The sequence below is a fragment of the Sciurus vulgaris genome, assembly GCF_902686455.1.
Source record: "Sciurus vulgaris genome assembly, chromosome: 3".
Classification (NCBI taxonomy): Eukaryota; Metazoa; Chordata; class Mammalia; order Rodentia; family Sciuridae; genus Sciurus; species Sciurus vulgaris.
This window is the reverse complement of record NC_136463.1, coordinates 10821586-10965764: the sequence shown is the minus strand read 5'-3', so window position 1 is coordinate 10965764 and position 144179 is coordinate 10821586. Positions and strand designations below refer to the sequence as shown.

At 41.2% G+C, this 144179-nt stretch overlaps 1 protein-coding gene across 7 annotated transcripts; it reads left to right on the top strand.

The window, feature by feature from the left end:
- Positions 1 to 32734: 32734 nt before the first annotated feature.
- MAP2K6 (mitogen-activated protein kinase kinase 6) lies at positions 32735 to 142120 on the top strand. Of its 7 annotated transcripts, none has more exons than XM_079130252.1 (13): positions 100077 to 100362; positions 102474 to 102544; positions 103638 to 103704; positions 110625 to 110673; positions 111247 to 111360; positions 112979 to 113098; positions 113349 to 113465; positions 114126 to 114177; positions 116644 to 116771; positions 117907 to 117984; positions 119495 to 119634; positions 126519 to 126564; positions 131167 to 142120. In XM_079130252.1, exons 5-13 carry the CDS (start codon positions 111283 to 111285, stop codon positions 131242 to 131244), a joined length of 837 nt encoding a protein of 278 aa, XP_078986378.1. In that variant the 5' UTR covers positions 100077 to 100362; positions 102474 to 102544; positions 103638 to 103704; positions 110625 to 110673; positions 111247 to 111282; the 3' UTR covers positions 131245 to 142120. The 7 variants fall into 7 exon arrangements, with proteins under 7 accessions (XP_078986376.1, XP_078986375.1, XP_078986380.1 ...); XM_079130253.1 differs by lacking the exon at positions 102474 to 102544 and adding an exon at positions 102154 to 102222; XM_079130250.1 differs by lacking the exons at positions 100077 to 100362; positions 102474 to 102544 and adding an exon at positions 32735 to 33035.
- The last annotated feature ends 2059 nt before the right edge of the window (positions 142121 to 144179 follow it).

Sequence of the window (144179 nt, the reverse complement as noted above, 5' to 3'; positions counted from 1 at the left end):
GGGAGAGACTTCAAAGTGAGAGCGAAGTTTTATTTTCTGATGTGGATGGTGGTTATTATTCATAGGAATTTATACAGTTGTTTATATGCATTGAATAAAAGTTTCTGTATGTGTGTTAAATTTCCTTTCTTGCATTTAAATAACTGCACTATTTGTGATCTATCCCAAAGTACAGTCTAACGAACTTACTGTAAAGTATGTTCCTGCTTTTAACTGTTTTTCACATGGCTATCCAGTTATCTCCATACTCCTTATTTGAAAAGCAATCTTTCCCCCACTGGCTTGCAATGCATCTGCCTCTATTGGACATTAAATTTAACATGCAACTAGATCCAGGTCTAGATTTTCTATCTCGTTCCACTGGCTTGTCTACTCAAGCACCAATGTCAAGACGGTTGAATTAGAGAAGTTTTAGAGCCCAGATCTCAGCCTCAGCACTACCGACAGTTTGAACCAGATAATCCTTTGTTGAGCGTTGTTCTGTGCAATGTAGGATGTTTAGCATGATCCCTGCCCTCTACACTCTAGATTCCAGTGTTGTCCCCTCCTTCTCCCCCTCCCTCCCCCTCACTGTGACAATCAAAAATGTCTCCTGAGGACATTGGAGCTCCCAGTTCAGAATCACTGCTTTGGAGTCTATTGCAATATCTAGCAATGCTATTGCTTGCCTTTGATTTCTTGTCTGATTTCTCCCAAATGCATTTTATAAGCCACATTTTATAAGTGTGCTTGTGTCTTCGTGTGTGTACACGTACGCACAAGCGCACTGTGTTAAGGAAGTATCTCTAAGTTAATACTTAAACATTTTTGCAAAGAACAGGTGTTGTGTCTTTTTTATATCTACAAACATGATCTCATTTTCCTCTTTAACCCTATGAATATGATCATTTAAACTTGGAATTTCTAACCACTAAGCCACCCTGGCTTTCCTGAAATAAACTGTATTCATTTGTAATGAATTGTTGAATGGGCCCCTACATTCGTAATCTTTTCGTCCACTTTCTTTCTCTCTCCCTCAATTGCCCAATTTCAGATTGAAAGTCATTTTCATTGCAGTTAGGACCACTGAGGAAATCAGCAAGCTTATTCTACTTTTTACATAAAGTCTTAATTCTTCCCTATTCTTCCACAATTACACTGTAGACAGTATAATACATTTTCCCTCAGCACTACTTTTGATTCTAATCTTATTGCTCCTGTGGAACTCACTCTAATACATCCTGAACACAGACTCCACCTCTATCTTCAGGTTCAATGATTATTGCCTCTGTCATCTGCACTTAGCTATTGAGGCCATTCAATAAATATTATATTTAAATGTATGTTGTTTTATATTATATTTTTTAAATGTATTTTATTTTATTATTTATTTCTAGAGACTGCATTTTGATTCAATGTGCACAGATGTGCACATTGTGTGCATCTTTTCGTTAACATTACATTTGCACATTGTAGCTTTTTTTTTTTTATGGGTAGCTCTGATTTCTGGCTAACTTAATCTTTTTTTTTTTTATTGTAAACAAATGGGATACATGTTGTTTCTCTGTTTGTACATGGCGTAAAGGCATACCATTTGTGTAATCATAAATTTACATAGAGTAATGTTGTTTGATTCATTCTGTTATTTTTTCCCTTCCCCCCAACCCTCCCACCCCTCTTTACCCTCTATACAGTAGTTCCTTCCTCCATACTTGCCCCCCTCCCTAACACTAACTCTAACCCTAACACTAACCCTTCCCTCCCCCCATTATGTGTCATCCTCCACTTATTAACGATATCATTCGTCCTTTGGCTTTTTGAGATTGGCTTATCTCACTTAGCATGATATTCTCCAATTTCATCCATTTGCCTGCAAATGCCATAATTTTATCATTCTTTATGGCTGAGTAATATTCCATTGTATATATATATACCACAGTTTCTTTATCCACTCATCAATTGAAGGGCATCTAGGTTGGTTCCACAGTCTGGCTATTGTGAATTGAGCAGCTATGAACATTGATGTGGCTATATCTCTGTAGTATGCTGATTTTAAGTCCTTTGGGTATAGGCCAAGGAGTGGGATAGCTGGGTCAAATGGAGGGTCCATTCCAAGTTTTCTAAGGAATCTCCACACTGCTTTCCAGAGTGGCTGCACGAATTTGCAGCCCCACCAGCAATGTATGAGTGTACCTTTCTCCCCACATCCTCGCCAACACCTGTTGTTGCTCGTATTCTTGATAATCGCCATTCTAATTGGGGTGAGATGGAATCTTAGGGTGGTTTTGATTTGCATTTCTCTTATTACTAGAGATGTTGAGCATTTTTCCATATGTTTGTTGATTGCTTGTAGATCTTCCTCTGTGAAGTGTCTATTCATTTCCTTAGCCCATTTATCGACTGGATTATTTGAATTCTTGGAGTAGAGTTTTTTGAGTTCTTTATAGATTCTGGAGATTAGTGCTCTATCTGAAGTATGATTGGCAAAGATATTCTCCCACTCTGTAGGCTCTTTCTTCACATTGCTGATAGTTTCCTTTGCTGAGAGAAAGCTTTTTAGTTTGAATCTATCCCAGTGGTTGATTCTAGCTTTTATTTCTTGTGCTATGGGAGTCCTGTTAAGGAAGTCTGATCCTAGACCAACAAGGTGAAGATTTGGACCTACTTTTTCTTCTATAATCTGCAGGGTCTCTGGTCTGATTCCAAGATCCTTAATCCATTTTGAGTTTAGTTTCGTGCATGGTGAGAGATATGGGTTTAGTTTCATTCTGTTGCATATGGATTTCCAATTCTCCCAGCACCATTTGTTGAAGAGGCTATCTTTTCTCCATTGCATATTTTTGGCCCCTTTGTCTAGTATGAGAAAATTGTATTTATTTGGGTTTGTGTCCGTGTCCTCTATTCTGTACCATTGATCTACCTTTCTATTTTGATACCAATACCATGCCGTTTTTGTTACTATTGCTTTGTAGTAGAGTTGAAGATCTGGTATTGCAATACCCCCTGTTTCACTCTTCCTGCTAAGGATTGCTTTAGCTATTCTGGGTTTCTTATTCTTCCAGATGAATTTCATAATTGCTTGCTCTATTTCTGTAAGGTACGTCATTGGGATTTTAATTGGAATTGCATTGAATTTGTATAGCACTTTAGGTAGTATGGCCATTTTGACAATATTAATTCTTCCTCTCCAAGAACATGGAAGATCTTTCCATCTTCTAAGGTGTTCTTTAATTTCTTTCTTTAGTGTTGTATAGTTCTCATTGTAGAGGTCTTTCACCTCTTTTGTGAGATTGATTCCCAAGTATTTTATTTTTTTCGAGGCTATTGGGAATGGGGTAGTTTTCCTAAATTCTCTTTCTGAAGATTCATCACTTATGTATAAAAATGCATTGGATTTATGGGCATTGATCTTGTAACCTGCTACTTTACTGAATTCACTTATGAGTTCTAAGAGTTTTCTGGTGGAATTTCCAGGTTCCTCTAAATATATAATCATGTCATCAGTGAACAGGGATAGTTTGAGTTCTTCTTTTCCAACTCGTATCCCTTTAATTTCTTTGGTTTGTCTAATTGCTCTGGCCAGAGTCTCAAGAACGATGTTGAATAGAAGTGGTGAAAGAGGGCATCCCTGCCTTGTTCCCGTTTTTAGGGGGAATGCTTTCAGTTTTTCACCATTTAGAATGATATTAGCCATGGGCTTAGCATAAATGGCCTTTACAATGTTAAGGAATGTTCCCACTATCCCTATTTTTTCTAGTGTTTTGAGCATGAAGGGGTGCTGTATTTTATCAAATGCTTTTTCTGCATCTATTGAAATAATCATGTGATTCTTGACTTTAAGTCTATTAATATGGTGAATTACGTTTATTGATTTCCTGATGTTGAACCAACCTTGCATTTCTGGGATGAAACCCACTTGATCATGGTGCACTATCTTTTTAATATGTTTTTGTATGCGATTTGCTAAAATTTTGTTGAGAATTTTTGCGTCGATGTTCATTAAGGATATTGGTCTGAAATTTTCTTTCCTTGATGAGTCTCTGTCTGGTTTAGGTATCAGTGTGATACTGGCTTCATAGACTGAGTTTGGGAGGGTTCCCTCCTCTTCTATTTTATGGAATACTTTGAGAAGTATTGGAATGAGCTCTTCTTTAAAGGTTTTGTAGAACTTGGCTGAGAACCCATCTGGTCCCGGACTTTTCTTTGTTGGTAGGTTTTTGATGACTTCTTCTATTTCAGTACTTGAAATTGGTCTATTTAAATTGTTTATGTACTCCTCGTTCAGTTTAGGCAATTCATATGTCTCTAGAAACCTGTTGATGTCTTCGAAATTTTCTATTTTGTTGGAGTATAGATTTTCAAAATAGCTTCTAATTATGTTTTGTATTTCCATCCTGTCTGTTGTGATATTTCCTTGTTCATTCCGAATTTTAGTGATTTGGGTTTTCTCTCATCTTCTCTTTGTTAGTGTGGCTAAAGGTTTATCAATTTTGTTTATTTTTTCGAAGAACCAACTATTTATTTTGTCAATTTTTTGTATTGTCTCTTTTGTTTCAATTTCGTTGATTTCAGCTCTGAGTTTAACTATTTCCTGTCTTCTACTACTTTTGGTGCTGTTCTGTTCTTCTTTTTCTAGGGCTTTGAGCTGTAGTGTTAGGTCGTTTATTTGTTGAGTTTTACTTCTTTTATTAAATGCGCTCCATGAAATAAATTTCCCTCTAAGTACTGCTTTCATAGTGTCCCAGAGATTTTGATATGATGTTTCTTTGTTCTCATTTACCTCTAAGAATTTTTAAATTTCCTTCCTAATATCTTCTGTTATCCATTCATCATATAATAGCATATTGTTTAATCTCCAGGTGTTGGAATAGTTTCTGTGTTTTACTCTTTCATTTATTTCTAACTTCAATCCATTATGATCTGATAGAATACTTGCTAGTGTCTCTATCTTCTTGTATTTGCTAACATTAGCTTTGTGGCATAATATATGGTCTATTTTAGAGAAGGATCCATGTGCTGCTGAGAAGAAAGTGTATTCACTCTTGGTTGGATGGTATATTCTATAAATGTCCGTTAAGTCTAAATTATTGATTGTGTTATTGAGATCCATGGTTTCTTTGTTCAATTTTTGTCTGGAAGATCTGTCCAGTGGTGAGAGAGGCGTGTTAAAATCACCTAGTATTATTGTGTTATGGTCTATTTGGTTTCTGAAATTGAGAAGGATTTGTTTGACATACATGGATGAGCCACTGTTTGGGGCATAGATGTTTATGATTGTTATATCTTACTGATTTATGCTTCCCTTAAGAAGTATGAAATGTCCTTCTTTATCCCTTCTGACTAACTTTGGCTTGAAGTCCACATTATCGGAAATGAGGATGGATACTCCAGCTTTTTTGCTGAGTCCATGTGCATGGTATGTTTTTCCCCATCCTTTCACCTTTAGTCTATGGGTATCTTTTTCTATGAGGTGAGTCTCTTGCAGGCAGCATATTGTTGGATCTTTCTTTTTAATCCAGTCTGCCAGTCTATGTCTTTTGATTGATGAATTCAGGCCATTAACATTCAGGGTTATTATAGAGAAATGATTTGGTTTCCCGGTCATTTGGTTCATTTTTTAAAATGTGTTTATTTATTTGTTTGACACAACTTGTTTCCTCCTTTATTTGACAATTCCTTTAGGATAATTCCTCCCTTTGCTGATTTGCTTCTTTGTTTTTCATCTCTTCCTCATGGAATATTTTGCTGAGAATGTTCTGTAATGCTGGCTTTCTTTTTGTAAATTCTTTTAGCTTTTGTTTATCATGGAAGGATTTTATTTCATCGTCAAATTTGAAGGTAAGTTTTGCTGGGTATAAGATTCTTGGTTGGCATCCATTTTCTTTCAGGGCTTGGTAAATGTTGTTCCAGGCCCTTCTAGCTTTTAGGGTCTGGATTGAAAAATCTGCTGATATCCGTATTGGTTTCCCCCTGAATGTGATTTGGTTCTTTTCTCTCACAGCCTTTAAAATTCTGTCTTTATTTTGTATGTTAGGTATTTTCATTATAATGTGCCTTGGTGTGGGTCTGTTGTAATTTTGTGTATTTGGAGTCCTATAAGCCTCTTGAACTTGATTTTCCATTTCATTCTTCAGATTTGGGAAATTTTCTGATATTATTTCATTGAATAGGTTGTTCATTCCTTTGGCTTGTTTCTCTAGACCTTCCTCAATCCCGATAATTCTTAAATTTGACCTTTTCATGATATCCCATAGTTCTTGTAGATTCTGTTCATGATTTCTTACCATCTTCTCTGTTTGTTCAACTTTGTTTTCAAGGTTAAATATTTTGTCTTCAATGTCTGAGGTTCTGTCTTCCAGGTGTTCTATCCTATTGGATATGCTTTCTATGGAGTTCTTAATTTGGTTTATTGTTTCCTTCATGTCAAGGATTTCTGTTTGGTTTTTTTTCAATATCTCTAACTCTTTATTGAAATGATCTTTTGCTTCCTGTATTTGCTCTTTTAACTGTCGATTGGTGCAATCATTCAATGCTTGCATTTGCTCTTTCATCTCATCGTTTGCTTCTCTGATCATTTTAATTATGTACATTCTGAACTCCTTTTCTGTCATTTCTTCTGCCATGCTGTCATTGGGTTTTATTGATGTAACATCTAGATTTGTTTGCAGCATTTTCTTTCCTTGTTTTCTCATATTGTTCAGGTATCAGTGGACCGCTGAGATATTGCAGATTTCCTCTATTGACTTACAATGTCCCTGAAGATTTCTATATATATCCCCCCTTAGCCTTCAGTAGGCTGAAGTCTTGGAGGAAGTTGATAATGCAGTGCTCCACAAGGAAGCTGCGTCTCTAGGAGTGGTGTCCTTCAGGTGGGGTATAATCCCTGCTAGTGGGCAGAGGTGCCTCCACTTGTTGACCAATGGTCATCCAAAGGGGACCTAGGCTGCGGGCTGAGGCAAGGCCTGTTTGGGCCTGAGTCTCTGGTTTTACCGTCCTTGTGGGGAAACCTCACCCAGCAGGGAAGACTCACCCAGTGGGGAGGTCTCGCTGGTCAGTTCCCTCCTAGAGGTTCCCCTCAATTTACAGCTACTGCCTGGGCTGGGCTGCCTTCCTCTGCAAAGTTCCCAGGGGCCCGGCCCTGCCTCCTGGGCCTGGGAGCCTCACCCTTCGCAGATGAATCTCCTTAGGCTGCCCCTCCTCAGAGAATCTGCCCGCAGGCCTGGAACCTTTGCTCCACCCTAAACCTGTCTCTGTGCGGCTCTTCCACCCAGAAGCCTCCTAGATCCTGGGACCCTGCTCTGCACCTAATCGCCTGGCTATGCGGCCCCTCCTCTGAGCAGCCACCTGGGGCCCCGAACAATCGCTCTGAGTCCCAGAGACCCGCCACAGGCCTCTTCCTCCAGACAGCCGCCCAGTATTCTGGTGTGGTCACTAGGAGTCCAAGAAACTCACTACGTGCCTCCTCCTCCCACCAACCACCCGTAGCCCTGGGCAATCACTCACTCCAAGTCGAAGTGACCCTCCCCGTTCCTCCTCCTTCTCTAGATAACCCCCCGAGTGTTCAGGAGCGGTCGCTCTGAGTGGCTCTGAATCCACGTGACCCGCTGCACGGGTCCTCTGGGCAACCACCCGGAGCTCTGGTGCGGCCACTCAAGACCAAGTGACCCACCACGCTTCTCCTCCAGGCAGCCCCCCTGTGTTCAGGCGCTGTCACTTTAAGTCCAAACAACTCACCACTCGCCTTCTCCTCTGAGCAGCTGCCTGGAGCGCTAATGCAGTCACTGCGAGTCCAAACGACCCGCCGCGCTCCTCCTCTTCCTCCTCCTTGTCCTCAGGGCAGGCCCCGGTGATCAGAAGCGGTCGCTTAGAGTCCAAACAGCTCGCCGCACAGCTTCTCCTCTGGCAACCGCCTGTAGCTCCGGTGCAGTCACTCCAAATCCAAGTGGCCACGTTCCTCCTCCTCCTCCTCAGGGCAGGCCCCGGTGTTCTGAGTCCACACCTCCCCTGGGCAGCCGCCGGAGCTCCAGTGGTTGCTCCGAGTCCCAGCGCTGTGTTGAGCGGCCTCCTTTACGGGGCTCCCAGTTGTCCGCGTTCACTGCTCCAGCGGGGGGAGGGGCGTCTCGCCGGCAGCTCTACTTCACAAAGTTTCCTGCGTTCCGGGACCACCGTCCCATCCGGGATGCCTTCCCAATGAGTGAGAGTCACCCGGCTGCTTTGAGTTGGTCCCAAGTGTCTCAATATCTCCTCTTTTGAATCCTGAGTCCTGGAGCAACATGAAATGCAGCCACCCTCTAGGCCGCCATCTTGGACTCCCTTGTAGCTTTTTTTCTTTATTTTTTAATTTGTTCTAATTAGTTGTACATGACAGTAGAATGTGTTTTGACACATCATACATAAATGGAGTGTAACTTCTCATTCTTCTGGTTGTACCTGATGTAGAATTATACAGGTCGTGTGATCATATATGCACATAAGGTAATAATGTCCGATTCGTCCTACTATCATTCCTACCCTCATACCCCCTCCCTTCTCTTCACTCCCCTCTGTCTAATACAAAGCACCTCTATTCTTCCCTAGCCACACCCCTCTTACTGTGAATTAGCATCTGCATATCAGAGAAAACATTTGGCCTTTGGTTCTTTGGGATTGGCTTATTTCACTTAGCGTGATATTCTCTAGTTCCATCCATTTACTGGCAAATGCCAAAATTTTATTCCCCTTTAAGGTTGAGTAATATTCCATTGTGTATATATACCACATTTTCTTTATCCATTCATCTGTCAAAGGGCACCCAGGTTGGTTTCATAGTTTAGCTCTTGTGAATTGAGTGTAGCTATGTGTTAAAAACCTGTTTGTTTGTGCTTTAGATTTCTATAAAATTCCTCTATGCAGGGTTCTTTTAAGCACATCCTCTTTTGCCTCCTCTGGCCTAATCACAGCAGCTGCTTTTAAGTCTGATAACCCTAACATCTTACTCATCTTGGGGCTAGCAACTGTTTCTTGTTTTTCTCTTCAAAGTAGATCACATTTTCTGGCTCTTTTTTTATACTGAGTAATTTTGCATGGCATCCTAGCCATTGTGAATTTTGCTTTGCTCTTTTCCTGCAGTGTTGATATTTATGTTTGCTAAGCAGTCAACTTGGTTCAACTGAAACTGCGGACTGTCACATCTGTGTGGAGGGCACCTCACATCTCAGTTCCGGCTGCCTTCCTCTTGTTCTCTGCATGCATGTGTCCAGGTGAGCCAGAGACTTGGCAGTTTTTATGTAGAAAATCTGGGACCCTCCTCTCCCAGGTTCTACTTTCTGGGAATCCCTCTGCACTTTCTGGAAGTTCTGATTGGTTTGAGCATCTTCTTTCCTCTGACCAGAAAGAGTTCGAAGCAGAACTTCCTGTGAGGTATCTTTGTATTTTAGTTTTATGTAGGTTGGATTCCTCAACTATAATGACACATCCTAAGACCATATACCAGGGTGACCTTCTGCACACATTTATGAATTGAACATACTGCCGACTCCCTCCCAGTCTGGGCTGATGTTCTCAGTGAGCAGTTGATGTGAATTGGGGTCCTCCTGTAACCCACCTGGATTTTTATATCCTATATTTCCTCCCTTAATTCATCCCAGGCAGGTGGTGATTCTACATAGACTTTGAAGGTTTGGGGGATGTATTACTGTTCTAGAGCTGCTCTAGTAAATTTCCACAAACTGGGTGGCTCAAAATAACAGAAATTCGTTGTCTCATAGTTCTGAAGCCCATGAACTGAAATCAAGGTGCTAGCAGGGTTGTGCTCCCTGAAGTTTCTCCAGGAGGATTATTCCAAGTCTCTCTTCTAGCTTCTGGTGACTTGGTGTGTAGATGCATCTACCTTGTTGGTCACATGGTGTGTTCTCTGTGTGTTCTGTATTCCCAAATTTCCCTGTCTTCAAAGCATGCCAGTCATTGAATTAAGGCCCATTCTGTCCAGCAAAACCTCATCTTAACTTGATTATATTTGCAAATATCCTCCTTACAAATAAGATCACACTCAAAGATTATGGGATTAGGTCTTGAGTGTGTGTGTGTGTGTGTGTGTGCGTGCGGTTCCGGGGCTCAAGCCCAGGGTTTCACACATGCAAGGCAAACACTCTCTCACTGAGCTACACCTCCAGACCTTGAATGCATCTTTTTAGGGATGCAATTCAACATACCATAGGTGATTTTCTTGATTGGATCATACTGGAGGTAGAGGATGGGGAACACTCGTGACCCACTTTTGTTGCAGAGGTCTTTCATGGATTTTCTTTTCTTACTTGGTATGTTTTGCTTTATTGTTGTTATTTTTTTGAGGGGGGGTGTCATCAGTAGGAAGAATAGCAAAAGATGAGAGCATAAGATGCCCACATAATAGAGTAGGTTAAACAGTGTTTATAGTGGGAGAAGGGGTACGGCAAGGGTGGAAATTTTCCTTTCGGAAGAATAATATATATATATATATATATATATATATATATATAATCTTATATCTGACTTCAAATTTCTTTTCTATAACAATTTATTTATAATTTTAAAATATATTTATTTTTAAAGGACATATAGTGCTGGGCTCAGTGGCACATGCCTGGAATCCCAGGGACTCTGAGACAGGAGAATCACATGTTCAAAGCCAGCCTCAGCAAAAGCGAGCTGCTAAGCAACTCAGTGAGACCCTGTCTCTAGGTAAAATACAAAATAGGGCTGGGGATATGGCTCAGTGGTTGAGGGCCCCTGAGTTCAATTCCTGGCACCCCCCAAAAAAAGGACATATAATGATTGTGCACAATTATGGGGTACAGTGTGACATTCCAATACACGTATATGTAATGATTAGATCAGGGTAATTGGCATATCTATCAACCCAGATATTTTTTTCTTTTGTTTGATAACATTCAAAATCCTTTCTACCTGCTATGTTAAAATATTTGATTATTGTTGGCTAGGCTGGCAATCATAGTTATATTACAGTGATTCAGAGCTCTAGAGGTTATTCCTCCTATCCAGCTGCACCCTTTCCATTCCCCTCTCCCCTACCCACATCCCAGCCTCTGGTAACCACTATTGTCTACATCTTTGAAATCAAGATTTTAGCTTTCATGTAAGATAGAATGTATAGTATTTGTCTTTCCATACCTGATTTATGTCATCTAATATAATGTCATAAAGTTCTATCTATGTTCCTTCGAAGGATGGAATTTCAGTTATGTTTACGGCAGAATAATATTTCACTGCGTATCTGTACCATGTTTTCTTTATCCATTATCTGTCCACGGACACCTAGATTGATTCCATATCTTGGCTATCTCTCTTTGATATACTGATTTCAATTCCTTTTGCTGTAGAACCAGTAATGAATTACTGGGTGATATGTTGGTTTTTTTATAAGATTTTTTGGGATTGTGCATACTGTTTTTCCTAATGACTGTCCTAGTTTACATTCCCACCAACAGTGTACGAGAGTTTCCCTTTATCTGTATCCTCAACCAGCATTTGTTAATTTTTGTCTTTTTGATAGTACCATAGTCATCCTAACTGGGGTGAGATGTTATGTCATTGTGGTTTTGATTTGCATTTCCCTGATGATTAGTGATGCTGAAATAGCCTTACTTCCTCTTTTAACGTTTGATAAAATTCAGCAGTGAAACCATCAGCTCCTGGGCTTTTCTTTGTTGGGAAGCTTTATTGTTGATTCAATCTCATTACTTAGTATTGGTCGGTTCAGGTTTTCTATGTCCTTGTGCTTCAATTTTGATTGGTTATATGTGACCAGAAACATATCCATTTCTTAAAGGTCTTTCAGTTTGTTGGCATATAGTTGTTCATAAGAGTCGCTTTTCTGCCTCTGCATTTCTATTTTTTTTTTTTTTTTTTTGGTGGTGCTGGGGATTGAACCCAGGGCCTTGTGCATGCAAGGCAAGCACCCTGCCAACTGAGCTACCTCCCCAGCCCTCTGCATTTCTTTTGTGTCTCCCTTTCCATCTCTGATTTCATTTGGGTCTTCTCTCTTTCGTTCTTGGTGAGTGTGGCTAAAGGTTTATCATTACAAAAAACAAATCTTCATTGCATCAATCTCTTATATGAGTCTATTTTGTTTTTTTTCTGCTCTGGTCTTTGTCAGTTCTTTTCTTTTCCTAATTTTTTGTTTGATTTATCCTTGCTTTTCTAGTTCTTTTATTTACTCTTTTTTTTGTAGGGTGAGGTGTAACTGGGGCTTGGACCCAGAGCCTCTCTGAGCTGTACTCTCGACCCCCCTAGTTCCTTGAGCTGCATCATCAGGTTGTTCATTGAGATCTTTCTCTTTTGGGATGTAGATACTTAATTGCCATAAATTTCCCTCTTATATATCTCATAGGTTCTGGTACACTGTGTTTTCATTTTCATTTGCTTCCATTTAAATGTCCCTTTGTTTTTTCCACGGAACCACTGGTCATTCAAGAGAATGCTGTTTAACTTCTGTGTTACCTTTACACCTCCTCAAGTTCTTCTGTTTGTTGGAGCCTAGGTTTATTCCACTGTGGTCAGGAAAGTTACATTCTATGATGTCAAGTTTTTTTGAATTTCCTGTGACTCGTGTCCCTACATGGATAGTTTTGCACCTGGCAGATTATTTGCCTTTTATGGGGTGGCTTTTGTGGTAAGACTTTCTCCTGGCAACGTGTCGATGAGTGTCAGTTGGATAAATCGTGTTGCTTTGGGTTTGAGGTGGGCACTTCAGTGTGGTGTCCCTAAAGCTTCTTCAGCTGTCACTAGTGGTATCTATGTCTGTGGGCAACTCAGCAGCCAGGTTTCCAGGGTTGTGGGACTGCACCACCAGCGAGCAGGCAGTATTCTCATGTGGGGTAGATTCACTGGCAGCTCTGGGCATGGTATACCTCCACAGGCCTGGGGTGCCATCCATCTCTGTAGGTCATACAGGTAGGGCTGCTCCAGTGAGTCTGGTAGTGAGACAGGATTCCTGTCACTGTTCAGGCCAGTGGGGGCTGGGATGCCCCAGTGAGCTCAGAGGGTGGGCCTCTCAGGGTCCAAGAACTGTGTGGGAGACTTCGCCTGGCTTCAGGGAGCTGATCTGCTCAGGAAAGCCTGCCCAGCTACTTTCCAGGGCCTCAGCAGGCCTAGTTCTGGAGAACTGGCTTCTCAATTGCTTCTCAGGGCAATGCAAGGATGGGTAGGACCACCTGGCATCTTTCCAGGGCATCAGCTGACCAAGCCATTGAGGAAAGGTTGCCTGGCTGCTTCCTGGAGTCATAGGTGTGGGGCCAGACATGTGGGGTCTTCCTGTCTGCTTTCCATAGCTTCTGGGGGCAGGACTGTTCATGATGGGCTCCCAGCTATTTCCTAAGGATTTGGGGAGGGTAGATAAGGCTACTGATTGCTTATGGGGGCCTTAGTTGGGCCAAGACACTCAGGGATGGCTGCCTGGCTGAGTGAGCCCAGCTGGGTGAGCAGGGCCGCTTGCTGATTCATAGAAACCCTGCATGCTGAGGTGCTCTTGGTGGGCTGCTCTGGTGCTTCCTGGGGTGATACGAGGATGTGCAGGGGCCACTTGGCTGGTTTGCAGGACCTCGGGTAGGAGGGGGTCTGGACATGGTGCTGTGCGCGTGGGCCTTGAGGTGGGGCACAGTGTGGGTTGGACTCTGTATCCAGGAAAATGCATCATAGTTGACACCCAGCAGCTGCCTAAATTGCTCTCAGGGCCCGTGAGCACTGCAGGCTTCTCCAGCAGTGGATGCTTTAGGTGTCTATGGTGTGAATGGGGACCACGAGGGGTTTCTTGTCTACCCTCTTCTTGCTAAGCAGTCTCTCTAGGTTCAGGATTGATCTCAATATAGGAGGTGGTAGATGCTGTGCATAAAATATTTCATGTATCTATAGAGAATTAAATGACTTGGGTAACATCACATAAATAGTAGAATAGAACAAAATCATAGTCTTTCATGCTTTAAATATATATGCATATTAAATATATCACTTTATCTAAGAACTCTTTTACTTTACCTTTGTTTCTTTAAGAAATGGAAAGCCACTAAAACAATACTGAAATTTTTTAAACTGGAAAAACTCATCCTATTTAGATGAACTTTAGACCAAAAATATTTTCCTTAGACCAAAAGTATTTTCTTTTGCCTATCGTCTTTCAGTCTTTTTCCATTTTTGCTAATATTTTGCATAGTTGCAAGAAACCAGGATTAACTTTTACTTAAAAATTAAATAAGCATCAGAAATTGTGTATAATTAAGGAATTCAGTTACAAGAAATTTAATTGCTTTGCATTTTCACTTAAAATGAAATATGTAATACTCAGGGGGATTTTCAAAGTCTTGTCAGCTGCTTCTTGGAACTTTCCTTCAGGAATTGCTGATGCTGGTCTTTCAACTATTCGGTCTTCACAAAGGCACATTAAGTAATTAAATATCAAGCCATAGTACACCTGCCCAAGCTAACATGTTGAACTCAAACGTTATTATCAGCTGGCTCATTAATCTCAATGTGTTTAAAGTGCAACAATTGCAGATTGCCTAGATAAATTTCTGTGACTAACCATGATTCCTGATACACACACACACATGCACACACACACACACACACACCCCAATGGGATGTCCATATCTATAGATCTATAAACATTATATATATAAACATCAAAATATGTCTAAGTTTGGAGTGAAAGATTATCCTCTGTTTAGATACAAATGCCTTGGAAATGAAATCATTTAGATAAATAGCACAGAGGCAGAAATACATGAGCTTTGATTTTGTTGAGAACTGGGTTCAGATCACCACATACTAATGGGTGAAAGTGGTTTGTCCTCCCTAAGCATCAGCTATGTTATGCTTTGATGACAAAAATAGAACTTGTTTCATAGGTTTCTTGGGAAGGTTAGAACATTAGCACAATGCCTGCTAGGTCTTCTATTACTGAATTATGCAACTGAATTTTTGAATTGAATATTGATTTGAATATTCATTTGAATGTTGAGTTATTCAACTGTTAAATAAATATTCAGAGAGACAGTCCTAGAGAGGTACTTGTCTATAAAATATACTTCTGATTCAACTGTCCTCACTCTGGTTACTTGAGTCTTGGCTATAATCATTATTCTGGTCTACCTGATTATTGTAGCTATCTTTAAAAATACTTGAATAGGCAAATTCAACTCATGACTTTAACATAATAAAAGGAATTAATAGTCGCAAATATATATCATATAATATTTACTCAAATAAATATTATGTATTTTATATATTTGTATGTATTATATACATAAACATATGTATAACAAATATAATTAACATGTAGTCATAAGTGTAGTGTGGTCCAGAATTTAATTCTAGTCTTTCTCAGATTAAACTTTAGGTAGTTGTAGAGAATGTTTTGATCTGGTGCCCATCTTCCTCTTCTTTCACTGTCCAGCCTCTGAGGTTGTCCTGTTTCATGGATCTGTCTACAGGTTGGCTACATCTTTGCTTTAGGAATGTGGATCTCAGGCTACAATGGAAAGTTCACACACAGTCTTTGACCCTTCTTAATAGATTCATTCTCTTCCAAGTGATCTGATGTGGCTTCAGTGTTCTCCAGAGGAATGGAACCAATAGGATGTCCATAGCTATAGATGTATAGATATGCAGACAGAGATTGATTATGATGCTTCAGCTCAAGTAATTATGGAGGCTGGGAAGTCCCACAGCCTGTTATCTACAAGTTGGAGGCCCAGGAAGCCAGAGGTATAGTATAGTCTAAACCCAAAGGCCTGAGAAGCTGGGGACTGAAGGTACAAGTCCTGATCCAAATCCAGAGACCTGGGAATCAGGATTGCTGATGTCCAAGGGAAGGAGAAGATTCATTCATCTAGCTCAATCAGAAAGAAAATTCATCCTTCTTCCAACATTTAGGCCCTCAAGGGAATGGATGATGTCCATCCGCTTCCACATTAATAAGGACAGAGCTTCTCTACTCAGGTATACCAAACACTCTCACCTAAACATTCAGAAATAATGTTTTATCAGCTATCTGGGCACCCTGTAGCCCAGTCAACTTGACACATAAAATTAACCGTGACAAGTTGCCTCTGGCCTTTGGGGTGATAATTCACCCAGTTGGAAGGTGTCATCCAGGAGGCTTCTACAGAAGCTGAAACTTGAAAGATGGCAAATAGATCATTTGGTGGGCAGAGCATTCCAAGAGCAAGGAAAGGCTGACAGTGCTGAGACCATATTTGCTTCTACCAGTCCACTCAGAAGGAAAGATTCTTTGCAGAAGAATGGCAACGGGCATTCCAGACACGAAGCCAGGTTACCATGCACCTTGTATACCATGCTGAAGAGTTTGAATTCCACAATGCAGGTGTTAGGTTTACAGGATGAAGGGCCACTGGAATGTGGCTTTAAATCGCCACTTATGCTACATCTGCATTGCAGCAACAATGCAGATAATGCATTGGAAGTGGGTGGCGAGAAAATAGCATCCCTTCACTACTTCTCCTTCCTGTGCAATCCTTGAACTTCAGGACTTTTCTACTTCACTGTCCTACAGCCATGCATTCTTCTCTTTACGGCATGCATCTCACTGTCCTCGTTTATTTATACTCTGGTGTCCTTGATTAGATCATAGGCTCCATGAAGGCAGGGACTAGGCTGCACTCTTGTGTGTTCAGTGTCTACCTTGATGTCCAGAAGCAGGTAGTCAGTAGTGAATCATTGTATTTCATTCAATAAAAACTGAGTGCCTACTGTCTCCTTAAAATGACTATCAGCACTTTAAATACATGACAGTGAACACAAAAGAGAAAATACCTACCCTCATAGAATTTGCAGACAGATTCAGAGAGACATGATCAATAAGCCAGCAAATAAAAAAATAAATAAATGGGTAAAATTTTCATTTGTCAGATAGTGACAAGGACTATGGTAAAACATGAAATGGGAGAGGCCCCGCGGGTGCAATTTAAAGTAGAGGGTCAGAGAGAGTCTCACGGTGAAGATGACATTAGAACACAGACTTGAAGAACATGAGGGAGCAAGGTCCATGAGACATCTGGGAAGGGGGAGAAAGGTTAGAGGCAGAAGGGACTGACAGAAGAAAGCCTTGCAACTGGACTGCTCCAGGTTTTCAAGGAATAGCAGAGGCTAGTGTGGCTGGGACGTGCCTCCTGAAGCCTTCCTTTAGGATATTGCAATGACTCTGGCTTTTACTCTGAGTGGATCTGAAGCCAAAGGAAGGTTTTGAGCAGATGAATGGCAGGATTCAACCGGCTAATTAGACATGAATTTGGTAGCTGAGAGCAGTCAGAAGGACGTATGCTCTTCTGGACAAGAGAAGAGAGGACCTCCTGCCGTCAGTCGGTGTAGACAGAAGTACTGGCTACTTTAGAGAGTTCGAACACCTTCTCAGCAGGACTTGCTAGGGGTTACACAGGGGTGCGAGAGAGTGAGAGGTGGTTAAGAACGCCTCCTGCGTTTTAGCACGAGCGCTTGGAAACACAGAGTTGCGATTTCCCGAGACAGCTTGGGTGACCCTTTAATTCATCATCCCAACAAGGACAGACACTGTTGAGAATGAAAAGTGGTGCTACACAAAGCATGCATAAACTGAGGTCATCTTAGGCAAAATTCTTCGCTCTAGGCTGTGGCTCTCTCCATCGGGGTGAGGTTGCACCCAAGGGGACGTTTGACAAAAATCCGAGGACATTTTCGGTTGTCATGACTGCTGGCCTTCAGTCAGTAGAAGCCCAGAAAGCCAGGATGCCGAGGAGGGTACCCTAAAACAAAGGATTACTGAGTCCAAAATGTCAATAGTGCTGAGGTTGAGAGACCCTGCCTTAGAATTGAGAGAGTGAATAGATCAGGTGTGCTGAAATGAATGAGACGAAGATCACTATAATTGAAGAGGAAAATTAGGAGTATGCTTGTTCTTCATTCACTGGTCTGTTCTACTGAGCCTGTTTCCAAAACCTGTATAAGAACATTTACTTCATTAGCTAATAGTTGGCATACTGCTATTGGATTAGAGCCGCTGAGACCCCAACATGCTCATCAGAGAGTCAGCTGTTGGAATCAACATACACTCAAACACAGCATAAGCACAAACAGAGCAAAGTATCGATTAAGCAATTAGACCATTGAGAGAATCTATAGAGCTAATTAGATTTAAGATTACAACTGGGGTTTCCCTCATTGGCTTTTCAGTTTTCTTTCTTTTCTTTTTTATTATAGAAAAAAGTATGTAATGTGAAATTTACCACCTTGACCATTTTTAAGTGTACAATAGTGTTAGCTACTAATATGTGTATTATTGTATGATAGATCTCTGAAAGTTTTTCATCTTGCAAAACTGAAATTCTATACTCATTGAAATAATTTCCCATTTATTTTCCTACTCCTAATTCATGGAAACCTCCATTCTGCTCTCTGTTTCTAAGAGTTTGGCTATTTGAGATACCTCATAAAAATGGAAACACGAAGTACAAGCCTTTCTGCAACTGAATTTTTTCATTTAGCACAATGTTCTCAAGGTTTATCCATGCCAGAGTGTATGGAAACATTTCCTTGTTTTTTTTTTTTAACTGAATAATATTTCACTGTATGTAAACAGCATATTTTTTTAATCTATTCATTGGCAGAAGAACATTGAGGTCACTTCTACCTCTTGGCTATTGCAAATGAACTGGCAATAAATATGGATATGCAAATATTTCTTTAAGATCCTGTTTTGAATTCTTTTAGATACATACCCAGAGGTGGGATTGATGGATCATATGATAATTATATTTTTAATTTTTGGAGGAAACCCCACACTGATTTTCATAATGGTTAGGTGACCACCAACAGAACGCAAAAGAATTCAGTTGCTCTACATATTTGGCAACACTTGCTCTTTTCTATTTTTTTTTTCAGTGACCATCCTAAAGAGTACGAGTTTCTACCTCACCCTGGTTTTGTTTTATTTTCTATTACCTATGTCTTCTTTTATCAGAGGCTCAGTTTAACTAAATCATTGGTGCTAACAACTTCTTGGATTCCCAAAGTATATTTAAAAAGAAAGTTAGAATGCAACTTTGATGATTTTTTTTTTTTTCCGTGCAGGGGACTGAACCCAGAGCTTTGTGCATCCCAGGCAAGTGCTCAACCACTGAGCTACACTCCCAGTTCCTGAATGTAACTGTAAGAGAAATGATTGCCATGATTGCCACCCATTTAAACAGTTAGCTGACATTGATTTTACAGTCAAGTTTCTTCCTACCCATGGCAGGTGGGTAACCTCTCTGGAAGAATGAGCTCATCAAATAAGATGTCCAAATTCATTCTTACCCCCACTGTGTCTTTCCTCCAGAACAGAATGGACAAATGAGTGAATGAATGAATAAAGAAATTAAAACACCCTTTAAAATCAGTGGCAGAACTCAAGAAGCTGATTACCAGATCTCTGTAGCCACCCTTTTCCTCTTTACCAGTTTAGATCATCTGTGAAGTTATAATGAACCCTTCAACTTGCTGACCTTCTCGTTCCAGGTTTAGGTCCTTAAATTTTTATTCTCCTCCAACCAAATTGAGTCATTGAATGAGATGATTCCAACAGCTGGCTGTATCTGATGAGCATGTTGGTGTCTCAGCAGCTCGAATCCAACAGTGGCATGCCAACTATTAACTAATGAAGGAAATTATTAAAAACTTTAAAACCAGCCCTAATTTTCTGCACCCACGACTAACAGGCAAGGTTTATTAACTCTAACCCTTTCCTGCCCCGATTGCCCTCTGTGATCTTACACCAGCATCAGTGAAAGGAACAGAAACGTCTTTCTGCCTGTGCTTGCACAGAGCAGGTACCCATGAGGCTTTCTTTTCAGTAGAAATTACATAAAGTCCTAGTGTTGTGCTGTCCTTTTCTCCTCAGTTATACACACGGTCACACAAGCGCGTTTACAGCCGTTACATAACATGGTCCTGGGCAAGCACAGGGTGTTTCCACATGCAGAATTCTGCCCTGGGTGTGGAATGTGATAGAAACAAGTTTAGGCAGGACTGTACCCCCAAAGGTGGGGGAATTTCAGGGGAAGTTCATGGAAACAGGGCAATCGACCAATCTGTGTTCTGTTCATTCCAGTTAGATTTCATGAAAAGGAAGTAAAGCTGTAAAATAGCGGCGCTTCTTGCAATACGTGGATTTGCACATTTGATTACGTGTCAGGTGGCTCTGAACATTTTAAACGTGACAGTTTCTAGGTATGTGAAGAGGGAAATAGTTCTCCTGCAGACACCACTGGGGCAAGTCAGGAGCAAATGACACCATGTAAACATTCAAGGGAAAGAACACAGGGAGCAAAGGTCCCGGACTACTTTTGAACTTTGGAACCTAACTGCATGCTCGCTGGGCATGCTACAGTCATGGGTGGAATCACATGAGGGGTCCAAATGTGAGGTGCTTCTCCTCTCAGCCCTACGCATCTCCCTGAAGTAAAACAAAACAAGCAAAATGGCTGGACGAGCCAAAAGGATTAATAGATTGTCCTTAGGTGACCTTCCCCCTCAATTCCATTTGGAGAGAACAGGTGGTTCAGTTCAGTCACACCCGGATTCATATTCCGCTCCTGAAACCTAGACTAAGGGTCACAGACAGATCAATTGAATACCTGGTTTTTTCCAACTCATGTTCAGAAGCTGATGCCCAGATCCTTTCAGTCCTTCATTTTCCACAACACTCACCGTTAATTACTCCTTGTCAATGTTAAGTGCCTACATCCACTTTCTGAATCTCAGAATAAAATTCATATAGACAGTGGGTAGGCTTCCTGAGACTCATCATGGAGACTCTGTAAATCTAGCACATTTCATTATCTACATGTGACAACACACACACACACACACACACACATTTGCATTTGTTAAATTCAAGGGTGCTCACAACCTTCAGGGAAATTGGTCTTTGTTCTTGGAGTATTACAAGCACATCACATAAATTGTCTGTTCCAGTGAATTCAGAAATAGAAGTAAGAGTGTGTACATACAGCATCTTGAGAAATGATTTCATATTACTTGTTATTCTGCTTCCAAAGCACTAAACAAAATTGATTGAAGAGAAAACTGGAATATTACCCACCACAGAGGAGCATTACTGCTCAGCTCTTCATCTTCCCTATGACTTATTTTTAAAGTACTGTTTTTAAGACACAAGGCTCAATTCATTTCTTTGGAAGGCACACTGATATTTGCTCAGCTCTTGCTGCACATATTTGTCTTTGGAGGAAACTCAGTCACTGTGAACATGGAATCTTAAAAATAGTGTAGTTTTTTTCACATATTATCTACTCAAAACTAATATTGACCATAAGTTCCTAAAATAATTCAATGAGTATAAAGTTAAAATGTTAAATGTATATGTTTTTAGCCAAATCAAAAATTTAGCATTAAAATAAAATCCATAATAACTAGAAAAAGTGATAATAATATTACAGGGAAAAAGCTATGGAACATGTTACCTATAGATTGAACTTTTCAAATTTTTGAGTACATTAAAACTTCAGTTTAATTCTATCCTTTTGAAATGGTACAACCTCTTACAGGAAGATTTGCATAGATGGAACTCTTCTAGCATAGATACAGGAAGAATATTTATTTTCCATGTATGTTTTTAAACTCCTTATGAAAGTAGAATGTTTCAGCTCATGAAAATGTTCCTAATTTTTATTTCGTCTTCATGTTCCCTTCTCTTATCCCTAATTCCAAACAATCCTTTTGTATAAGTATTAAACAATAAGTTAAAAAATTTCGATTAATAAATCTTTAATAAGAATGTATCCATTTTAAATAAAAATAGAATACCCCTCAATATGCTTTACACCCCTCAAGTGTTTATCCATCAGGTAACTAGGAAACTGGAGAAAACCTATTTTGGCAATTTAAAAAATATGTCTCATATAAACTTTAAAACTGAGATAACTAATTAATTAACATGTTAATTAGTAAAAAGGCAGCAAGCGCTAGTAATGGCTACAAGTAAAAAGCCAACCCAAAGGTAATGGATATAATAAACAAATAGAATAAGTAAAATGGAAGAATTTAGAATATTAAGTCCTAAATGTATTCAGATGACTGAAAAGAAACAAAATAATGTCATGGATATGCTTCCCTACCGAGGGAAGCCACACCATGAACTCTGAGGGGAGCTGGTCACTCCTTCCTCCTCTCATTAGCCCCCACTGCGCCCCCTGCTGCTGATGCTGTTAATCCACGACCTGACATGGCCAAAGGCCCTATATCATTTATGCCGGAGCTACTGGTCTGTTCTTTAAACTCACCCGGCGGTGTGGAATGGAATTGTTTTCTCCAGATGGCCTCCATTTCCTCTTAACAAGCATCCAACAGTGTTTTGATTTGCTGCAATAAAAACACATTTCTTCTTTTCCCTTCCATTAGATGAAGCCTTTGTGTTCATATTCCCTCATGTAATATTCCTCTAATTTCACGACTTTCTTATCTTCAGACTTAAAAGAGTGTGTGTGTGTGTGTGTGTGTGTGTGTGTGTGTGTGTATTGCTGGGGAAGGAACCCAGAGTCTTACACATGCTAGGTAAGTGCTCTACCATAGAGCTATGCTCCCAGTCTGAGTTTTTTCTTGTTACTTGGTAGGACACATGGGCTTACACCCAATCAGCTACAGTGAATACAGCATCTTCCTTCTCAAGAAAGGAGCCATTACCAGTTAACTTCATTTACTTACTTAAATTTCCTTCCCAAATTAAAATCAAATGGCTAAGGGGGGTGGGACTTGCAGGCCTCCTTAGAATAATTTTTTTCATATTATATCTGTTGATTTCATGTAAAAATGGATTCGAAATATAACATGAAACATATTACGTAGAAGGGCACTTGAATAGAACCATCAGCCAACAATTCCATATTTTAGAGTCACCATTGCCTTCAAAAATAGTCCCTGGCTATTGCTTCTATAAACACTTAAACCTGAAATAACTAGACATCCTTATAGAACATGGGGTTGGGAGGTCTATTAATATGTTGGTAACTCACAACTAGTTTAAGCTTGTTTTAATCATACTTTGAGAAACTTTGTTTCTCTGATACTTAATACTGTAATAGAGAATTGCTGATAATGATTTTTAGTTTCTTCTTCATAGTATCCCTGGTTTAACACATAGATTCTGGTCACTTAAAACTGACATGAAGATTCTCACTCTGTAAACTGGAACAGCAGCTTCAGCCCACCAAATCAAAATCTGAATCAACTCAACTCCTCCACTGTTGATGGGCCAAGAAATTGGGATCTATGGATACAGGAATAAATACAGTAAAGAACTTTTGGGGTATTACTTTGCCCTCAGAGTCACTTTTTCTTCTAGCTGAGCAGGTAGGTAGATGTCATAAGCAATGTGCATCTGGTATTTGACTATCTCTATCTATTGACTATCTCTATCAAAATCTTCAAAACATAAAACTGGGGTCCCAAACTGGTAGTAATCTGCTTGCTTTCTCTGAGAATCAAATACATATCTTGGACATACTTCAGTTTCCTTAGCTTCACACTGTGAGGTGTTTTGATTGCTACCCTGTTAGGATGGAGTAAAAACTGATAAAATGATATGCATAAATCTTCTAAAGTTTTTCTGCATAGCACATTTTATATAACTGCCATTAGAAGTTCCTATGCAAAAAAAAATAATGTTATTATAAGATAAAGTCAGGCATTACATTTTAAATAAAGGATTATCTAGGTATTAAAAATGTTACCCAAATATTTATTGAAAACTTGTATAATGAGCTTCCCAAATCATGAATCTCATGCACATAAGCTTTAAGAAATTATGCACAAAATTTCCTAGATTTTTCTTTGAAATTTCCACAGGCATTTCAAAATTTATTCACAGTGCCAGATGGTGTTACCATATTCCACACAGTTTCTCTATATACAGTAGCATCCAATTTGGCAACATGCCCCCAAAAATGTTTAATAAATGCATTCTGAAATTTATTTGGGTAAAAAAAAAAAAAACAGAAATGGAAAGATGAGTAAGGACTGATACAATGGAAAGCTCTAGTTGTTGTTAGCAAATGTGCAGGGTTTCTAGATTCTCTTCATTTCCTATCCAAATGTCAGTAAGGCTACTGGAATGGGACTCTAGAATAGACATCCAAAGAGATCCAGTGACAGTCGAGTGCAATCTCATGCCTCGGCTGCTTCATAGAATCGTGAACAAGCATGGAATATATAGCTCATGCCAGTGTACCATAAGGGATTTAACCCTAACTTCTATGGATGGTGGGAAGTCCAACCTGTAAAACGTCATCAGGTCCTCATTATATTTTCAAATAGCTACTTTCTAATCCTATATAATTACATGATCCTTATAAAATACTATTCAATTATTCGATAGATTAATTAAAATATATAGAACCCCCTTATTTTTACATTGGCCTGCAAAATAAAATGGTTAATCCACCAATCCCCAAAGAGAGTAAAATGGAAAAATCAGTATTCTTTTCTAATTATCTACTATATACTATTCATTATAAATAAAATATTTCCTTGGACACTAATCCCAGGTGAAATTATTTAAGGACAAACTAATTTGTTCTGTTGACTAATTTCTGCACAACTGTACCTTAAGATGACATTTTGATTTTCTCTGGGTTTTAAAATATTTTCTGCGAATTGCATATAACTACCCAAACAATTTACTAGCATATTTAATAATTTTTAAAAAAAAACGTGCAGCAGGTCAATATGACCTGAATTGTCCAGGTTTGTGAATGAAGCCCAGAGCCATCTATTAATATCAATGTAAACAGATCAAGGAGGCTTGAAGGGCACAACAACTATGTCCTACATCAGTGTTTCTAATTCATCCCCAAAGACTATGGTATTTGTGGAATTTTCACAGTGTATTGGCCACGGTGCAGACTATAAAGGAGATATGTGGACTTATCATGGACTTTATGATCATGAATTGGGCTTGTCCCCTGAATATAATATATTATAATATAATAATATAATATAATAATGACAATATTATAATATATTATAATATAATAATATAATGTAATAATGATAATATTATGATATATAATATATTATAATATAATAATTGTGATATAATATAATATATTATAATATAATATAACATGAGGCAAAATGCTACCAGATCACCATTAACTTAAGAAAAGGGCACAGTTCTAGGGCTCTTATCAAAAGTCATTTGCCCTGAGACCAGAATGCATAGGTGAGAGAACAAGGAACCAGAAGACCAGGTGTTAACACTTGCAATTGAGCTTTCAGTCACCTGCTTTTCCATCTTGTATAAGCACAGCAACAGCATTGACCTGATGCTGATTAACTGGGATATTGGAAGGACCCATCTCCCAGCATCTCTGTAAGGACACAATAATGTGGTCCTTAATAATTAAAGAGACTGTAAATGGTGAAATATTACAGAAGGATCAACACTGCCCGCAAGATTTTAAGCTTCTCACACCAGGAATCTTGCTTTGTTCATTTCTGTAACCCCTGTCATGTCCATCACAAAGGTGTATCTTTATCAAAGTCTTATTACTTTTTAAAATGGGATATAATAAATTGAGGTGCTTCCCTTAATTAATTAGTCTTTTTTTTTTCCTTTTAGTCCCTGGGATAAAAAGCAGATTTGAGAGGCATGTCTTTTTAGTTGGTGGTTCTCAAGTTATATTTGATATTTAGATTTTTTCCCAATTCTTTTCTAAGTACACAGACTTAGTATTTAAACACACTGGGACCTGAACAACCTGAAAGATATGTAGAAAACCTAAGACAGGTGGTCGAGGAAAACTGAGAGGTAATTCTTTCTTATGTTACAGATTCATTGTTCATATGGGAAGTATTTAATTTCGTCATTCTACCCAGAAATCTTTATAACAGACTTGACATACACTCTCTGTTGTGCTTTATGAGATCTCCATGGTCTATAAGCATATCCTCGGGATTTTACAGTTTAACTGTGGAGTTAATGACTTTAGTATTAAAAACAGTTCAAGTACAGTTTTCAAAAGAAATGAACACTTTTGGAAACGTGTTAATCAGTAGCTGGGGGTCAGACATTCTCTGTGCTGCAAATACTCAACTCTGTTGGCTTCGTTTTGTAGTACAAAAGCAACCATAGATAACAAATTAATGAATGGGCGTAGCTGTGTTCCAATAAAACTTTATTTACAGTAACAGCCAGCAGGCTGGATTTTGAGAGTGGGTTGCAATTTGATAACCCCATATTGCAAAGGAATTCTCCCAGCTCTTTCTATAATTTAGTGAATGTTCAGTAAGAGACACTTCATGTCACCAGGGCATGCATGGATCGTCCCCAACCCCTTGGCTGCATGTTACCTTTGACAATTGAAATGGCAGCACAATGACACTCTGCATTTCTTTATGGTTGGAAAGGAAGGTGCAGTAAACCATGATTCCAGAGGTATTCACCCTGGAAGACGTTGACAGTGAGATACTTAAGGGTCTGGGTGGCCAACGTGTAATTCCTTTTCAATTGCTCTGTATAATATGAGTCTGTTATTAATAAAGAATGGAATTGGATAGGTGTGTTACAAAGGAGTTCCACGTTTATATGTAACTTCAGCCTCACATCTAGATCACAGCCATTTTCTGACTTTGTATAGACTTCTGGTTTCTTGAGATTTTCTGAAACCAGACAGGGCAGGACCAGAACCTAGCAGAAAATGAATGAGTATTGTATGAAAGATAAATATGTGAAAAAAAAATACATATATTTCCATATATGTGTATATACATACACACATATACAGTAAGAAAGACAATGATTAGAGATCAGGTGGAAAGAAGAGAAAAAGTATATGCTGTATGTTTGATTTGACATGATTCCAATTTTTCTCTCTTGGCCCTGGACTGAGCAGGACTTGAAATTGCTTTTGGTGCCTTCTTTTACTTAATTTGATGATCTGGAGTAGGCCATTTTTGTCAGGACTTTTGCACAGCACACAGTTGATGCCCTGAAAATCCTTTAGGGCGAGGCTGGGATAATTTCTGTTCTTACTTTCCTAGAACCTACAGCTTTTCGCCATCTTTTTGTCAATCAGTTGGTTACCATGCCTGTCCAAGACTCAGTATGGTTTTAGGGAAAAGGTTCAAATAGCCTTGCATTTGATCTCTACATGGCTCCTTAGTTGCTAAGAAACATTAGATATCATAATTCAAGTAAAAATAAAAAATAAAAATGGAAATTCTTCTCCATAGCATATCCTTCTATAAGTATTTCCTTAACTTTTATCAAAGACTGCTAATCATCTGTTTTAGATGAAGTCATTCAATAGGTAATAAATCCATGCATCCATCAGGTAAACCAGGATAGGCTGAGCACGTATTACGTGCATGGTATGTGCTAGACTTGGGGTTATGCGACGTCAATGAAACTCTCCCTGGCCAATCTCAAACGGCCAATCTCAATCTCAATCTTAAAAATGGACAAGCAAGAAGTCTTCCCAAAGGAGTCGGTAAGGGAGGCACAGAGAACACACCTTTGTCAGAAAAAGTGAGATTCCTATTCAAGTAATGTTATTGTGGGATATTGCTAGACGTCTGGTTCAAGGGATCTAACAGTGTCATTTAATTAAAAGGGAAAGATTCCCTTTTACAGACTAGAGGGATGTGATCAAGGGCATCTTTATGGAAGAGATGACTATGAATTTTGAATGAAGGGCAGAATTTAGAAAATGAAAATTAGAGTGATATCATGCACGGTGGCACTCTCCTGTGATCCCAGTGGCTTAGGAGGCTGAGGCAGGAGGATTGCAAGTTCGAGGTCAGCCTCAGCAACTTAGAGAGACCCTAAGCAACTTAGTAAGGTCCTGTCTCCAAACAAACAAAAAATATATAAAAATATGTAGCTCAGTGCGGTAAAGCACCCTTGGGTTAAGTCCCCAATATCCATACCAGGAAAAATAAAAACTAAAAAGACTAAAGTGGAGGCCAGAAAATGGCAAAGCTATAGAACAATAGCAGGAGTTGACATACAGAAGTGGTGACACATGAATTCCCGTTTCAGCTGGGTAAGATTCCTGTTTTGACTAGACTACTTAAACAAAGTTACCGCACAGCAGACGGGGAGAGAGAACGCTAAACAGGTATAACTGGGTCATACTGGGGAAGGCACTGAAAAGTGAACTTGATCGATGTTGGAATTTCCAAACTCTCTGCTAATAATCATGGTTTGCTGGTGATACTTTATGTAAAAACACAAACAAAGAATGAACATAAAGATACGGTGTAACTGCAACTTAGCATCCAGTTCCCTAAATGAATCCTCCATATGCCTTCTCCCCAACATGCTTCATTGTATATAACAAATATATATATATATATATATATATATGCACTGTATGTATACACCACATGTATCATATATGTGTGTATTTATCTCTCTATATATACATATATGTATATATATATCACAGTTCTAAATTCTAGAAAAGGAGGCACTCACACCTGAACTTAAATCTTTAACTATCTTTAACTTTAGCACCTTTCCTGTCTTGTTCCTGACACCTAGAAGACACTGTTAGAAAGCACTCATAAACATCATGTGCAGATTAGTATTGCTACCTGGGGGATAATACTGCAAAGAGTAATATGAGCATTTCTTGTCTCATCTCTTAGGTGACGTTATTATGATGGTCACTGTCTTGCCAAAGCAAGGGATTAGGATTCTTATAATTCCTGAACGGAAAGATGCTTAGTTGATATATAAAAAAATCAGTTCTTTCTTTTTAAATCATTGGTGGTTTTCCTAGGACAGGTGAGATAGGTTCAGAGCCAGGGAATGCTAGAATTGCAGGAGCCTTAGGCGGCTGACCCTCCTTATTTCACAGTGGGAGAGAGGCACAGGAAAAGTGAATGTGCTGAGTGTGGTGGCTCTCATCTGTAACCAACAATTTGAAAGGCTGAGGCAGGAGGATTGCAAGTTGAAGGCCAGCCTCAGCAGTTTAGCAAACCCTAAGTAACTTAGAGAGCTCCTATCTCAAAATAAAAAAAAATAAAAAGGACCGGGATGTTGCTCAGTGATAAAGCACCCCTGGGTTCAATCCCCAGTACCAAACAAACAAGCCAGCAAAATTACAACAACAACAACAACAACAAAGCATGAAGTGACTTGCCTTAGGACACCCAGATACAGTTAACTTCTTCTGTATTCAGGACTAAAATCCAAATCTCCTAGACTTGAATATTTTTCTTACGTCAAAATAATTACATTTTATCAGACATCACTGTCTTTAATTTAAAGTTAGAGTGTTTGGTAACTTTTTATGGTATACAACAGGGTTTCTCAAACTCAACGCAAATGACATTTGGACTGGATAGTTCTCTGCTGTGGGAGGTTTTCTGTGCACTCCAGCAAGATTATCGCATTCCTGAACCCTTCCCATTAGATACCACCCCTTCTCCTTTGTGACAGTAATGACTGCAGACATTGTGGTAGAGAACCATTGCTACTGAGATACTAGGTTGCAGGTACTGTTCCTGGCCCATGGATTATATGTGACCCCTGTACCACCACTTCCCCCACCCAGGATATAGCTCTATGAAGCCAGCATGACCTAACCTAAGGCCCTGTTTCCAGGAATCTCACACCCCTCACCTGACAGCACACCATCTTCCCCAGGTGCTCCAGTCTCCCCTCAGGTGTTAACTCCATTGCTGGAATCTAGTTATTCCAGGCTAGCCACAGTGACAGGTCCTCGCCCCATCTATTCCATTCCTTATTTCAGCAGGCTTTTGAGTACAAGATATGCTAGATACTGTCCTGGGTGCTGGAAATGCAGAGATAATATGTAATAGCTCTGATCTCCAATAGTCCAGCCTCCTGCAGAGACAAATACACACACGAACTCCTAGCAGCCCTGTGATGAGTCTCAGGAGAGATGACATGTGCAGGATGTTATGGAATTAGGGAATGCACCTAATTCACACGGAGAGCGGTAATCAAACAAGGATAAATCAGAATGATCTAGGTAGATAATGGAGAAGCTTTGCCAGGCAGAAGGAGCAGTGTATCTGAAAGTAAAGCAGCAGACATCCTGGCTTCTCCTGCTATAGGATCAACACAGGCTAAGAAATGAACCTGGAAAGTAGGCAGGAATGAGGTCTTGAGCTCACTGCACCTTGCCAAGGAGTTTGGAATTGATCCTGCAGATAATTAGGAGCTGGGACGAGAGCGCATCAGATTTGCCTTTTAGAACAAAGTACAGATAAATCACGAAGGAAGGGGCTACAAAACAAAGACACTGGTCACCACAAGAAAAAAACACTTGCTGTGCATATAAAAGAACCATCCCGCCAGTTTCTCTTCTGCTTTCTTAGCCTCCTTAGGGGGGATTCTCCTAGAATGGCTACCACCAGGAAAAAGGGAGCTGACCAGGGGCACAGGCTTCTCCACTCACAGGAATGTGGGAAGTCGAAAGCTTTTCACACCAGGGCAGGAAGATGAACTTTTTCTTCCAGAAGCTAAAACTTCTCAGAGAGGTTGAGATCCCTCTCATCCCAATTGCCAATTGCCTATTCAGAATTCAGGTTATATATATATTTTTTTTTTCCAAGAAAGAAGAAGAAGAAAAAAATCCATCATGCTATTTTTAAAATATTTTGTTCACCTAATTTATGAAACAAAGGTGCCTTGCACGCCTGTATATATATATATATATATATATGTGGATTAACTCTTGAACATACTGTTGCTTCTGTGGAAAAGGGAACTGCAGATTGACTTTCAGAACACAAACCATTTGCCAGCTGTGAACTAACGATACAAGCCTATGCAGAGAAAGTGGGAGCACAAATAACAGTCACAAAATTCGCCCGAGTTGTGATTAGAACTGTTTCATACAGAAGGGAGTCTGTGTAATTTCAGAGCAATGCAGTTGACCACACAAAATGCAAATTGAAAGCAGTCTGGTGGTTGTTTAGGCCCTATGGTCTACCTGAAGCTCAGCAGCTATCCCGGGGCCTGGCACGAAGCAGGTACTCTATCAATATTTGGAAAGTGAACTGGATGTGTTGAAATGAAGCTCCACACATGTATCCCCCAGTGAAGTGAGACTTAGAAAACATGCTGGATGAAGAAGGCTCTGAGCTTGTTCACACCTGTGCTTATGGGAACTGTGCCATTCTTCCAGGGACAGAGGCTGCCTTGATTAACTCCCTGTAACATCAGTAAAGGGGATCAACTGAAGTCATTAATATCAGTCCCACTACCAATTACATATGTTAAAGGTTGATTTGCTGATTTGAGGCTGACAAATGGTGGCCTTCTCGGATTTATCCATTATTCAAATGACCCTGGCTTCCCAGAATTCTTGAAATTCCAACAGTTTTTATTAGCAACCATCAAATCTAGCTGAATCTTCTTTGAAGGGGGGGAAAAAAAAGTGCTTTTTTGACCTCCATGACTGACCTGTCCTATCTCTAGCCTCTTCTGTTCCAACCCACCCTTATCCCTGAGGGCAATTTTGCTTTCTTTAAAACAATGCTTTTACTAGGTCACGCCCCTTTTCAAAACCTTGTCACCACCCCTGAGATACCTGAAGAATAAAGTCCAAATCTTTAACCTGTCTTTTAAGGTCAGTAGTGTCTTCACCCGTATATTGTGCTGACCCCATCAGCTCTTGTATGCTAGGCAATTCTCCTTGGAATGGGGATATTCATTCTTACCACTGGGCTTTACTTATACCTCAGCAGCCTGAAACCCTCAATTTCTTGCTCTTGGCCTTAAAAGAACATTCCTGAGTGTGGTCTATGCTCAGAAAGTCTGAGCTCATTTCCACTCAGAGTCCTCTCCTCCTCTTCATTTTTCGCTGGGAATTCTGTGCCTCTTTGGCTCCTGGATACAGGAACCAATGCTCTGGTCTGCTAGGTTGTTGCCCACCGTCCAGCTGTGAGCAGTACAGGGTAAACGGACAACCAAGGCCCCAGAAAGATACCTCGAAAATCCTCCATACTCAACCAATACCTCTTGATTTTACTTGACTATATTCAAGATATTTGACTTTGTTCACTTAAGGTTCTCCTCCAGGCCAGGGACTTTCCTCTCCATCTCCATTCCCCTCAGGTGAGGAAAAACATCCAAATGTCTTCACTTGGATAAAATTGACTTTGACATGTAGCAAGCAGAAATTGCTCTGTAACCCTGTAAGACAGGAGAACTCCCCAATCTTCCCATCCCAGTTCTACCCTGTATTGAATTTCAGGTTCCTTGAAAGGAACTGACCCGAATCGTTTCTCATTAAATAAAACTTTGCATACTCTGCAGGGCCAAACCACCAACAAATCCTCCAAGCGAGAAAAACCTTTTTAAAAATGGACGTGTGAGGGTGAAAGCCTACAAGCAGGAACAGTCCAACAGGTGCTGGGTTACTGAATTAACACGTTGAACACCCAAAGAGAATTTAGAGGAGCCAAAGCCCTTTAGCTATCCTCATGTTCTTTAGCGTGCTCTTTAGCTGTTGTTTCAGGGGCTTTTCGAGAGCAAAAATGTCCTTTCTTGTTGGTCTTGCCGTTTCTTACTACTGAGTGTGTGTCTGTCTGGTTTATCAGGGCGCAATCTTTGTCGCGCCCGACATCTCGCTCAGCGACCAGGACGACCACGTTTCCTTAAATCAGAGCCCTGTGGACTCCACGCGGGAACTACATTACCCAGCGGTCTCCGCGCCCTTCGCAGGAAGGACGTCTGCGCACTAAGATACTCAGTTCCAAGTTTGGAGCTTTTAGCTGCCAGCCCTGGCCCATCATGTAGCTGCAGCACAGCCTTCCCCAACGTTGCAACTGGGAGAAAAATCACTTTCCAGTCTATTTTGCAAGGTGTGCATTTCCACCTTGATTCTCTGAAAGTCCATCTGCTGCATCGGTCAAGAGAAACTCCACTTGCATGAAGATTGCACGCCTGCAGCTTGCATCTTTGTTGCAAAACTAGCTACAGAAGAGAAGCAAGGCAAAGTCTTTTGTGCTCCCCTCCCCCATCAAAGGAAAGGGGAAAATGTCTCAGTCGAAAGGTAAGAGCCTATTTGCATTACTTGCAAAAATGCAAAGGGTTGTGCATGCATTTGTGAATGCATGGATGCATTTTTCGCCTGGCGATTGCATTTTTAAGTTTGAGGTTTTCCACAGCTCAGTTGCATTTCCTGTTTAGTATGTGTCTTTTTTTGCAGACACAGAGAGTTCCTGTAAGGCAGGGCTTGCAGTTCAGCTGTGCATTGACGTTATTTGCATTCTTCTGCTAGGATTACTGAGCTCTTTTTGCCTTTTGCACAGTCAGGAGAGAGAGAGCAGGTTGGTAGCGTCTAAATGTGCAATGCTTTATATAATTGTACAATTCTGTAGTATGCACACATATTATAAGTAATTTTGTGTGCAACAGGAATACAAACTTTTAAAAAGTCTGTAGGTGAAGATGAAAGGTAAAACTTGAGTTAAACTACTAGGAAATTAATGAAATCTTATATTCTTTTGGAAACGAACCGTTTCTGTGCTAACATTTAAATTTCCATTGATTTCGCTTTGAACATTAGGCAACTTTTCATTTTTAAAGGAAGTAAAGGTGAACTGTAGATAACAGCAAATTACAAAAAAGCAGACAAGAAGTCTCGCTCTTCCGAGATTTTGCACTTTATACCAATTGCTTATTGGCTCTCAGTATTTGGAGGGTGCAGTGAGGACCTAGATATGTTTGCCCATTTGGGAGATGCTTTGCATCTTGTGGGGAGACGTTGGGGGGCAAAGTGTATTTTTAACCATTACAGCAACATGAGGGAACTGCACGGTTTCATTGACAACCATAATGAAATCTTTAAAGTGTGTCATTGCTTATATTTAGTCAGCTATAATAGGTCAGAAGTTCAGGATCTGTGGTTGCTTTCTTTATGTTTTCTTTTTCTTAAATTGATTTTTCCCACAGTTGTATTTTACAGGCTGAATATCATTCTGGGGAGGGAATTCAAAACAATTCCTGACAACATCAGAGAGCTGAGGGGGTGCTGGCAGTTACTTGTGGGACCCTGGGTCACTTGTATCAGAACAATTCCTTTCTTAAGCAGGGAAAGCATATGCCACTGGAGAATGTATGGAATGAAGAAGTGAGTCAGAGATCTCTGAGTTAGGCTACCTGGGGCACTGTTTGAGTAAGAGCTGGTTAAATTAAAGTATCTGATAAAATTTTTGCCACAATTTTTTTTTTTTTGGAGTTATCGCACCACCTTTTCATTCTACCTGATGAAAGTCATGTATCTGAGTCCAAGAAGAAAAATATTCTCCAGAGTTCAAAGAAGGACTCTGCTTTTCTTTGAGTATTAGGGGAGAATGAATATATGAATAGCTAAGGGTGAGGAAGAAACTAGGAATTGACATTTTAAGGTGGAGATATGCCTTAAATAGGGAAACCCCCCCACGTCTCCTAATTGAGCAGAGAAATATCAATTTAGAAGAGACAGTCCATATGCTGGGGAGTCATATCGGCCAAATTATATTCTTATATTGTGCACATGTATGAATGTGTAACAACAAATCCCATCAATATATACAGTTATAATGCACCAATAAAAAATGTGGGGAAAAAAAAATGAAGAGGCAGTCCATGCTTTGGTGTATGAATGAAGTGGAACCTAGCTACTTTGTATTTGGTGAACATTCACTCATTCACTCAGTTCAGTTTAGCATATGTATAAATATATATTGTGATAGACATGTTTATATATGTATATATGTATATGTGTGCATATATGTATATGTGTGCATATATGTACATGCACAAATACATTCGTATGTACTTATGTGTGCACGGGGTTTGGGGCATATAAGCATATTGAAAATGAAGTCCTTTCCTTCACGAAACTTCCCACGTGGTTGCTGAAGGCAGGTATATGAGGGAATCATTAAACACAAGATAGTAAAAGGCATTGAAGAGAAATGGCATTATTGGAGTTTAAAGACGGAAGTGACCCTTCTATTGGGGGGTTAGTTGTGAAGGTTCATGAAGAATGTGGTGTGTATCTTTGGACCTTAGGGTCTATGCTAAATCAGGAATTTGTGTGTGTGTGTGTGTGCGCACGCACATAGTTTTGGGCTCACTTAAGGTAGAACCCCCTCTTAGTAAAGCAAGTTATGGAGTTTGGAAGCTAAGGGAATTCTCTTCCATCGTAGGTGAGTCAATACTGGATAGATAATCTATACATAATGGGGGATCAGCTACTGGGGGACCTTCAAATCAATTTCCATTTGCCCATTGAATCTTCTTAATTGGATCCTGTTTGGAAAGTGCATCTTGTATGAGCATGAGGTTCTTGTCCAAAAAGAAAATTATTGGTAGAAAGAAGTGGGTGATCCTTTTAGAGAAATGGCCAAGGAACATTGGCCTGGACTTTAAATGTGAATTGGCCTAATTCAGCAACGCTATCCTCAAATGGCCAAAACATTTTTTTTTTGCAGTTCCAAACTTTTTAATACTCTAGCCAAATGAAATGTGAGGAAAAGTGAAAGGTGGATGCAATCTCATCGTATTGAAGAATTTAACAACATGTTCAATTCGGGGACCTTTACGAACTTTCTAGATCACTATAATTCGGTTTTACAGACCTCTAATTTAAGGCAGAGCAGAAGCAAAGAATTATAGACTGCCCGGGAGCTGGAAGGACTAGGTTACTTCTTTGCAGCCTTACCAACAGTGAGATTCCGAGAAAGAATTTCTTAAAAAGAAATTTTGTTTTCCACAGTTGTAACTTTAGGTGGTAGGCTTTTCAGCTTGTTTGTATTAGCTGTCTGGGGTTGAACTGACATTTTTCAAATATTAAAGCAGTAGTATGCCTTTTGAGGAAATCTGAAATGTAAGTTAACAGGAAGGGCACCCAGAAAGTGCAGGAATTCCTGCACATTACAGGAAGGCAAGCTACAGGAAAAATGTGTCATCTACACTACCCGGGAGAGAAAACTATTGTTATCAGCCATAATGTTCTTGGGGGGGGTGGGGAGGGGGTAGAGATAGGCAGGGGGGTGGTCTGGCATCTCCCCGTTCACCTGAAAATATACAAGAAGTTTGACCCTGTTAAAATAGACTCTTTCTCCCCTCTCTTCCTATTCACCTAAAAAAAAAAAAAGAGTTTATTTTAGTGTAACCTAGTAATAAGCAAATCATGTAAGACATGCCTATAAGGCACAATTCAGAAGTGTGTAGCAGAGTGCTAGCAAAGAGCTTAACCCTACTGAGTTCTTTGCTTCTTGTAATTCATTCCACCCTGGGAAATGAAATGTGTAAATTTCTCATTCTGTATAAATTCCTTTGTTAGGTTGTACCAGACGGACTTGTCACGCTCAGCCTGTAATCTGAGCCAGTATGTTTTATAACTCCGTACATCTCAGGACACAAAATCAGAATAGGTACCTGGGGTTTCCCGAGCCGTTTTGTACTTCTTTTGCCTTCAGGTCTTTATACCAATCGCCTGTGATGTGCAGGGGCTTCATGGGGTCTTTTGGTGCTGAGTTGAATGCTGGATAAAAGGGCTGAGATTTTTTTCCTGTCGTTTTTCATAGATTAATATCATTTGAACAATTTCCCAGTATTTTAACACCTGAAAAATCTATAAAGAAGGTTTTTAAAACTTCAAAAAATTATATAAATAGTACTTGTTTCTTATACAAACATTTGGTAGACAAGGAAAATAAGAATGACTAGTTACTGCTGGATGCATTTTGACATATATCCTTTTGGATTTTTCTTCTATATATTTGTATATGAAAGATCCAAAATGTGTATAGAACTAATGTGTATTTAGTTGGCCTTTTATTTCACTTACTGATACACTATGGACTATTTCCAAGTTAATGTATTTCTATGTTCATATTACCCAATGCAATTGCATTTACTTAAATAGAACCTTAATGTTTATTAACTTTCAGTATTCTGAATATTGCCACAATGATCATTCCAGTTCACATGTTATTGTGCATGCGATGACCTTAGAATAAATTCCAGGAAGCAAACTACAGGTTATGAATGTCCAATTCTTTTCCATTTCCCATTTTCTCTCTACCTTTTGAAAATAACTTTTTTGATTACTATAAAAAATGATATGTACTCATGGAAAAATTCAAACCAAAGAGAAATTCATGATAAGATTAGAAAACTCACTCTAAGTCACACCACCTAGAGCTAATTGCTGTTAACTTTTTGATGACTGTTTTTACATCTGTAAGTGTATACTAATACATGCGATTTTTACCATATGTGATATTTTGCAACTTGTTCTTTTATCCACTACTTTGTATCTTGTACACATTTTCATCTAAGTACAGATATAGATACGTTTTCACAACTGCATATTTTAATTTATAAAAACATAGTCACCTATGTACTAAATCTCTCATTGGATTGTCACATAGTTTCCATTTTTTCAGCTATAAATAATACTGCCAGGAGTACCTTCAATGTACATTTTTATATATTTGCCTAATTATTTCTTTAGGATTCGTTTTAGAAGTGGAAGTCCAGGGACGAAGGTTATGCATGGCTATATGGCCAAATTACTCTCCAGAGAGATAACACTAATTTTCATTCCCACCAATAACCCCTGGAAGTCCCCATTTCTCTCTTTTCAGGCATTATGGTAAATATGGCCAAATAAGTTGCTCTCCAGAAAGGTTATACTTTTCTTCATCCTGGGCATAATAATTCGAAAAAAATTCTTTGCCAATTTGATAAAGGATATTTATGGTCTGTTCTTATTTGCATTTTTCAGTAATGAGTAGAATTTTTCACTTTTTTGACATTCGTGCTTCATGTATTTGAATTTTTTTTTCCTCATAAAATATAGCTTTAAAATTTTAGTTGGAAGATCAAATTATTTTCAGTGTTAAGCCAGAAAATTCCAAGATTGTAGACGTTAAGTAATCATGGGTTGAAAGTTGGGTTCCATGCATCCAAACAATTTAATTCCTTGATGAGTTCTATTTTAATTTTAACCAAAATGTCTTATGTAAATATCACATATTTTCTGAATTCATTTTTGTTTATACCATCCATAGCTCTCCAGACCCACATGAAAATAATAAGAAAAATGTAATGATCTGATTTAAATTCCATTCTGGGAAATAACTTATTTCTGGACATTTTTGCATTTTCAGTTATCTCTACTGAGAAAACAGTTTCTCTTTAGGTTTGAAAATAATTTTTACACAGCACCTGGTTATGTTGTGTACATTGTTGAAAATAATTTAGTGTTTTCACCTTCATGTATAAGGCCTCAAACCTGCTTGGCTTAAATTTACTAGGTTGTTGGAAGAATTGAGACTAGGATCACGTTTGATGACCTCACAAGTTATATAAATTAATCAGGTTTGACATGTTCTTAACATTGACTTAGTAAACATTCCCTTTATGTGTCTTGATGTTATGTGATAGAATTTAGGGCTATGAAAGGGGTTTTATATTCCAATCACCTCTTTCTACAAATGAGCAGACTGAGGCCTCGGAGTGAGTGGTTTGCTTCAAGACATGAGGACCACAGGTAAACTTATCTCTCCTGATTCTTTGCCCAAAGTTCTTTTTATTGAACCACACACCAACACTGCTAATCCACATTTATAATTTCTTTTTGCTCTTCAAAATCTTCACTCTATTTCACATTTTTGTTTTTGTTTTTGTGGAGCAGACTGGCAAGGGGGTTGATGGTACAGTCAGCAAAGATTGTTTTTTCTTTGCCCCCCAAATGATGACACATGAACCATTGCGGTGGGGTTTCTTACCAGTTCTTTGCCAAAGAATGTTTTGCAAATGCTCTCAAGTTGATTTCAGTGCCTATATAATGCAGCTAGATTTTAACCACTGTCATTTTTGCCTTTTATCTCATTTGAAAGCCTCTGCTGGCTAGGTAAAGTTCTTACTAAGTGTCTTTGTTATCTCCAGCCCTTTTTTTTTTTTTTTTTTTTTTTTTTTTTTTTTTGGTACTGGGGATTGAACCCAGGGGTACTCTACCCCTGAGCTATAGCCTCAGCACTTTTTATTTTACTTTAAATTTTGAAACAGGGTCTTGCTATATTGCTTAGGGCCTTGCTAAGTTGCTGAGGCTGGTCTTGAACTTGTGATCCTCTTGCCTCATTCTCCTGAGTCGCCAGGATTACAGGCGGCAGGCGCCACCATGCCAGCTGCATCGCCAGTTCTTTTAGCATTGTACCTATAAATACTAGGTGCTCAATAAATGTTTGACAATGAAATTATTTTTCATCAGCATGGATGGCTATTATTTCCCCCTGAGTTTTATGAAAGTTTTGGGATAATTATAATACAGTTTTCTTCCTATACTTTCTCATTTGCATTAACAGTCCCATATGTCTTAGCTTGATTATTTGGAAGTGGCAAGAATAGCATAAAAAGCAACTTAGAATGGCTGGAAAAGTGCCCTTTCTCCTCTGTAGGTGCTCTAAACAGATGTGAGGGTTGCACAATCTTCTGGTGACTTTGATGACATTTTTTTTTTTTTTTTTTAATATGTAGAACAGGGCTGGAGAGGTAGCTCAGTGGTGGAGCAGGTGGCTAGCATGTGTGGTGCCTTGGGTCCAATCTTCAGCACCACAAAAAAAAAAAAAAAAAAAAAAAAGCAGAACTAAGATGAGACTTCCAAAGAAGCCTCTCTGATAGGACTCACATGAAGTTCTTCATCTCATTCTGGTTTCAGGAGCTGGTTTGTAAGTCTGTGGAGCCTTTGAAGAGTTATCAGAGGCAAATTAAAAATTTTAACAGTTTCTTACCCTTTGACCAGACAGAGAGATCTGCTGGGATGACTCCCAAATGCAGTGATTCCCCACTCCCTCCTTGTCCACCAGCTACCACCACTGCCTACCCGCTTCCTCCCTGGGTTTTGTTCCCTACTCTGTCTCCTCAGATGGTCTTCCCTTGCTGAGCGGGGCCCTGCACTTTGGTATGTAGTCCATACACCCGTCCCTCTGCATTGAGGCGGCTGTCCAGATTATAATTTGCACACAGTGAGCTCTGTCACCAATCGTCGCTATTTAGTCAACTCCACCTTGAGCTGAAGTATTACAACAGACACCGTTGTGATCTTCGTCTGTTTCACTTTCTAGTCTGCACATCCCTCCTTCTGTCGGGTCCTTGAGATCAGCCTTCTTCACATAGACCATTAGCACCTGACCTAGGTGCTAATCACTACCCCTCCTCCGGCACTATCACCACCACACCACCACCACCACAATCACTGTTTGCCAGTCACTTTTCATGTATCCTGCTTTTGAGGGTCACATAAACCCAATGGGCATATACTTTTATTTTTAACCTACACATAAGGAAATTCCGTGTTGTTAATTTTCCAACGACTGGATGGATAATCAGTGAGTGGCAGACGCACGAGGCATAGCCAGGCCTGTCCACAGTTCTTGTGCTCCTAGCCAGCGGTCAGCATGCTGTAGCCCCTGGGCCAAATCCAGCTGCACCTGTTGTTAAATAGAGTCCAGGGGCTAAAATGACTCCACTGCCCCCCCCCCCCCTCCTTTTCTTTTGGCCGTGTTAGGGATTGAACCCAGGGCCTAATGCATGCTGAGTACATGCTTTACCACTGAGCTCATCCCAGCCCTGATTTTAATTTTTTTAATTGACATACAGTATTTGTAACTATTTAGGGGGTGCTGTGTGATAATTCAATACATATACAGTGTCATGATTCAATTAGAGTAATCAGCGTTTCCATCTCTGCAGATATTGTCATTTCTGTATGTCAAGGACCTTCAAACTCTTTTCTTCTGGTTATTTTGAAATAGATAATAAATTGTTGTTATCTATTTAATAAATAGACAATAAACTGTAGTTACCCTACTGTGCTACAGGACATTGGAGTCAGTTCCTCCTATCTAACTATATTTCGGTACCTGTTACCATTTTTCAATGATTAGGAAAAAAATCAAAATGATATTTCATCACATGTGAAAATTATATAAAACTCAAATTCAGTGTCCCCAAATAAAGTTTTATTAAAATGCAGTGATGGCTTGTTATTTATGTTTTCCATCCTCCATGACTGTGTTTTGCTCATGATGATAGAATTGAGTAGCTACAACAGAGACTGCATGTCCCACCAAGCCAAAAACACTTACTGTTTGGTCCTTTCAAGACAGTTTGCTGATGCTGCCTTTTATGACTTGACTCAATTGAGTAATGGGGTCTTTTTATGACCAGGCACCCAGATTGCGTTCCTTTTTGGCTTTAACTGGAAGTTGTTAACCTGGATAACTGCTGGCCTGCTACCCCTCCAGCAACCTCTTGGTCCCAGCCCACAGGAAATGTCTGAGTGGTGCTTCTTCTAGTTATGAGAATTTAGGTCATTGCTCATTTCCGCTGAACTAAGGCACCCATCTTTTAGCCCATCAGGGGTCCTTTCCCCTTTTCAGGCTCTTGCTGTTTGCTTTCTATTTCTTTTCCTCCTGCCATTCTCTTCATTTTTTCCTTCTTGATCTCACATTCTGTTCAGAAAGCAAACTAAATCGACTCTCACGCTACCACCCTTGCCTGGCTTTGTTGATTGTCTTCGGGACCTAGCTCAGAGGTTCCCCCATTTCCTATGCGTGAAGACGGAGTTCTCCGTCCATAGAACAGTCTCCATCTTACACAGAGAGACTTCTGGTGGTCCTTTAAGGTGGCAGAGCTGTTTTCTTACATTAACCCCCTAACCCCCTGAGTGGGCAATTTTGGGGCTGGGTATGGGCATCCCTTGGCTTACAGAGTGACTTGAGTTGTGGGTTTTATGTGTATTTGGGAGGGAAGGATGTAAAACGTTCTTGAAAGGGAAGGGAAGTGAAAGGCACAGGAAGACAGAAAAGCTTTGGGGATGAGGCTGAGCCCAGCTTTGTTTGTCATATCCAGATTGAGGTTAATTTAAGTCACATGCAATGAAGAGCTAATTCCTACCATTCCAGATGGTATCACTGCTGTGGATTTTTTCTATGTTCCAGACCCTGTGCTTAGTGATGAATGTGAATCATCTCATTTACTCTCACTATTCCTCAGTGATAAGATGCTCCATTTTGTAGATGAGCAAACTGAGGCCAGAAAGGTTAAGACCTTACCTTAGATGTCAGGCTGACGGTGGCAGAGCAGAAGCTTTTGTCAAGGTCTACTGAGCCCAGAACTGGGGTCAAACTCCTGTCGACTTCACTTGCTGTTGTTCCAGCTGTGATACCTGTTGCACAGAAGACTTGGTTGGGGACAGAAAGCACAAATAGTTTCCATAGGAATTTGGACTGATTTGGGCATACCAGGGCCAAGCGTGGTAATTAAGGGGGGGCTGAACTGTATCTAGCTTTTCCTCAGTTCCTTTTGACATATCCCATTAGGCATCTGTTAATCATGGAATACTGAGTCTGACTCATTCAGACTCATAAAGTTGAATTCCAAGAACAAACTTCCTATTTGTTGAAGGAGACCGATTACAATTGGTCTAGTGATGGTATCTACAGCCAGTTTATGCTAATTAATGGGCAACTGATATTGGTTCCGTTTACTGTCTTCTAGGCTGTATCACGTAGGAACGAAGCAGACACCAACCTTACATGTTTCCTTACGTGTCTAAGTTAGCCTGCTTTAAAACAGAAATCAGAACACTGCCAGTGCGCAAACGTACCTGAGGACAGGAATTCTGTCCCTCCTTTTGGCTTCATGAATTCCTTTTTCTCGTTATTCCTATGTAAGTATAACAAGTGCAGTTTCCACGAAATTAGGAATGAACCTCCATCTCCACTGTTTTCCTCCTGCACTGGAGGGTATAGAGGGACCTGAAATTGCTTTTCTGTGGTAGGGGAGGTAAAAGGATTTGGGAACGAGTTTTCTTTTAAACCAATGAATTCTTTCTTGACTTTCCCTCCAGCCAAAGCCAAGCAGACATACCTGTGCTTCAGTTGTCTTCCATGATTCCATCCTCAAGCCATTGATCTGAACACTGAGTGAGAAATTATTTATCCCCTTCCTTTATTGTTTCTCTTCCAATTCCACATGGAATGGGATGGGTTAGACATAAGAATAAGACTAGAATCTGAAAAGCCAGTGGGAACAGAATGGTAAAGAATATGGGAATTATTTTGCAATAACTACGCAGAGATGGCCTTTCTGTGATGTTTGAAAACCTTGCAAGATAGTCTCCTCTTTTTATGTGCTCTTTCTTCTATTTCATACCTCTTTGCCATATGGAAAAAAAAAAAAAAAAAAGAAAAGAGAAAAGAAAAATCCCAGCGATTCTGGAGGTACCTAAAGAGGGAACTACTTGGATAATGGGTTTGTTCAGATTGATTCAACAAATAATTTTTTGATCACTTGTTACATTTAAGACATGGTGCTAGGTGGAAATAGAGATGCATTTAACTCTGCTCTTTTGCTTGTTAGCTCTAAAGCTTGCAAAAAATCTACTTAACCTCCAGCTCCAGTTTCTTTACCTTCTAAATGAAGAGACTGACACTTATTCACTGAGTAGTTACGAAGATTAAACAAGGTCATGTATGCGATATGCTTTGGCCAGTGCTTGGCATTCATTTATTCAACAAATATTTATCGAGTGCACATCTGTGTTTGAGGTGCTTTGCTATAATAATCTCTCCATAAACATGAATTTGTTTCACGCTTTCTTTCCCTCTAATTCTTAAGAACGTTATCATCTAGTTGGAGGTAAGAAGTGCACAAAAATGTATAGAGTTCAAACTAGAATTCTGGATTGGCTTACAAAAGGTACCACAATGCATGAGAAGGAGCTCAGGGAAGTATTTATGATGGATATGGAATTGTCAATGTGTTTCAGAGCTGATGAGGAATTTGGGTCTTGGATCAAAGTAAGTATGAGGAGGAATCTCGCCTTCCAATATCCAGTGGCAGCAACTGAATGTTAATATAGACGAACAATTCCTTAGAAGAATTAAAAGAAAAAAACCCTAGGAAAATAAGATCTGGCACTTGAAGATCTTAGTTGTATTTTCTAAGAACTTCCTTTTTCTTAACCAAGTTAATTACTGTAGTTGTTGCTTAGATCACAATAGATTCATGAGTGGACTATATCATATCTCATACTTTTAGGTGTTTTTCAGATTGTGGAAACCCCAGGAAATCCAGAGGTTAATAGTTAAACAAGGATATCGTATCAACCAGGTTTATAGACACACTGTAATTATACAAGCAAGCTGTTGGTTCGGTAATCAACATCTAGCTAGGTCAGGGAATATTTTCCAGAGCGTGGCCACAGCTGTAATTTTCATTTTTTATAACCTGCTAACATGCCAACCTGCCTTTTCCATTTCTTAGTCCTTTTTTTCTTCTCTAGAATCATCTGAAATTAGTTTAAGAGGAGAAAATGGTTCAGTGTACATCTGACTTCTCACTTGACTGACCTCAAGAGTGGAGCTCTAGAAGGTTCTTTGCTTTACCAAACTTACTTTCTCAGGCATGGAATTGGGATACTGGCCAAAGGGTTCATGTATATGCTCGTATAAAATATGTAATATTTTTAATTTCAGAGAAAATAGTTTAAAAGATAAATTACATTTAATAGAATGGATAGGGCTAATTAACTTTTTCTTTTGTTATCTTGGTTTCAAAATCAGAGTGATCAATAGCTCTGGGACTCACAATGGAATATTTTTTTTTTTTAACTCTCTACATTTTTTGTTGGTCCCTGATAGTTGAACCTAATGACTGGATTCGTTGTTGTGTACTGTCATATGCACACAAGAGAACAATATAATTTGGCCAACGTCACTCCTCAACCCTTTCCCCCATTCTCCCCTTCTGCCAGTGAGGTATTTCTTTATGAACCTGGTACTTGGTCACCTTCTTTCTCCTCAGTGACCTTAGTCAATCAGAGCAGTGGGTGAGGGACAGGGGGACTGAGAGTCCTGTGAGCCCCAGGACAGCTTTTGCCTCACTGTGCTCTACAGGTGAAGAGGACGTGTGACCAGCCAGGTGGAAAGGACCTGCCAGCCATAGCATCTCATGCTAGTCAACTGCCAAGTCTGCACTTGGGACTTTGTTCCTGCATGAGCTTCTGTTTTTACAGGGCAGGTCATTGGGGGGTGGGGAGGCAGATTTAATTCTATTCCTAAATAGGTGCCTGTGCTGGGCGAATACAGAGATGAGTGGGATCCTATTTCTACCCTCGAGAAGCTAGCTCATAGTCTAGTGGGATGTATTTGTTGGCTGTGCTGATGTAACGCTGGTGGTACCACAAGTTGGGAAGCAGAAATGGTTGTCTGATATTCTCGGGGTTAGACATCTGAGGTCACGCTGGCACTGCTCCGCGCCTCTTCCCCAGCCTGCTCTGGCTTGCTCGTGGTCTTTGACATTCCCTCCGTCCCTCCCTCTTTGCCTCGGACCTTTTCCTTCATGTTCACATGGTATTTGCCCTGTCTGTGTCCAAATTTTTCCTTTTTATAAGGAAGCCAGTCATAGTGGAGCAGGGGCCCACCCTACTCCAGTATGACATCATCTTAATTAAGTACATAAACAACCACCCTGTTTTCAAGTTAGGTCACATTCTGAGGTGCTGGTGGTTGGGACTTCAACATATTATTTTGGCCGGGGACATAGTTCAACCCATAACCTGGAAAACAAAGATGTCAGCAAACTAATGCTCCTTTGTGTGATGTGCAGGTGAGACCAAGTACAAGTTAGAGCCAAGATACCCAGGAGGGCGAGTTTCCTGAGGATGTGGGAAGATCAGGAAGCCTGGCAGTAGAGGGAAGACATGGATTTGGAATAATAGAACTTGAAGTGCGGTTCTCAGGAGGATAAGGAGGTGAAATGATACTTGCTATCTGGTCCCTAAGCAGACTACCCACTCTTTCTCCTGGTTTTCTATCATTAATGGTAGATTGGTTGCTTGTCAATTGGGGTATGTTAGATTAGAAAAAAACACACACACACATGCTATTGCTGCCTTGATTCCTAAAACTTAATTAGTATTTAGTGGTAATGAGACCTACACCTCAGTCTCAGTGGTTCTCACAGGTGACTTGGACAGGTAAAGGGACAAAGCTTGGTGGTTAGGGGAAGAGGTCATCCTTCCCATTTTATCAACAGTCCTAGTCCTCATGGAACAAAGCTCAAGAGGCATGGAGTAAGAACCAAGGCAAGCAAAGCTTATTTTTACAAAAGGTCTATAAGGATCTGGGATGTAGCTCAGGGTCAAAATGCTTGCCTTGCATGTACTGACTCCTGGGTTTGATTCCCAGCTCCTCAAAGAGAACAGATTGGAAAAAAAAAAAAAAAAAAAAAACCCATACGTGTTTAAAAAAAAAACACCCACAACTCAAGAGCTGCCAAGCTCTTGCAACATTATTATTATTGTTGTTGTTTTTGTTTTCTGGTGCTGTGGATGAAACCCAGGGCCTTGCACATGCTAGGCAAGTACTCTACCACTGAGTTATATCTCCAGCCCCTATTATTAACCAAAGGTCTTTTTCAATGGTGTGTGTACTTATTTGAGTTAGTAGGCAGCTTTATTTTCTTAATGTGATCTGGGTATGGTTAGCATAAAATTCAGTATAAAACTACGAGGAGCTGCTTCAGTACGAGGGGACAGTAAGGGAAGGAATTGTCAGGCATGTTGTCAGAGTGGGGATAAAGTCAGACTGAGGATAAAGTCAGTGGAAGGAACTTTGCCAGTTTAGAACAGATGTCCATCATCTGTCAGATTGTCCTGCCAGGGGGTTGATGATGGCAGGCTTCAAGTGTGTGGCCAGATGGAGAACCCAGAGAAAGTCACAGGAAGTTGGAGGCCAACACCCAGGCATCCCTCATAACTGGGGGATGGTCTCGGACAGGTGATCCAAATAACAAAAGAACAAGTGGGTCGAAGACAGGCAGAAAGTCAAGGATGAGATGAGTCAACATGGAAGTAGGGAAAGAAAGAATAATCAGAGCTCAATTGGAAAGCTGGGATCAGAGAGTGAAAGGGCCCAAGAATCCAGGCTGCAGAATCCAGGCAGTAATGAGTTTTTATTGCACACGAACTCACCCTGCCTGTAAGAAATGAGTATCCACCTCACCTGCTTCTTTCATCTTCAGAAGTAGACTGTTCATCTGGCTATTGTGAGCAGCCTGAGGAGGTAGGGTGTAGAAGGACACACAGAAAAAGAGCAAAGGAAACCAGTCTGTTCAAAACGAGCCCAGACTTATCCCTCGGTGCTGAGCACCTGTGTGCTGCTGAGTGGGACCCACAGCAGACGAAGTCGGCAAGTGGAGAATGGGCTGGGCTGTCAGGTCCTGTGCTTAAGAAGAAACCAGCTTCCAGTTTGCCCTGCCAGGTGAGCAGGTGAACACGGAAAGGCAGCTCTGGAGCCTAGACACCTAACGCACAGCTGGGAAGAAGAAATGCAGGAGCCAGAGCAAGGGTTTCTGTTCTTAAAATTTTGTTCTAAAAAATATATCAGGGGATGTAGAGAGTTGGGACCTGGCAAGTTTCCCACTCTCTCTCTCTTTTTTTATTTTTTGAACTCAGGGGCAATCAACCACTGAGCCACATCCCCAGCCCCTTTTTGTTTTTTTAATTGAGACAGGGTCTCACTAAGTTACTGAGGCTGGCTTTGAAATTGTGGTCCTCCTGCCTTAGCCTCCTAAGCGGCTGGGGTTACAGGTGTGCACCACTATACCTGGGTCCCACTCTTTGATCCAGTGTTACTATTTATGGGAATCTGCTCTATAATTGTCATTACTGAGTGCCTACTATGTGTAAGACTTTGTGATAAGCACTTATTTACTAAGCACGTAGGACTTTGGGATAGCTCTAAAACCTGGGTGGTAAGTAGGTAATATTTATTTCCATTTTACAAAGGAGCAAGTTAGAACTCAAGGGGATAACTTGTCTCTCATCCTACAGTTAGTGGATAGATATGGAGCTGGAATTTGAAGTTTATTTAAATCTTTTAGTTTTATTTAGTTTATGTAAATCTTTTTGTTTGTTTTAAAATTTTTGTGTGGTGCTGGAGATGCAACTCAGAACCTTGTGCATGCTAGCCAAGTGCTCTATTCCCAAACTACACCCCCAGCCCAAGTTCATTTAAATTCCAAAGTTCCTGCTTCATCCTTTGCCATTACCTTGTCAAAATAGGGGCTGGGGTTGTGGCTCAGTGGTAGAGCGCTTGCCTAGCACACGTGAGGCACTGGGTTCGATCCTCAGCACTACATAAAAATAAAGGTATCGTGTCCATCTACAACTGAAAAAAAATTAGAAAAGGGGAAAATGGGAGCACCTTGACTGTATACTAGTGAAGGAGCAGCGTAGGTTATTGGGTAACTGCCTGATGTAGTCAGTTATGAAGAGGAGACAGTCGCCTTAAGTGGGAAGATGCTTCTGACTCAGGAAGCGTGGCTACGAATGCATCCGGTGTGTGACTACAGATGTGTGTGTTTGTGTATTTTGTGTAACCTCAAGTAAAAAGAGAGTCTCCATTAGGGAGTATTTCACTGAATCCATTTGCAGGGGTGCAAGTGGGCCTGGGAGTTTCTGAGTGACACATTCTCTGATCTCTCCCTCCTTCTGGCTCTCCCTTGGCGGAGTCCCTCAATCTGCTTTTCTCTGAGGGTCTCCTCTGCCCTCCACCTTCCTCTTGGGACCAGACTGATCCATCCGTATGCACCTGGGTTGGAAGAGCCACTAGCCCTGCATCTATATGACTTTGTAGTTTTAGGACTCAGCACTTTGTGGTGGCTCACAGTCTCGAGTCTGAGATCAAATTCTGTATCTTTCTTAAAAAAAGAAAAAGAAAGAAAGAAAGGAAAGGAAAAGCCTGATGATGAGTGGCTTCTGGATTGGCTGGATCTACACTCATGAATTTTCCTGTGGACCATGTCCATCTACAGGTGCTGTCATCGGGGAAAGGGGCATAGGTGGGAAAAATGAATGGTTGACACGATAAGTGGATTGGAAGGACAAGCACGAAGAAACAAGGGCAATGAGTACGGCTGGTTCTGCCTCCACTGGAACAAAGCTCTGGCAGTGTTGTGACCCGTGGTGGTTCCCATCATTTTTTCTGTTTTTTCATTAAAACGCCTTATAAAGTGGCATGTATTAATAATGAAGACTTCAGTTCTTGCGTCTTCTTGGATTTGCTCATGTTGTCTGTAAGAGGGAGAGGCTGAGACCATATTCATTGCCATTTTGTCTATTTCTGGATGCCTTTAGACAAAGGCCGCTGGAGCCATAGAAAGAGCAATAATACCATCTAATGAACAAACGGAGGCAGTGACCCTGGAGAATGACATAGGCCATGCACACAGGTGCTTTCTAATGACTAAAGGACAAATGCAGGATTGTCCAATGATGTGACTGCTGCCTCAGTAATGTGGTATGAACAGTCTGGGCGTTGGATGTCAGACAAAATGCAAAGATGAGACTTTGGAATCATGGACCGTTGCATGTAGCAGGTCTTCAGATATCTTCTAGGCTGACCCCTCATGGTACAGACCAAGAGAAATGAAATGATCAGAAATGTCAAGTGTGGAGGACAGATCTCCTGGAACTCATACCTGAGCTGTTGTTAGAGTCTCAGGCACATCCTGATGCTAAGTCAGACTTTGACTCTCTGGGGAGTGCTTACATTCCTTCTATAAAGACAGAAGCTAACCCTGGAGGCTTAAAGGTGAAAACAAAACAAAACAAAACAAAACAAAAACCAGGAGAGAGCATTGGGCATAGTAGGAATCAGGGCCTGTGCTTATTCGTTCAGTTATCACACGACTGAATGGCTCTGTTCAATTGTGCATGCCACCGGTCATCCATTGACTTATTCCTTGGACATTTATTCGTTGCTTTGCTGTGTGGTTCACTGCTAGGCACTGAGGAATGTCAGAGATGATTCCTACTTTTGGGAAGCTTGTCTTCTAATGGGGGACAGATGTGTCTACCAAGGTCTATGATTCAATGATAGCTCACAGGAAAAGTGATTAAGTGCATGGATCATGAATGGTGAATGTAAGAAACAGGAGTTGGGAGGTGTGGGGAGTGGCAGAAGAGTTCAGGAAGTCCTAAAGTTCAGGGTGGTTGGAAAGCAGGGGGTCCTGGGGCAGAACAGTGAGAGATGAGGGGAGAAGGAACAGGAGCCACAGAGGGCCTTGCATCTGAGGAGGCAATCACTGCTGGACTCCAACACACGGGGAAGCACTCCTGGGACAGGGTTTCTTCCAGCAGCTAGATTAGCATAATTTTAAATTTTAGACTCAACTATGCATCTCTGTCCCTTAGCAACAGGTTTTTGTTAATATTCTGAGCTCGGTATGGTATCGAGAGCCAAATTGGCTTTGAAGAGCTTTCCTTTGGCAAGTCTCGGCTAACTTTATCAGGAAAACAAAAAAAAGATAGCAGCCTCCGTGGAGAAGAGCGTTTGCATGTGTTGATTAGTACTGAACGTAGTTTTCCTTGCCACTTGGTGACTCAACTCATACTGACATTTTGTTGGTGTTTCACTAACTTGCATTTGCCCCTCTTCAGCAGGGCATGCCTTGAGGTCTGATTATATGGTTTTCATTTATATGGGCCTGTCCCCCACCCTGCTTTTTGTTTTGAAGTGAATAAACTTGACATTCCTGCTTGCCAAGGACTGGGGAGCTTGCTGGCTCTTCCCTGTCTGCCTCCTCTATGAGATCATGTTAATGCCACTACATTTGAGTGGCTGCCATTCTGCATTCTAGAGCAGGAGACTTCTGGACTTGGGAAAGTCAGTCTCAAACTCGGAAAGAGGAGACTGCTCCAAGAAAGAGTGTTCCAGAAAGGCTTGCAAAAGTGCAGGAGGGAGCTTGTAGGGTACTGATGAAATGCAAAAATCAGACTTAAGGTGGTCTCTTCCAGATTTCATGTGCAGCAAATATTATTTTTGTCTTTTTTTTTTTTTTTTTTTTCAGCTTGAAATTTCACCCAAATCTGTATCCATAGCCTTGTGGAGTTCTTAGCAACAAACTTAGCAACATACCAGATTAAAAAAAATTAACTAGTTAACTGTATTTTTAACTAGATCTGTGATCTCATCCACATATCTGACCTCCCTGGGCCTGGGTTTTCTTTCCTGGGGTGGGATGGTTGCTTTACTTCTGTTGTTCTAAAGAATTGTATAATGTTATTAGAAGACACAGCGGGGGCTAAAACATAAGGAGAATAGAGAGTTTTAGTGTGAATACAGAAGTGTAAAATAAGATGGCTGAATGCTAGTGGGTGGAATATCTCAAACATTTCACCTTCCTTCCCCTCCAGGGTTTGAAGGAATCATCTCTTTTTTTTTTTGGTTTTCTTTTGTTTTTGGCCAAAGTGTAGAAGGAACCACATACTTCAACCATACTCTAGTAGTAACCTGAATTTATGCATAACTGACTCTTGTGTGTTTTCCGGAGTGCATTTATCTTACTCTGCTGAGAATAAAAGATAAGCCACGGAGATGGTAGAATGGCCTTTGATTGGACCAAGAAACACACAGTCTTTTAAGGAAAGGGCGGCCTCGGCTTTGTGCATTGGTTCAGATCTGATGTTCCTTAAAGTTAAAAACGTTAATAATCTCAAATATATTTCAATCATTTGGAATTGATTTAGAAGAAGAAAAGAGATATGCTGCCAGCAGTGTTAGATGGTTACATGGCAAACAACACTTTAAAAGAAGTGAACAGCTGTCCGTCTTCTTGGTCCTCTTCAGAGATTTAGCTTTGGAACCATAACAAGATTGCAAATTAACAGATCTCATCTGAATTCCATCTTTTTTTCTGGAGCTTCTGCTACCCCCAACCCCTCCCCTTCAAGAGCCCTTTGATTCTCTTGATCCAAAGGACCTTTGCTCCTTTTTCTCCCTGTTGGATATGCTCATCATCAGGCATGGTGAAAGTGAGACTTAATGAAGACATGCTATAATTATTTTTAAATGGTAGTGATTCGATAGTAAGCGTTCTATATAGCTTCACATAAAAGTGACTGAATGAAGGGTTTTTCTTCTTTTGGTACCAGGGATTAAACCCAAGGGCCCTTAATCACTGAGCCACATTCCCAACCCTTGTTTTGCTACTTTACAGACGGAGTCTCGCTGAGTTGCTTAGGGTCTCACTAAGTTCCTGAGGCTGGCTTTGAACTCATGATCCTCCTGCCTCAGCCGCTAGAGCTGCTGGGATTATAGGCGTGCACTCCTTCACTTGGCTAAATGAAGGTTTTTGCTTTGGTTATTTGTGCATTAGAAAGAATTTTAAGAAACACTTTTCTATCCTGTTTGCCATGTTTTATTCTCAAAGCCCAGGTCAGGGTCTGGTGCAGAGTAGGTGGTCAACAAGTACCTTTGGAATAAATTAATTTTGTTACTGTTCAGGGTTGGTCTTATGCAGCCTTGTAAAGTGGACTTAAGTGGTCTTTGGTAAATCCAGTCTCCTGTTTCTAGCCTTTCTTCTCACTTCCCATAACAGGACACCTTGTCACCTGTGGAATCTCATGCACCATCTTTATATGAGTCTATTTTTTTTTTCCCCAATAAATACATGGAACATAAAATTCATTTTAAAAATAATTGTGAAGTTCCCAAGTCTGTGAATTTTAGTATACTTACAAGGTTATACTAGCATCACCACTATCTAGTTCCAAAGCATTTCTGTCATCACAGAAAAAAATCCTGTCCCCATTGGTCAGTCACTGACCCAGTCGCTGACAACCTCTTATCTACTTTCTGTCTCTATGGATTTGCCCATTTTGGATCTTCCCTGCCAATGGTATTGTCCAACGTGGTCCTTTGTGCCTGACTTGTTACCCTTAGCATTTTCAAGGTTCATTTATGTTGTAGCATGTGCTCCATTCTTTTTCATGACTGAATAATCTTCGTCTCTTTACATTTCCTATCGACATTTACTATCTAGAGCACCTCTGAACGAGCCATTCAAAAATTACATGTAAGTGTTGCTGATAAGCTTAAATTGATAACTCATCCAGGGAACTTATGTTTTTTGGTAGAAAACAGCTTAACGTAAAGTAATATGTCTTTCATGGTACTATCTCAGCTAGGAGCTAGGGAGAGCTTTCCAAGGGATGGGAGGCTTTCTGGGGGCTGTTGAACTACCTGTTCATGAAGGGCTGACTTTTTGTGAAGCTCAGTCTACCAATAACTGTGGGACTGGAAAAAGCACTAAATTGAATAGACAGGCATGCAGGTCCTGATCCTGGTTCAGGCGCTGTCTAGCTGTGTGGCCTGAACTTCCCTTGGCCCAATGAGTCTGTTTGTTGTTCTGGTTACTTGGGGTTTGGCTTTGTATCAGGCCCTCTGCTAAGCTCATTTATACACATTATCACATTGGATTCTCACAAAATTATATGGAAAATGTGTAATTCTGTCCATATTTTACTGTTGAGAAGTCTGTAAATAGAAGGTATAGGGGAGTAGTTGAGGTTTCGCTTCTAGTAAATCATGAGGGAGAGACTTAAACTCATGTCTGATTGTCTTTGGCCAGAGCTTATAATCACTATATGGAAAGCATTGGCAAACTATGGCTGCCTGTATGTTTTTGTACAACTTGAGAGCTAAAATAGTTGACACATTTTAAAATACTTAATGATAGCAAAAGAAGAATATTTCATGACACGTGCAATTTTATCATGTCCAGGTTTGAATGCCTATAAAGTTTTATTGGAACACTCGTTTGTCACATTACCTCTGCGTTTGTACTGTAATGGTGGAGTTGAATTATTGGGACAGAAGCTGTATGATCCACAAAGCTCCAGATTTACTCTCTGTCCCTTTATAGAAAAATTTACCTCTTGTCATTCATAAAATGAATGCATAGAAAGAGTCCAGTCATTCCTCAGGTCTCTCTCAACTTTGATGTTATGAGAATTGCAGAGAAAATGGCTTAGATCTTCTGTTTTCCTACGAGATCTCTAGCTCTTCAGCTCATCTTCACTCCCAACAATTGAATTTTCCTCTTTTTCTGCTAAAAAGTTTAACTAAAATAGACATCTTACCCCCAACCCCAGTTGTAAATCCATGCTCTGACATCCCATCTCTGTCTATATCTATCCGTTCATCGATTCATCTATTTTGATTAATAACACTATTACCATTTATTAGATGTCTGTGATCTCAAGCACTCCATGGGGTTGTAAAAATGGTTCAGAGATGATATATGTAAAGTCAGGGTTATTACTTCCATTTCTGGGATGAGAAAAGTAAAGTCTGGGGAGGTCAAATTGCTTTTCAAAGATACATATGTTAGTATGTTGTGGTTCCAGTGTTTGAACCAAGTCTTTTTGATCCCATGGATATTTCATGTCCTGTCTGATGACGTCTTTGCGCTCTGTTCCTGCACCACACCTTACCCTGTTCCTCTAAGTATACCCTTTCATTTTTTTCCCCCTTTTCTTCTTTCCTTTCTTCCTTCATTGCTTTTTTTCCCCTTTTCTCTTTTCTTTTCTTTACTTGCCATGCTGGGGAATCAAACCCGAGGCCTTGAGCATACTCTACTGCTGAACTACATTCCCATTTTTTCTAATGGTCTTTTCTTTTTGCATTAAGTTTCTGCATCCTGAGAACAACATTCCCTTGGGCTGGCTCCTCTTCTGGCTAAGATATACTTTAGCTACCAAAAATAAGAACAGCATTTCTTCAACCCTGGTGTTCACACATCAGACACTATGCTCAATATCCTGTAAGTATTGTCTGGGATTTTACAAAAACTTTATGAGGAAGCTATTTTTATTACCCCCTAAAAAGGGCAAAAACTTACAAGCTTTAGAAAGTATAAGAAATTATTCAGGGGCAATAGAGTTAGAAAGAGGTTAAGCAGAGGTTTGAACTTCTGTACTTCTTGGTCACTCTGTCCACCCTATCCAGGTTTCCACCCTGTAGGATTCTCTCCTTGTGGGTCATACATGGTCCCCTCCGGCTGCCTGCTTTTCAATACCACTCATTCTCTTCTGCATCTCACAATCTTATCTCTATGTTCTCCAAACTACTGACACTACTCTTACAGGTGTCTTGTCACTTCATTCCTTTATAATCTCCTTTCAATTTAGAGAACCTCTTCAGCCATTCTTTGTCATACTTTCTCTTCATTTGAGCATGTCTTGGTTTCTTCTTCATTTGGTTTCATTGCATATAGATTTTTGAGCTAACAGTTTTCTTATAGGATTTGAAAAAAATGTGCCACTTTCTTCTAGCCTCCATTGTTTCTGTTCAGAAATCTGTTGCCATTCAACTTGTTTTCACCTATAAATGATGCATTATTTCTTTCTGGCTACTTGCAAGATATTTTTTTTTTCCTGTAGTTTTCTAGAAATTTTACTGTCATGTGTTTTAGCATGAATTTTGGGGGGTTTATCCTGTTTGGGATTTCCCCAGCAAATCGTTGTGGTATGGATCCACAGGTATGTGTGTGTATCAGGGGGTGTGTGTGTGTGTGTGTGTGTGTGTGTGAATTTTTTTCCTCAAATCTCAGAAAGTGTCAACCATTGTTTCTTTGATTGCTTTTTTAGTTCCACTTTCTCCTCTTCACTGAGACGCCAATGATAAAGATGTTACATATATATTCTGATATAGTCTCACATGTCCCTGAAGAGGAATAGTGACTGACACTCTCAAAACCAAGGAAGCTATAATGATCACAGTGGAGATCCAGTGATACCAAGCCTAAGCAGTGGTGGATGGGGCAGCAGGGAGGGAGGGTAAGCAAACTTCACTAACAAGCAACATTTGAACTGGGCTTTGAAGGATTTGTGTACACCAGAAAGGATGGTACATTTTAGTTAGAGTGAAGAACCTGGGAAAAGCAAAGGAGGCGTGGACATGTCCTATGGGGTACATCAGTTTCTCCCGACCAGTGGGTGTGTCTGGAGAGTGCCATCCTTAGGACACTGAAACAGAAGGGGTGATGCAAGGTATCACCAAAGCTCAGATTTTTTTAAATGTAAAAACTTCATACTTTCCTTCTGATATCCAATTCGACTTCTACAAAAATGTTCTGAATAGAGCTGGTCCTAAACTATTTGCAGATGATCTAAAGTTCTAGGTTTGCTTTTCTGTATCATTGGGCCACAATTTGGTGACTTTCAGGGTTGCTTTCCCCTCCTCTATCCTGTGGTTTGCTCTGTGAAATGTATTGTGAATGGAAAGGTCGAACAGGATCATTTGGAGGTTTCTGGAGAGGTGCTCTGTAAGTCCTGGTTGACTTCTTCATCTTGAGAATGATTTCTGAGTCAATGAAAACTCTCTGCAAAAGCTGCAGAATTCATTCTTTCTTATTTGGGCAAGAAAAGAATTCATTGAAAGAATTTAGCTCATTCCAGAAGGCCAGAGAACTAGAGTCAGAGATGGAGCTGAAATAAAACCCTAAAGTACACCAAAGAAGGGGCCTGGTGTGGATGCCAGTGAGTACATCTGTCAGCTGGCACCACTGCTATTGGACATGGTGTGTGGCCATTATCAGAACTGCTACTAGTATAGCCTCCAAACTGGATGGAGATGCAACCATCGTTGTTCGATACTGAAATGGATCCTGTACTGTCCCTCCCTGCTCATATCCACTAGGGACAGATTATGACTTTGCAGTGGTTATCCTGGCCCCATACTTGAGCTGCAAAGGAAGCTAGGAAAGTGAGTATCCAGTACCTTAGATTCTGTAATGAATGGCAGGCCCTGCCTCAAGAAGTGGACAATTCTCCAAACACGGCACGGGTCAAAGGTGTCAAATGCTTGACTAATGTCCACTGTAGTATCAGACTGTCCACTGCATACATGCCACCAACGTTCTTTCACTGGAATCTAATGGGAAATCCACAGTACATTTGCAACAGGAAAAGATTTTTACTCACTCTCTAAGATAGAGGAAGGAAACTCGACTCAGGGAAGTTTAAGCAGTGGAGAGAAAACTCTTGAGTCTTAGATTACTTACTGACCTCAAAAGCAAAAGGGCTGGCTCAGCCTTCGCTCGGTCTGTCAGTGAGCTAATTCTGGTTCACTAAACAAAAGTGAGATTTTAAATGTGGATGGCCTTGCCTCAATTTGTGAACGATGTTCAGAAATCATAGCTAAAGATAAATTTTGTGTGGTCCATAATAAAAACTGGATGAAATAGAACCAAGTGCTTTTTCTTGTTTTGCAGATGGGGAAACTATCGTATGTTTAGATGCAGTTCTATAACTAACTACCAGGTGGTAAACCCAAGGCTGGGACCCAGTCTTTCCATTTTTCTTTCAGTATTTTTCTCACTGTTCTGTATTTCCTTATATGAATTCCCTTTTCTTTGTGTAATAAATATTGTGCTTGAAGCCTGTACCACAAAGGGTATTAAAAGAGCTCCTGGTTTTATATATAATGATTGGGTTGATAGGACATAACCATTGGTTTTACTTCTCATGGATGGTTCTTCGGATGAGGGATGTGCATTTCTATGCTCTGGCTTAAAAAGTAACCTTTTGTGAAATTTTCCCTTCTTTTTGTTGATGTACTTAACACTTTCAACTTCAGTTCCAAATGTGTCAGGCTTGGGCTTAGTTCAAGTTTATTTCGAGTCACTAAAATATGTCTGTCATACCACCTAAGAGATCATATAGGTACACGCACACCTAAGGAGTTAAGAGTGTAGGCAAGGAAAAAAATGTTTATTTTTTGCCCTGCAACAAAGGTATTTTGGGTATGCAGCATGTTGTCTTAGCAGCTGCTGGCTCTTTTAGTGTTAGATTAGCTTTCCTTGCTTTCATCTCTTCTGGCGATTAATAGAAACTGGGTTGGGATCTATTATTTTGCCTGTGAATATGAAACTTATATAATCAAGTCAATAATTGACAATTTGCTGTTAAGTGACAGACGCTTGTGTTCTCTCAGGACAGAAGAACACAGTGGAAGGAGACAGCTTGGATTTACGGTAGTCAACAAGTTTTCTGAGTGACGCACAGGAAGCCTGAACTCAGTGCGGAGAGATTGAGTTGCTGGGTTGAGACTCCTGTTACATGGGCTAAATCAGTGGTAGCAGGCGTGGCTGAGCTAGGTCACTTTCTGTACCTCAGTTTCTCCACCACCGGCTTCCAGGCCTATCAGATTTGTTAGCTCATCACCCCTGCACTATGTACCTATTACCGACTTTTGGCTTCTGAGGAAACCAAAGTTCAGAGAAGCCAAGAAATTTTCTTTGGAGGTCATGGAGCTAGTTAGTGGCAGGGTGGAGATGCAAGCTTGGATCAGCCGCACTCCCGGGACACTCAGCCTCCTGCCTCTGCCTCTCCACCCGTGGCTTTTCAGCTTCATCTGAGCAGTCCCCGCAGACACCAACGGGCACACGAGCCCCTCCTCCACCCTTTGCCATGGCCGTGGTTTGGGCTCATTGCTTCAAGACACAATTGCTAGACTTAACAATGACCTTCTTTTGGAGATATTGAATTCTGTAATTCTGTGTAGTAGTCATTTATTTGATACTCATAGCAGGTTTGAGGATGTGGCTGACTTATGTAATTTTATATTTTATTGTCTTCTGTGTTTCTTTATAGACTGAGGAGTCACGTGTAAAGATAGGTCCGGGGCCTGGAATTTGATGCTCAGCATGCAAGGCAGTTTAGTCAAGGAGTAGGCACTGGAAAAGGCAAGAGATGAAGAAAAGATGGATTTTAGAGTAGTACTTTCACTTGGGGCCATGAGAGGCAGGCAGGAGGGTGAGCATTAGTGGACCAGAGAGGGGAGGCTGCTGAGAGCCATCAGGAGCAAGCGGAGGGACACTTAGCCCTACCAGGGAACCCAGGCAGGGGAGGCTTGCTGAAGAGCAGACTAGTCCAGGGAAATGCAGGCCTGCCAGACTGCTGAGGTCACTTGGCAGATCGGGTCATTTCAAACTGAAATTGAAAGGCTGCATCTGGATCTCTGCAGAAGGAGGACCAAGTGACTCTTGGGATAGGGACGAAGGGGAATGTAAGCCATGACAAACTCACCTAAATGTCGTCACAGCAGATCTCTAATTTGTCTTGCTGTTTCTAATTGATATCCCCCACTAGTAAATCTAGCAATGGCTCTGTTTTCTATCTCTGCAGGGAAATATCATCATATGATTTTTTTTTTAAAACACTCGAGTTTAGCTCTGTAAGCACTTAGACCTGATTTCCCCATGTTTCTTCATGGGGCGCTTTCTGAAAGGCACTTTTCTTTTTCTTGTTATGTGAGTGCAGTCCAACTTTTTATTTAGGAAATTCGATCATTTGGCGGATCCTCAGTATATAGAGAGCCCGTTAGAGGTTGCTAAGGTGCAGGCCTCTCTGTTCCCAGTCCTTGGTTGGGGTGTCATGATCTTCCCAAGGCTGTCCTGCCCCCTCCCCGCAGCTGGAGCCTCTGCCAGTCGCTGCCGTGGCTCCACCCCCGAATCCAGCCACTCCTGGCCACGGCTGTTTTCATTCTCTGTTGTATTTTTCTTCTACTTTTTTTCCTCAGCCACATCTTCACACCTGATGCCTGTGGTTCACTTCTGTAGCCGTTCCCAGGTAATGGGAAGGCCCTGCCCTCGAGTCAGCCTCTGATGGCTCTCAGGCTGGGGCGTCCTCTAGGGGATTTAGTGCCTCCTGGCTCTTTGCAGCATTGCTTGGGGGATTCACTGACCTCTCCTTTGACCCTTATTTCTTCTGTCCTTGTGGTTCTTGGCTTTTCTGCATGCTGAACTTGATAAACGGAAAGGCTCCCTTAACCACTGAGGTCTTAGGAGGTGCTGTAGGGCTGGCTGGGCAGAGCTGTCCTGGGTCATCAGCCATGTGTGGTGTGCCAAGTTCAAGGGCAAAGATCAGCACTTTCCAGGTTACAGTCTTCGGAAGGGACTCCACTAATCCTTTGATGACAGTGGTGCAAAGTTATTAAGGAGCCCATTTCTTTCTTCCTGCTAGCAGTATTCAGGGCATGGATTTTTGGAGTCGGGCTTCTTGGGTTCAAATCCCTGTCTTTCTACTTACTACCTGTGTAACTGTATTAGTCAGCTTTCTGTCACTGTGTCCAAAGTACCTAACAAGAACAAATGAGAGAAGAAAAAGTTCATCTGGGGCTCAAGTCTTCAGTCCATGGTTGGCTCATTCCATTGCTGTAGGCCTGAGATGAGGTGGTAGGATGCCATGGTAGAGAGGCATGAGGGAGCAAAGTTGCTTAGCTTAGGCAGGAATGGGAGAGAGAGAGAGAGAGAGAGAGAGAGAGAGAGAGAGAGAGAGAGAGAGGAGAGAGAGAGAGGGAGGGAGGGAGGGAGGGAGGGAGGGAGGGAGGGAGGGAGGGAGGGGGTGGAGGGGGAGGGGAGGGGAGGGAGGGGGGGGGAGGGAGAGAGGGAGAGAGGGAGGGTGAGGAGAGAGATTGGGGCAGGGGGACAGCCAGGGACAGGATATATATAATCTCCAAGGACACACCCCCAGTGGCTACTTCCTCCAGCCATGCTCCCTCTTGCTAAGGAAGCAGGTGCAGGTGGAAGGAGGAGTTCAACAATGAAACAGGTGTCACAAAGTTTCAACCTGGTCCCATGGAAAGCTTTTGGAGCTGAAACGGCCCATTAGGATCCCGTGCAGCGACACAGGGCCAAGCACGACCCTGGATCCAAGCTCTCCTGTGCAGGGCACAGAACCATATTGTCATGCCTCTCTTCTGCGGAGGGTGGTTCTTCAAGAAACCTCAGCAAGGAGGGGCTGAAGGTGACCCTGAGGGGTGTATCCCGGCTTCCTTGTACTTGGGTTGCATTTGGAGGCTGTATGACCTGAGGGAAGTAGAGGGCAAGAAGGTAGGTTGGAGTCTATCGTAATGATTCCTGGTAAAGATGACGAAAGCCAGTAAAGTAGCAGCAGTGGGAATGCAGAGGGCAGCATGGACCAAGATGGGGGAGTCTACGTGTCTACGTGTGATCTAGTTTCCTAATGCCGTGGTTCTTAACTGAGGATGGGGGCTTGCTCCAGGATATATTTGGCAATGCCTGAAAACATTAAAGTGGACTTTTGTTTCTATCTAAGAACACAGAAATGGAAGTAGGGAAAAAACAAAAAAAATAGTACTGGTGATGCTATTGGAAGAACCTTTGTTTTTTTGCTACTGCAATAAAAGTTTTACAAAGAAATAGAACCACAAGGATAAGTTTAGAATGCATTGTTGGTGCCGGGGGTGTATTTCAGTGGTAGAGCACATGCTTAGCATTCACAAGGTCCTAGATGATTCAATCCTTAGCACCAAAAAGAAAAAAAAAAAAAAAAAAAGCATAATTTAGATTTTAGCAGAGAAAAACAAGTGATGAGAAATTTAATGAGGTAATACCTCAGGTTGCTGAAGGAGGTTAGAATACAGGTCATGGAGAAGCATGATATAAATATAAATCTTGTTTGTTTCTTAATATTGGCATGATCAGTGGGAACTTGGGTGTCCTCCCCTTCCTTGGCTGAAAGCTAGTTATTGTGGCAGAGTGACAGGCTCGGCCAGGTGCACTGAGATGTCCCTGTCTCCAGGCAGTTTGCTGGGGAAGTGACTTCTGTAGCACTGTGACTGCCTTTGGGGGGACAGACAAGCCCGAAGCAGAGGGGTTGGAGAGCAAAAGGGTGCAGATTTCTGGAATGGCCACCGGTGGGAAGAGAACAAAAGGGAAATGTAGAGATTCCTGGAGTAGGAACTGGATTGTAGACTAGAGCAGTGGCCTGGAAATCGGTCTGTAAAAGGCCAAATCGTAAATATTTAGGTTTTGCAGGCCACGTGGCTTCTGTTGCAATTTGGCTGCCGTAATGTGAAACAAACAGATGACGTGCAAATTGCATCCGAGTGTTGTATTCCAATAAAGCTTTATTTACCAAAAGAGGTGGTGAGCTGGTTTTGGCCTTTGGGTGATACTTGTTGGATCCTTGAACTGAAGTCTAGAGAGGCAGAGTACATTTAAAAAGCCCATTGCTTGTGCTTTTGAAGGACGGGGTGGATATGGAGATGGAGGTTCAACTGTAAGATTTATGATCAAGTGGGGCAAACACATTCATTTTCTTATCTTGGTCTCCGTCTCCTGGCCACCTTCCTTTTAAAAATAATTTCAAATGCGTATATATGTACATATAGATGCACAATATTAATTTGAATTACTTATTGATAATAATTGATCATCTATTAATTTTTGAAGTTTTAATAGGAGGAGGAACCTTTTCTACCCTCTCAGTTCTTTGTAAATGCAATTTAGTTGTTTTTCTCTTGGGTGTGGCTCTTGGTTACATTTTCTTCTATTTGCCATCCGGTCTCAGTCTTGATTACGTATTAGAATCACCTGGGGAACTTTTAGGCCTTGCAATGCCCAGACCACATGTGGAATAATTGAGTGGAGCTCTAGAGACGGGCCCAGGTATCCTTACATTTTAAAAGTCCCCGAGGGATTCCCACGTGCAGCTGAGATTGAGAATCACTTCCTGGGATTTAAAGGAGAAAAAGACGTCTTCGACAGTTGCTTGAGATGCTGAAATAGAGGGAAATTCACCTCATCGTTTGATGGCCCTTTTCAATTGTTAAGGGCTGTATTCAAACACACTTATTTCTTAAATCGAACTCGAAAACACTTTGTTGTGGTGTAGGTAGAGGCAATAAAAGGAATTAACAGACAGCTATTGTGACTTGGCAGTGCTCTGTTATCTAGCCAGAAGTGCTTTTTCCCCTGACAGAGTGCGGTGACAGCCTTTGAGGCCTATGAGAGTCTTCCAGGTTCCGATGATTAAGTCATTACCCACAGAAGCCCAGTCCTCACCAGAATCCTGATCAGGACAGATGTTCCCCGTCCAGAGGGGAGAGTCTTCTGAGACTCTCGCCGGCCCATGTGGGTTAGTTCATAAAAGAGATCCTATGAGACCAGGCTGAAGTTGATTTTTGTTTTTAAAATTAATTTAAAACATAGCGTAGGACTGTAATAAGGTTTTTGTGAATAGGAAACTTTTCAAAGGGATCCCCGTGACGCTTTGCTCACAAACATAATTCCTTTTATTTAACTTCTGGAAGAGTCTAACCCTCTTGGCACTGAGCGGCTCCAGCAGGGGACCCGTCCTGTTTCAAAGACCTGGAGTCCTCATTCGGAAGCAAGAGTTAGTTAGGGTTTTTCTGGGGGCTTGGGGGAGGGGAGAGGATGGGATTCTGAAGTGGTTTCCAGCTGGGAGCAAACCATCTCTACCTTCCACTGCTCTGTCTGGGGTCCCCTTAGAGTTGACATGGGAGAGTTGCTTCCTTTAGTGAGGGAAATTAGAGAGAGGCTAGGCTTCTGAGCAGGGCGTGTAACCAGATACCTGACACAACAGTCCGAGTTTATTAGCCCTCTGAGAAGACACCTGGACATGCACCGAGCCCGGGCTGGCGAATGCCACAGTGCGGCCTGCCCCGGCTTCAGGTGGTGTCCTTCTGATTCCAGAGACCCTTAACATTTCCTTTCTGGTCACAGAAGGGCCATGGTAGCTCTAACCATCTTGACATCCTCTGACAGCGTCCAAAGGTGGGAAGAGAAGGGGGATCTTTCTCCCAGGGGGAGTCTCATGATTGTTCTTTTAATCGGAAAGGAAAATCTTCCAGGAACTCCAGCAGGCTTCTTCAGGCTTCAGAACCCCAGGCCAAAGCTTCGGTTGTTCCCCTGGCAAACCTACCTTGGGAGAGGGGTCACTGCGATTGTCTTGGGGGTTTTGCTGAATTTTTCCTGCAAAGGATCAGGCTATGAATATTTTGAGCCGTTTATGGTCTCATAGTCTTTTTCTTTTCTTTTTTTCTTTTTTCCTATAACAATATAAAAGCCATTATTCTTGGCTCAAGGTATGAGTGCCAGGCCTTGGCCCCAGCATAAGCTAATTAATATTTTCATCTTCTGAAACTGGTGAGGTCCACTCTCCCTGCCCACACTACCACCCATTTTTTAGAGAAAACTGGGGCAACCAACAGTGTTTGCTTCAGTATGTCATCTGCAAAGTTGTTGTGGTAATTAGTAAACGAGGTAACTAAAGAAAGGGACAAATGTAGGTCTGCATACACCAGTGACCCTCCATAAACAGTCGCTACTTTTATTATTATTGTTGTCCTGCTCCTTTTAGTATTCCTGTACTGCTCCTGGGGGACTCTGTCATCGAAACCCCTCTCCTGTATGTATGGAATTCTGATTAGATTGCAATAAAGCATTGTCTTGTGATTTTTTTTTCAGGAGGTTCAGTTTTCCTTCCTTGTGATACAGTTCCATATCTGGTTCATTCATACAAAAGTTTAAAGTCCTGTGATAGTGGATAATTTGATGAAGAAAAATTGGCCTATGAAATTTCGGTTTTACTTTTATTAGGACAGGTACATTATTGCCATTGTGTTAGCCAGATGAGACGAGGTAGAAAGTCACCCCAGGATCTCAGTAACTGATGGCAGAAAAAAAAAAAAAAAAATCATTTCTCGGTTGTGCTATGCATCTCCCATGAATCGGCAGGAAACCCTACTCCACACCGTGACTCAGGAATCCAGCCTCATGGAGGCTCCATGGCTGGGAAGTTGCACCATCTGGAACACATGTTCCTCTGTCACCAGGACGGGGGAAAGAGAGAGACTGGCGAATAGCTCTTGAGGGTCTCGCTGCCTCAGCCTGGGGTGACATGTTTCACTTCTGCTCTTCAGTGGCCAGAATTAAGCACATGGCTCAACTACAAGGAAGACAAATATGGGAGCACAGGTAGAATACTGGGCACGTATACTATCCCTTCCATAATCCCACTGCTTTCTTAACATTCTTTCATAAGGAATCAGTGATACATGACATTGTAACACCGGTTGTTTCTAGTTCTTCATTTTCTATCTTGGCTTATACTCTTGTTTATTACATTCTTGTTTATTTTCCTTTAAAGATCTTTAAAACGTGGATCACATTTCTCTCTCTTGCCCATACCTTGTCCTTTTCTTATAAAGGTTTAGACTCTTAACAATTCTTCTTTTTTTTTTCCAATTTTTTAACTTTGTTCTAATTAGTCATACATGACAGTAGAATGCATTTTGACATATTGTATACAAATGAAGCATAACTATTCCTCTGGCTGTATATGGTGCTGAGTCAATCGTCGTGTAACTCATACATGTATATGGGGTAGAATGTCTGTCTAGTCCCCAAGGTAGTGGTGTGCCTTTTCTAAATTCCTCTCCAAGAGAGAAAAACATTATACTTTTTTTTCCCCTCATACATGGAAACTAAAGGGAAAAAAAAATGAGAAAATAAAAAAAAGGAGCCATGGAAGTAGAAGGAAGAGTAGAGGGAGTCTCTCAGCCGGAGGAGGAGTGGAATTGAGAGAAATTGAGGGGTAAAATTGAAGAACTTATGTTTTTATATATGCACAGATATGCCACAATGAAACCCATCATTGCACATAGTTAATATGCACCAACAAAATAAATTCAATCTTTCTGTATCCTCCTTTTCAGCCAGAGGTTTAAAAACTACCCTAGAGTTTTATTCAAAAGTACTTTAAAATGCCTTATTGTTTTGTGTTTCTAGATTTTTGTTCCTTTTTCTTTTTTGGTACTGCAATTGAACCCAGGGGCCCTTTACCTACCGGAGCTACATCCTTAACCTTTAATTTTTTTTTCCTTTAAATTTGAGACAGGATTCTCACGGACTTGCTGAGGCTTGCTTAAACTTGCAATCCGGTTGCCTCAGCCTTCCCAGTTGCCTGAGATCAGAGCAGGGTGCCACATGAATCTTGGAGTTCTTTTTCCTCATCATCTATGTTTCTGAAATAAGCCAAATTGTATGTGAAGTCATAGTTCATTTTCACTGCTGTATACCATTCTAATTTTCATTGTCTGTGTCACAAATTGTTAAAAAAAAAAAAAAAAAGAATGTCTGTCTCATTCTACCATCCTTACCATCCCTCACCTTCCCCCTTCCCCTCTCCTCACTCCCCTCTGCACAACCCAAGGTTCTTCAATCTTTCCTACCCACCCCCTGCACTATGGATCAGCATCGTTGTATCACAGAAAACATTCGGCCTTTGGTATTTTGGGATGGGCTTATTCACTGTAGTATGATATTACTATCCATTTACCTGCAAATGCCATAATTTCATTCTTCTTGTTAGGCTTGAGTAATATTCCAATGGTATATGTACCACATTTTCTTATCATTCATCTGTTAAAGGGAGCATCTGGGTTAGTCCAGATTGTGATTGAGCTGCTATATAACATTGAGTGGTGTGTATCTCTGTAGTATGCTGATTTTAAATCCTTGGGTACATACCAAAGAGTGGGATAATTGGATCAATGGTGGTTCCATTCCAAGCTTTCTGAGGAGTCTCCACACTGCTTTCCAGAGTGGCTGCACCACTTGCATCCACCAGCAATACATGAGTGTACCCTATTGCTTATATCTTGATAATTGCCATTCTGACTGGAGTGAGATGAATCATTAGAGTGTTTTGATTTGCATTTCTGTAATTGCTGGAGATGTCAAACATTTTTTCATGTATTTGTTGGTCATTTTGTATTTCTTCTGTGACAAGTGTGTTCAGATTCCTTAGCCCATTTATTGATTGAATTTTCTTCTCTCCATTCTGTAGGCTCTCTCTCATGTTATTGTTTCCTTTGCTGAGAAGAAGCTTTTAGTTTGAATCCGTCCCATTTATTGATTCTTCTTTTTATTTCTTGTGCTTTGGAAGTCTTGTTAAGGAAGTTTAGTCCTAAACCGACATGATAAAGATTTGGCCTACTTTTTCTTCTGTTAGGTGCAGGGTCTCTGTTCCAGTGCCTAAATCTTTGATCCACTTTGAGTTGATTTTTGTGCAGGAGGAGAGAGGTTTAATTTCATTTTGTTACATATGGATTTCCAGTTTTCCCAGCACCATTTGTTGAATAGGCTATTTTTTTCCAATGCATGTTTTTCTCAACACTTATTTCTAAAATTAAAATGGATGAATAAGAAAACAATAGAGTGAAAAGGATATTGTAAATCAGGTTACTTATTGAATCTAGAAATTCCTTGGGGCTTATTAACTGTAATTTCAAAACCATCTTTTGCCCTTGAATATTCCTCTAACTAGGTGGGTATCAACTGGACAAATGGTTGCCTTGTAAAGCACATCAGGCAATGTCTAAGGACATTTTAGGTTGTCATAACAGAGTGGAGTTGCTATCAGCATCTAGTGGGTAGAAGCAGGATTACTTTCCAGGTCAGCCTCCAACAATAGAGAATGATCAGGCCCCAAGGCCAATAGTACTGAGACTTCTCTTGCTATTGCCTCTTAAGATCTTCAGACTTAATCTGACCCTTTATCTTTACAGTGACTCGGACCCAATCTGTGTGGAATAGATGCAGGTAAAAATGTAACCCTTAAAAGCGCATGTAGTAAACTATGATTCTTCAGTAGAGTTTGTGAAGTTCTAAAATATTTCACATTGATCTTCCAGGTCACCATGGTTAACATATAATTACAAATATTTTAAAATGTGACTCATTCAAATACATGATAAGCATATACCTAAAAGACATATAATTCATTAGTGAAGGAAGCAAATCTGGCTCCTGGAAGATATCTGGAGATCGAAGACTTGTAGACACTGAAGAAAGACATTGGCATAAAGTGGTAGTTTACATTGCAAACCAGTTATATCTTTTAGGGCTATAAGACTGTCATTGAGGTTATATTTGCCACCAGACAGAAATCATTTGCATTTATACAAATACTAACAAAGTTAACACAACCTCACTGAGTCTGGGCCCCCATCCATGGTCAATAGCAGAACAGACAATTAGATGGTGCTCTAAGTACCATGATCTCACACTTTAGTTGCATCAAAATCATCGAGGGGACTTGTTGGAATACGGGATATTGGCCCAATCCCAGTTTTTCATTCAGTAGGTTTTGGTGGTTACATCAGCATTCCTAAAAACTTCTTCAGGTAATGTTGACACTGGTGATCCAAGTACTTTATTTTGAGAGTTGCTGACTTCTCTAGTTTGGATCTGGTGTATCTCCCAAAGTCCCTGTGTTAAAAGCTTGATCTTCATCATAGTGCTATCAGAAGGTGGTAGAATCTTTAGGATGTGGGGCCTAGTGGGAGGTCGTAGGTCACTGGGGTCATGCCCTTGAAGGAGATGATGGGAGTCTACCCCCTCCCTATTTCTGTGCTTCCTCTGCCCTGAGGTGAGCAGTTTCTTTTTTTTTTTTTTTTTAAATATTTTTTTAGTTGTAGATGGACACAAAACCTTTCTTTTATTTACTTCTTTTTATGTGGTGCTGAGGATGGAACCCAGTGACTCATAAGTGCTAGGCAAACACTTTACCACTGAGCCACAACCCCAGCCCCAAGCAGCTCCTTCCTCCAAGTGTTCCTGCCATGTTATACTGCCTCGCCACAGGCCCAAAAGCAATGGGGAAAAGCAACAGCCACAACAGACCATGGCCTGAAACCTATCTGTAGAACTCTGGGGAATCACTGACCCTAGAATTTTGACTTGAAGCTAGCTTCCTCATTGTAGTAAGCAGACTTCGAAACTCATAGTCTGGCCACCTCGGCATTAACCATCTATGACCTCCATAAGGTGCATCTAGCAAATGGAGGGGAGGGGGCTGCTGTCACATAGGGTGGTGCTCGGTTGGACCAATAGCTTTCTCAATAGTATCTAGGAATCTTGGGTGATTTTCCCCTATTGGTTTCTTACCACTCAATCCTGTTATTTTTACCCAGAGGTGTCTCCCCCATCTGGTCTTCACTCTTTGTTCTGCTAACTGCTGGTCATCTTGTAAGTACTCTTAGGTGGTCTGTCCTCATACGTACTGATCTGATCAGTCTACAAATGCATTCTCTCCTGCTGCTAAGTATCATCACTCTTCTGCTGTAACTCACCTACTGCTTCTTTGGGCCATCAAGATAAGGGCCTGTCTCCCAGCTTGGAAGCCCTCCCTGACCTAGTGCTTCACAGTGAGCTCACGGCCCACGTTTGCCCATGTACGATTCCCTTTTAGAACACATCCTCTTCCTTTGCTGCTTGGAAATTGTGGGATCATCCTTTCTGACCAGCCCTGGTGCTCTGTCCTGTGAGCTTCCTCAGCAGGGCTTCTTACCTCAGAGAGACCTTAGCACCTTTCCATGACGGGGGCTGCTTGTGTGTGAGGCTGCAGCTTGAGAACCTAGAGGAGCAGGTCGTGGGCTCCTCCTGGTGCCTCTCAATTTTGTGCACCAATGAGAAACGTTTCAGGAAGGACTCCCATTTCTGAGTACAGTTGGGGTGTTTCCCTATCTTATCAAGGTCCGTTGACATATTTACCCCCATTCCGAGTGATGTTAATCTGGAAAAGCATCAGTGCTTTGCCCACAGCAGGTGTTTGGATGCTGAAAGGCATGAAGGAGCTCAGTTTGGGATTTCCACAGGGCTGCCTCTCTTTGAAGCGCTTCCTTTACTGGGGCTTTTCTACTCGAGTATGGTCCCCAGACCTGCAGACCAGCAGCCTGGCAGCATCAGGATGCTTGTTAGAAATGCATCTCCAGTCCCATCCCAGATGTGCTGCGTTCAGATTCTGTGTCCTGTCAACATCCCCTGGAGATTCCTGTGCACCTTAAAGCCAAAGAAACCTGTTCTAGGCTGGTCTCAAATTATGATCCTGCACCCGACATCACCATCACCTTGGAATTCAGGGGTCCTAAACAAATACTCCCTTCCTCCTTCCTTCCCTCTTCCCTTCCCTTCCCTTCCCTTTCCTTCCTTCCTTCCTTCCTTCCTTCCTTCCTTCCTTCCTTCCTTCCTTCCTTCCTTCCTTCCTTCCTTCCTTCCTTCCTTCCCTTCCTCCCTCCCTCCCTTCCTTCCTCCCTTCCTTCCCTCCTTCTCTTTAAAATGCACATTCATGGTAACTGCTTAGACCTAGTGAATGAGTCTCAGCGGAAGAGCCACTGCATTTTAAACAAACACCCCAGGTGATTCATATCACCCTGAAGTTTTAAGAACTACATCCCAGCTCATGTGCTCTCTCTGATTCCCTCCTGAACTTTAGACTGAGGAGGTCCATCCTCAAAATCAGTGTTAACTCTTGGACATCTATACCCTCCACCTTTCCAGTTTCCTTGTTACTGTTAATAGAAGTGTCATTCCCCTGCTACCCCCAGATTGCCACCTGGCATTCATCCCCATTATCAAAATACTCCTTTACCTCAGTGTGCAACGTTTCTGAGTTCTGGGAAAAAGAAAAAGAGGTTTTTGTTTGCCTCTGTGTCCGTTTCTAGTTAACTCCCATTTCTGTGCTTGTGCCCGGCCCAGGTCAAGTTCATGGTATGTAGCTGCTCTCTGCTTTCTGTTTTCTCAGTACCCACTCATCTCTTGGTGCCTGCAGTCTGGCTTCTCTCCCTACTTCTCCACCAGGGATTTCCTTATTTTTAAATCCACTGACCTTTTGGAGCAGTTTAAAGCAAACCTCTTAAAGGTTGGCAACCATATAAAAAATTCTGTATTTGGTTCTGACCTCCTTTGCTGGTGTGCAGAGTTGAGCATGAACGTCTGCCTGGGAGCCAGGGAGAAGTTGGACTTTACTCTGGTTTTACTTGCCAATCCCCAGGGCAGGAGAGTAGTCAGTCCTTGAACGCTTTTAGACTTAAGAACATGTTTTACAAATTCAGGTTTACTACCATTTTTTTTTTTTATTTAGCTAATTATTTTAATTCCTAATTCCTTTAATGACTGAGTCCCTTCAGGTAAGCTGGCGTCTATCCTTGTCTTGTGATGGTTTACATTCTGTCGTTGATTCTGAGCAGTGTCTTGCCTTATTTTATAGATTGCCCTTGTATTCAGAGGAGCTAAGTGAAGGCATTGTTTTCCCTTAAACTCCTGTAAGCTCAGTCTTTAAAATTGGAGGAAGGGGAAGTACTTAGATTGAAAGAAAACAGAATGAGAAATGCACAGATTTCAGGGACCGTCCTCGAGCTGTGTTGAAAGGTCTCTGGTGCGGCATTGGAGGACAGAGGCAGCCTGTGCCAGCCAGACTGGAGGTGTGAGATCACCTGGTGTTACTGAAGGTGTATTGAGAGAGAAGGGTGAGAAAGTGGGGTGCACAGAGAGGAGCCCGAGGTTGCATGGAGGTAGCAGGACCATGTCTCTGTGACAGCCAAGAGGACCAAGAACTCGAGAAGTGGCATCCTGAAAGATGAGAGAGATCAGCAAGCAAACCAGGGCGAACATTGAGCTAAGACTTGATATCGGGGGCTCAGCATAGAGAATTCACTTGGAGCCCTGGACACAGAGGCTAGGTCACTGCAGGTGAGAAAACGTCCTGAGGACAGAATCTGAGGTCAGGCTGGCCTTTGATGTGAAAGAACCAAGGAAGAGCTACTGAGAAAAGTAGGAGGAAAATCTGTTTGATGCAGCTTGAAAACACCCACGACCCTTTCTGAGTCGCACTAGTTAGAAGTCCCTTTTAGAGTGGCGTGGCTGGGGTTCCTTATGACTTTGCTTCCCGGAGTAACTCGGAATGGATCTATTCCCCTTTCCACCTGAGAGCTCTCGAAATGATGGGAAGAGGGCTGTTGTGGTTTTCCTTCATCTTTTCCTCTGTGGGGTTTGCACTTCCGATTCTACCCACCTGAGTGTATGTGATGAGGTTTCTGAAACACTTACCTGCACGGCCAGCAGAGCCAGCAGCTCAGGGTTCGGATGAGCGGGAGAGAATGTGGCCAGTGTCATGGCCTGCTCTTCATCCTCTTCTTCCCCAGATGGTTCTTTCTTCCTATTTTCACAGCCCACTTTGTGGTCACAGAGTCAGGGATGGAGGAGACAGCCCCAGGAGCACGGAATAGACTTGCTTTGTGTGGTGGCGCTTTCCTGACTCTTGGAGGGGCCCCGATGGGGTGCTTTTGTTCTGGGGATTGCTGGTTTGAGAAAGCAGACTCCACCGCCCTCTGGGGCTGTCTCCAAGACCCCCCCAAGAAGAAAAAGGCAGCATCTGTGGACCCCTTCCCCTCCCTTTCCTTCCCTGGTTGGGAGTTGCCTTGCTGTCTTGCATGGAACACGCGGTGCCAGTTGTTGTCAGAATTTGTGTGCAGCAGTGTGAAAGGAGGCAATGTGGACAGAAGGTGAAAGGGGTGAGGGGTTCACATTTGGAGTGAATCGTGCACATTTGGGATTGCAACGTGCAAACACGACGCTCAATTTCTTGTCTCCAGCCCTCCTGCTTCATCCACAGCTGGGCACATTGCAGAATCCTTCCCTGGAGGCTTTGAAGGCAGCAAGAGCAACTCTGGAAGAGGGGACACAGGGACTTCCAGCCCAGTTAGCAGGCTAGCATCCTCCTGCTGCCAGGGAATGGACTCTGGTGACAGCTGCTCATGTGGCCAGTACCTTCCAGCAGTGAGGAGATGCTTGGCCAGTATCTGTGGGTCCTGCATTTGTAGCCACTCAGAAAACGACAGGAGAACAGAGTGTGCTATTGAATGCTGCAGGATTTTTATCCAGCCATCCATGTTTCCTATAGAGTCATGACAAAGGTAGTTTCTTAGAGTGTAATTCTACACCAGCTTCCAGGCTCATGTCCAGTTCTGCCCTGTTTTAGTGCAATGGCCTTGGGTAAAGTTCTGAACCACTCTGAACTACAGTTTCATTTTCTATGTCAGATGCCATCAGTATTTTTGCCTGTGTATGTTACCCTGCATGTTGAGTCTTGGCCTCATTTCTGAGCCTATTCTACATTTTTCGCCTTCTTTACACACTCTGGCTCAACTAGGTTTTCCTCAGGTCCTTAATATCTTCCACCTCTGTATCCTTGTGCTTGCTGCTTTCTTCCCCCGGAGATCATGGTTTTAAGACTCAGCTCAAGTGACATCTCATGGATATAGAGTTTTCCAGAAGATTCTTTACCATTCAGGAATGCATGCTGGGAAAATGTACAGATTAAATAATATGATCTCTGGGATTTGCTTCAAAGAAGTCTAGTAGAAGGAGGGTGGTGCTTGAAGAAAGGCTGGCAAAGAATTGACAATCATTTAATGGGAATCATGGCTACGTAGAGTCTCATCATCTTGTTCTTTCTGTGTTTCAAATTTCTTATAATGAATGACCAAGCAGTGAAGAAATGTTTTCTGCATTATCCAAGCCAGAGGTGATCACTTCCACACATGTTGGAAGCTTCCTTGTGGCAGGTTCTTAAAACATCTGCTTCCTGTTATGGCTGTTGACAAGCAAGTATAGCTCAGTCATTAGAAGACCGTGCATCCGATTTACCCCAGGGATGGTCCTGGAGTGCTCCTCTGTACTGAATTCCATCTGAGCTAGCATACTCCAGATTATTTATTATTATTATTATTATTATTATTATTATTTAACAAACTGTCCTTATTTAATGGTTGCATTCAAATAAGCCAGGATAGGTCTTATGAACTACTGCTTTTCACTTTCAGTTCTACATGGTCTCCTTAGATGTGACATCCAAGAACAGAGTTTTTTGTTAATACAGGAACGCATGGAAAAGGAACTGGTAATGACCTGTCTGACTCTTTCTTGCCTTTGATGAACAGCGTGCCAGGATGCTCCTTGGCTGTTCGTCCATGTGGTCAGGGCTGGCAGCTCCTTCGGGTCTTAGGTTGTGAGGGCAGAAATATTTGACGCTGTTGCAGCTGCCGACTGCTGCTGTACCAGTCACTGGGGCTGGGTTCCAAGTCATGCTCTGTGAGGCCCAGGAGTAGGAGCTTCATGATTGAGGCACTATTTAGAATGTGTGCCAAGCCAATATTCTGCTGATGTTATTTTATGTTTGGATGAAAAATAGGGAGCATTTTTGTGCGCTTGCTTTCATGTACGCATATACATGTATATATGTATGTACTTGAATATTTCAACTAATTCCTTTAGAATTTCCATTTGAAAGTAGTTTGATTAGGTTTGAATGGTATAGGTTTACCCATTAATGATACCAGTTTGTTGATTGATAAATATTTAAATATTGTATACTCGTTGAGATTTCTTGGCACACACTTTGCACTGACAATTGTCCGTGTTTCGTGTCACTTTTCTTGATAGTCAAGAACATGGACTCTGAGGGTACACTTTTGGCTCTATTCCTGTATTCTGGGACATGTGTGTTATTTCTTCTTGTGCCTCGTTCTCTGGATCTCAATTTTCTCAACCCGTAGAAGGAGCATAGTTGTAGTTGACTATATGATTTTCATGAGGTTAAATGAGTTTGTGCGTGTGTCATGTTTGGTGCATTCTCATTATAAACAATCACTGCTTATTATGATTTTTATATCTGCTAGATTGTATGCTTAGGTAAGAGAGGAAATGTTTTCTTTGTTTTACGGACCTCAGTACTAATGATGGGTGCATAAGAGCTCATTGATAATAATTGCTGATTGAATGACTGACTGAATGATAGACAGCTCTTTCAGGGGCTGGAGCTGACTGGAGTGATTCAAGTTGCCAACAGTTGCACATGGGATGGAGTGGGCTCTGTTATTGCCCAATTTCTCCTGTTCTTGTTAGCACCGCGGTGGAGCTAACTGAAATGACCACCTCAGACACAAAGTGTTCAATGAAACGAATATTCCCACGTTCTACAGATCTATATGTTCCAGCCTGCCTACTCACTTCCCTTACTTACATTCTCCCTGTCATCTTGCATTTTCTATCAAAAGCTACTTAATTTGACCTTTAAACCTCAGGCACAGGTAAGCATTTCTTCCTTTTGCTTTAAGATTCCCAGTAGATACATATTCATTCGGCAAACATTCCTTAGCAACAGATTGAAAGAGGAAAGGCCATCTCTTGATACTTCCTCATTTCTGATTTGGTTAATTGTAGAGGTAACAAGAGGGGGGGGACCCCGGAGGGAGGATGTACTCATTCTAGTGACAGTTCTTAGTGCTCCTCATTCCTCCCAGCCTTTTCCTCCTCTTAGAAATATTCAGGCCTCTTTTTCCCCCTGCCCCACTCTTTTTTTTTTTTTTTTTTTTTTTTAGCGGATTGTCCTTTAGGGTCTCTTCTCCTTATGTGAGGCATTTTGTGGACTAAAGAAATAAAAATGTAAAAGGATAGTCTGCCCCGTTACTTGATTTAGGATCTCAGCTTTCTCAGAAAGTGTCTACATCCTCCTTCCCATCCCTCACCTCGTTTCCTTGGCTGATTCCTTTCTGGAATTCCTTTCTGAAGCCATTAGGACCACTTCCCCTCTGCCTGGTTTAACACTGGGAAAGGACCTCATGTCTCCAATGTCAAAACAAAAGGGGAGATCCCAGTTGAAGTCTCATGGTGTTTTCTCGCAGCAGAAGCATGTTGTATTTCGTGGAGGAAATTAAAGCATCGTTCTACAGGACTAATAGATAACCTGGGCCAACCCCTGTTTCCCCATCTCTAGACAATTAAATGACCTTCCACTCACTAAGGCCTGTTCCAGTTTTGAAGATCTGTGATTCACTTGTGTTATCAGTTAAATGGCCTTTTGGTGGGCTGGTGACGAAACTATTGGAATATTGTATATCTGTGAAAATATATTCAGTCAGATTAACAAGTGAACTTTTTGACACACCATCTGATTTCGAAGGTGGATTCTGCCATGGATTCTGTTGCAGGATGATACCAACAAAACAGAGAACTGCATCATAATATTTACAGGGGTTACGAGAAAAAATCAGTAATGACTCATGTATTGGTGATCTATTCTGTCCTGGCAAATTCTTTACTTGAAGTGAAGTATTGCTCAGATATTTCTTTCTTCAAGTCTGCAAGCCATGGTAGCATAAAGAGGTCTCTAAGAAGGGAAAGAATATGAGGTCAAGTGAAGAAGGGTTACCAGATATAGTGAACTTTACAGGAAGAGGTAAGAAATAGAGTCTGTGTTTGATACTTCCCAGAGAGCAATCCCGAGCTGGTGTTGTGTCTAATACTGAAAGGTAGCTGATTGGTCTGCTCTGCAGGGCTCACAGCTATGTGGAGCTTGTGGGCTGGTGTTTGTTAGTAAGTGGGCTTTCATTAACCAGGGAAGTTTGAGATAATCAGGCGGGGATAAGTGGAAGGAGAGTGAGTGCATGGTGCTCAGAAATGCCATGCTTCTTTGCATTGGTATTGATTGGCTCTTTCAGAGAAGGGCTGTGCTTGCTGGCTTGACTCTTGACCATGGATTCTGAACTTGTGCCTTTATGACTAGGCAATTGGGAATCTACCAGAAGTACTCTGTTACAAAAGTATTAATGTGCATATAGCTATATATAATCATAACAGCTCCCAAGTCTTGGTTCTTCCACTAGCCTTTTCATTGAAACTCAAGAGTGGAATAAATAGCATTTTTAAAAATTTTTTGCTGAATTTCTTTACCCTTCGGTGTCTTCAGCTTCACCCTACTTTGACCCCTAGTTTGTCCCTTCCCCACTTCCCAGATTTGCTTCTCCTGTGCTCTTATTCTCCAGCTGAAACTTGAAAATTTCCCAGAAAGACCTTTCAGAAGGGGAAGACTCTTCCCCTTCCTCTCCTGTTACTGAGCGGATCTAAGCTCTTCTCTACCTCTCTTTGGACCTCTACCATGATCTCTGTCAGTTTTCCTGTCTCCAGTCTTGGTCCTCCATCTTGATCCACACTCCATAACCTTCTGCTCAGAGCTACAGCTTATAGAATGATCCAGGATTCAGCAGCTAGCTCTGGCCAATCCACTTTTGGAGAGCATGGGCCAGAGAAGGTGAAAGAGAAAACCATGGAGCTCAGGGAGGAGGATGTGATGGAAGGCCAGGTAAGATATGAGGGTGACGTGCACCAAGGTGTTAGCAGGAGGCATGGAGGAGAGTGGGCAGGTTTGGGATATATTTTGGAGATAAAATCCCTTGGGTCTCCTGTGATTTAGATATGATGGTAGAAGGAAGGGAAGAGTTTAAGGACGGGTATTTTGAGCAAGAGGGAAGAGGGTTCACCTATTGAGATAAAGCTTTTGACTTGAAGAAGAAACCAAGAGGTGTGTTTTAGATAGACTGAATTACTTAGGGGTTTTTCAAGCTAAAATAGGGGCTTGTGATCAGAGCCGTGGTATAGGTCTAGGTTAATCTGGAGCCCATACTCTGAATTTGGAATGAGTAACTATGGCAATGTGGAATAAGCTAGGGAAGCCTTGTGACCCAAACACTCATTGAGGAAGTGTGGACGGAGGAAACCAGCACAGGAGACAGAGGAGGAGCAGCCAGCAAGCTACGGAAAAGCCAGAAGGAACTGTTTGAAGAAGGAGAGAATGGTTGAATGTGGCAAAGACTTTGAGAGAGGTCGGCTGTTCTGGGTTGCTGTGCTGTTATATCAAATTGCCTCTCCCAAAAAGATTAAAATAACACCTGCTCATCATACAATTCTGTAGGTCAGGAGCTCAGCATGAGTCTCCCCAGGCTAAAGCCAAGGTTTTGGTGAGTTGTTTCCCTTCCCAGGTCCTAGGGGAGGGTAGGTCCCCATTTCCTTGTGGGTGTAGGACTGAGGTCCCCATTTTGCTGGTTGTCAGTTGAGAACCAACTCAGGTTCTGGAGGCCACCTGCCCTCCTTGACCTCTGCCTCCTCCCCGCCATCTTCAAAGCAAGGGCAGGTCAAGTTCTTCTCGCCTGGCATCTTTCTGACCGATACTTCAGCCTTTCTTCCCCTTTTAAGGATTCAGGTGATATGAATAGGCCCACTGGGAAACCGCCCCACCGCAAGGTCATTAACCTTAATTGCATTTGCAAAGTTCCACGTGCCGGGTAAGGTCACAGGTGCACAGACAGGTCCTGGAGATTAGGGCAAGGATGTCTTTGGGAGGGGAATGGCCTCTATTCTGCCTACCACAGAGGATGAGGCAAATGAGAAAAGTATCCCTAGAGGTGTTTGGTAGCCTCCACGAGAGCATTCTCAGGGTGTGTTGGCGGAGAGAGCCATATCGTGTTTGGTGAAGCCTTGAAAGTGGACGTTAGAAAGTAGAAACATTTTTTTTTTTTTTTTTTTTTTTTATGGCAAATACAAGAGCTTGGTTGTTGACTGATAGGATGAACCGGGGGACAGTAGCTGATGATGATACTGGGGAGGTCACCAGAGCTCTTCATCCAGGGAGGACGGAGCTTCATCCATCAGGAAGGGGAGGAGGCACTGGAATAAAGTAGCCAAAGCACTGGCACCCTTGCTAGGCAAGGGCAGATGGATCTGGAGCCCAGGGGAAGGCTGGCCCCTGGATGAGGACACGCTCACCTTGGTGTGGAAGAGAAGAAGCAGATGTGTGCTTTGTGATACTGAGCTGGGTAGTGAGCGTGGTCCCACCTCATGCCTCTCATTCAGTGAAGTGTGAAGCAGAGTCACCCCGTAAAACAGAACCATGACCTCATCCATCAGTCACTTCAACATGGATGGAGGCTCTACCCGCTCACCTCCGTTTGCATGTTCTGGTGCTGTCTACCTGGGATTTTACACAGCCTCACATGTTCTCTATGGACCTCTGGACATAACTCACTGCTTTGCTTTTGACTTTGTGTTTTGTTTGTACCCCTGTGCTGGAATATCTCTCTTCTTCAGACCTTTCCCCTTTGCCTTCCCGACCCCTACTCCTTAACGCACCCTTCCCTGGGAACCAGCCTTGACATGCACCCTCACCCAGGTCAGTCAGTTGCAAGGGTTCTCTGAGATCCCTGCTTATACTTCTTTTGCTTTTGGTATAATTATTTGCTGTGTACCTGTAATCTGCTAAATTGTGTGTTCGTCCAGAGCGGTGGCTCTTTCACCTAGTGCAGTGCGTGTGCATAGCAAGAGCTCAGGAAATGTTTACTGCATACGAGGGCATCGTGGCAGGTAAATTGAGCCTAGATCAAACAATATCAAAATAGCCTAGGAAGATAAACCTGTTTGGTGGACATGAACTGTTTCATCATCTTCAGGGGCTTGCTAGGAATGAACTTCGCCCAGTCCCGGCAGATTTAAGCATTCCAAGTGTCAGTGTTGAATCTGTATCATTCAGATTCATAGATCACGCAAAGCCCTTCAGGGGGACGGATGATGGCTTCGTTATTTTGTGTCTTCAGGGTTTTGGCACAAAGCAGAGTTGCAGAAAGCAGACGAATGTTTAGACACAATAGTCTGTAGGATTTAAAAAATGTTATTTTCTGTTTTTCCGGAAGGGCAGTTTGAAGAAAGTCTTCCCCTCAAGAGATGTCCTTCTGTTCTCTGATTAGACTTAGAGAAACGTAGCCCGATGCAACTCTGATTTTTGGTCTCTGTGTCTATTTCAGAGGACTTAGGTTTTTCTTTTTCCCCCATTTTTCTTTTTTTTTATATTTATTTTTATTGTAAACAAATGGGATACATGTTGATTCTCTGTTTGCACATGGAGTAAAGGCATACCATTTGTGTAATCATACATTTACATAGGGTAATGTTGTTTGATTCCATTCTGTTATTTTTTTTCCCCCACCCCTCTCACCCCTCTTTTCCCTCTATATAGTCCCTCCTTCCTCCATTCTTGGCCCGCCCCCCCCATATGTGTCATCATCCACTTATCAGCGAGATCATTCTTCCTTTGGTTTTTTGAGATTGCTTATCTCACTAGCATGATATTCTCCAGTTTCATCCATTTGCCTGCCAATGCCATAATTTTATTATTCTTTATGCCTGGAGTAATATTCCATTGTATAAATATACCACCAGTATACTTCATCAATTGAAGATTGGAGCATTATAATTACACATAATTGGAGGACTCATTGTTGCACATTCGTACATGTATGCAATGCAGCAACATAATTTGGACAGTGTCATTCCCAGGTTTTCCCTTTTTCCTCTCTTCCTCCTCCCCTTGGACCCTTTGCGCTGTTCAACTGATCTCCCTTCTATTTCATGAGATTCTCCCCCTTGATAACTACCCCCCTTTCCTCTCTAGCTTCCACACATGAGAGCAAACATACATACTTTTACGAGTTTGACTTATTTCTTATTTCACTTAACATAATGCTCTCAAGCTTCATTCATTTTTCTGCAAATGACAATTTCAGTCTTTTTTTTTTTTAAGTGGCTGAATAAAACTATTGTGTATCTACCACATTTTCTTTATCCATTCATCCATTGATGGACACCTAGGCTGGTTCCATAGTTTGGCTATTGTGAGTGTGCTGTTGTAAACATGGGTCTGCATATATCACTGTACCGTGATGACTTTAATTCTTTATCATAACATACCGAGGAGTGCTATGGTACACTGGGTCATGTTGGTGGTTTCATGCCTGGGTTCTTGCCCTTGGGTTTTACAAAATGGGCTGATTTCAAGTTCTGTAAAATCGAGTGACAAGCTAATATCCTTCAACTTGTTCTTTTTAAAGAGCCAAATATAGTTCACACATGCTACTAATGCATGCCATTGGTCACTCAACAATCACAAACAAATAATAACTTTTACAACTCCCAGTACTTTGGGAAATATTTTTGAAGTGAAACAAAATGGGTACAGAAAGGTATGATTAATGTCTGTAGAAAATGTTTGCAATAAAATGCTCAGGAATAAAAAGCAGTATTAAAATTGCATGCACATTATTATCTGAATTTTGTGAGAAAATTCTACATAAATATACAGAGTCACAGTTTGGTGTGCAAAACTGACTGCAAGGTAACACATCAAAATATTTTTTATAGGAGCATTACAGATTATATATAATAGTTGGGTTCATTTTGACAAAATCATACATGTAAGGAATTTGATTTCAAACCCATTTCCCCCCATCCCATCTTTTTCTTCCCCTTCCCCCTCCCTCTGTTCTCCTTCCTCTACTCTGCTGGTCTTCCTTTAGCACCGTTATTTATTTGTTTTTGATTGATACTTTATACATAAAGGTGGAATTCACTTTGGTGTATTAATACATGTACATAATGTGGCTTTGTTACGTTCATTCTCCCTTTCCTGTCCCTCCTCCCTTCTGCTCGATCTTCCCTCTATCCTTATGATATCTGATCCCCATCCCCTTTTCCTTTATTTTTCTTTTCTAATTTTTTAAATTATTTATTTAAAAAAATTTTTACAGACTGCATTTTGATTCATTGTACACAAATGGGGTCCATCATTTTATTTCCATGGTTGTGCATGATGTAGATTCACAGCATTCGTGTAATCACACATGTATGTAGGGTCATGATGTCTGTCTCAGTCCACCATGTTCATACCCCCTCCCTTATTTTGCTTTAGCTTCTGCATCTGAGAGAAAACACTCGACCCTTGATTTTCTGATACAGCTCATTTCACTAAGCCTGATGGTCTCCATGTCCATCCATTTACTGGCAAATGCCATAATTTCCCTCTTCTTTATGGCTGAGTAAAGCACCATTGTGTATATTTACTACATTTTCTTAATCCATTCATCTATTGAGGGTCATCCAGCCTGATTCCATAACTTGGCTATTGTGAATTGTGCTGCTATAAACATTAATGATGCACCAAAATATTAATAAAATTTTTGCTTGGGTGGTAGAATTGGGGTAATTTTGATTTTCTTCCTTATATCTGATTTTCTAGATATTTTAATAAATATTTTCTACTTTTTGAACTCAGGAAATCTGTAGTATTTGTCTTCAAACATAATTTCTTGTTCTTTAAGCATCAGTAGTAAAATAGCTTTTTTCTCTTTCAGTTGAAAGGTGTAAAAAACTAGGGATCCTAGATTTGAAATGTTCTTTAGCCAAGAGGACTAGGGAATGTTGTTTAATGTACATAGATGTGTATTGATCAGGAGAAGATTTGGAGATGGCTGACAAGGTAAAAATATGAACAGGGCTCAAGATATTTTTCAGGCATATACCCCCTGATCAGATCTGCTTGATTCCCCTACCTCTCACAGATGTTCCAGTGATTTCTTAGAAGGGCCACCCTCTACCCTGGTATGTGTGATTGGAGGAAAAATTTCTGAATGCAGCTTAATTCCCAAGACCAAAATAGACTAGTGAGTCACTTGGACATATTCTGAATCAAAGATTTAAAAACCAAAGCATGCAAATAAATGCTCCTAATGCCTCAGCTGAGTGTAAACAAGTTAATTTTGATTTCAAGGCGAGCCAAATGGCTATTGCTGAAGGCAGCCAGAGTCTTGTTCCAGTGAAGAGAGGTGGGTTCCTATGGCCAAGGGCTTACATATGATAGTGTTATGTTACGTTGTAGTATGCTATTTTAATTTTAATTACGATTTTGTGTTCTCTATGATTTTTAACACTATGCTGGTTACATGCAAAGTACTGGGTGAGTGAAAGAGACCAGAACAGAGGACAGCTTTATAAAGTATGTGCTGACGGAGTAGGGTCCCCTACATCTGGCTGGTTGGGATTATCATGCTTCACAGTTCTTCTGGATTTAATTCTTAGCAGTGTCTTTATTTATTTTACTTTTTTGCAGTGCTGAGGATTGAATCTAGGGCCTCATGCATGCTAGGCAAGCACTTTACCACTGAGCTATATCCCCAGCTCCAATCATGTCCTTTTCGACTCTCAAAAGTGTCCCATTTTGGATGGTTATTTCATAGGACCAAACTTTAACTGACGTGGCTGAGTAACGTCCTGTAGTAGATTGGGGATTTCATCTCTGCACAGCAGTTGTTTGCCTGGCAAAACTTGAAGAGCCACACCCAGGGACACATGCTTTGTAAGGGCCCATCCCCCTCCGGACCCTGCACAATGGCCACATTGGACGCCTTTGTGCTCAGCCTTTCAGATAGATAATAGAACTGTTGAAGGAGCCCTCCTGGATTAAAGCTTTGGACAAGTTGATCTCTTTCTATTACCACAGCTGTTCCAGATGGTGGTAAAACGTCCAGGGCCCAGAACACTGCGTTTAGGGCCAGTGGGATAAAATCCCAAGAACACATTGAAATTGACAAGCTGCCTTGACATTTGCTCTTTGGCTTTTAAGCCACAGATTTATTTCTTCTTTATGGCAGTTTGCACTTCTGTTTCCTTTATTCCTGCAGGGATTCCTGCTCAATCCCCTTTTTCTTTAGAAGAATGAGAGTTTAAAAGGCAGCATGTCTAATTCATCAAGGATTTGTGCCCCTGAATTGTCCCAGAAGCCTGAAAAGGCAGTCTCTAGGAACAAGCACAGGGAGGACTCAAACTGAGACAAACATCGGTATTTCGACAAAGGCCTCCCAGTCCTCTGATTCCTGCCCTAGGACCAGAAGTGCAATAAATGAGTTTGGGAGAATACTTGCATTTTCTGGATTAGGATGAAAAATTCCCGGGAACCTCTATAAACCTCTAGTGCTCTATAAATTTAAGATTGAAGACTATGTAATTTAACATGAAAACGGTTCTAAACTTTTCGTGGGTCACAGAGTAAGAAAATGATGAGGACTGAGTATCAATGGTCACATGTGCACACAGAAGGACGATGTGACTTATAATTTTATTATGGATTTTGTTATGGTTATTTGGGTTTTACGTTGCCTAGTCCACCATGTGGATTGTATGCCAATGTGGTAGGTAGTTGTTGGCTTCCCGAAAGTCCATGCTCCTCAGCCCCCTCCCTTCTCTGTGGTAGAGACCTTCTTTTCTTCATGCACCCCACCTACTTCCATGTGCTGGTGGACTTGAGGGGAGTCCCTGACCCCAGCCCCAGAATGTTGGTAATGCTTGGTCTAATGAGTCCTACTGGACCCATGTCCTTTCTTTTAGAGGTTGGTTCAGGCGTGGGTGGGAGCTCCATTTCCGGACAATAAAACAGGGGTAATTTTCCTGGGGAGCACTGGAGCAAAATTTCATCACTGTCAAAAAGAGAAACAGACAGCAGCATAGAGCATGCTGTCTCGAAACTCCTTCAGGTGTATTATTACAGGATAGGGCAAATGAGAGAAGGTAAAAACGAACCAATAAGGACGAGTGCACCTCGGGTGTTCATTGGGTTTGGCACATTGGTATGAATCCATGATTCCCAAATATGTATGTGGATGTCTATATGTTCATGTGCAGATGTAGCCATCTATGAATTTATAAACAGTTCTACAATCCGTAGGCATATGTTTATGTGTGCATGCATTCATCTGTTGCCCAGTTCCGACTGGCGAAAGAGCCCGTATAACAATGAGAACACTTGGAATCCAGATCTCAGCTCTTTGCCTCTCTAAAAGGAAACAGGCCTCCTTGCAGAAATACCAGGGCTGGGACATGAACGGGGTGTCCTTCTGCTAGAGCCCTGATTGAGGCCTCACCAGGCCACTGCACTCTTCAGTCAAGCTGGCTGCTTTTGAGTGATAAGGCGGGTGATGAAACTACAGAGGCTCCCCAACTCAGAGGGGTTGGATTTAGGATTTTTTGACTTCATGAGGGTGCAAAAGTGGTATGCGTGCAGGAGAAATAGTACTTTGCATTTTGAATTTTTGTCTTTCCGAGGCCATCCGTACACTCTGCGATCCTCTCTTATGCTTCTGGCTAGCAGCAGGGAGCAGCGGCTCCCAGTCAGCCATGCGATGATGAGGGTGAACCACTCATCCTCGGTAGCCCCCTGTGCCACTGAGCTATGGTGTTTGGTAGATTAGGTGTGTTAAATGCATTTGCGACTTACGATGGGTTATGCCTCCATGACCCCATTATAAGTCAAGGAGCGTCTGTGATGGCTTCCCTAAGTCTTAGTCATTATTGCCCGCCCTGTGACATAAATTGGTCCTCCTTGGTCTGAAGTAATGTCCTGTGGGATACCACGAGGTAGTTAGGGACCCTCATGTCCTCAGGTAGTAGAACTTGCAGAACCATCACACACAGAGAAGGCACATCATATTCGGAGTAGGTGTCAATTCCAGGATGGAAGAGGTGTGTTGTGATCAACCTTGCATCCTGGGGCTGGCCTAGCTGATATGCCTGAAGGTGTATAGGAATTGGCATCTCTCTCTGCTATTCGGTGGTGGGATATTCAGCCAGGGCAATAGGCCGTTGGTAAGAGGAAGCCCATAGTGCTTGATCCATGCACAGTCTCTCTCCCTGCCCCCTGAAGTCATTTTGCTTTTCTGTCCATTGCACCGGCCTTGGGTGACCGAGGAGAGGAAGCTGGCTTACATCCACAGGTGAGTCATGCGTTCTACCAAGCACCTTTGGATCTGCTGATTCATATGGCATGAGTGACAGGGCAGATTTCACCACAGCCTGGATTGTTGCTGCGGACCACATTTCTGCTACCTATAATCTGAGGACAGAGCTTGGAATAGAGGCTTGTGTCTAACAGACTTATTTATTCTTATTACCCAAGAAGTAGGCGGGACAAAGGGGATGAAAAGGGAAGAAGGAAACGGTGCAGTGATCCCTGCTAGGGACAATCAATATTTATTCCCATCAGATCTTCTAAGAGCCTCATGAAATGTATCTCAGAGCTTTGTGCTCAGGGGACTAACAGGGTCATTCTTCAGCTCTTGTCCATCACTGTTCATCGATCCCAAGTGGCCCTTCCTGCTTTAGCTCCCATGCTTTGCATGTCAGCAGGCCCAGTGGCTTCTGGCAGGTGTCAGAGACTTGTGGGTGCAGGAATCCAGAGGCAGAAAACGTCTCCTGGTGTAGCTGAAGATGAGGCTACATCTGCTTCTGTTTGGAAGCTGATCAAAACCTGTGCTGGATTGGAGAGCCTCACTGGGGACTGTAGTGGCAGGTGGGTGGAGAGAAATGGGGAATGGTGCATAAATTATGTCCTTTGTGCACACTGCAACCCAGTAGCCTAGTGAGGAAAATGCAGGCCTTGAATCAGGCACATGTGGGTCTACTCTTATCTGGTTGTAGCACTGTGGTGTATTTACCTGCCTGTTCTAAAGTTCAACTTCTCAGCTGCCTGGTGAGGATAACAGCTCTTTATGCAATTGAGAGGTGATAGCTGTTAAGTCCTTGCTTTAGACCTGGTATGTTAGTGACCTCCCACTGCACCCCCATGCAAATCGGCAAATTCACACATAGCTTTCAAGTGTCCTGGGTGGAGGGAAGGAGAAGGAGATATGATACATGAGAGACAAATTCATAGGAAGCAGGCACAGGACCAAAATATAGGAAGGAGAGCTCTTAATAGGACACTGTGTGGTGGGCAGAGGGAGCAGGTAAAGGTATTCCAGGTGGGAGGAGAGGCCTGGACAGAGGTGTGTTCAGGGAAATAGAAAGGATTTGCACTTGACTGTGTCTTAGTTATTTCTCAGGGTGGGCTTTAGAATTCATTTGAGCAGTTTGAATCACAGTTGGTAGGCATTTTGGAAGGTGGTGTAGACAGACTTCTTCAAAGACTAGGAGTTCAGTCAGAGGCCACTTTGCTCTCCTGTGCCCTGGCCCCAGCTCAATTAGCTCATGTAGAAGTTACTACTGCCCTTTTTCACCCCCCCCCCCCCCGCATCCTCTGGGAAGATTACAATTTAATTTAATCATTCTGGAAGCGACATACTTGTTGTGGGGGGTGGCATGTGCAGGAGTAGGGAGCTAGCTGTAATTTATTTTTTATTCTGAGAACATAGCCGAGTAGGAATTGAATAAATATTTTGGGAGAGAATGACTGAATTCGTCCTTCCCACTTTCCTCCTTGGTGACATCGTCAGCTTATGTGGCCCCTCTGGTAGGACATTTGGTCTTCTTGTGGCAGCACTAGCTAGGAAGGGTCAGTGGCCTGCTTCTTAGTTCGCTTCAGTACTGAGGGTCGCGACTCTGTATGGGTCTTGAGCTTAGATCCACGCTGAATGTATGTGTCCCGACCATTTTTCTTCCAATTTCAGATCAAGCTGTGTTTCAGCCTGCACTTACACAATTATTCAATTCACTAAAAAATGATGTGGTCATGTAAATACTCGGAAAGAAGCGTGGTGTGACCAGTCATTACAGCCTCTGCCAGCATAGCTGGAGCAGGATGCTTTCTGCAATGAAAGAGGCTACTACAATAGCCATAGCTATTTATTTTATTCAAAAAATGTCTCAGCCCTGGTGAATGGCCTACTTATTCCAAGCAGTGTTAAATATAACAGAGTTTCAGTAGCACCCGGGAATTTGAACAATTTCTTGGAGCCTTATGCATGGTAAGATTTTGACTTACCAGGAGAATATTCGGGGAGCTAAGCCCAAGAAATCTACTTTGGCTTTCTATAACATCTCTCCGGCTGCACAGTGAGTAGGCTTATTGCCCTTCTGTAATAGAGAAGGATTTGGAAAATTAATCTGATACACTCAGGTTGAATGTTTTCTTATGTTTGTGAAATTTGAAAAAGAAATTGTTTTTTTTAGCCAGTCAGCCATTCAGTGGCTTCTGTTCCTGAGAACTAAGCATTCCAGAGAACTCAGCATCATTTCCTAGAGTTTTGCATCTCTACACTCACCTCCTTCATGTGGTTTCACTTTCGTTCCCAGCACGTGAAACCCCAGGGCCCTGGCCTGTACTGCTTGTGGCTACTTCTGTGTCCCTCCTCTTTTTCACAGGACATTCCGTTCTTCCCACCAGCCCTAACCTGTTTGCAACTTGGCAGGCACAGAGAACAGGACTGTGCATAGACTTACCCCCTGGGACGGTCCTAGTTTCAGCTTTTCAGAGAGCTGAAGCTTCTGGTCCAACAGCTTTTGGATATTGACACGATTGGGGAGAAGTAGTTTAACTGCAGAGAATGTCGTCTTTGGCATAGAAAGAGGAAGCCCTCTTGGCATCTCTCACGAGAGCTGCTGGGTATTTTGGATAAATTCCATTTCATTCTTCCCTTTTTTTTTGATCCTGAAATGAGAGGCCATAGTACCAGTCAGGAATATAGAGACGGGGGTGGGAGGGACTCCGGTAACCTTCCCAAACAAGCTTCTGCTCCAGACTAGCTGAACAAACAAAATGCTCGTTGGAAAAGCAACATCATCTGAAAAGAGTCTGAGTTCAGAGGCTATAGGAAAAAGAAATAGGCTTTCACCTTGATTTAAAATAGAAAACTTTAGTGCTAACACAGAAAAATAGTAGTACTTCTTGCTTGGACTTTGGATTCTGACCTCGAGGGATTAGTGACTGTTAGAATTTGAAAAAAAAAAAAAAAAAAAAAATACTAGCATCTAAACCTTAGTTTCTGGTCCTGTGAATAAGAATTTATTTTTATTTGTGGTAAAATACACATAAGCTAGAATTCACCATCTTAACCATTATTAGGAATGCAATTTGGCCTGACTAAGCACATCTCTGTTGTTAGGCACTATCTCCAGGGCTCTTTAGAGCTGGTAGAGCTGAAATTCTGTACTCACTGAGCAACTGCCCATTCTTCCCCGCCTCGGCTTGGGCAGCCACCATGCTCCCTTCTATCTCTATGACTACCCTAGGTGCCTTGTTTAAGTGGAATCAGACAGTAGCTGTCTTTTTGTGATGAACTCATTTCATTCGCCATACTGTCCCCAAGGTCTAAAGCCTGTGTCTAAATCGCCTTCCTTTTTAAGGCTGAATAATATTCCACTGAGTGCATAACCAATGGTCTGTTTACCCATGTGTCCATCAGTAGTCGCTCGAGTTGCTTCTGCCTTTGGGCCACTGTAAATACTGCTGTTGTGAACACATGTGCACAAATATCTCTGTATTACTTGGTGAAGGCCACCCTAACAGAGTGCCCTGGACTGGGTGCCTAAGCCGACAGAAATTTAAGTTCTCACAATTCTTCAGGCTAGAACTCTGAGATCAAGGTGTTGTGAAGGTTACATTTTTCTAAGTCCTCTGTCCTTGGCTTGTGGATGACTGCCGCCTTCCTGGGTCTGCACATGTCTCTCTCCTTTTCTCTCTCTCTGTGTACCATGTGGCCTGCTTTCCTCTTCAGATGAGGACACCAGTCATATTGGATCAGGACCCACTCTGATGACCATATTTTAACGTGACTATTTCTTTAAAAACATATCTCCAAACAAAGTGCTGTTCTGATGTTCCTAAGGTTAGGACTTCAACGTATAAGTTTTGTGGGGAAACCATTTGGCTCATATCATCCTGTTTTCAATATATCCCCAGAGGTGGAATTGCTGGATCATATGGTAAAATCCTACTTTTAACTTTTTAGGAAATAGTTCATTTTTTTTAGGGTGGTTTTGAAATCCAAATGCACAACAAGTGCTTGGTAGTATTGGGTTGGTCTCAGAAAATGTTGACTTGAACTAGTTGTATAGACTGAAATTAACTGTCGGATCCCTGGATTTTCAGGCAAAGGAACCAAGTTTAAGAAAGGTCAGAAACTAAAGTTTATAGGCTTCTAGTTAGCATCAGACTCAGAAGAAGACCCCAGGTTCTGGCCATGTCAAGACTCTTGATCCCATCCTGAACCACTTGGGGTTCTTTATAGATTGTTCCCATATTTACTACCATTTCCTGGTTGTTTACTTTTTAAATTTTAGTGGAGAGGTTGGAACCCTCTACACTGTGGGTGGGAATATAAAATGGGAGAACTGCTTTGAGAGGCAGTTTGACACTTATGAGGTTAAACATAAGTGGCTGTTGGACACAGAAATTTCACTCTTATGTCAGTACCCAAGAGAATTGAAAACACACGTCCACGCAAAAACTTACACATGACTGTACGTAGCAGCGTTAGGCATGATTGCTAAGAGTAGAAACAATACATGCATCTGTCAGCTGATGAAAGGGTAAATAAAATGTCACATGTCAACCACAGAAAGGGAGAGTGTGCGCCGTGTGACAGGGTGAACCTTGAAAACATTATGCTAAGTGACAGGAGCTGGCGGTGGAAATGCTTGATTCTGTTGTATGAAAGGAGCGGTGTAGACAAATCTAGAGAGACAGAAAGTTGACTAGAGGTTGTCTAGGGGTGGAGGGTGGGTAGCGTTGGAGGGAAATGGGAAGTGACTGCTAACTGCTCTGGTGTTTCTTTCATGGGTGATGAAAAATGTCCTAACATTGATTCTGAAGATTGCGTAACTGCATGTATTTTGAGATCCTTGAATGGTATAATGTAAGTGGGTAAAATGTATGTGAAACAAGTGAATAAATGGATTAGGTTTCAATAAAGCTATCCTAAGAAGAAAGGGAGCGCAAAGGGAATGTCATGGATCCTGTTTTAGACCTTGGGGTTTACAACTGAAAGATCAGCATTCAAACTCTTTTGCGGCAAGCTTTCTAAAATTTCTAGAAGAGTGAGATACAGCCCATATTCGCACGTCCTCGGCCGTGTGTGCCTGGTTCTCAAGCTGGGGACCTTTCCTGAGTCACTGGTTTCCAGGTATTTTGCTGATCAGCTCTTGAATGAAGGCACGCTTGGAAGAAATAAGGACGTTTCAGGTCATGCCCACTTTCCAGCCCTGCATGGCTTGGTTTGCTTGGTGCATAGTCCCGTATGTTTCTCATATAACGTTGACTACTTCCTTAGAAGCCTGTATACTGTAAAAGCACTGGGTAAAAATTCATCTGAAATGACAAGAACTCTTCAGCTGACTTATTCTGGCTGTTTCTAATGTTTCTTGGCTTCGTGTTTTCTAGGACCCCATGGGAAATCTTGGCAGAACACCCTGTTATACATCAATACCCTGTGCTTCTCTTCACACCAAATTTTCTCTTGGTTGTCATCCTTTTTGCCCTTTTTTCCTGAGACCACCTCTCAGGGGTCCCACGGTGTCCACTGGGACACTACTCCATCATTTTTGTGCACCTTTCTGGTCTCTTTTGACCCCCTGCCTCACTGGCTTCTTTCCTTGGCGGGATTGTTACTCATATTTCCCATTTTTTTTTTTTTTTTAATAAAGCAGTAACAAGCGTACAAAAAACTCAAACTTTGGAACTTGCCTTAGATCATTCTTTATTCCCGGATATACTGCAAAGTCTGGACTTTCCTATTTTGATTTATGTGAACTCTGGATGGAGAGGCTGAGGTTACCAAGTTAAGAGCCTTGTGCTGAAAGTAAACGTAGAACACATCACCCCTGGAAGCATTCAGCATGTGAAGGAGAAATGCTTTCTCAGATCCTGTGCTAGGCACCCAACAACCATAGGCAGATCTATTCTGGCTGTAGGGTTGCATGCAGTGAGAGTGTTATTTTTGAAAGGACTACTTGGCTTATTTTTTAATTTTTTCAGACATTGGAGAATGGGGCAATTTCTTGGGGTGAAAAATATTATTCTTGGTATGAAGAGATGGGTTTATTTCCTATCCAGAAAATGCCCCGAGAGAGTCCTTCAGATGTAATTGGTTTTGTGTACTTGTTTTACTGTGGGTGTTAAGATTCCTTTCATAAAGCCACATTTCAGAATCCCAGTGACCCTGAGAGTTTAGTCTAGTCTGGGATCGTGGAGTCCTCTAATAGGAAGGGAGAAGCATCGGGCGAGATGACCCTCAGGATAAGCTGATCAGTGAGTCCATGAAGGGGTGAAGAGCCCTTTTCTTTGATATTCAGAGGAGGCAAATGAGCATCCCTAAGACAGCACCCTGCAAACAGGGTGTTCAAGTTTGTTCAAGTTTGACCCTCTAATTGGAATCAGCCACTTATGTCAGGTGGGTTAATGGGCTTTTCAGGTTCATCAAAACCCGCTCGGGGAAAGAGGGTTAATTTATAAGCTCATGACAGAGCTATCCAAGAGTAGAACGCTTGATGATTTCATCTATACGGGAGCTGGAGTGCTCCTCTCAAACCCCAGAGCATCAGTTCGTGACAAAATTAACTGGTGATTGAATGTTGCCATTTTAGCATCAGGGGAATTAAAGTCCAGAAAGGTTAAATTATCTTGAGCAAAGGTCATGGCAGTATAGCCTTTTGATTGAGTCTAGAACCCCTCCATAGTCTCAGGTCATGTCCCCACAGCTCCTGGTAAACAGCCTCATCGCCTGCACGTGTTATCTGGAGAAGACTAGTCATCTGAGTAGAAAGCTTGTGTACAGTGGACTCAATCCAATGTTTTCCTCTGGATCCCAGGATTTATATATAGCCCTGACTCAGTTCAGCAGTAATCCTTCCACCAGCTAGTGGAAAGAGACTCGTGATGAAGAGTGATTTCAGTTGAAGGACGAAGTGCAATTGTATGATATGGGGAAACTGACTGCTCACATCTGTATGAACTCTATGCATCTGGACACGGTCCTGGAAATAGTGGAAGTAACATCCCAGGGTCATCGTTACCATGAAATTAAGTCACATGAAATGTTGAAGACTGTTTCTAATGTATAATAAGTGATCATTTCTGATTACTATTTATATTTTTCTCATGAGCAACCACTTGTTAAAAAACAAGTACCTGACCCAAACAGCAGTATGGCTAATTTGATAACTTGCAACAGGATTTATGGAGCGTTATTGCAATATTGCTTAGTTCCTTTAATCCTACCTGGGCAGGTATTGGTATTCCCATTTGAAGGATGAGGCTTAGATAAATAACTTCCCAAGCTCTCACCTGCTAGTTCACAAGGGTCATGTTGAATTGTTTTTCAGTTTACCACATTTATCTCTGTTGGAGATTTTTAAGTCATCTGGCCATATTATACATGAATGAGTACTTCTCTTCATCTTTCATCCTGATCCCCATTATTTGTTTTTTTTTTTTTTTGTGGTCCTGGGGATTGAACTCAGATCTCATGCATGCTCGGCCAGTGCTGTATCACCGAGTCACATCCCCAGCTCCCATGCTCCTCAATAATAAAGGCTTGTGAGAATTTCCATTAGTAACATTCATTTGAAATCTTTCCAAAAAAAAAAAAAAAAAAAAAGAATCGAAAACACAAAGTCTTGCGAAAACACAAAGAAAGTCTTGCAAAATCAGTATATCCAGGGATCATTATAAATTTTCTGTTAGTATTTGTGATTAGCATCAAAAGTCGGGAATATTGTGTAGGTAATAGTATATTTGCAGAGTTGGGCAGATGTGAAACTGCGCAGCATTATGCAGAATTTCTAATGCAGACGGAAAATAGATGGAAATAACCTCAAGGGGTACCGTGTAGCATATATAAATCTACACTTTTCACTCAGTTCTGAGATTGTGTAGGTCGGTAGAACATCGTTGTGCTGCAATAGGGAATTGATGCATATTTTTCTGGTGCTCGGTCTTGGAGATTAACCGATTTCCATGTTTCAAGGTGAGTGTGTGAAACAATGCTGCACATATTACATAAGACTAGAGAACTTCACTTCTTTTGACACCCTGAGTCGTGGCATTGCCTGAAGCTGTGTTCGTCTATGAGAGTGATGCTGGTTTATTCAGGAGTAAAAACTGAGGGCTTCAGTCTTTCTGTAGGACCGTGGAATTTTCCTCTTAAGAGTTATATGAGGATCTGACATAGGATGGGGATCTGAGTACCCTGACATAAGCCAAGCTACTTTGCAAATAAATTGTTAGCTTTCTTTTTCCAGAAAAATCTCATATTTAAATTTTGTGGTTTCCTCGGAGCTATTTCTTAGTGTTTGCTTTTTAATTGACCATCGTAAACCTCTAACTCAAAGTGTCTCCAGTGAGAGATGCCCTAAGCCAGGAAAATATGCAGTAGAACAAAAGGCCAGGCTACATCACGGTCCTTTGCCAGGCGGGGCTCTGCAAAACGTGACTCTCAAGAGTGTCCAGCTTCTCTGTGGAGAAAGGTGACCAGATATTGTAGAAACAGCCCTGGGACAAAGGATTAGACTGAGTTTTTCCAGGCAGGGGAGTTTCAGTTACAGGGTACAGATCGCTACCCTATTTTTTTTGATACTGATTTGGCAATGGCTTCTTTATCCTCTTGTTTCTTATTGGCAGGGAACCCAGGGTATTCCAGAATGTGCCATAGAGCTGGGAGAGGGCTGCATTTCTTCCTTCTGATTTTTTTCCTCCTCTTTGGCATTAAGTTAGAAAGACCTGGAACCTGGTCAGCGACTCCTCCTTCTTTGCTTCAGCAAAGCTTCGCAGGATTACCGGGTGGTATTGGGGCAGTAGACTATTGGAATGGGGAGATGACTGTTCCTGCCTTCCAAAAATGCAGATGACAAAGGAATGGAAACATTTAAACTTTTGAATAACCAAAAAGGAAAAGCAAAAATAAAACCCAAGTGTGTGTGCATGCGTTGTGTGCATGCGTCTTTACAACTCTGACTACAATCCTCCCGTCTCATGAGTAAACTAATAATAACAGCAAACTAATATAAAAATGGGAAAATGACCGGAACAGGTAGTTCACAGAAAGATGAACACAGATGTCAGTAGACAAAAATACACAGCTTCATTAGATATTTAAAGAATGTAATTAAACAATAAGGTACCCCCGTTTACCTATCAAGTTGATGATTAAAAACTTTTTAAAATATGAAGTGTTCTTAAGGGATTATTTATCTCTTCCTTTTCAATTATGAGTTCAAGATAATGGACTAGATTGCATAAAATTCAGCAATTTGGCAGGGCGTGGTGGTGCATGCCTGTAATCCCAGTGGCTAGGGAGGCTGAGGCAGGAGGATCTCCAGTTCAAAGCCAGCCTCAGTAAAAGTGAAGGTACTAAGCAACTCAGTGAGACCCTGTCTCTAATAGGGCTAGGGATATAACTCAGTGGTTGAGAACCCCTTAGTTCAATCACCAGTACCAAAAAAACAAAACAAAACAAAACAAAACAAAACAAAAACCCCAGCAATTTGATATCAGTTTAAAGTAAACGAGGCTACCTGTGAAGTCCTTCTGCCAAACAAAAATATCACACTTGAATTTGATCAAATTCTCACCAATACAGGAATATGTGAATCAACAAGTCTATGGATCAGCAGAATCCGATGGGAAGACAAATGACCTGTATTTTTCCAACAAAACAATTGCATGAGGTTGGGTGTCAGGAGAAGCAAAAAGAAATGGGAGAAAAATGCATAGATTAAAAATACACTAAGAAATTTATCAACCAGTTATAAGGCTTGGACTTCATTTTGATTCCCCATTAAAACACACAGTAATTTAAAAGTATTTGAGAAAATTTTAATGCAATTAGGATTGTGAACTCAGCAGATATTAAAAAATTATTTGTTTAGGTAAGATAACGCTGTTGTGGCTATGTTCTTTAAAAGTCAATCTCTTAAACTAGGTGTGGTTGTGCACTCCTGTAATCCCAGCTACTTTGAAGGCTGAGGATGGAGGATCACCAGTTCAAGGCCAGCCTGGGCAACATAGCAAGACCCCGTACCCTGTCTATAATAATAATACAATAATTTAAAAAATAAATATATTAATATAATATAATAATATAATTAACATATTAATAATAATAATATTATTATTAGGTAGCCTCTAAGAAGGGTCATAGATGAATTTTCCTGTATTTCATTATAATCTCTATTTTAAGCAGCTGATGGAATTAAAGTTACTGTTCTGAAGTTTTCATTGCTTAAAAAGCGGGTAATCCCAGTGCTATTAAAACTGTGGTCATTGGGGTGTCTGAGGTTGTGACTTAGTAGTAGAGCGCTTGCCTTGCATGCACGAGGCCCTGGGTTTGATCCCTAGCATACCCACAAAAAGTGGTCTTGGACCAGAGCAAAAAAAGAATCCATTTCTTCCAAGAAAAAAAGTCCATCTTTCTCACAATTGAATATTTCCTGTGATTTTATTGCGGTTTTAAATATTAATATTTTGGGAAATTTCAAATATATTCAAAAGCAATGTAGTGAACCACTACATGTTCATTACTGATCTTATTTCAACTCATACTAATCTTATTTCCTCTGTACCTCCACCTTTCCATTCCTCACTGCCCTCCATATTATTCTGAAGTATATCCTAGAATCATATCATTTCGTTTGTAAACATTTCAGTATTTAGGTCTGAAAAATGAAAGCTCCTTTTAAACATAGCCCAAATTGGGTGTGCATTTTGAAAAGACCAGCTGCCTCTCTGAATGTGTTTACAACTTGTTTCCTATTTTTTATTTTAAAGTGATTTTTCTAACACCCTTCTGTCCATATTTCCTTTTGATAAAAAGGAAGAATGGAGTAGTGGCAACAAGGAAGGAGTTTAGACAGACTGGGGATTCCCCATGCACCACTTCCCTCGGGCCTAGACCCCACTAGAGGGCATCCACTGAGATTCACTTTTAGGTTCTTTCAAAAGTCCAAAGTCAGCACAGATTTGCTAACATAACACAACCCACTTCAGCTTTCCCAGGTCTGAAAAAAGAACTTTCATCATGGGAAGCTGTAAGAAAATCCTGAGTGCGTGTCCTGGCTCATTCCCCTTTGACAGGACCAGCAGTTCTTTGTGTCCTTCGCTTTATCCCATGATCTTAAAATGTCCTCTTGGTTACCTTTTCTTCTCTCATCCTGCTTCCCTGGCTAGTTCACCTCTCTACTCTCTGTCTCTCACTCCCAAATCTACACACTTCCCCTCCTTCCACTCTTAAGCTTCCTTTGCTTACTTGGAATCTGCCCTGTGACCCTCCAGGATCTTCTACTTAATGCATCTGTACTGACACTCATTACCTGCCCTGTCCCCACCACCCACCTCTCTCGGCCGGACCTTCCTCTTCTGGTGAATTTCATCTGGGTGTGGAAAAGCCATATGATGATCATAGCTCTTTCTACTGCTATTCTTCCTAATTACTACTACTATTTAACTTCTGTTCCTCTGTAGCTCTTAGTACACTAAGTTACCAGAGCTTATAGATTTTGCCTGTCCAGAAGGTTAAGCAGCTTATTTTTTAGCCGGATCACGGAGGTATCTGCCTTTGATTTCTTGGAGATGGTGCTCACTCTATACGTGGCTGAGACATGCAGGCAGTTCTTCTAGCTTTGAAGAATGTGCATTTTTAGTGGAAAAGATGGATGGACAAATGGGTTTGGTCAGTCAGTGCAGGAAGAGAGACTTAAAGATAAGATCCACAGCACTGTTGCTGCACAGAAGAGGGGCATTTATTAGACTAGGGCGTTCATGGAAGGCTTCCTGGAGAAGAACATGCTTGAGCTGGGTTGAAGTTGATTGGGGAGACAGGTCATAAGGATATTCCAGGGAAAATTATAAACAATGACTTGGGGGCCAAAAACAGCAATGCATGTGTGTGTGGGTTTGTATGTGTATGTACCACTGTTTCAGAACATCTGCAGATATTAGATTAACAAATCTGACTGCAAATTTTTTTTTCTGAACCATCAGTGTGGTATGACATTCTTCTGAAAAACATGGACAGTTTTTTCTCCTAAGTCTGAAATTAGAAACTTCTTAGTTACAGTACTGTAATTTCTGATGTCAACCTACGGTCCAGGCTACGATTGTGACCCTTTACTTAGAATTCATTGAATGTACCCCGGTGCCTTGCACCAGTATTGGTAGCTCTTCTTCACTTTACTTGGAATCCCACTGTTGCCTTTCCAAGTCCTGATTATGAAAATCCAGCCCATTTTTTTTGAGCTTTTAATTTTGGAAACATTTAAATATATACAAAGAAGACATATATAGTACAATGAGCTCTCATGAGCCCTCAACTCCTACCAGTTCTCCAATGACCACCTGAAACACCATGTCCACTGGGAGATCATAGATCATTTTTTTTTTTTTTTGTATTCCTTGTCTGATTTCCTCTCACCTGCTTTCAGGATGCAATGCTTCTGCCACGCACCACATACACATTCTGTGATTAGAACAATTAGGTTTTCAAATACTCTGACTCTTTGAAAGCCAAACTTGAATCTTGATGAATTTTGCCCCTTGTAATGTCTACTCTGGTAAATTATTGGCAATTTCAACTCAAAGACGGGGATAACTCAATGTGGAACTGAATTTGGAATTTAATTCTTTTTAGTCAGAAGGAATTGGCTGGTTGTAGAGGAAGTATCAGGAACCTGGGGCATTAGAAAGTGAGAAATAGTGGGAAAGTAAAAATTTTACCAGGACATGCTCTAGACAAGGGCTTCTTGACTCTGGTTGGACTCTCAGTCATGAGTGGAACTTTCAGAAAAAAATCTGTAGATCTTGAGAACTTATTCCCAGAAGTCCTGAGTGTGCAGAGCTGAACTGGTTAGTGGGAACAACAAATGTATGGTTCAAAATTGATGATATGTTTGAAAAAAATTTTTAAATAACACAATAGAAGAACATAAGGCATTTGAAGAAAGAGGAGGTCCATGCAGGGAACATTTTGCTGAGCTCATGAGCTCATATTTTAAACAGATAAGCACAAATGTGAAAGGGAGAAAAAAAAGTATCGAATACTTATATGCCAGATACTGCTAAAGTTCTTCACATACTTTGTGCCAACTGAGTCCGTTAGTGGCCTGATAAGATTGTACATCATCTCCAGTGTGTAGGTGTGGAAACTGAATTCACCAGGAAGAATGTTCCTTAAGGTCACATTATTAATAGGTGGCACAGCTGGGATGTAAAAGGCCATCTTATTGATGCTTAAGTTTGTGCTATTTCCACTTCATGTAGTCTTGTCTTTTCTTTTCTCTTTTCCTCTTTTCTTTTCTTTCTTTTTGTTATGCTGGGGATTGAACCCAGGGCTTTGTGCTTGCAAGGCAAGCACTCTACCAACTGAGCTACACCCCTAGTCCCTCTTTTTTATTTTTTTTGATGGGTTTAATCCAGGTTTTCAAAATAGTCAAGAAAAGAACAGCAAACATTCTGTCAACAGATATTTATGATATATGCTGGATTTGTGCAAAATCATTGCCATCATGGATCTTATATTCTCATGGGAATCTACATAATAAATAAATGCAAAAATAATCAAATTTAAAAATAAAATAACTATAGATTATGAGAAAGGATAAGAGAAAAATAAATGGAAGATGGCCATGGAGATCTAATTTAAAGAGAGTGGGGAAGGTCTGGGAGGGTTTTGGGGCCACATGATGACTGAGCTTAATTTGGTTGACTATATTTCTTCTTATGTGCCAGGGCAGAGCCCCTTAGGCAGAGGGAACAGTGTGGGGGTCAGGTGAGCTCCCAGGAAGTTCATTCTGCTTCCTTCAAATCAAAGTGATTGCAAGTGTTCACATGAGCTTTTCAGCTTTTCTTCTCTAAACTTTAAGTAATTCCAAGGACATCTGGCATACTGCTTCAGTCCAGTGGTGTATGTGAGCTGGTGGTTTTGGGGACTGGAAGCGTCCCTGTCTACTTTCACGTGGCTGCCGTGGGAAGCCCGTTTTCTGCCTGTTCTTCTGTTCCTCTGCCCTGCCCCATTAGTTGCTTTGCATATGATCACTGCAACTGAATAACATCTAATGACACTTCTCTGCCAATTTTATTGCCAACTACACTTGGAACTGAAGCCCGGCTGCAAGTAGTAAGGAGAGGGCAGCCAAGGCCTCCAGGTTGCCAGTTACTTGGCTAGAAATCCCATTCATATTGGGAAAGAGATTTTTAAAATAAATTTGGCACTGGTAGTGCTGCCATCCTTTTGTGGAGCTGTGTCAATAATCATAAACCCTCAGAATCAAGCTCTCCAACCTTCCATCAAGCTGACGAATGTTTGGGCATCAGCATATCCTGAGGATGCCACCTTCTGCTGACCGCGTGGGCTTCCCGTGCTGTTTGAGTTGGCACCGGGGCTCAGTCTTCTGCTTTATGTAATAAGGCTCATAAGAGAGGCCCTTTGTTTTCACCCTTTCTGAGTGGGTGCTGGGCAAGACCTCTTGTGTCCCCCATCCTTTTCCATATGGTCAAAGCTAGTGAACCTTTCTGTAGCATGGTAAATAAATATTTTCTTACTATTGGCAAGGTTTTTCTTTTTCTTTTCTTTTCTTTTTAAATCCCTCAGTACCATTTTGCTCCAAGCCAGGATTATCATGACCCAACTTTGGTTTAAGATGAATTTTGCAAATATCCGTGTGTATTGGACTGCACTATTTTCAGAGAAAACAGGCATGGGTGTGACACGGGCTGATGTAATGAGGTGTGGCGGGTGCCCAGTCAGGTTGGCGAGGCTTCCTCTTTGCAGATTGTACCAAGAAGAGGGCAGAAATACGCAGACTTCTCTCTCTCTCTCTGAGAAAGCTTGTTGCTAGCATGTGGCATCGTATAAAACCTATTTTCTGACATTTTTCCTTTTTGCTTTGGACTCTCCAGGGAGAAGACTGGCTAATACAGTTGGTCACTTAACTCTATTATTCATATCGCTCCCTCCCATTAATATATTTTTTAACAGTGTTCAGTGTTAGCGTCAGGTGTTGGCAGCCTTCCTAGGGGGAACAGATTGCTCTGGTATAAACACAGCTGGAAACTGACCACATATTGTTTTTCTTTCTTTTAAGAAATGAAAGAGGCATTGATATAAAGGCCGGAGAACATTGTACTGTCCCGAATTACTTTATAGATTTATTTCCCCAAGTCTGGTTAATGATTAATGCCATGCCCGGGTGTCCAAATGGACCCACTTCCTCTGTCCCTTCCGGAGGTTGCAGTTTCCTGGGAACAATGAGCTCCCAGAGGTTTGTTGTGATCCAGACTTGAGGAGGTGGAGTCTGCCTGGTTCTGTTTCTCCTGGCCGCAGTGTGTGGTCTTTGGAGCTAAGGAAAGCATGGCTTCTGTGGGGTTTTCTTCTGCTGGCCTTCCTTACAGCTCTGAAAACCTCATCAGGGCTGCTTATATTTTCAGAGATGGGCAAGTAAGTGAATTCTAGAATGTTGGGGTGTGTGTGTCTATGGTTTTCATTTTAGGTCATCTACCAAGTAAAGGCAGTGCATTTTCTAATAGTGTGATTCGACTTGGTTTTCTGTTTCCTGGAACTCTGTTTTCTTCTCGTTGTCAGGATGTTGCTGTGCCTTGAAATATTGGGCTTAAGGAAACTTGGAAGCCTGTGCAAATATCTAACGTATACGTGCAGTCAGGGGTTGAGGCAGGAGACAAGAAGTTGGTAATTGCACCCACCAGGCGGCAGATTTCAGGGGCAGAGTGATGTCGATATGTCCCTGGGGAGATGCTGGGGGTGAGCGTGAAGTGGGGGAACCAAGATTTTTTTTTCCCCATTTGTTGTTCAGATCATCTATTTCTTTAGTCTCTGTACCCAAAGGCTTCTCTCTCTCCTCTGTTTCTTTAAATAGACATTTTGATGATTTATGAGTTATGATATTGTAATTAAATACTTTTAGGAATTGCTCCTATTTCATTGCTATGTGAAGGTGAAAACTTTCCTTAATGAATGGGACTCTATCAATTTTATAAGAACTGAAATGAAGACAAGGAAGACATAGGACTTTAAAAGTAACTTCTGCTTTTGGTTTCCTTAACTGACCACTGGGGACCATTTTCACGGACAAACTACATATATATATATATAAACTTACATATTTTTATATATAAGTATATTTTATATATATATATATATTTTATTTTTGTAAAGAAAGAACTATAGGATTGTATCTGTTGGGATTACCGGGATTATCTTTCACCTGCATTGGAATATGTGTGTGTTCTTTGAATAGGTTGAATCTATCATTCAGTCCTCACTGGATTATCTCATTTAAAGTTGCTTTCTCTATCTGGGTGACTAAGGTTCAGGGATGGAACTTGTTGGAATTAGATCGTATAACTATTTAGGTTCTCACAATCAGATCTAGCACAGACACAAAGTAAAACTCTTAGGTATCATCAGTTGACACTGCAGTGTGTCAACTAATTTAGTCAAACATGGTCAATAGTCTTCTGAGCTCCAAGAACAGGAGAAGGAATGGTGAGTTACGGATCTCACAACATGCACAGAGAGAAATGAGCTAAAAACTGAGAAAAATTATTTTGCTAACGGTAAAAGGTTTTCTCTATGTTGATTACTGGTAAGCGTATGTTTTTCCTGGCTTTTTATAAAATGGCAGAATTGACCTAGATACTGGATTTTGAAAGAGTAAAAGAAAAAACTCTTTTATACATTATATTGGGTTCTGATAATATGACCAGTTTTGTTCATGAGTTTCTTAAATGACTTTTTAGGAAATGGGAGTATGCAGCTGTTTCTCTGACTATCATCAACAGATACTTACGGGATCTCAGTGTTTTTCATCTGCTTTGTCTGATATCATTCTCACAGTCCAATGATGTGTGTATTCATGTTGCTTCCTTATTTTACAATTGAGGAAATCGAGAGTCAGTTGAAAAGTGATTCTGGAGGTTTTGTGGTTAAAAAAAAAAAAAAAAAAAAATGGAAGAACCAGATATAAGCTGGGGATTTTCAAACTCAAAAGCCCGTCTTCCGGCACCCCATGCTCTCTGGCCATCTCGGCACTTCTGCCACCGTGGATTAGTGAAGAGCACCCTGTGTCGGGGTGTTGGGAGTCTTGGGCTCTGATTCTGACTGGGTCATTGCTGGCTCTGTGATGTTAAGTAAGTCACCGAGGTCTTTTGATGTCATTGTCTTGCAAAGAGGTTACCTGATTTGATTTCTTAAGTTTCTTTGCAACTTCAGGATCTCCCAGGGACCTTATCTGTGGCTTGTGTCAGCTCTGAAGTGCTCATTGACCGATGTAGAGAAGAGGTGAGAGAGGAAATAGAACTGTGGAGCCCTGGCTCTGCTTTGGTTCCCCCTGCCAAGTACCAAGAGACACAGGATTTCCATAGACGAGGAAAATCCCAGACCCTTAGAAGACTGTTTTCTTTGATCTGCTTCCTGGGCTAGCACTTCTCAACCAGTTCTTTTACACTCATCAACCAAAGTACTTGAGCCAAACTCTCTTATAGTTTTAGCCCAGGGATGAACAAAATCAGAGTCTGTCCATTTCTATCTAGTCCCCAAAGATGTGATATCCTCCTTGCAAGAGCCCATCTGTTATTTTAATCCTTCTTGCAACAAAGCAAATGTAAATAAATATTATTCTAGGTTTAAGATTTAAAAACCCTCTCTTAGGTTTTTTCAACTTGTGGCAGGTAGCCAAGGGATGGGACAGGGCAAAAGAGAAAAAGTAGTTTTCATTCTGCATCCATCATTAAATCTAGCAATTGTTTAGAGATCGACTTAGAAAACTGAAGGATACTGAGATAAGGGTGACTACATTTGACTGACATTAAAAAGAAGCAAAACAAAACAAAAACAAACAAACAAAAAAAACAAAACCAGCCCTCCCTCCCCCAAATACCCCTGTAACCAACATCATCTGCCATCATGAGTATTCTGTGAAAAAGGAAAAAGGTTGGAATGCCATTCTCAGCAGGGAGAAATGGTACATCTTCCTAGGAAAAGAGAGTTAGCATTCTTTTTTTTTTTAAATTATTTATTTTTAAATTTTTTACAGACTGCATTTTGATTCACTGTACACAAATGGGGTACATCATTTCATTTCTATGGTTGTGCACGATGTAGATTCATACCATTCATGTAATTATACATGTACGTAGGGTCATGATGTTTGTCTCATTCCACCATCTTTCATACCCCCCTCCCTCTCATTTCCTTCTACATAATCTAAAGTTCCCCCATTCTTCTCTCACTCCCCACCCTCCACCCCTATTATATATCATTCTCCACTTATCAGGGAAAACATTCGGCCTTTGGTTTTTTGGGATTGACTTATTTCACTTAGCATGATATTCTCCAATTCCATCCATTTATTTGCAAATGCCATTATATCATCCTTCTTTATGGCTGAATAATATTCCATTGTGTGTATATACCACAGTTTTTTTATCCATTCATCTGTTGAAGGGCATCTAGGTTGGTTCCACAATCTAGCCTTCTTACTTTGATATGTTCTCCTTGTTGGAGAAAACATCATTCTTGATGCCAGTTTGCATTTGGGACACACTGCACAGACTGCTTGGGTAGGAAACGGTGTTCAGAACTGGGAGAGGAGAGTGCATGTCTGTGACAGCTCTTTGTCTTCTGCGGCAGTCTCTGACCTTGTGCTCTTGCTATGATATAGATTTTTAACTTTGTCCTTATATCTTTCCCAATAGGCAAGAAGCGAAATCCTGGCCTTAAAATTCCAAAAGAAGCATTTGAACAACCTCAGACCAGTTCCACGTAAGTTGGCACAGTTATCATCTTAACCCAAGCGCTTGGACTTAGCCTCCCAATGGGTTCACTTTGGGGATAGTGAACCAGGCCTTGACCTTGGATGTAGGTGTTAGAAAAGAAAAGCCCTTTTAGGGGGAAGACATTTCCTTACTGTTCTGAGACCTGAAGCCATCACATTCAGTCTACAATCAATGGGTAGCTCTGAATATCATGCTAAGTGAAGCCTCAAATGATTGGTTGCGTAAGAATTGTGTGGCACATGCATTTGGCGGCTGAAGTCCTATGTAAACCTAGAGAGGTCCCTAACGTAGACTGTCCTGCTTTCCCTGTGTAATTTGAATGAATAAACAAATCCCTGTGAGAGCCACTATTGTAAGACATGGGTTGAGACGGAGAGGTGGTATTTGGTGAGGACCCACATCCTGAAACCTAAATCCCGTCCCATATAAACAGAAGGCAAAGTGAGGTAAAGGAACACTTCTTTATTAGCTAAGGTTTTGGCCCAAATCCCTAGGTGAGCTCGAGTCCTGGTGGAGCAGGATGCCCTCTCTCTGAGCCTTGTTTCTTTGTCTCTCTGTGGAGTGGGAAGGACACATCTTGTCCAGCTGGAAGCACAATCACCTCCCTGGCATATTCAAGGCAGGAATAGACATTCCAAGGCAAAAAAAAAAAAAAAAAAAAAAAAAAAAAAAAAAACACAGCAGAGGCCCTGCAGAGACAGTTAAAGCACAGCGACTGCATCCCAGTGAAACCTTCAGGTTTTCAAACTCCTGTTTTCGAAGTGCCTCCCTCGGTCAAGTTTCGCCCTACACACCGTGATCCAGCCTCTCAGAAAGTGCGCCCCCTAGTGTTGGGATGCATTCATTAAAATGATCATGTCCTCCTCAGACTGCTGAGAAAACCAGTAGCCACATTGACGAAATTGTCACTGAAGAACCTCTGTGGACAGAGCAAAGTGAAGAGCTACTCTTCAGGACTCTGCATGGTGTCTTGAGGGGCTAAGCTCCAGTGACAATGGTCCTTTTGTGAGGATCTAGAGGAGGAAGTTTTCCCCATAACTACTGTCTAGATTTTTTGTTCATTTGGAATGGGGTTCCTCTGAGCAGCTGGCTTCTCCCCTGGGGACTTGTAAATTTTGTAATTACTCTTTCTCCCTCCTCTGACTCGTTTCTGAAGAGCTTAGAGTCAAATATGCCTCCTATCATGCCACCTGTATAGAACTTGGTGGGTTATCCTTTAAAAAATATTTGTTTTAAAGTTATTGTAGATACAGAGAAGGTTGCAAAGATGTATATGGGGAAGTCTCATGTAGCTTTGCCCCAACCTGCACCGAAATCTCCCCATGTTAACATCTTACACAACTATGCTGTCATGTCAAAATCAAGGAAGCCATATTGGTGCAAACCACAGAATATATTCAGTCCCACCAGCTATGCAAGCATTCAGTTATGTATGTGTGTGTGTGTGTGCATAGCTCTATATAGTTGACATGGGTAGACTTGTGATCCTGTTATCTTGGTCACTTTGGCTTGAGCTAACCACTGTCATATCAATATGCTTAACTACATGAACAGTGAAAGATTTGCATGTTACCCTCTAAAAGTCACGCTTCCCCTGGGACACTTTACCACTGAAGTACATCCTCAGTCCTTCTTATTTTATTTTGAGACAGGGTCTCACTAAGTCGCTGAGACTGGCCTTGAACTAGCTGTCCTCCCGCCTCAGCCTCTCAAGTCACAGGGATTACACCCGAGGCCCACTGTACCTGGCTTGAGACTTTATTTCATTCAGCTTAACTTCCTTAAGAGATTCATCCAAATTGCTGCATGTAGTGTATTGATAACCTGTTCCACTTTATTGCTGAATACTGTTCCATGGCACGGTTATACCATAGCTTATTTAACCCTTCAGGCTTTGAAGGAAATATGGATGGTTTCCAGTTTGTGCCTATTATGAACAAAGTCATTATGACATACCTTTATAAATCCTTGCATGAGAATAAGTCTTCATTTATCTGGGATATATGCCCAGGCTACAATTGCTGGTTTATATAGCAAGAGCAATTTCCATTTTGAAAGATTGCCTAACTATTTCCAGAGTGATTGTAACATATTATGTTCTCAACAATAATATGTGAATGATACACTTGCTCTGATACCTGCCAGAATTTGGTATTACCACTGTTTTTTATATCAGCTGTTCTGTGGGTAGTAATATATCACTATAGTTTTAATTTGAATTTCTCTAGTGGCTACTTATGTAGAATATGTTTTTTAGGTGTTTATTTTCCATCCACGTATTTTCTTTAGGAAAATGACTGGTATCTACCTTTTGCCCACTAACTAATAATGAGATTGCTTTTTATTGTTGACTATTGTCAATCCTTGTATATTCTAGACATGAGGATATGAAAATATTTTCTCCCAGTTTATAACTTGCCTTTTTTAATCCCTTTAGCAGGATCAAAGAACGAAAGGTTTTAATTTTGATGAAATCCAATTTATAAGACATTCCTCTTTATTGATCATGCTTTTGGCAACAAGCCTAAGAACCTTTACCTTGTCCCAGGTCCTGAAGATTTTCTTTGTTCTTGTGTAGACACTTGATAGTTTTACACCTTAGCCCCTCATCCATTTGTCGTTGGTTTTTGTAAAAGTTACGAGGGTGAGGTTGAGCTTTTTATTTTTGCCAATGGAGTTCCACTTGTTTCAGTGGAAATCCCTCCTCTGTTGAACTGCCTTTACTCCTTTGTCTAATATCAATTAGGCATGCCTGCTTTGATCTATTTCTGGATCTCTGTTCTGTTCCATTGATTTATGTGTCTGTTCTTCTGCCAGCGTCACACTGTCTTGATTACTGCAGCTATATACTAAGTCCTAACATGGGGAAAAGCCATTCTTGCTACTTTGTTCTTATTTTCAAAGTTATGTTGGCTCTTCAAAGGCCTTTCCTCTTTTCATATAAGTTTTAGTATAAGCTTGTCTTTATCCACAAAGGAACTTGCTGACATTTTATTAGGAACTGAGTTTAACCTACAGATCAGTTTAGGCGTAAATGACATTTTTATTACATGGAGACTTCCAATCCATGAACATTGGTTAATTTCTCCAAATATTTAGATTTTTGACAATTTCCTTCATCAGAATTTTGTAATGATCATCTTCATTAGGACTTGTTCAGATTTATATCTGAGTAACTTTCTTTGGAGCAATTGTAAGTGGCATTTAGTTTTTTATTTTGGTTCCCATTCTTCTGTGTTGATCTTATTTCCTATGACCTTGCTAAACTCATGTGTTAGTTGTAGAAGCTTTTTGTAGGTTCCTAGGATTTTCTATGTAGATAATCATGCCATCTGTGAAGAGAGAGTTTTATGTCCCCCTTTCTAGTCTCTATTTTTAAACTTTTATTTTTGTGCCTTATTGAAGTGGCAAGGATATCTAGTATTGTCAAGTACCATTGGTAAGAGTCTGCAACTAACCTTTGTTCCCTGTCATAGAGGAAAAACATTTATTTAGTCTTTTCTGCTTAAGCCTGGTGTTAACTGTAAAGTTCTCATTGATGCTGTTTATGAGGTTGAAGAAGTTCCTCTGTAGTCATGGTATGCTGAGAATGTTTATTATAACTGGGTGTTGAGTTTAGTTGGCTACTTTCTTTATATCAGTGGATGTGATTGTAAGGTTTTCCTCTTTGTGGTATTGATATGGGGATTACATTGATTAATTTTTAAATATTGAGCTATGGTGGTTGCATCCCAAAATAAATTCCAGTTGATTGTGGCACATATACATGCCACGTGTATGTGTGTGTGTGTGTGTGTGTGTGTGTGTGTGTGTGTATTTATACATTTGATTTGCTAAAATTTTGTTGAGGATTTTAACATTATGAGAGATGTTGGTCTGTGGTGATCTATTTATTGTTTCTTTTGTGCCTTATTTTCTGGTTTTATATTAAGATAAGACTGTATTAAGATAAGACTGACCCTCATAAAAATGGAGCTGGTAATAAATATTCCCTCTCTTATTTTTCCATGGATCTTGTGTAGAACTGGTGTTAATTCTGTGAATGCTAAAATTCTCCAGTGAAGCCAGATAGCCTGGATATTTTTCTGGAAATTTAAAATTTCTCAACTTCTTTAATAGACACAGGACTATTCAGATTATCTATTTCATCAGGGCTGACTTTTGGTAGAATATGGTTTTTGAGAAAGCAGTCCATTTCTTCTTAGCAGTCAGATCTGTGAGAGTAAGTCATGGTGTTTCCTGATTATTCTTTCAATGGCAGCAGGATCTGATGTGATATTCCATTTTTCTCCTGATATTGCTAATTTATGTCTTTCCTTGTCTTTGTCAGTTTTGCCTGAAGTTTATTGATTTTGTTGATGTTTTTGAAGAATCAGCTTTGTTTTCTTTTTTTCCTGTTTTTAATTTTATTGCTTTCTGCACTTATTTTTCATATTTTCTTTAATATATATTCTTCTATTAGACTGCGGATATAGCTGCACAGTAGAGAACTTGCTTGGCATGTGTGAACCCTGAGTTTGATCCCCAACACTGCAAAACAAAGCAAAATTATATATATATATATATATATATATATATATATATGTATTCTTACACCAATTGCTCAGCTTTCCTGCATTCTTTCCGTTTTGAGTTTTTATTCTTGCCCTTTTCTAATGCATGTTCATTTTATATGTTTTTTGAATTTTTGAAAGCCTTCCTTGACATAGCAAATGAATAAGAAACTAAGCAAGGGTAAATGTAGCTTCTATTTGATCTTTTTCTCACGTGGTAGAATGGATTTTGAATACCCTTTTCTGCTTCACTATGTGGGGCTAAGAGCATCAGTACAGTACGGTGGACTACACCACTTAGCTTATAGTCTTATTTTAATATCGAGGTTTACATTTGTACTTCTAAAGAAGTAACTTCCACATTTTGTTACTTTCTTTGGCGATTTCTTGAGATTGGCCTGGTGATTCTTACCATTCATTCTCTGTCTCCCCAGCTCGGGACAGGACTCCACTCTCTGCAGTCCAGTGTGTGTGGTCTGTCTGTTTGACTCTGAGTTGCCAATGCCAGTGTGTCTTTGACTTAGGTTTCTGAGCTGTTTGCTCACTTGATTGATAGTGACTAATCCTAAGTCAATTCTATGCTAGTCAGTATCATTGTATTTAACTCTCACAAGAGGATCAGGAGGCATTTTTTTTTTAAAGCCTCATTTGACAAACGAAACAACAGAACTGTGTAAGGGTCAGGTGCTTCGTTTAGAATTGTTCAGCTAGCTTCATGGGTAAGAGTTCAGGCTCTGCAGTCAGAATGCCTGGGATTGTTCAGTACTTAACTGCACTAAGTTTTAATTTCCCTTTCTAAAAAATAGGAATAAACAATGATATGGTGGTTATGAGGATCAGATGTCATAATCCACACTAATGTCTTGCCGATCGCCTGGTCCATTATAGTTGCTCAGTGGAAGGTAACTAAGTTGTTTGTTGTTATGGTACAACTTCTAAGTGGAAGAGCTGGCATATAAACTCAGGGAACTCTGACTCTCAATTTTATGTGCACCTTAGTCTGGGTAAAACTCTGGCTAACAGTTTGTGGCTGGTGAGTTAGGATCCTTTATTTCAGTATTTGAGAAGTTATGATAGAGCTTGAATTCTAATGTCATCATCTCTTTGAAAGACCTTACATTAATCTCTTTCAGTGCCAATTCTTTTCTTTTTATGAATTGGTGCATTGTAGTTGTACACAATGGTGGGATTTGTTGTTACATATCTGTACACAATATCAATGCCATTTCTTTACATTGAAACAGAGATAAAAATGTTCCTTAGAGTTGTAAAAATTTTTTTTTTTTTTGGGTGCTGGGGATCGAACCCATGGCCTTGTGCTTGCAAGGCAAGCACTCTACCAAGTGAGCTATCTCCCCAGCCCCAGAGTTGTAAAAATTGAAGAAGATATTTTATGCAAATGGTTTAGTACAGTGTCTGGGTCAAGTCTGGGTTAAATAAATGAGTAATCATTGTAACAGTAACCAGTGAACTGATTACGCCTATAGAATTATAAACAAATAATTATTATAATAAACCAAAATTGGTTGTTCATGTTAAAAGCTAATACTGGATGACCTTTGGAATACCTTTGGTCTTCTAGGGAAAGAATTTTGTAAAAGAAGCTTGATTCTTCACCCAGAAGATTAAAATATGGAATAACTGACAGAGAACATCCAGCTGCACTTTACGCCTACAAAATCTTAATGCCCCAGGCAAACTAATATACCCAGCCCTGGACAGAAAGAACACAGTGTCAACTAATCCAACCTGAGATGTCAGTCTTGGCCCCACAGCTTGATGCTTTTGGCAGACTTGATGAACCCAAAGGCCTGAGGCTTGGGTGGATTAATCATTTTCATTAGAAGAGGCCTGGGTATTGGGAGCAGATTCCTTGATTCAATCAGACTGAAATAAATGTTGTTTCTTCTTGTACAACAATTGTAGAAAAACGTGGTGAAATGTTGGATATGCTCGTGCTCTTGAATGAAAGAAAGGGTCTGAAGCTTACTGTAGCTCTCTAACTGCACACATGTGGCTTCTATTTATTGGCTGTTTACTGTATGCCAAGCATTCTGCTAAAGCATTTGACTTGGAACATTCCCTGTAATACCCAGTCCTACTCCACCAGGTAGGCACACTAATATCTCCATGTTAAAGGAGACCTGGAGGCTCAAAGAGACAAAGTAATTTAAACCCTAATGTATTTTATTTCAAATCTCATATGTTCACGTTCCTACACTGTTTTCCCGGACTGGTGAACCTTTACCTTCTTCCTAAGGAGAAAAACTCTCCAGTTGCATATAATTTGCAAAGAACATATTTGACTAAATATCTCATGTGTCTTCTTTTCCCCTCTCTCTCTCTCTCTCAGGCCACCTCGAGATTTAGACTCTAAGGCTTGCATTTCTATTGGAAATCAGGTAAGAAAAGTCGTGCCTACCAGCTGACACCTTAATCATTTTAAGTATATATTTTCTGGATGACCACTGAAAAATGTATTGTCTATAACATGCTGATAGGGCTGAGGTCAAAAATATTGGACATTAAAGGGAAATGGCTTGGTTGCCTTTCTCTCTTTTGGATTGTGAATTGAAATCAGGTATTGATGAGGGTATTTGAAGAGTCCAGATGAGCCTCTTGAGAGGGCTGTTCTCAAAATGGCATAGATCTAGTTGCCGTCAGACAGTAGGAGAGTATAAAGATAATTAAGGGGGCGTGGCTAAAGAGCTGCAGTGTAGACAGCTTCCACGGAGCCCCTGGAAGACTGAGTTGGGTGGAATGGGGTGTCTGAGTTTCCTGCAACGAAACTCAGGGCTTCCTGAGCTTTTCCTGGTGCTTTTTGTGGCTTCTGGCTTTCAGTGGCTGTTTTGACCAGCTAGAAAAATGTGTGGCCCAGCAATAACCCCTTTGACCCTGAGAAAAACCAGGCGGAGGAGGAGAGCAGAGTCGGTGTCTGGGTTTCTTTGTCAGTTTCCTATTTTTCTCTCTGGCAGAACTTTGAGGTGAAAGCTGATGACCTGGAGCCTATAATGGAACTGGGACGAGGTGCGTACGGGGTGGTGGAGAAGATGCGGCACGTGCCCAGCGGGCAGATCATGGCGGTGAAGGTAGAGTTGATGTTCCCCGAACGCTTTGTATCTGCAGTGTATACGTTTGTCCATCTCAGCTATAAACCAGCCCTTTTTCAAAGAAGCAAGAGGGTCTTCAACGGGGTGAAAAAGAAAAGATTATTTGTAGGGAATAGTATTTTTCTCTAAATGTGTGGAAAGTGCTTCTTTGGTATGTATTGCATATACTTTTATTTTTTTAACTAAGCCCCCCCCCACCACCATTTTTAATTTTTCACACAATGATGATGTCATCGTCCTACCTAAAGAAATGAACAAATGCTTTCTTAGCCTTCGCCAACCCTGGATCCGAACTAAACTTTCTCGGATTATCTCGAAATGCTGTTATTGTTCTGTTTTTTTTTTTTTTTTTTTAAATTTTATTTTTTTTCCTCCAATCAGCAGCCACAGCAAGTTTACCTATTACACTTGGTTGCTATGATGCACGAATCTCTTTTATGCTATTTTGTATTACTTTTGAAGAATTGCCCCTGAAAATCAAGAAACTGTCATTGAGAGATAAAACATCTGTGGAAAAAGGAGTAAATTTGCCTTGTTGTTGAGCTATGGATAGAAATCTGGAATCAGTTGATATTTCTGGAGTAGATGCAGGAAGGATCTTAGGGACTCACCTTTTCCGGAGAGTTAATAACCAGGCCCATGTGAGGAATGGCAGGAGACTTGGAACCCTTTGTCGTTAGAGGGTGAGGACACCACATGAAGACCTAGGGATAGGCTATCTTTGCAGTCAGTTAAAGACACATTTCTGGAAGGCAATATTTGCATGTGTGACAAGTTTGTCTTCTTTCAGAAGCACTGGGTTGAACTAAGTGGCTTCCTTCTGTTTGATTCCTCCTATTCCTATAGCGGTACCAATTCTCTTATGGTTGCTCTTTATTCCAAATATACTTGGTCCTCCATATGTGTGGGTGTCACATCTGTGGATTCAACCAATCATGGATCAAAAATATTTGAAAAAATCACTCTGAACATGAACAGGCTTTTCCCTCATTGTAACAGCGTAACAATTGTTTATATACATTTATTCTGTATGAAATGTTAAAAGCAATCTGGAGATGATAAAGGTATATTAGAAGATATGTATAGGTCATATACAAAACCCACATCGTTTTATATAAGACCCTTGGCATCTTTGGACTTTGGTAATACAAGGGGATAGGGTCTTGGAACAAACTCCCCACAGACACAGAGGGCTGACTTTTGCTACTGTACTCCTTCGTGTTCCCAAAGAGGGACTTTCAGCTTTTGTGACCCCTTAGGATCACAAATGAGCAGTCAAGTAATTAACACCCCAGCATTTGGACACTAGTACTAGGAACCAGATTGTTTTTACACCTTAGAAATACTGTTCCAATCATCTTCCTACTCTCTGATATTTTCATTGAGTTTGCCTCTTACTTGAGCCTATTCAAGAAATCAAAAGACATACAATTCTTCTTCTTTTTCATTTATTACCCGTAGCCGATCACTCAGGGTTGGTATGTGCTAGCAGTGGTGAGCTTCTGCTGATTTCAGGATGGGGCTCCTCAGGTCCCTGCCCTACTAACTGACTCAGCTCAGAGCAGTAACCAGAAGTTTTCCATGCATTCCCATTCAGCGGATCCGGGCCACTGTAAATAGCCAGGAGCAGAAAAGGCTGCTGATGGATTTGGACGTTTCCATGAGGACTGTGGACTGTCCATTTACCGTCACCTTTTACGGAGCACTCTTCCGGGAGGTAGGTGGTCCTTTGATTCAAAGCCCAAGAAGAATGATAACTTAAGTTTCTCCACTTGCCCCCGTGCTAAAGCTGCCCGTTCGGAGTTGATCTTGCTCGTTTGCAAATTCTTTTGAGATCTTGAAGGGACACTATACCTTTCCTGTAAAATCTCAAGTGGGAAGTAGTTCTTCAGGACAGGTGGGTGTTGACCATTTCTTCTTTCCCCCTTCCACCCTCCTTCACAATCCTCTAATGGATCCATCTCCAGGGTGACGTGTGGATCTGCATGGAACTCATGGACACGTCGCTAGATAAGTTCTACAAACAAGTTATTGATAAAGGCCAAACAATTCCAGAGGACATCTTAGGGAAGATAGCAGTTTCTGTGAGTACATCACAACCCCTGTCTCCAGGAGAGCATGAGAAGTCTAGGCCTTGGGTGCCTTTGTGTCCCCAGTATAAGGAACCACAACCTCTACCATAACCATCACCCAACACCTCTGCTGAATGCATGAGTAGGTGGGTGGGTGGATAAATAAGAGCTTTCTGTTCTGAGTGTGATGTCACCACTGCTTTGGTTTAGCAAATTCTACGCTGAATACTCTACGCAGTGCATTCATCTATTATGACTGCATTCCCAGTGTCTATATTCTGATAATCTATTGTTTATTTCAGTTTTAATTTGTGGATTTTAAATATTTTCTTAAAGCTAATAGGCATAAAAAGAAGCAGAAGCAAAAGAGATAGAAAAGATAACTACCTTAATGGAGGTAGAGATTCAGGAGAGAAAAGAAGATGCTTGAGGCCAAACAGAAAAAAAGATAGATGAGTGAGACATCTCTGCTGTAAGATAACAGCCCTCTCTGGTGGGTGGAGCTGAGTTCGTGTAACCTGCTATGAATTTTCTCAGATAGGACCACCACTATTTGAGGAAATACCCTCACCCTGTGACCTTAAGCCAAGGATAATAAACCTGAATATACTTAACATTCAGTTTCTTTGCAGTGATGGTATAAATAATTCTACTTCCATGTTTCTCTTACAGATTGTAAAAGCCTTAGAACATTTACACAGTAAGCTCTCTGTCATTCATCGAGGTAAGCATCCATAGAGCTCCCTTGGCTATTCCTTTTAATAAGTTCATTCCTCTTATCTACAGTCTCCCTCTTCACTCCCCTTGCCCTGCTGTGAAGATGGAAGTGGAATTGAGCCAGGCGATTGATTGGGTTGCAGAACAGACCACAGGAGTAGCTGTGTTAGCTTTCTGTGACTGTAACAAAACACCTGATATAATAAACTTAAAGACAGGAAAGGTTTATTTTAGTGCACAGTTTTGGAGTGTTTAGTCCATGGTCAGTTGGCCCCATTACTTTTGGCCTGCGGCAAGGCAACATATCATGGTATAAGTGCATGGCAGAAGAAGCCCATTCATTTTGTGTCTGGGGAAAGCAAGGAAGAGACCAAGGTCCCATGTCCCCTTTAAGAGTACACTCGCAGTGGCTTAAAACTTCCCCGTAGGTCCCACTTCTTAAAGTTTCTACCACCTCCCAGTAGCACGAAGCTGAAGACAGCCTTCAACACTCTGGGGGGACACTCAAGGTCCAAACTACAGCAGTACATTTTCTTTATCTTGGTTGAGGGAATAAGAAGAAGACCTGGGCTTTCTATGACAACTAAATTGAATGCCAAATACCTGTTACCTAGAAAAACTAAAGAATCATGGAGAATTTTAGAGATGATAAAGATTCATCTTATACTGACCATCATGCAGGAAGCTTGTTCCAAAACAAGATGAACAAATAAATGTAATAGAACCTACATTTTTAACAAGATCCCCAGGGGATTCTTGAGCACACTAAAGTCTGGAAACCACAGGAATAAAACTGAGCCCTTTCAAGCTGCAGGAGGCAGGAGAAAATGATTTGATTTTTTTTCTTTTCTCCCTCTTCCCCTTCCTTTCTCTTGGGCTATTATCTCTTCATTCATTCATTCATCCACAATATACCCACTCCTCTACCAGTCACTCATCCATCCACTTAGCTCTTATAGTCACCTTTAAAGCATTATTTAAATACAGCACTGTAATAGATTCCCTGGAGTATCTGTGAATATATATTCTTGTTAAAATTGGACCTAGAGATTACCAATAAGAAAATAGGATAAATGTACAAAAAATAAAAGAGCTTTGAAAAAGAAAATCGTCTTGGAAATAGAAAAATACCAAATATGGAAGTAGTTTACGCCGAGTGTAAAATGAGTCATTGATTATTACTGGGAGTTCATAATCAGGAAGAAATTCTTGGAAGAGGTGCACTAAACCAGGTCTTTGAGAAAGTGAATGGAAAGTATTGATAGCTAATAGGGCTTTGTGGTTTGGGTCATTCTTAAACCATGAGCCTGGGAGGAGCAATGTGCCTATTATTATTATTATTATTAAATTGATAATAATAAAAATTGGAAAAAAATAGGAGGTTGGAAGACCAGGAGGAGAAATTGGGATGGAATATAGGTAGGAAAAAGAATGTGGATTAGTCATAAATATGAAACTGATTTTTAATAGTTTACTTCCAAATTATGAGATATTTAATTCTTCTTAGAGGGTATAATGATTTAAAAAAATAACAAAATGAAATTCATCAGCCAGTTTAAGAAAAAAATTATAAACGATAATTTTTAAAGCTTTTAGAATAATGTTTTTCTTCTTGTTCTATGCCCAACTGTGAAAAGTGTCACAAATAGGAAAAATAGCTAATTGCTATTTCCATTAGCCAGGGATAACAGTGGTCATCTATTGGGGTATGTGAGTGGGTGGGTTACATTTTTCTAGTCTGAAGGGTTCATTTAAATCTGTTCAGTAATACCCCTCTGTGACCTGCCCTGTGGTCTGGCACGCCTGGACTTATTTTTAATTTTAATTTTTATTTTTCTTGGTACTGGGAATTGAACCGAGGGACATTTAACCACACGGCCACATCCTTGGCCCTTTTTTATTTTCCGTTTTTTGAGACAGCATCTCAGTAAGTAGCATAGGGCCTCACTAAGCTGCTGAGGCTGGCCTTGAACTTGTAACTCTCCTGTCTTATAACCTGTTACACACCTGTGACCTCTGACCTACCTCTTGTAGAAGTTTCAATCAAAACTGGTTGCTTTGACCAGGTTTGGCATATCGTTGCATCACACTGTGCCTTGTCATTCCTTGATCTCTTACTCCAAAATTAAATATGCAGTAGGTCATTATGAATTGAGCTTTTGATTTGGTAATAATTTTTAAGTGTTTACCATATATGGGGAAATGAAGACGATAAATAAATGGAGGAAAGCAGTTCTTTCTACCTGGGGAGTCACCAACCTGCAGGACACAGATAAAAACATGCAGAAGAAGAATCAAATTGAAAGCCACAAGCAGTCTGTAACCATGAGTCAGGGACGATGGTGGCTTTTGTGTGGGTAACTCGAGGAATGGAAGGTGAAGGACTAATGGTGATTTCAGGCCCTCTGGTGGCAGAGATGTGGATCTTCCAAGCAAGCTGGGATGACGGTGTGCTGGTTGTGCTTGCTTTCAGACGTCAAGCCTTCTAACGTGCTGATTAATGCCCTGGGCCAAGTGAAGATGTGTGACTTCGGCATCAGCGGCTACCTGGTGGACTCTGTTGCTAAAACAATCGATGCGGGTTGCAAACCATACATGGCTGTAAGTATGGCGGCTGGGGTGGCTTCTGAGAGTACAGCCGCCTGCAAAACCAGGCTGGGGCGTAGGGGATAGATGGCTGCAGAGGGAGAGTTGGAATGTGCCTAAGGCTCAAGAAGTAGTTGGCATCATTTTATTTTCTTAACTATTTCCTCTCTGAACTCCTCAGTCACTTGCTTCATATATTGTCTTCATTCTTGTTGGCTCCTAGAGCAAAATACCACAAACTGGATAGCAGCCATCAAACAGAGAGGTACTTCTCAGACTTTACGACACCAAGTCCAAGGTCAGGGTGCTGGCAGATGTGGTCTCTGGTGAGGGCTTGCTTTTCTGAGTCAGAGATGGCGCCTTCTGACTGTGTCCTCACGTGGTTGTCAACCTGATCACCTCTTATTAGCATCACACAGGTGATTGGGTTTCAGTGTGTGGATTTTGGGGGGACACAAACATTCAGACCATAGCATATATATTACTTTTAAAAGCCAGGTACAAAGGATGTATTATTTGAAAACACGTGTAAGGAATACACGCAGACTGTACCGTTTTCTACATGAGTTGCAGGTGAGTGTCACCTTGTTTGCTGAGGATAGATTAGTAAGCAGAATTTAAGTTACTCGAAAAGCTGGGTTAGTCATGAGAGAGCCTCACAGCTCTGAAGATTCATCACCATTAGCAGAGACATTGGGACTCCATTTATGAAATTGTGTTTGGAATTGAAAAGCTCCTGTCCATGTTTAGCTAAAGGTTGCCCAGGTCTACTAACACTGGACAGTCGCCTCTTAGCTCTTGTGGATTCTTTTTGATCGGTTCTAGACTGTTGGCATTTTTAGCAAGGATACTTTTAGATGGGCGGAGTAGCTTTACAGTGCATTGCCTGTTTCTTAAGGCAAAATTAAAATTTATGGTGAAGGTACTTTGATCCATTACTGTCTCAAAGAAAAGACTAGCAGCAGAAGAAAAACCCAGTGGAGACGTTGCTATTCACTGTAGTGATGGAGTCTTTTAAAAGGGCCTGGGAGTCACGTTAAAGCTTAAAACGACTCACTTGGCAGCTGCTGCTGTCCCCACTCTGAGTCTTAGTCTGCAAATATTGTCTCCGTGGTCTTTCCAGTTTCTCAGTTGTCTGTCTCTTTTGCAGCCTGAAAGAATAAACCCGGAGCTCAACCAGAAGGGATACAGCGTGAAGTCTGACATTTGGAGTCTGGGTATCACCATGGTAGCGTATGACAATCATCCTGGGCTGCAGAGGTTCTGAGCATGCCTCTGGAATGGGGTGGGCTTTGGGACTGAGAAGCAAAAGCCCTGCCTGCTGTTCGTGGGCATCCCTTTTTGACTGATGTGGCAGGTGGTTTTTGAGTGACAATTATTTGCAGTTTGGTGTACTATGAACACTTCATTGGGATTGGGCAAACAATTTTTCTCTTTGTTCTGCCTCTTCCTAGTTTATTGCCCTTGAGTAACTGATAGTCACATGGACTGTCTTTCCTCATCTGTGAAGCAAGAGGGTCTGACTAGAATTCTTGTAATTTAAACCAAATGATTCTAGTCAAGGCAAGATGCTTACACTGCACAGAGTGCTAATGTGTGTGGACCCTGCTTGGGCTGTTCCCCAGCTCACGGGCTGCAGGAGTCTTGGCTGTTGAGGTCATGAGTGTCCTAAAGACATGTTAACAAACAGTAAAATGTGCCTAGACACGGCCCTGCAGTTGCACGATCAGTGTCTTATTAATAACTGGTGATCATAAATTTTCAGTGTTATCACCAAGGCCTGGAATTATCCACTGTGGTCCTGGCTCTTTCCCAGGCACAGCAGCTGATTAAATCCTGTAAGTTATTTTATGTCTCTGCCCAGAAATCACGTGGTCCGGTAACAGCAAGGTGGCCTTTACCCAAGTCCAAAAAAAGATCTGTCGCTTGGTGATAGGTTACTTTTATTTCCCATTTCACCAAGGAACCTGCAGGTGGCAGCAGAGTTACAGTTCTGTTCTAGACTCAGGGTAAGAATTCCTTTTCCGATCAAATCTTTGAAAACCTGGTTGCGTTACATCCTTGTTTTAGTCAGCTTTTTGGTCACTGTGACCCAAGACATGACCAGAACAACACACAGGAGGGAAAGTTTATTCGTGGCACTCAGTGTCAGACGTCTCAGTCCATAGGCCCATCCCATACCTGTGAGCCCAGGGTGAGGCACAACATCATGGAGGAAGGGCATGGAGGAGGAAGGTAGCTCAGGGACATGGCGATCGGGAATCGGGGAGAGCTCCACTCACCAGGGATGAAGCATAAACCCCAGTGACCCACCTCCTCCAGCCACACCTCACCTGCCTACAGGGACCACCCAATTAATCCATATGAGTGGATTGCTTAGGTCCCAACTTTCATAATCTAATCTTTTCACCTTTGAATGTTCTCGCATTGTCTAACGTGACCTTTTGGGGAATACCTCCTATCTAAACCGTAATAATCCTAAAGTTTAATATTGTTGGTTTATAATTTTTGTTAAGTATCCCAGTGGATTTTGTTGAAGGACCAGTTTTAGATAATATTTAAAAACCCGTAGCTACCTTTAAGAATGTGGGGGAAGTTACCAGAAAACAGATTACTGATTTGTTTTTATCCCCAAATTCTACACGAACTTCACCCTTGTATTCCCCTCTAGTTCTCCTGGAGGTAACACAGCGGATTCCAGAGGCATCTCTATTCACATTGTTTCCTCTCCCTTGCAGATCGAGCTGGCCATCCTCCGGTTTCCTTACGATTCCTGGGGGACTCCTTTTCAGCAGCTCAAACAGGTGGTGGAGGAACCGTCGCCACAGCTCCCTGCAGACAAGTTCTCTGCAGAGTTCGTTGACTTTACCTCACAGTGGTAAGACAGCCCCGGCTCCCGCTCACCGCTGCTCAGGAAGGTGGTGCGTTCTCATGAGTTCCCTCCATCGGGTCCGGTCCATCCTGCATATGTTCATTCCCGAAGCATCTATGGAGTCTGCCCTCCGTGCTTGAGAATAAGAGGAGCGCATCATGATCCTTGCCCTCCCTGAGCTCCAAGTCAAGTTGGGGAGTCTCATAAATCAACTGTTACTGTACAGTGTTACAATGTGGCATGTCCAGGGATGGAGATATGCTTAGGGTATTTGGGGAAGTCAGAGGAAAGGCATCAGGACAGAGTTTTCTAGAGGAGATAAATCCTGAACTGAGACCATGGGACGTATTTTCCAGGCAGAAGGGAAGTAGGAGAGGGAAGGAATTCTAAACAGAAGGAATATCACACAGGGTGTCCGAAAGCGAGGAACTCCTTCATGGGAGCTGTAAGCCATTTGACCTTGATTAGAGTCTAAAGAGAAAGGCGGTAGAGCTGCTGGAAGCCCAGTCGTGGGGAACAGATGCAAAGAACCACTTGGATGAGGCCAGGGTGGTTCAAGAGTGTCGCTGAGCTACCTCGAAGTGTGCGGAATCTTGGCTCCGTCAGAATGCTTGCTAACTGAGGATGTACTTAGCCGGGAGGGTGCAGTAGACAGCGCTGGGGATCTGGGGATAGAACCTAAGAAAGGTGGATTCAAAGAAGGTTGTATTAGAAAGAGGGAAGGGCCATATTAGGGTGGTAAAGTTTTGTTTTCATGGGAAGTGCCAGGTGCAATCAAGGCGAGTAAGAATGGAGATAGCATTCTCCAGACCGTCTAGTGATTCCTATCTGCAGTCTGGCCATAATGCCCAAGGTCAGTTGATAATGGCGCCTACAAAAGAGGATGCACAGAGGATACGAAGTGTCAAGCACAAAACCGGAACCAAGTTGGTGTATCTGGGCAACCTGTGAAAGCAACTGAGAATCGGGAGGGAAGGGAGGGTCAGAGCTGGCGCAGCCCAGCTGGGCCTCTTGGAGGGAGCAGCTGTGACCACTCACTGCCGTGGAGGGGCCTGGAGCTGGGAAGACTCTGGGGGCGGGGAGCACAGAGAAGCTGAAGCAACACCTTCCTCATGACATTATTCCTCGACCTTCTCACTCTTGGGAAGGAGTGTTCTGCATCCAGCTTTTATTGGGAAACATGATGACACAAAGTGAGACTCATTTGCTTGTGAAACTAAGGCCTCTTGGACTTTTGTTGGTCCCAGACCTCTCTCACCCTGGGTATTTTCCCTAATGATTTATGAGGCTGGCCCATGGTGGCTTGGTTTTGGTTTTGATTTTGGCTGAATGGCCTGAGAGGGGCGGGAGCTCTTGGATAATGATGTTGGGTGTCTCTAAAATAAACATCCTCTGGGCTCGTGAGGTATCTCCCCTGTCTGCCTTCCTCAAGTGAGTGTGCTGGATGTGGCGATATGTCTGCCAGGTTGAAATGGGGTCATGATTTGCCTTCTGGATTCAAGAACTGGGTTTTTGTTGTTGTTTTGTTTTGCCTTCTCTCTCTTTCTTGCTTTATCCTCAAATGTTTAAAGGTCACGTAGGAAAAGGGTGAATCATCTTGGATAGTTGGTCCCAGTAGTTCCTCAGAGGAGCGGTGATAGGGAAGGTTCTCATCTAGAGAAATTTCTTCAAGCTTTCCTTCTGTTCCACCCATCCCCCCTTGGCCCAGGATTCTGGATACTTCGGGAAACTTTGTTCAGAATGAGGGGGCTGGTGTGAAAAGTTTGGGAAAGAGAGTGTTCCATTGTGAATCACCAGCTTAATCCAGTGGTTCTCAACTCTGGCTTCTCATTTATAAATCTCTAGCAAACTTTCAAAAGTACTACCCCAAAGCCTCACCCTCACAGATTTCAATTTAATTGGTCCAGGGAAGGACCAATTTCAGTATCTTTCAATGTTCTCAAGTCATCCTAATGTACTTATAATATACCTGCTGAGAATCCTCGGTTTAGATGGAAGATCTATGGACCTTCTATCCATTGCTTCTTGTTCAGAATAACACTTCTCTGCAATTTTTTTTTTTAATTTTTTCAGAGCAAGGGCTTGAACCCAGGGGTGCTCTATCACCGAACCACATCTCCAACCCTTTTTATTAATCTTTTATTTTTTCCGAGGCTAGCCTGGAACATGTGATCCTTCTGCCTCAGCTTCCTGAGTTGCTAGAATTAGAAGCATCCAACACCATGCCTGACGACAGTTTGTTAAAAAAGTGTTCAATTAATTCATTTTTCTTTTATTGAAGTGTTTTTTTTTCTTGAGCTTGAAATCTCCTCCAAAGAAGTAAGAATGAGTACATTAAAGCTTCTTACAGTATTTCAAAAATGAAGACCTTGAGAGATGCAAGTTTTCTAATGCAGCGTGTGCACACATTTGCAGAAACTCCTGATGCTGTCCTGTTGCTCTTTCTTCAGTGACTGCATTGTCTATACTCCTGCTGAAGTGCCCAGAGGCTGCCCCTCTGAGATCTCCATTCTTCTCTTTTTCTCTCAATTTTAGATCCAAGTACCATAGTTCATTCATTCAAACACTTTGAGTGGTTAGCAGGTTCCTACTTTCCTGGAAATCTTACTTCTGTTAATTCTGTGCCACTTCTTTTATATTTAGGAAATCAGTTTGTCTTGCTTATGGAGCTTATTAAAATAATAAGAGAAACAAAACTCAAATCACTTCAGTTTAGAAGTCATTGAAGCAGACTTTTTTTCTTTTTCAAAGTAACAGTAGTATAGCTCTGGGAGAATCTGATACTTTGGAATAGCAATTTCATAAAATAATAGGTCATATCTGTTGGTATGGGGAATTGTAAAATAGCAGAGGAGCATTAATTATGAATTTTATGAGCATTCTTACTTATCCTCGCTTGGATTTTAGGATTTTAGTACTCTCTCCTAATTGTCAGTGATTTTTTTTTTCTTTCTGCTGGAGCTCAAGCCCCAGGATATTTTCTTTGATACTCTTTCAGGATGCACATTAAATTATTGTAAGGCCACTGAGTTGAAAATTGCATGGATTTTTGCCCCCCTAGATCTTGTCACTGGTTTGGATCTTTATGGAAGCAATTTTATTTGATATGTCTATTAACGTCTGGGTACATGACTTTACTCCAAAGGTGGCTCTGGAGCCCAGAGGTCCAGGTACTGAACTTTTACTGCAGTAACTTCAGAGAGACATCATCTTGAAGGATGAAAGGAAAGTGAAGGCATTGCTGCTTATGAACTTGAAGAGAAACAATGATTCCTTACAAAACCTTCCTGTTTGCACTTATTTTGAATTTGGACTAGTGAATGAGATTTTCATCCTCTTTTTCTCATGCATGGTTTTCCTATCATAGAATATTTTAAAAGTTTCTAAGGCGGACAGTGCTGACCATATAGGCCTTGCCTTGGGGATTCATAATAAAGTCTAAGAGAAAACCTTATAGTCTAATCCCCAGAAAAGTTAACAAGTGAGTTTATATATTTAAGAAAAGGCATCTCAGCAGGCTTTTACTTTCCACCACAAAGCTCTTCCTATAGGTTCACAGAAGGAAGTCTCTGAAAATCAACTTTAACACTGTCTAACTCAGACGAACTAGTGCAAATCAGAGACAATCAACTATAGTCTCCTACTTGTTCAGAAAGGACAGTAAAAAGAGGCACTGGGTATTTATTTAGCTTTTGACAAATGTATGACTTGAGAGGCACAGTGTGTTTTTATTCTGTGGATGCACCAAATAGCCCTTCTTGGAAACAATCGGTGGGAATTCAAATAGGCAGAAATCCTCTGGTCAGCACAAACTTCAAGTTAGCAATTCTCAAGACAGCATGAAGCTGGTTTTTAGTGTCAGCTACGGTCAGAAGCATGTGTTGTGGCATTTGGAAGAGGAATTAGGGCAGTTAGCTAATTGCATGCTTGAAAATGACAAGCCACTTGAAAATTCAAAAGTCTGACTTTAATCCAAGAAGAAATTGGTGTAGCTTTGAACTCTGCAGTTGTTATTTTATACTGAATTTCAAGCACTTCCTATTAAACATGGAAAATTTGCTTTTTTTCCCCTACCTAACCTTATCCTGGGTATTTGGCTATTCTTAGAGCATGTTTTGAAGTGTTCTTTTAAAAGATGGGGAGAATGGGTTGTATCAGATACAGGAATTCAACAAACAACACTGCTCTGCTGTGTAAGTGTTTTCTATCAGTACTCTGTTGTAGAATTTGGGGTAAACTTTGACCTTTGCAATCAGGAGCCTTAAGCCAAGAAGTCGCCTATTGGCCAGCAGTCTCCAAAGTTTCAGAAATCTTCAACACTTTATGATGGATCGACTTGGGGCACTCTTGCCACACTTTTTTTTTTTATAATGAAGATTTTCAAAGAAGAAACTTTTCTGGGGACATTTTCCTAACTTGTTTTGGCAGTGAAAATAAGACATCTAGACTCAAAATCACTTCTACTTAATAAAAGAGAAGCCCTTAAGCCTTCCTACTTATTGGGAAGGAAAGGGTCATTTCATTATCCACCAAATAGAAGGTCAAAAATCAGCAATCCCATGAAGATCTTAGTTGATAAAAGAGGCCCTTGTTTCGACATTTGAGACACGGGCTCTTTCTCCCGGCTGCTCATTCCCTGGGTTCTGTTGCTGACCAATGAAAGCCAGTCTTGGAAAAGTGGCAGGGGTGCTCAGTGAGAGTGTTTTGGATTCAGTGCAGATTTAGGGTCTCAAGAGAGACTCCCGAGTTCAACACCTTGAATACTGGATGTGGATTTAATATTGTGTGTGCTTCTTGTTATTGATTTAGCAAGTTTAATTGTTCGACCTGTAGAGGAAAATTTCTGGGTTTTTATTTGCTTTGATCGACAGCTAGAAATTCAGGACTTCTGTATATTAGACTTTTTTTTTTTTTTAGTAAACTGGGTTCTATATGCAAGTGAGCCATACCCTAGGACCACATTTCTTCCACTGGGTTTCTTTCTAGGCGAACTAGCTCTTGAACTTAGGAAAACTTTTGCTTCTGAGAGTAGAGGGTGGAGAAGGGTAGCAGGCAGGAGGGGGTCTGGATGAGAATGTGCCCAAGTGGCAGATGAACCATCTGGAGGAGATCTTTCCAGGTGAATTCCCTCTAAGAGGAGAGGGGTGTTAGCACCCAGGTGAGATAGCTGAAGACATGAAGTCCACAGTCTCACCTGCACTGTGACGTTTTAGACGGAATAGTTGTGGGGGACTGCCCTGAGCATTATGTCATGCTTAGCAACATCCCTGGCTCACCTAATAGATGCCAGTGACTTTCTGAGCTAACGGTGCAACCTCCAGATGCCTCCAGATGTTGCCAGATGTTCCTTGGAGGGCAAAATCACCTTCATTCGAGAACCATCAGTACTGACTCTCAGGATACAGAGGCAGGCAGAGTCATCCGTGGGATTTCCAGGGCTTATTCATTTCACTCAGACACACCTTCTCATTATCAGTCCGACTTTGACAGTTGATAATTCTATCTAATGCACTCTCGTTTTTATCCTCAGTTGAGATGAAACTTTCTCTCAGAGGTTGTCTGGTCACTGAGGTCTCTAGTCCTAGGTCTGCCCTCAGTTCCAGATTGAAACTTCTCTCCTCACATCTACCTGTACCCTGTCTCAGGTCCCCTGGCTTCTACCCACAGCATTGCCTGGAATAAACTGGTAGGCTGCTTTTAAGTTGCTTTCGTTCAAAAGCTTCCTCTCTCTCTCTCTCTCTCTCTCTCTCTCTCTTTCTTTCTTTTTCATTTCGTTTTGTTTTAAACCCTGCAGTTGTTCAGAGCATCTCAATGACTTCCTCCTCTTATGGTCTGTACCTTGCCCACTCCTTAGGATGAGTTTGTGTGGGTGGACCAGAGCAGAGCTCATGTCACACATACCAGGTCTCATTTGCTCACAGATGACACATCAGTGCAAACCCCAGCATCCTGATGCTCAGTCACATTTTGCTTCCTTTAGCTCTAGGCATAGTTCCTTTCCATTCATGTATGATTGTGTGGCTCAGTGGGTGCAGGGGGATGGAGGTGGTCTTGCCAATCATTGTTTTTAAAAATCATCATTTTCTCCATTCTGTAACCTGGAATTCCAACTCAAATAAACCACTTCTTTTCTTTCTTTTTCTTTTTTTCCATTTTAAGGCCGAGAGTTGATAAAGGATGGGATGGGTTGAGGACGGGGCGATGGGGTTATTCTCTTCACCCTGCAATTTTATCACTGTTGCCTTGATACCTAGGGTTATTCAATGTCTCAGAACTGAACAACCCAAGTGCATTTCATAGTAGCACATGACCACAAAGTATTTCTGAGAAGAATTGCTAAGTCTGGGAGTGCAAAGTTTTCTCTTTTATCAGCTAAGATGCAGTAAGCAAGTAGTGTTACCCTAGAGACTTTATTTTTTCTATCTCAGGCAGGTTTGGTTAGAAATATATTTGAAGCAAATTCTAAACTCAAGGGAACTGGAAGCCAGAAGAACCAAGTTATTGAAGACAGTGAAGAGTTAACAGATGCTCTATAAGATACACTTGCCAATTTCTTTGCCAGTGGAGGTGGGATGAAAAGCTACCTTGGAGGAAAGTAGATATTTATTTTGAAATATAATGACTGTAGATCAGAAGGGTTAGTGTGAATGTCTCTGGTAAAGTGTCGAAGAATAAATACACACACACACACACACACACACACACACGTCTATTAAGATACCCAGAGTGATTTAGAGCATAATTTATCTTTATAACAAAAGAGAAAGATCAACATAGGAAGCTTATATATTCAATATGTTTTTTAAAAAATGTTTATGGTTCTAAAATCCTAGTTTAGTGATAAATGGCTTCTACATTTTAATGTAATTAATTTCTTTTTTCCCTTTAAGCTTGAAGAAGAATTCCAAAGAGCGGCCTACATATCCAGAGCTTATGGTGAGTATCAGCAATGTAAATATGCCCAAGGTAATAGAAAGTAAAGTAACTGAAACCTAAATTATGGTCAAATAACCACATTGGAAGAGATATGATTGATTCATGGAAACACTTGCGACAGGAATTGAACTCAAGGAAAAAAGTGAAGAACCTTTCATCCATCGTATGTCCTTTATAAACATAATAAAAACATTTCCCCTAGGTGATAAACCTGCAATGGTATAGGCAAAGGGTGTCTATAAAATTTACATTTTCGAATTTGAAACATACCAGCAATCACAAAGTACTAATATAAAATGAAGGAAAACCTGCCTTCAGAGATTTCAATAATGAGAGCAACAGGTACGATGTGACTACTCAACATTTGATAAAATATCTAGGATGAATTAGATGAAGTTCTTTTTGGTGGGTGGCTAAGGAGGAACGAATCACTTTTCTTCCTCCTCCTGTTTTTTTATTTTGGTGAAAAGAAGTAGGAGACAGTATCATGAATTGAGTCTATGATCTGGCAGTCACAGTTTGTCATTTGCTCTATCAGGGAGAAGAGGGAGGAAATTCAAAACTCTGCCTTGTTTAGAACCTTTTCTCTTCCATGGTGGTAGCTGCCAATCTGGGTTATTACCAGAGGGTCTTTGGTGCAAGATGGCAAAGACCTCAACTTGGCACTGCTGCGGGTGTCTGCAGAATGTGGGATGAACACATTTGGGGGAGAGACTATTCTACAACTCAGACTGTGTATGAGATGGTGTCAACTCCTCCCTGGATTTGTTCCTGTAATCAAGACTTGACTTTAAGCAGGGGAAGAAGGAGTTAGATTCATGTGCAATTTCAAAAACAAGGGAAGAACAAATTTTGACACCTCTTTTTAATGGAGATGGTGATGCCGCAGGAATGGGATGCTTCCTTCCACCCTGTCCCACCCACACCTGTCAGAGCCAGCTCAGGGACATCATAGAATATGTATGTTCCTGGCATCTCCTAACGAATGGTGTGGTGATGGGGCTGAGATAGTTCCTGATTGGGAAGTGGCAAGTCAGAAGGTGCGATGGGCCTCTCTGGTTGAAGGGATGTGTGCTCATCAGATCACTCAGCTGGATGTTCAGTTCTTGTGGATAAGTTTTGGTTTAAGTCTGGATCATTTTCCTAATGGATGAACTTGGGACTCCATGATCCCCTTTAAAGGGCAGTGCCCAGTCCTTAGCCCTCCACAGCTTTACTTACTGAGACCCACAATTGAGGAAGAACAGGAGATGAGATAACTTGGCATTTCTACATGCTTGGGTTAAATATTTCCTCCTTGACTATGTGGTCATAGTCCCCCCCATCCCTTTTTTTTTTGGTATGCTATGCAACACCTTACACCCTTTTAAAATTAATTCCACACAAAGTGAAATAAATGTAGACTGATTCTTATAGGATCCTATGGAATCTGTAATCCTATTTTAAAGTCTCCTTGTTTTATAACCAATTTAAGATAAAAGAAGAACTTTTTCTCTAGAGTTGTAGCTTTTTAAAGTATAGAACATATTTTTTTTTTTTCTTCCAGAGAACCTATTATAGGAAAGTTCATTAGAGCACATTAGCGAAAATTCATGCTTAATGTGCATTGGCGGTCAATGTTGACTTCTACCTTTTCAATATATTCTAACACTGTGATATGTTTTGGCATACATATTAGTGTTGTAAGATCATGTGGACTCTCCCCCCTTCTCCTTATGGCATTAGTCTTTGTGGTACTGGAAATGAACTTGCCTTTTAAGACCATAACTATTGCCTGCTTTCCTGTGGAATTGAGGTTTTTAAATGGAAAATCTGAGTCCAAACTCCCTTGACTTCAGTATTGAGAAACACGTGCTGGGAGGCTATTGTTTAGATTTTAGGAGTTTGTGAGGAGGTGGGAGAGAAAGGAATCATTTTTCCAGATGAAGGACCATGTAATTAAGGACCTAACCCAGACACGTACTGCTTATGGAAATCCCCAATGACTTTCTCCCTAAGACTGAGGGCTATCTGTGCTTTAAGATCATATTTTTTGCTTGTTTTCTCAAACTTCACCTGGAGGCCATGACTCTACAGGATTTGTTCTTCTAGAGTCAGTATTAGCCAACTTTCTTGTAAAGGTCTAGTTAGTTAAGTATTTTAGGCTTTGTGGGACATACAGTTGCTGTTATGGCTATGGAAATCTGCTGTTATAGCCCGAAAGCAGCCATACTCAATATGTGAATGAAAACAGGGGGTGTGGTTATGCTCCAATAAAACTTTATTTAAAAACCAGGAAGTGGGCTAGAGTTGGCTGTGGGCTGCCCTTTGTTAACCCCCTCCTAGATGATAACTGCCATAAATGGCAACTAGACCATTCAAGTGATTGCCCGGTGGGATCATTGTGTTCTCTAAGTATCTTAAAAAGTGTTAGAGTGAGAAACAAGAATGCCTGGAGCTACAGAAACCATTATCTTGGGAGGTGAGGTGTGCAGGGCTCTGGAGACCTATTGTGACGTAGCTTGCCCCTTTGCTCCTTGACAGTGTGTCCATGAGCTTCCTTGCTTCCTCTAGGCAGGACAGTGAGCTACAATGGTGCAGAGTCCTCCCTTCTTGTACCTGGGTCCTGTTGAGAAACCCAGCCTGGTACCATGGTCTGAGGATTCTTCTTGGTACCTCTTTTGCTAATCTCCAGATGGCTGTCTTTATATTCCTAGTGCGTGGCTTACGGAAGGCATTGGGTTCCCTCCCAACCTCAGGCAGCCTCAAAATCCACGAGAAGGCAGGTCATTTATTTTCACATGGTTGTCTGCTTTCTCCCCACCCCCTGCTCTCTGGCTCTCACACCCATTTCCAAGCCTGGGAATAAACTGAAAGATGCCTGAACATTTTTTTTTTTTTAATTAAAGACTTCAGATCAGGTTGTTTAATTCATTCACAGACTCAAGCTACAGCCACTGAGCTCATAGCAGCAGGACAAGGGGTGAGGTGGGGCTGGCTGGCGTTAAAAGCAATCGCCAAGGCAATCTGAGGTCTGCTGTGTCCTGTTTTGATAGTAAAAAAGCTTTTAAGCACATTAAACATCTCCAAATGTCAAGAGGATGTGGGAAAGCTAAAAAGCACGCTGCTAAGGCACTTGGTAAGTGTGCCGTGTTAAGTGGTTAGGAATCGAAAGTGGTACCGCTACTTGGTAGTCGAGGGAGTCCAGGATGAGGACCTTGCCTCTGGAACCTCACTGAATATCCTGGTATCAGGCTCAGAGCCAGCACTAGCTCGTATCCTCCACCTAAAGCAGGAAGCCTCCTTTCCATTTTCTGAGTCACAGACCACCTGTTTTCGAGTTTTCCTTGTTCCTTCCCCATTGAATTGTTCCCTAAACTCCCATGGGTGGGCATTCAGTTCCCCACAGAGCTGACTCATCCAGCCCTCTGCTGTCAGGTTTAAAAAATTATAATTAGAGAGTCGACAGCTAGGCAACATGATGGCTGCAAACTAAGTCCCTATGTCAGGGAAACAGAGTGAGTCACCCAGATGTCTGCTTGCTAAGTGCTCACATGTAGTGCTGACCAGTCATTGAAAATAGTACCACCAGACAGATGGGGATGTGGGGGTGCTGGGGGGGACGTGGCACTGGATACCAGAGGGAATTCCCCCTTTGAGTTGCTTTGGTTGGTTCTGTCTCCACGATGAGTCCTGTGGATCATGATCTGATGTATCCCCTAATAAGTGGTGGAAGGTCCCCCCCATGACGGCCTGGTACTCATCGTAACACAGCCGGGCAACTTGGGAGGGTTGTTGTTCTGGCAGGGAGAAAACAGATTGGTGTTCTTCTAAATAATTCTGGAATATGTGGCCTCTTGCCATCCCTCACCTTTTCCCCCAGCAGAGTGCAAGACTTAATTTTGTTTCTTAAAGTCTGCTTAGTCTGAGCTGCATGCATACAGACCATGCTTTCCTGTCCCACCTTTAATCTCCAGGTTAAATTTTTTCTGCACATACCAGTAGTTTGCAGTTTATTTTCCAGAGGGATCAGCACTTGGTCAAGAAAAGACATAAGTCCAACTCTTGGCTGTAGGTGTGGCTTAGAAAATAGCTTTGACTTTGTCAGTCCTGACCAGCCCTCCAGAGTCAAGGGTCAGGATGCCTCCTTGCACAGTCATGGATCAACAAAGTTGATGTCTTATTCTATCACCCGTTTCCTGAGACATGAAAACATCTGAATCTATGAAGTTTCTATTGTTTTACGAACGTATCAGTCTAAAATGACCTTATAGGGGACCGGGTTACTTATAAGTCAGAGTGTTAAATAGATGGTCATTGCCATTCTTTGCATTTTACTACAGATGGAATTTATATAGCATATATAATATTTTTTTAAAAAATAAAACAATAGATTCTTGGTAGTGGATACCTAGAGGTATCAAAATGGGAGGAGGGGAAGAAAAGGTATCTTTAAGGTATTTGCATCCCTAGATATGTGCTTATTTTGGAAAGGGTAGGAGGGATCCAGCTTACCCGTGACAGGGATACTTAATTCATTTATGAAACAAATCCATTAATTTGCTTATCTCATATATTATCAATGACAAATATTAATCCATGCTTTTTTCTTTTCTTTCTCAGCAACATCCATTTTTCACCCTACATGAATCCAAAGCAACAGATGTGGCATCTTTTGTGAAACTGATTCTTGGAGACTAGAAAGCAATGGACTTACTCTGTCGACCCTACTGTGGATTGGTGGGTTTATAGGATGAAGCACGTTCACTACAGCGCCAATAGAAAGTCATCTTTGAGATCATTTTACTCTGCCTCTCCAAGGGTTTTCTCTCCCTGTTTTCTTTTCTTTTTCCCCTCCTAAGGGGGCCTTGGAATCTATAGTTTTTAGAATGAACTTTCTAGGTGGATGAAATATGATAAAGGCTTAGGGACTTGAAAAGGTGATTAAATATTTAATGATGTGTCATATGAGTCCTTAAGCTTCTCAGATTTCTCTTGTTCTTTATGAAATGAATGCATTGTCCCTGGCAATAAGGTGCTACAGTAGTGATGGAACTGTAAGTAGATTTGTAGTTTGTCCCATTTATTATTTTAATATTTATGTTTAAGTGCTTGGTTGGAAAGATCCCACTTTACGCAAGAAGGGAGATACAGAAGACAAGGTTGGGTTGGCAATATTTATAGGGCTTTTATTTTTTGAGTTCAATCGTGTCTACGGTCCAGAAGAAATTATTTAATATGCATCTTTAAGGATATTGTAAAAAAAAAAAAAATCTCAAAAAGGAGCTGTTCCTGTGAAATGTCTTTTCCTCTCTCCCAAACTTCAACTCCACCTTGGGTAATGACTGTGTGTTTTAAGTGAGGTGTTGAGGTATCCTGCTCTTTTTCCAAGTTTGGAAAACATGAAAATCACTTTTATCACAGCTCAAAGAAAAAAATTTGATTCTCTTGACATTTGTGGTATAGCATCAGTGGAAAGTGATTTGTGATGTGATTTTATATCTACCTGTATATCCATCTCTGTGTGTGTGTGCGTGTGTGTGTGTGTTTGTGTTTGTGTGTGTATGTGTGTGCATGCACTTGGTAAGTCAGCTTCCAAGGCGCCTCTGTGAACATCTGTGTTTTGTAAGAAGGACACTTATTGGTCATGAGGGGAGATACTGCAGACTGCAGAGAGAATCTGTGCCTTCTTCTGCTTTTGTTCCTCTTGCTGTGGAGACGTCCTGAGGATTATCTTTGTAATCAGTGTACTCTTTTGCTTTTTTCCATTTGTTTCCTTGTTCAATGAAGAAGCCTTACTATTAGTGGAAGGGCTGCAACTGTAGAAAATTAAAGGCAGTCAGTAGTTCCATGATAAAATGAACAGGTAGTGGAAGGTTGAATCAGTTTCTAGGAATAGACTGCCCAGTTTCCGTGCATTGTTCTTCAGCAGCATGCAGTAGCAAGCTCCACCCTGAATTCCAAGCAGGTTGACTTAGCAAAAAAAGAGTTCTTTACCATGGCTAAAGACATCTCCAGGTTCTCTGATATGGGGCTCTGGGTTCCTCAAGGACCAAGATTGAAGTGATTGACAGAGAAAATAGACCTGTACTACATACTAGGAACCATTGCTTCTGGACACTGTGCTTATACAAGGTGACTCTTGGAATACAAAGACAAAGGATGTTGATTTTTTAAAAAAAGGAAGAAACGAAGGAAGAAAACTACTGTTTCTTTCCTTGTCTCAAGTTCTCTAATATGTAGAGAATTGCTCCTTCAAAGCCTCCTTCCCCTTTCAGATTTTGAAGTGCAATAGGATATTATCTGTTTGTATTTTCCCCTCTTGTTCTTGACCTCTTGCTCATGGCGGTGGCTGAGAGTGAGTAGGACATTTCCATTCACTTCTTCATATTCTCTTCTGGGAGATATCTATTTGATTCAACATCGGCTTCATCTGCTTTACCTGCTTTGAAGCTGCCTCTGCCCTCTTTCTTTTGTTTCTAGACAGAAAAGGTGTGTTATCCTTGTGATTGTAGCTCTTCAGTTTCTCACCCACCTTTCTAAGGCAGTCAATCGTTCCATGACCAATGAACAGGTCATGGAAGGTTGAATCAGTTCCTAGGACTAGACCAATAGTTCCTTTGAGACTAAGAGAAAAATCACAACTGTATTCTTGCTTTATCCACCCCTCTTATGAAAAGTAGTAGGAAAATCATCCGGGTCACTCCATCATAACTTTATTTTTTTGGGGTGGTGGTATTGGACATTGAACCCAGGGATACTTTACCACAGAGCCACACCCCGATTCCTTTTTCTTTTATCTTTTGAGACAGGGTCTTGCTAAGTTGCTGAGGCCAGTCTCCATCTTGCAGTCCTCCTGCCTCAGCCTCCCTGGTTGCTGGGATTATAGGTGTTGTATCCACCATGCCTGGCTTCATTGTAGCTTTTGGTAAAATGTATAAAGCAAATCATCTCCCTGGCCTGAGTCAGGTTACTCCTGCCCGCTTGTCTCCTTTGAAGCATTCTTAACAAAGAATATGTTTCTCATTTGTATGCCTCTCCAATCTGTGAGCCCAGGGCTGGAACTTCCAAAATGGTTCTAGTTTAGTGGGGAAGTTGTTCTGTGGTTCTCAACCCTGGTGCACTCTGGAGCTATGGAGGAGCTTGTACACACTGGCAATGCCAAAGTCCCCCAGCCACCAGAGACCTAGATTTAATTGGTCCAGGGTGGGGCCTGGGGATCGGTACTGTTTTCAAGTCCTTGTGTGATTCCGAAGTGCAGTAGGGTTGGGAACGTCGAACTAGTACCTTTTAGGGAGAGAACTGACTTAAAATTACCTTCTCTTAATGTTTGCAGAGAATTACAAGCGATTGTTAAAGAGGAACAAGAATTGCTGTTTCTTTTCCTGTCCTCACCAGTGAGAATATCCTTGTCAGCGTCCAGGAAGGCATGTTCCTGGGGTACTGTTTTGAAATTTGAAATACCTTTTCCCCAGAGAAGCAGTATGCTAGGTGAGGGTGATTAGGTAACTCATGTACTAAGGTACAATGGCTTGATAGCCTTAGGAGTCTGAATTTTAGAACATGGTTTTATTTCTGAAGAACCATGTGTAAATTCTAAATAACTAACTTAAAAAACAAACAAACAAACAAACAAACAAAAACCCAAGACACACAAGCTGTGTTTGTCAGGAGTTTCTTGCATATACAAGCAGATATGTATATATAGAGGAAAGAGATATCTGTATTCTGGAACGAGACTCCGATTATTTAATTGTCTGCCTCCACTGGCAATCTGATTATCAACCCTGTCTGTTCCATCAATGCATTGCAGAATCAGTATAGCTCTATACCAGGGGTCATGCTCATTTTTCCAAAGGTGTTTGATTTGGTTTCATACAATTGTCCATGTATACATTTTCTTTGTATTTATAAACATACCAGTCTCTGTCCCTCTCTCTGCATATGTTGTTGATTTAAGAGATGTGCCAAAAACTTAATGTGAATGATTTTTAAGACAATTACTATATGTGTGTATCTATTAATGAGTGTTGCTCTTCAGAGTAGCCACCTTGAGAGACTATATATATATATATATATATTTATATAAATGCTTTTACTAAAATATTTTTGTAACTTCTCTTTCCAAAATTTATTTCCTCCTCTATATGTATAATCATATAACTTTAGGATTACTACTTTTTTTTTTTTTTTTAATTGAAACACTAGGTCTTTTCCAGTTTGGGTCACCTGCCTGGTTTATCTGATTTAGCACCAAATGGTGTTTGGCAATTTCCAGAAATCTACTCTCAGAACTGAAGTTTTAACATCACCGAATCTTTGTAAAACATCATCCCATAGGCTCAGAAGATGATTTCAAATGAAGAACTTGCCCCAACCCCCCAAAAAGATTAAATAAAGACAACCTTCTGGCAATAAGTTTAGGTCTCCCTAGTGGCTACGTTGAAGGAGGGAGGAAAAATCTCAGAGGTGTATATATTGATAAAATATCAGGACAGTCACTGACTTCACACACGGGGTCCATCTATTAGCCATGATGGAAGACCTTGACCTGGAGGAATAATCCATGGTTCTAAAGATTGTCTGTGACTGATAAGTTCGGAAGGGTTGGGTTACCTGAGTAGATTTGTCTTGGTGAAGCCATCTGAAAGGGAAATGAGTACGTGCAGGTCCTGCTCAGAACTGTTTGTATATTACGGTTCTGTGTATCCCCCAAACCTAACAAAAAACCTGCCTACGCCGGAGCTTCCCAAACATTGTTTGTAGTGCGATTAATTCTGACTTAGTGATTCCTTCCATGGCCCCCTCATCCAAAATACGTAATAGCTCAGTGTTTTAAAGAATCATGTCCCAACAGTTTAACAGTGATAAGTCCTACCACGTCCTACACATGTTGCTCTGCTTTCCTCAAAAGTTCTACCATATCTTAGCTTGTTTGTGAGTTTGCTCTGGACCTCAGGAGAGCTCAGTCAGCCATTTGGGGACCAGAGCTGTATGTTCTGCTGACGTCTGCTCTGTCTACACTTGGTGACCTTCAAAGTCAGGTTCTTGTTCACTCAGCCCTCCATATTATTTTACTCTGTTTTGTTTTGATTATTTTTGCCTGCCTCTGGCTAGTTCACTTTTTAATAAGAGTTATTCTTTTTTTTGCTATAATTCATCAGTTCTGCCTTGTCCAATGTCATAATCCAGAAAATGAAATCAACACTGACAATCCCAGCATTAGAGAAGGCTGGCACTAGACTGATGAGATCTCCGATGTCTCTAAATGAAGTTGATTCAATGTTGGGAATTTAATCAGAGAGGGACTAATTAATTTTTCATAATTATCTTTGTTGAACAAGGAGCTTCATTATCTCTGCTTAGAGAGAGTTTTCAGTTTCTCTCAAAAGTAGCTAACATGAACTGTCTTTGCCCTGAAAATACAATGGATACCTAGTTCCTAATTTCCCACCCAAGTGCTCTTTTGATATGTAATTCCTTCTTGCCTTGAAGGTAAGAATCCTATAATCATAAAAATGCATCATAGCTGGTATTCAGATCAAGTAAACGAATTAAAATTTTGTGCATGGATTTTGCTTCTTAACATGCATGATGACTTCAAGGAATCTTCTACTTCTATTGAGTTAGCAAGTAAAAAAGAACTCAAGTGAAGGTCACCTTCAAGGGATTTCTTTTTCTTTCTTTTTTTTTTTTTTTTAATGGAAGGTACAGTTTTCGGTTTTCAGTGAGACTCCTGAGAGAAAGCTTACATATTCAGATGAAAAAATGTCTGAGTAAAATCTCAGAAGAGAAAGCCACCAAACTTGAGGGAGAGAAAAAAGAGATATTTTATGCTAGAAGTTGCACAGTCCTCTCTCTTGGGGGTATATGTATGTTTCAGCACTGTTAAATATACTGACAGCTAAAGATCCTCTTTGATTTTCTTTGGTTTTCACTGGAGTATTCTGAATTCCTTTGGGAATTTTTAAAAGATAGGAACTTTTCCCTAGGAAAATGCACATTACACATGAAAAACATAATTTTGCAGACACTTCTTTGTTGGGGATGGTTTTAGTTTATGGTCCCCATAGGATCAGTAGCTCTGTTCTTGATAATGTGACTGTGACATCCAAGACAGTATGTACTTTTGTGTTTCATATGGTCTTTGTTGCAACTACCTGGTTCTGCTGCTGCAGTGTGAACGTGTCCGGAAACAATACGTACATGAATGAACATGGCTATGCACCAATAAAACTTTATTTACAAAACCAAGCAATGGGCCAGGTTTGGCCCACCTGTCATGGTTTGTCAACACCTGTCTTAGGTCATTAAACACAAAGTTCTAATTGATTACATGAATAGAGTTTTTTCATTTCGTGAATATTTAGCTCAGCTGTTACAGAGGAAGATTAGGAAGGTGGACATAGGAAAATGAATTCTTGAAGGATGGGGACTGTTCATTCCCGTGCAAGTTGCCCTTCCTTGTGCAAGTATTAATTGTTCCAGAAACTATGGTACAGTTTTCTACAGATTAAACTGAGTGCTTAACTTTTCCATTTCTATGTATCACCAACATAATTGAGTTCAATTTGGCAATGAAAGGCATGTTCTCTTTGATGTTAACCATATCCTTGGTTCTTGGCTTCTTTGCATTTTCTTTTGCTGTGCTGTGAATCACATGCAGGAGGAATCATGAACCCTAATTGTTTTTGAACTGTAGTCAGATTTGGGAACTTGGTAGATCAAAGTTACTTCAGAACTAGGAGACATATACAGTTCTTAACATCTTCCAATTCATCTACCACATCTGTCCATCTTTTCAGAAAGTAAGAAAGGTCATTTTGGGGTCAAAATACTTATTGTAAGGTGATCTTACAGCCGCAGGTTCTCACTGTGATTTGGACTTGAGGGAGTGCCCTTTAAATCATCAGTGAATTTCTGTTTCAAGGGTCTGTTCAAATGCTTCTTTCTGATGTGCTTTGTCCTGGGTTTTCAACCCTGGTTGAACTTCTGGGTCCCAAAGTCCTGGTGGGAGCTCTGCTTCCCCACAGGCGCAGAGGAGCTGGGTAGTGGGCCTCGGCTCTTCAGGTCTTGCGTCCTCTTTGCTGTACATAGTGCTGTGCAGATGACATCAACTGTTGACCTGAGCTTTCTTCTTTCTCTTCTTCTGGAACAAAACAGAACACATCTTAAAGCCTTAGTCTCTTTTTATTTTTTTCCTTCTGCATCAGCAGGCAAACATAAATTTCACACAAAATGACACTAGGAGACTCCTTAAGAGGACGTTGGACCTGGAGATTTACCTCAAAACAGGTTTTCTCTTTACCTAAGGAAACAACAACCTGAATCCCAGAGTCACAGATAAAAATCAAAATCAACAGTTGTGCACTCATCTGCCTAAATGAAACCTATTGATCCTAGTTCTTGAAATCATAAAGGGTATCTAGGAGAACTAGAAAAATCCTCATTTGAAGGAGGAGTCTTTAGAATAAGACCTTCTGTTGGGCCTTTAAAGAAGAGTAGCTGATTGGCCATCCTGTTCTCATAAGTAATATTCTGTTGTGGTCAGAAATGAATAATTAGCATCACTTGATCATTATCAACACTTCCATTGGAATCTCCAAGATATTTAAGCAAAGCAAATCCGACCACTGTTTCGGGTGATTGTCACTGGACTTGGGAGTTCAAGGCTGAACAGGGATGTGAAAGCATGTCTGGGACTGGGAAAGAAGATAAATGCAAACAGTGCTGTTTAATTAGGAAGCCCTTGGAAGAGCAAGCTGACAGACAAGTGTGTCCTTTAATTTATTTGCAGTATTACAACATTGCAGACATCATCTCTTATGGAAAAACCCATCAAAAAGCCAAAACAACCGAACCCATATTACTATTTTTTTCTTAAAAAATACTGAACTATACAAAGATTCAAAGAGTGACATTCATTTAAATATCTGGAAAAAAAACTACTTTTTGTTTCTCTAATGTTATTGATTCCAAGGAATTGCCATTTTACACTGATGGCATTCGCCATAAAAGTGAACAGAGACATGATCAGATGGCTGAGGACAAGAAGCATAAAGTTTAAAGTACTTTAAGAGCATGTGGCTCACCCATTGGCTACTTTCAGAGGAGAGAAATGTGAAGACAAAATCTGAGCCCACAACCTTCAGCTGAGTTGGCTGACCTTTTAGGAAAGGTGGAAGCCAAGGAAGGTTCTCTGAAGAGGATGCTTTCTTTGGATCCCCATAGAAAGCTCTGATTGTTCTTAGAAATACTTTACAAGTGTTCACCAGGAGAATGAGATAATAATTGTCAAGTCCAGTACTTGAGGCTGATTTGGATTTCCAGAAGCAGCAACTTGGGGGAGTTGTTTTATTTCGTTCTCTTCTGATGTCATGTTGTCTCTTCTCTTGTGTGTTCGGTACTTCCAGAGGCAAGAGTCAGGGACAGTAGTGGTTTCAGATCATATTCAGTGGTTCTATCTGAAGATCTTTTAGGAGAGAGGGTGGTAAAGTTCAGCTGGGCCCATCTGAACCTCTATCAACCTCCAATTGGAATTTTTGACTATGAGTGTTGTTCCTTTAACTGGAAGCCTCCATGACTGCTAAAGCTTAGGAAAGAAATGAGCACTTGAGGACCCTAACTCTGTGAAATCTTGTTGTCGACCATGTCTGCAAAGTCCCTGTTTTCTTTCTTTTTATTTTTTCTGTATTGAGTATGCTGACAGGGCTAGGGAGTCAACAGCAGTAAGAAGAAAGAACCGTTCATTTTAATTTTTAAACAGAAATCATTTCAGAGTAAATGCACAAAATCAATACCATGCAATAGGGATCCTGAAATAAGTTATTTTCCTAAAGTAGTTGAGAACACCCTGATCCTCATTGGCTGTCCCACGGACGGGGAATGGTGTGACTGGGCTCTTGATGGGCAGTATCATTTTTAAAATTTCTAGGTTTGCAGAGGCAGGGGTTTTAATTTGTGTGCATTGACCAATAGGAAAAAACTAAAGCTCTTTGGGCAATTGTGGTACAGACCAGGCTACTGAGACAGGAGTTAATGTAGTTGCCTTTGCTGGCTGTTGCAGAGGTGCTGTGTGTGGATAAGTAGCAGGAACCTGTTTGGCCAATAGAAATGGAAAACTTCAGCGGTCTATCTGTCAGGAAAGGAGCCCAAGGGAATGTTTAGACAACGACTGAATCTTTAGGTGCCTTTTATATACACATAAAGGCTGGTGGTGAATTCTGATGTGGTATATTTGCCCCCAAAGGAAATTTCACCGCTCGGGTTTCACAGAGCTGTCTTGGAACAATAAGTATATCATAAACCTATGGGAGGAGGCGTGATTAAGAAAGTTTGAACAATTTCTCTCTTGTATTTCCCCTGTGTCTGATTTATTTCTTTGTCTCAAATTCATTTTCTGAGTGGAGTGATTTTTCTATATGAATGGAAATGTCATTTTAATAGATTATTTTTAGAGGGAAAATATTTTCTTTGCCTAATGAACTTACACAATAAGATCATGTTTCCTACTATACAGAACCATCAAATCAGGTCATTTTAAAGCTGACAGGTGTTAGAGATGCAGTTTTGAGTTCTTTATTTAAATACAGGAAAGTTTTCTATCTATTTTGTGAAAAAAGATGGTAGACAGAGCTTCTCTACGGATTTGAACTTTACAAGAATTTTAAATAAAATAGGTGGATTTCCCAGCTTCCTTTGTGCTTTAATTTTCTAGATGAAATTGCTCCTTCCTTTTATGAATCTAGTCTCTGTGAGAAAAAAAAAAAAATCACCACCTTTTCTTACATTCTGCAGATTTTATCATAGACAATTTTATCTGTGTGTATGGTCAATCATTTTCCCACCTGAGTTTTATTTTTAAGCCATATTTATGGTAAAGAAAGCTGGTTGGGCCAGTGCAAGTATGTCTGATGCTATAATGAAGCAATCTCACAGCTAGTCAGGAGCCCCCAACCTCTTCTTCTTACCCAAATGATTCTGAAAGCAGATCAGAGAGGTTGTGCACACAGGACCTTTCTGACTCACACCTTTGGGTGCATAGTTTTCCTGTCTCTGGAGAGTTTGAGGTTGAAGAATGAAGTGTTTTCCATGGACCCTCTCATCTTTCCTGCCCTGTGCACCATGCTGCTAACCTTCCCTGGTTTGACTCATCTCTTCTCTGGGGGCCGGGGCGTCTTCTCTTGAGGAATGAGGCAAGCTGAGCTGTTGAGTACGGTGTTCCATACCATCTAGTATGGAATTCATTAGAAGCTTATAGACAGTGCGGACCTCTGAAGCATGTGGGTGGAATGTTTCCATGCCTCCAAGGTGAATGTTAAATTTAGATTCTGGCTCTGGGAACTTTTTGGCTTATGAGCTATGGAGGGGAAGAAGGAGCTGGGGGCAGTGTAGACTTTGCGTTTTCCTATATGGAAAGAGGTGGGGCAGATTTCCTTGGGTGAGAACATCCCCCATCACCGTGTGGGGGAAGGGGAGTTGTGAATGTCAGATGGTGGCTTCTCTGTGGCCCAGGATTGTACTTTAAACGTATCTGTTTTGTGGGATGGTCCAGCTTTGGGAGCTTGGCCTGTTGACTGTGGTGGCCCCAGAAATTCTCATTTTAACCCTGGTTTTCCCGTTATCTAGGTTGTGAGCATTTTCCCCTTTTGAACTATTGCTTATTATGATGGGGAGGCTGTCTCAAAATCCTGAAACCAAGGGAATAGCCCATGCACAGGACTTGGAGTCGACACAGCACTGGTGTTGATATAGCTTCTGTGTTAGTGAGAGTTCCCTGAAATAGACTGGATCGTGGGAAAATGTGGCTTTAAAGAAGTCTTGCTTGTTTATAACATTTGCAGAAGCTCCTTTCCTGGGTTGCTATTCTTCAGAAAAAAAATATAATGTTTTCATGCAAATACCACTGATGGCATACATAGCAGCCTGGAATGACTTCTCTCAGTCAATAAGTGAGGAATTAAAATCGCCAAAGGTGGGCATGATTTTGCCTTCCAAGTGCATGGGTCATTCTTACGGTGAAATTTCCTATCCCAGTATCTTGTAAAAAAGCATAATTTCATCTTTTCCTTCTCCTTTTCCATCTAAGAGCACATTAAAGGAAGAGAGTAAGCTTCTGAGGAGCTTTGAAAAAGATTTCTTTGAACCTGCGTTTTCGTGTTTTTGACCCAGGAAATGGCTGAGATGCCAAACCAAGTGGATTGTCATAGGGTTGCCCAGGATTGCCCTCTGTCTTTCCTCTCACCACCCCACAAGGAAAATGAAATTGGGAGACCAAGTCAAACTTGAACTCCTCTGTTGACGAGGAGCATTCACTTTGATTTCCTATCTCAGGATATTCTTCAGTTTCACACTGCTGCTGAGGAAGGACCAGCCGCCGACACTGTAACTGGTCTCCAGATGTTTGTGCGTGTGTATGTAAAACTTCACACCGTGTGCATTGTGTTCAGTGTTGTGTTGATCTATGAACTGACTCCAACAGCCATTTAAAGATAGAGATGACAACGATAATGACAAAAAAAAAAAAAAAAAAATACCCAATCACCTCTCTCTGTCAGAGTGCTGGCTATGAGTTTCATAGCTGGGACAAACAGCATCAGTCAGCCTTGAGGAGCAAGGTGTCCCTGAAAGAAATGGTGTGTTGATCTCCTAAGAAAATGTACAACGAATAAAAGACATTTTGGAAAGCAAGTCTGTATATTCCTTGAGTTGTTGGTGGAAATCCTGGGTTTGGGGAATGTGACACTCTCTGGGGAAAGGCACCTGACTGGTTATTCCTTTCTTCTTCCTCTGCCCTTCTCCTGTCTCTATCATCCCACTTCCAACACAGAGCAGAGCAAAACACAGCAACACAATTAGATGAGTCCGGTGAAGACGTGTTAGTAAACCATTTCATCCATAGTGCGCTTCAGATTCAGCGTTCTTACAGACAGTCCAGGTTAGAAGTGAACACAGCCAAGATTTTATTATTAAAATCAGATGGCTTGTGGTGAGGACGAGCCTGATGTCTTACATGAAAAGATTAAGACAGCTCTCTTGTGGCTTGCACGTGTTCCTGACACTGAACCATGAGGCCAGCTAGTCGTTCAAGTTCTTCCTGGATCTATAGGTATGATGTTAGGAAGTTTGTCTGATAGGATTAGGCAGTGCCAGGAACCAGATGTTCAGCAATAGAAAGAAAATGTTAGTTCAAGTAAATATAGTTGGGTCTGCAGAGCCCTCTGATTTGTTCTATAAGCTGAGACCCATTGACTGATATCTGCCTTAACCCGTTGAGTCCCAGGTTTTCAGTTCTGTGAATATTTCAGTGAAAGTGGCATAGGGCCATTAAAGAAGGTTGGACCCCATGTTGACTGATACTACTTTGTTTCATCAAAGTAACTGCCCTCATTTGAGATTTTGAGGGAAATTCAAAATTAAGTGGAAAATGGAGAAAGGCCATTGGAATGGATAACAAAGGCATTTTGGGATTTATCCACTGAAACAGCAAACCCCAGTTCATTGTGATTTTTCACGATCCTGTGGGTCACCTGGGAGCAGCTGGGCAGTCTTGGGTGGCATCTCCTATGCAGCTGCTGTTGGGTGGTGGCTTGGGGAAGTCACGAGCACTTCTTCATTCACGATAGTTCTTCATTGAGGAAGCTCAGGCAGAAGCTCTGGCTGAATGGGGTAGCCTAATTTCCACTCCTCAGCATGGAGGCGTCTTTGAAATCTAGCTACCACGTTCTGTTTGTTCAGGACGGTTGGAATGTACTGGTAAACTGTAAAAATTGATCTTATTTCCTCTTTTCTAAATTGGTAGTTAAAAAAATTGTGGGAAATGTACTAAAAGGAATGATGAAATTAGTTTCCATTGAGTAATCATCCACAATTTCAAGGAAGTTAATTTGTTCAAGATCATGTGAACCTGTCGGGGATAAGTTTGCCACCCCTGCCTGAAAGTCTCAAGCTGTTGTTGGAATTAAAATGACACAGGAGAGAATTCAACGTTGACATGAGTGACTCACTAAACTCCTGCCTGTCCTTTCCACCACCCCAGATGGTCATGGTTCATAAAACACCTACTGAGTAGGTGTTTTCCCCTCACATGGAAATAGTGTTGTTTTGTCATTTTAAAATAATATATTTTCAGAAAACTTAGAGGATGCAGGCAGGAAAATAAACATTATTCATAATTCTGAATTCATTGTCCATGTATTTAAAAATACATTGTTCCATAGATTTTCTCCTGGAAAACACATACACACATGCACACACACATGCACACACACTTGCAAAAGCTTAATGGAATTTTACTATTTTTACCTGATTTGTTTTCCAAATTATACCAAGAGCATATTATCAAGTCAATGGATGTGGATAGCATTGTCAGTTTTAATGGCTAAATTATGATGTTCTAACATATATATATATATGTAGACAGAACTAGATATAGGTATATATACCTATTTCTGTCTTATCTACTATCTATCTATCTATCTATCTATCTATCTATCTATCTATCTATCTATCTATCTATGTATCTATCTACCTACCTACCTACCTATCACTGTTTCCCTGTTGGAAATTTTGATTATTTCCTTTTGATTATTTTGATACATAGTCTTACATCTTTATGCACTGCACTGATTGTTCTA

What these genes read in the sequence shown, in the direction of transcription:
- MAP2K6 (XM_079130249.1), top strand. Translation starts at nt 35,016, where the DNA reads ATGTGGTGTGTATCTTTGGACCTTAGGGTCTATGCTAAATCAGGAATT. An exon ending in TAGGGAAGATAGCAGTTTCT is followed by an intron (nt 113,466 to 114,125) that starts GTGAGTACATCA and finishes TTTCTCTTACAG; the next exon opens with ATTGTAAAAGCCTTAGAACA. An exon ending in GTTGACTTTACCTCACAGTG is followed by an intron (nt 119,635 to 126,518) that starts GTAAGACAGCCC and finishes TTTCCCTTTAAG; the next exon opens with CTTGAAGAAGAATTCCAAAG.